This window comes from Corylus avellana, chromosome 6 (assembly GCF_965113065.1).
Source record: "Corylus avellana chromosome 6, dhCorAvel1.hap1.2, whole genome shotgun sequence".
Lineage (NCBI taxonomy): Eukaryota > Viridiplantae > Streptophyta > Magnoliopsida > Fagales > Betulaceae > Corylus > Corylus avellana.
The window spans coordinates 11,701,663-11,845,014 of NC_142495.1; the positions used below are offsets into that span (position 1 = coordinate 11,701,663).

General features: G+C 36.2%; 12 protein-coding genes, 1 non-coding gene and 3 pseudogenes across 17 annotated transcripts in view; 11 read left to right on the forward strand and 5 right to left on the reverse strand.

The window, feature by feature from the left end:
* The first annotated feature begins 19,183 nt into the window (after positions 1-19,183).
* Positions 19,184-27,932, forward strand: PUM23 (pumilio 23). 3 transcript variants are annotated; one of them, XM_059601837.2, is made up of 11 exons: positions 19,184-19,431; positions 21,530-21,841; positions 21,987-22,350; positions 22,704-23,003; positions 23,528-23,695; positions 24,101-24,244; positions 24,603-24,722; positions 25,307-25,492; positions 26,207-26,355; positions 26,905-27,087; positions 27,327-27,932. In XM_059601837.2, exons 2-11 carry the CDS (start codon positions 21,573-21,575, stop codon positions 27,763-27,765), a joined length of 2,322 nt encoding a protein of 773 aa, XP_059457820.2. In that variant the 5' UTR covers positions 19,184-19,431; positions 21,530-21,572; the 3' UTR covers positions 27,766-27,932. The 3 variants fall into 3 exon arrangements, with proteins under 3 accessions (XP_059457820.2, XP_059457821.2, XP_059457823.2); XM_059601838.2 differs by having other exon boundaries at positions 19,311-19,399; XM_059601840.2 differs by having other exon boundaries at positions 19,382-19,399; positions 21,566-21,841.
* A 1,950-nt stretch (positions 27,933-29,882) lies between these two features.
* On the forward strand, positions 29,883-37,240 carry UBC34 (ubiquitin-conjugating enzyme 34). The gene is made up of 10 exons (XM_059602130.2): positions 29,883-30,113; positions 33,106-33,234; positions 33,679-33,733; positions 34,430-34,468; positions 34,575-34,638; positions 34,764-34,825; positions 34,915-34,954; positions 35,124-35,151; positions 36,043-36,134; positions 36,694-37,240. The coding sequence occupies exons 2-10, from the start codon at positions 33,178-33,180 to the stop codon at positions 36,974-36,976; spliced, it is 720 nt and encodes a 239-aa protein (XP_059458113.1). The 5' UTR covers positions 29,883-30,113; positions 33,106-33,177; the 3' UTR covers positions 36,977-37,240.
* Positions 37,241-38,610: 1,370 nt separating this feature from the next.
* On the forward strand, positions 38,611-39,821 carry LOC132188594 (uncharacterized). Of its 3 annotated transcripts, none has more exons than XM_059603095.2 (3): positions 38,611-38,645; positions 38,972-39,071; positions 39,172-39,821. In XM_059603095.2, exons 1-3 carry the CDS (start codon positions 38,629-38,631, stop codon positions 39,574-39,576), a joined length of 522 nt encoding a protein of 173 aa, XP_059459078.2. In that variant the 5' UTR covers positions 38,611-38,628; the 3' UTR covers positions 39,577-39,821. The 3 variants fall into 3 exon arrangements, with proteins under 3 accessions (XP_059459078.2, XP_059459079.2, XP_059459080.2); XM_059603096.2 differs by lacking the exon at positions 38,611-38,645 and adding an exon at positions 38,674-38,864; XM_059603097.2 differs by lacking the exon at positions 38,611-38,645 and adding an exon at positions 38,674-38,864 and having other exon boundaries at positions 38,978-39,071.
* A 398-nt stretch (positions 39,822-40,219) lies between these two features.
* Positions 40,220-41,799, reverse strand: LOC132187344 (RING-H2 finger protein ATL60). Its single transcript, XM_059601632.2, has one exon. The coding sequence runs from the start codon at positions 41,351-41,353 to the stop codon at positions 40,427-40,429; it is 927 nt and encodes a 308-aa protein (XP_059457615.1). The 5' UTR covers positions 41,354-41,799; the 3' UTR covers positions 40,220-40,426.
* Positions 41,800-48,412: 6,613 nt separating this feature from the next.
* LOC148584878 (uncharacterized) lies at positions 48,413-49,177 on the forward strand. Its single transcript, XM_088517550.1, has one exon. The coding sequence runs from the start codon at positions 48,413-48,415 to the stop codon at positions 49,175-49,177; it is 765 nt and encodes a 254-aa protein (XP_088373676.1).
* A 1,232-nt stretch (positions 49,178-50,409) lies between these two features.
* On the forward strand, positions 50,410-50,972 carry LOC148584879 (uncharacterized). Its single transcript, XM_088517551.1, has 2 exons — positions 50,410-50,842; positions 50,884-50,972. The coding sequence occupies exons 1-2, from the start codon at positions 50,410-50,412 to the stop codon at positions 50,970-50,972; spliced, it is 522 nt and encodes a 173-aa protein (XP_088373677.1).
* Positions 50,973-65,707: 14,735 nt separating this feature from the next.
* On the forward strand, positions 65,708-74,086 carry LOC132186588 (muscle M-line assembly protein). The gene is made up of 7 exons (XM_059600568.2): positions 65,708-65,954; positions 66,355-66,753; positions 66,849-66,901; positions 68,161-68,198; positions 68,438-68,756; positions 72,470-72,786; positions 73,159-74,086. Exons 1-7 carry the CDS (start codon positions 65,942-65,944, stop codon positions 73,718-73,720), a joined length of 1,701 nt encoding a protein of 566 aa, XP_059456551.1. The 5' UTR covers positions 65,708-65,941; the 3' UTR covers positions 73,721-74,086.
* LOC148584880 (small nucleolar RNA SNORD36) lies at positions 69,326-69,391 on the forward strand. The gene has a single exon (XR_015912762.1). It is a non-coding gene; the product is annotated as a small nucleolar RNA SNORD36 (small nucleolar RNA).
* Positions 74,087-77,498: 3,412 nt separating the features above from the next.
* On the forward strand, positions 77,499-78,329 carry LOC148584881 (uncharacterized). Its single transcript, XM_088517552.1, has one exon. It carries the CDS (start codon positions 77,499-77,501, stop codon positions 78,327-78,329), a length of 831 nt encoding a protein of 276 aa, XP_088373678.1.
* A 4,086-nt stretch (positions 78,330-82,415) lies between these two features.
* LOC132187347 (O-fucosyltransferase 36) lies at positions 82,416-86,656 on the forward strand. Its single transcript, XM_059601634.2, has 3 exons — positions 82,416-83,830; positions 84,548-84,797; positions 86,204-86,656. Exons 1-3 carry the CDS (start codon positions 82,602-82,604, stop codon positions 86,378-86,380), a joined length of 1,656 nt encoding a protein of 551 aa, XP_059457617.2. The 5' UTR covers positions 82,416-82,601; the 3' UTR covers positions 86,381-86,656.
* A 2,722-nt stretch (positions 86,657-89,378) lies between these two features.
* Positions 89,379-94,974, forward strand: LOC132188186 (K+-H+ exchange-like protein). Its single transcript, XM_088517732.1, has 8 exons — positions 89,379-89,943; positions 90,048-90,112; positions 90,197-90,295; positions 91,385-91,432; positions 92,131-92,200; positions 92,361-92,432; positions 93,530-93,658; positions 94,648-94,974. The coding sequence occupies exons 1-8, from the start codon at positions 89,743-89,745 to the stop codon at positions 94,789-94,791; spliced, it is 828 nt and encodes a 275-aa protein (XP_088373858.1). The 5' UTR covers positions 89,379-89,742; the 3' UTR covers positions 94,792-94,974.
* Positions 94,975-95,828: 854 nt separating this feature from the next.
* Positions 95,829-97,982, reverse strand: LOC148584882 (zinc finger BED domain-containing protein RICESLEEPER 1-like; annotated as a pseudogene).
* Positions 97,983-98,094: 112 nt separating this feature from the next.
* LOC148584883 (uncharacterized) lies at positions 98,095-115,555 on the reverse strand (annotated as a pseudogene).
* An 11,690-nt stretch (positions 115,556-127,245) lies between these two features.
* Positions 127,246-128,925, reverse strand: LOC148584884 (protein FAR1-RELATED SEQUENCE 5-like; annotated as a pseudogene).
* A 4,384-nt stretch (positions 128,926-133,309) lies between these two features.
* On the forward strand, positions 133,310-138,724 carry RPT1A (regulatory particle triple-A 1A). Its single transcript, XM_059601094.2, has 10 exons — positions 133,310-133,472; positions 134,974-135,055; positions 135,670-135,761; positions 135,847-135,924; positions 136,379-136,440; positions 136,828-136,972; positions 137,141-137,359; positions 137,460-137,641; positions 137,815-137,990; positions 138,296-138,724. Exons 1-10 carry the CDS (start codon positions 133,386-133,388, stop codon positions 138,451-138,453), a joined length of 1,281 nt encoding a protein of 426 aa, XP_059457077.1. The 5' UTR covers positions 133,310-133,385; the 3' UTR covers positions 138,454-138,724.
* Positions 138,725-139,756: 1,032 nt separating this feature from the next.
* The window catches only part of SRF6 (STRUBBELIG-receptor family 6), an 8,636-nt gene continuing 5,040 nt past the window's right edge, over positions 139,757-143,352 (reverse strand). Inside the window, exons 11-16 of the mRNA XM_059601093.2 lie at positions 143,009-143,292; positions 142,583-142,854; positions 141,371-141,503; positions 140,675-140,811; positions 140,395-140,551; positions 139,757-140,210 (exon numbers count right to left, since the gene is read on the reverse strand). Coding sequence (XP_059457076.2) covers positions 140,064-140,210; positions 140,395-140,551; positions 140,675-140,811; positions 141,371-141,503; positions 142,583-142,854; positions 143,009-143,292 — 1,130 coding nt within the window. The 3' untranslated portion in view covers positions 139,757-140,063. The remainder of the gene's footprint in view (positions 140,211-140,394; positions 140,552-140,674; positions 140,812-141,370; positions 141,504-142,582; positions 142,855-143,008; positions 143,293-143,352) is intronic.

The window sequence follows — 143,352 nt, forward strand, 5'->3', positions numbered from 1 at the left end:
TTTTCATAAAGACCAAGATGGTACCTCAGTTAAAATTCTGTCTAAAAATTAACGAAACGCCATGTCTGTTGGGGATAAAATCCACAACTGGTTCCACTATCTCTCAACAACCCTAAATTATCTCACAAGATCCCACATTATCTCAACTACTTGAGATTATCTCTCCGCTATTTCAAATTCTCCCTCAATCACTTGAAGGGAGAAGATCAAGGGAGCAGCTACACAGATAAAACCCTATAAAAGGGAACACCAAGCATTCGTACCAGGGATCGATCATTTATTTCCCAATAAATTGCTAACCCTGGCTACATTTTGGCTCGATATACAACTACTAACTTAAGCATCGGAGGGTCTCTGGGGCCTTTCCGGAGGTCCCTTTGACGCTTTTATTATTTTGTAGGTGCCCGAAGATTGATGATCACAAATGCCTCGAAGAACGCGAAGATCACACCAATTAGAAATTGTTCGACCAAAAAGTGCATCAACAAGTACCAATCAAATGTCATCACGTGTCATATAATTAATCTTTTTTAAAAAAATTAAAAAGATTAAAAAATTATAATTTTTCAAAAAAAAAAAAAAGTTTGGGGGAGGCTCTTGGCCATTTAGGGGTGGCTGGCCACCCCCTTTGGCCATGTGGCCGCCCCCATCTGAGAGACCTCCTTAAAGAAGGTACACGACCACCATATGAGAAACATTTACTTCCTCGCATTGCCCAAAGTCTGAACAAACAACTTGATGATGGCACTTAGTACACGGATTACCAAGTTGGTGAGAAAATTCATCGCCTAAGAGAGGCGCATGCCGGTTACGCGGCCCTTAAAAGGGACAACAATGGTATTGGGTTTGGATAGGATGATGACCTTGTGAGGATCAATGCAACTCCCGAGCAATGGGAACACATCAAGACGTTATACCCAAAACCTTTATTGATATCGTTTATTTATTGTTATGTCCTTTGCCACTTAGAGAGGTTGTACTAACTCAACTATTTTTGGCATTTTTTTTTTCTTTTAATAGGATCCAAAACTGAAAAGGTACTATAAATTTCATACTGGCCCACTCCAGAATTGGGTGAAAATGTGCTATGTCTTTATAAGGTCCACTGCCACTGGAAATTACAAATATGCTAGCACTCAATCCCCCTCAGACTCCAATCGTGGTGATGAGAATCATGTAGATCTCAATCTTCCTCCGGCCATCATTGACCTGACTGAGGGACCTAGTTGTCCCGTTCGGAAGCCGAAATGCAAATCAAAGGGAAAGAGGAAATGTGACATGGATTGGCCGTCCTTGCGTTCTAGCAAGCGTTCCATAAAGGATGAGGAGGTTTACATTCGAATTACCTGCAGTTCGATTCCATTAAGGATACAGTCATCCGACATCTAAAAATATCCGACAATTCCCGATTCGTTGGGGACGCTAAGCCTGCCATGCGCCCTTTAGTTCAAGTTTCTGCTGCACCTGTTATGACATAGTTAATGCTCTTGCTACTGAGATGTCAATGCCTACTACTGAACATTTGGAGATGTGAAGAGCCCTCAATGAGCCACACTGGGCATCGGTTGTATTGAGCATGACTGACGCAGAACAACGTATGTGGGTCAACACTTTCATGCCCAAAAGCGATGCTTGATAGAAGCTGTAGTGTCCCAGAATTTTCAAAGCTATTTAAATAGATTATTTTGATAATGATGTTATTTTAATATCCATTGTAGCTAAGGATTTTAATTCTTGGGAAATTTATGAGAGTGGTAATTAGAGAATGGTAATTGGTGAAATAATAGGATAGTAAATGGTAGGTATAAGGATGGTAGAATAAGAAGGTAGAATAGTATAGGATAGGTAGAATAGTATAGGGTTGGTGAAATAGTATAGGGTTGGTGAAATAGTAAAATGAGGGTATAATTGTAAATTGAAGATAGAATGAGGGTATAATTGTAAATTGAAGGTAGAATAGTATAGGGTTGGTGAAATAGTATAGGGTTGGTGAAATAGTATAGGGTTGGTGAAATAGTAAAATGAGGGTATAATTGTAAATTGAAGATAGAATGAGGGTATAATTGTAAATTGAAGATAGAATGAGGGTATAATTGTAAATTGAAGGTAGAATAGTATAGGGTTGGTGAAATAGTATAGGGTTGGTGAAATAGTAAAATGAGGGTATAATTGTAAATTGAAGATAGAATGAGGGTATAATTGTAAATTGAAGGTAGAATAGTATAGGGTTGGTGAAATAGTATAGGGTTGGTGAAATAGTAAAATGAGGGTATAATTGTAAATTGACGGTAGAATAGTGTTTGATTTTCTCCTATAAATAGAGCTCTTCTCCTTCAGAATTTTCACCACTCATCTCCTCTCCCATCTCTTGCATATATTCTTCCTTCTTCCGCTTTTTACTCGGTCTTTCTTCTTTCTAAGAGTGTTTACTCAGAACAGAGAGAGAAAGGGCGAGACCAAGCGCTACAAGAAAGAAAGAACACAAGAGATAGCGGACTTTAGAAAGTAGTTTCAAAAGATATACTAGTGGTGTTAGTCATATTGGAGCAACTAGATTCCTTCATACCACTTTTAGCTTCAGTCTAGAGGTAAGTAAATTCACTACCCCTTCTAAAGTTACTTCATGTCATGCTATTTATATATTCTTGTATCAAACTGTAAATGATTATTTTATTTACGTATTATGAAGTTATGTTGCATGCATGAAGGATTTCTAAATGAATTATCTAGAAAGTTTCTATTTATTTAAACGCTTTCTAAGTACAACAAGTTTATATTTGAAAAGGTTTCCATTTTGAGAAAAGAAAGTTGAGAAATGATGATGATTATAAGAAAGAAAAAAGATGATAAACCCTCCTACATGTTGCCCTAAGATGCATCAAAAGAAGTACAAAGAAAAGTACAAGAGATGAGATAAATGTTTATGAAATAAGGGCACATGTATGGAGGAGAGTATTTTTGGCCCCAAGATAATTAAAGATGAGAGTTCGGTACCGATACTCGGATGGAGGCGAACCCACTGAAGGAGGCTATGCCAGAAGGTGGTATTCCATCAACTAGACCGTTGAGTGCACCAAGAAAGAGTTAATTGACGGTCGGGCATGGCTGTGGCCACAGTTCAGTGCCATGGTCACAAGGACCCGCAACCCTCGTGCACAGGGGTAATAGTGTACATGGGCCCTATTATGAGAAAATGATACTATATTTTCAACGATGATATGCTATGATGATTTACAGAGATGATTTATAATGATGATTTATAATGATGCATTATGATGATGATTTATAAAGATGATTTACAACGATGATTTATTACTAGATGTAATAGTATGTATATGTTACGGGAGATGCAACCGTACGTACATATATTATTATGGCTGGATGTATATTTATTTGTGAAAACGATTTTCAAAACTGAGAACAAGGAGTAAAACTATTTATGGTTATGGATTTTACTTGCTGGGCCCCCTTTGGGCTCATTCAGTTTTATTTCTTGTTTTCAGGTAGAAATGATGCTGGAATAGGAGGCCGGAATGGGGTGGGAATAATTATTAATTTTCAAAGTCTTTTCATATAAGTTATTGTAATGATATGATATTCCGCAACTAAAATCTAATGTTTTCTAATTTCGCTTGTAATAAAATCTCTTGGAAAAAAAAAATGTTTTACGCATTTATTGTATCTTTTAAAATCAAGTACTCTGATAGACCTTATAGATCTTTGCAAGAATTTTTGTTGAAAAAGAAGAAAAGTGGCAAACTCAGTCTTAACGGACTGGGGATGTTACAGAAGCCTTATCGTTTTATGTTATATTTATATTATGTGTCACTTGTAAGACATAATTATCTTATTGTGATTGTGTGTAATACTAAACTTTAGCACTGTACCGATGCTTATTCCCTAACATGTATGTGGAGTTTAAATCTATATTATGTAATTGTGGCTTTAATATCTAACGACGCATATGTAAATATGATGTATATCCTATGTGACATTATGCATTACATGAAATTGTAGGTTTTTCGACATGGATGCAGCTAACAACAGTGATTTCACAAACTGTGATGATCTTACAGATTCCGATATTGAGATATCCAATGACAACGATGACGAGCCGAATTTGGATCCATTACTAAAGGATGAATTGGAGATTCTTCTTTTGCGCATGTTTGAGTTAGTGCAAGAATGTTACATCCGTTTAATGCATCCATCAATAAGGCACATTCCAATTCCTCAAAGGACGTCAGTGTTGACTGGCGCTATGTGGGTACATTGGGTATTTACCGATGACAACAAAACTACATGTAACGAGCGATTTTGAATGGGGACAAGTATATTCTTGAAACTGTGTAACACATTAAAACAAAATGGTTTCTTAAAGAGCAGTCGTTATGTTAAGATTACCGAGCAAGTTCGACATTTCTCTTAGTTGCCACACACAATCACACACATAGGGATATGTCGGATAGAATACAATGATCTACAGAAACAGTAAACCGATATTATCACCTAGTTTCGAAAGCGCTTTGCAGGCTTGAAAAAACCATCATACGACCATCCGCAATGCAGATGCCTCACCCGTATGTCATGAAAGATAGCTGCTATTATCCGTGGTTCAGTATAAGTCATATTAAAACTAACGTAGTGTTTAGTTGGAAAAGTTTGTTGCCTAAATATATAGCCTTTACGTTAATTAGTATTATTTATTGATTTCATGATTTTTATTTTTCTCCTAGAAATGCATTGGGGCCATTGATGACACCCTCGTTGACGCAAGGGTGACGAGGGAGAACAAGGTGCCCTATCGGGATTACAAGTTGAACACATCGCATAATGTGTTGTGTATAGTTGACTTTGACCTATGTTTGACCTATGTATATGCTAGTTAGGAGGGTAGCATACATGACTCCCGGGTTTTTTGGGAGTGTATCCACAATTCAGAAGTTCGCTTCCCCACCCCAACTTTAGGTACTAGTTCGTAACGTAGGTTTTGTGCTAGTTCATTTAATATTGATACCAAGTCTTACATGATAGTATTCAATAAATTTTTGTAGAGTATTTTTACTTAGTTGACTCAGGCTATGGCTGCTACAAGGGGTTTATTTCCCCGCATCGCAATCAAAGATACCATCAGGAGACATTTTGTCAATCTTGGATACCCCCCAAGAATGCTATGGAATTTTTTAATTACAGGCACTCTTCCCTAAGTTCAGTTGTTGAAAGAACGTTTGGAATTCGGAAGAAACGTTTCAAAATCTTGAAGTGTATACCTCCATTTTTCATGCGATATCAGCGATATTTTGTGATCGTGTGTTGCACCGACCAAAACTTCATTCGAAAGGACTGTGGTCTCACAGATCCGTTATTTGTTAATACTTTAAAGAAGATATACGGGGAAGAATTGATTGATGTGTCGTAGGTGGCAACCATGCCAGCTGTTCCATACGTTGCACGTGATATACCACCGGACCGATCTCCCCAAAGTAAATAATTCATGGTAATATACCGGGATGCAATGACAAGTCACATGTGGAAAATCGTAAATTCGGGATAATTTATGGCTCCTTTCATCTTCCCGTGTTTTGTGTCATTTTTTGTGTATTATGGATAATGTAAAACTTATAAGGATAGATGATTAAAAGATGATTGAGAGAATTATGCATTTAGTAAAGATTAAACTTTATACATTTCTAGATGTAATTCATATAAATGATATGCAGATTTATAATGTTTAGTAATGACATGTGGTTCGAAAGGTTTTTTTGAACATTTTCTATTTTTGGAAGCTAATTAGTTAATTTAGTGAGGAAAAGGACATTGATTGCTTATAATCTTTTAAAAACTTCTCAAACAAAGTTACAATGAAAAACACAGCGCATAGTGCGGGTTATATGCTCGTAATTATAATAAAAGAGAGGGTTGTATTGATTAGATAAAAACAAAAAGGTACAAACGGAGAAAAACTATGCTTACACTTGAATACAACAATTAAAATACATGAGCATTGAAGTCTAGAGCCAAACATATAGGATTGTCCTATAAAGAACAACACCCCTTTATTTTGTGAAAAAAACATTTCCCTACAAGGGCAGCCTACGCCGATCAATACCCTGAGGTATTCCAAAAATTAAATACATGAGCATTGAAGATAGAGCCAAACATAGATTGCAAAGGGCAATAAGCAGAAAATGAAGTCGACTATTAACAACTTCTTTATGGCGAAGTTGGACCTCCAGCAACTTATTCTTTGTCTTCAACTCAGATAGCATCACTTGAGTACGATCATTGACAGGGTCGTCAACTCAGTCAAAAAACTTGCAATGAGTTCCGGTTCCATCTTCAAATTTAGGGAACGCAAAGTAGCGCCGACCCGGGTTATCTCTACTTGATGAGGTCCGAAGCAGACATGGCTGTCTGTAGAAGCATTCACGCGTCTCGTGGTGACCAAGGCCGGAGGCAGTTGATGATCGGTCTGACATCTGCAACCACAGAACTACGGGCATGACAAAATGTATGAGTTTTCAATTAACTGTCGTCTACTATGTATGGTTCAATTTAAATGTTGTATGTTAAAATTAGGTAGTGGGATACTCATACAATATGAAAGAAAATGATGACTAAGAGCAGTAGAATTAATTTTGACACTCCTAAAAAAAACATTTAATCATGGGTTTAAGAACTCAAATAGACAAATAATCTAACTATGCAAATTATTTAATCAATTACAGTTTGTGCCGCCCCAAGAGATATCTGCCAATCCATAGCCAAATATGACAAAGAGAACATAATTGGATGAAAGGGGTGTGGGAATTTCAAAAAGAAAACCTTACTTCATCTAGCAATCTTCCAATGATACTATTATACCTAGGATTGATGGTTTAATAATACCAATTCAATTTAACACCTAGAAATTGATTTTAACTTTAAGAGACTTCTCCTTAAAAAACAAATTTAAGAGATTAAATTAGTAAATGGTGTTTTTAAAATTCTAGACTATCATATCAAAGAGTCTTTTAACTTAAGATCTACATATACTTAAGTCATGGAGTCATCAACACCAATTAGTCTTGCCATAAGAATTATCAGTCAACCAGTATCCATGACTTGGTTGAAGAGAAGCACATTAATGAACAATATTCACTCAACGTTGAAAAATGGATGAAAACTTTGAATTATGAATCAATTAATTTTTGGGACCCGTGGGAACAAGAATCTGTACTTGCTCAAAACAAGACTCAAAATTAGTTTCCTTTATTCTCCTCAAATTTCTCAACTACTACAACAAGGTCAAAAATTGGACAAATATAGAAGAGTATGTATATATTATTAGGAGAGTTATTACGCTCAACATATGATTCCAGGAGTCCCAAATCAACCAAGTTCGCAAGGTAAAAAATAAAATAAAAGAAAAAAGAAAGACAACGAGGTCTGCAGCAAAAAAAACGAAATGAGCAAAATAAAAAACTTTAATAGTCTGTTCAAATACTACATAAGAACGTAAATTCTATTTGTTTTCCTTCTCTCAAGTTTTCCCAGTTACCAAGCACATATAACTTTGTAATACTTTTTGACCCAAGTTGTCGCTCAGATGATTTACATGAATTTCCCAATTACCAAACACACATAACCAATCATAAGAAATTGTAAAATTGAACACAAAAATCAACCAAACCACGACTTCCAAATACACTCCTCCCCTGTATACTTTTTTTTCTCGTCAACCAAACGGGAAGCAAAAACAATAACAAACTCGAACTTCAAAAAATAAAATTGAAAAGAAAGAAAAATATCATCGATCATATCCTCGAAAACCCAGTATCAGTTTGTGTTCATAACCCCATAACCCCAAAAAGACCAAATTACAATGAGAACACATTCAACCAAACCAGACCCAAATTCCTCAAAAAAAGAAAAAACAAAACAAAACATCACATTGTTCATAAACAAATCATCTAGCAGAAGGATTATCAATAAAATGTGAAAAGAAATGCCCAAATACCAAACAAACGCACATACGCTCCTGTGCAGAGGCATACAATACAGTAAAAAAGAAAGAAGCAAGAAACCCAAAACAAATGCTCATGGGTCCGGATCTTTTCACTTTTCGGTCTCAATAAAATCACCTGATTTCAAGCTCTAGTGAGTGGCACTGTGGTGGAGGGTCTTCGTTGTTGCTGGATCACTGAGGAAGAAGAAGCCAAGCGCGGTTGGTCAGCGAGGTTGGAGCAATAGGCAGTGAAGAAGAAACGACCGAAGAGTGAGAGCTGAGGGAAAAAAGAACTAAAGAGCGAAATTGTATTGTGCAAGTCAGTCCCTTGCAAGGTCATTTTTGGGAAAAGGGGGAGAAAGGCTTGTTTTTTGGTGCTGCTTTTCAAGTTGTTTCACTGAATAAGCAAAGTTGAGGTGTACGAGCTGCCTTACCTATCACCCACTGTGAATAAGTAAATGCCGTGTGCCGTTTGCCGTAAACCGTTTGTCAAACAGAACCTGTGTGCTTTAAATCACCCAAATCACTATATACTAAGCCAAGAAGTTCAGTTTCTCTTGTAATAGATTTACAAGGTTTTTTAGTGATTTTAGTCTCAGCACATACTTCACATTTATCCATATTGGTTTCACTTAGTGAATTAATAATTTCAGTTTCTTTCATTTTCTTGATGTAGCCAAGATTTACATGTCAAAGTCTACCATGCCAAGTATTAATAGAATCAACCAAGCAAGCACAAGAAGATAAATTTTCATTAATAGTATTAGCAACATTTAATATAAAGAGATCTTGATCTTCATAGCCTTTACCAACAAACACATCATGCATAGTTAAGGTAACAATGCCACCATCAAATAAAACCTTAAGTCCTTCTTTACCAAGCAAGTGTACCGAAACAAGATTGTGTCGGAAATGAGGAACATGTAGAACATCGGAGAGTGAAAATGTTTTACCCGAAGTTAGCTTTAAGAGAGCTTTCCCTTTGCCTACCACAAGCACAGATCTATTGTCTCCAATAATTACCCGCTCGGTGTTTTCCTTTATTGGTGTGTAGGAGGATAAGTCTTCTTTATTTCTACAAATGTGCCTAGTAGATGTGGAATCAATCACCCATCCTTTTACTTCTGTAGTCATGTGAGCTTCGGATACGACCGCTGCAATGATCTCTTCAACTTCCGTCACATTTGCCTTGTTTTTTGATATTGATCCTTTGTAGTTGTTGCTAGTCATTTGCTTACATACCACTGCATAATGACTTGTTTTGCCACAAACAAAACAATTGACCTTTTTCTTTTGTATTAGAGAATGAGATATATTGAATCTTTTCTTATTATTCCAAGGTTTTCCTTTGGGCTTATGGTTAAATTTCTTGTAGTGTTGTGGAGAACTACTATATCTCTTTTCTACAAAATTAGCTTTGGAAATAATTTCCTTAGCTTTGTTAACCTTCTCCAAAGACCTATTCCTTTCTTCTATTTTAATATGCACTATGGTTTGTTGAAGACTCATAAAAGTCTTCTTTTGTTTGAAATGGAGTTTATACTCCATCCAAGAGTCAGGTAATTTTTCAACAAGACATTGGGTCATAAAACTTTCGGGTAGACCATCACCCTCTTTGGCTAATTCAGCAACTATGTTATGAAACTCATGAATTTGAGAAGTAATACTCTTATCATCTGTCATTTGAAAATGTAAGAAATTGCTTGCAACAAATTTCTTAGTGCCTTTATCCTCTATCACATATCTACCAACTAATTCATCCCATAAATCTCTAGCAATAGTAAAATTGCAATAAACATCAAACAATTCATTAGATAAAGAATTCAATATAGTATTCACACATAATTTATTAGTCATCTCCCAATTTCTTAATTCTTCGGATAGTTCTTTAGATTCCTCATCTGGTCTAAGCTCAGTTAGAGCACTAGAAATTTTTGTAAAATCTAAAACTGCAAAAACCTTTTGTTGCCAACGTTTAAAATTATTTCCATCAGAATGTTCAATTTTTGTAGCCTTTGGAAGAAATTTAGCAACAGCAAGAATTTGTGCATTCATAATCAACCTTTCAGATTGTTGTAAAAATAATTGGATGATACAAAAATTCTTGTTGACACTAAATAAAATTAATCCAAACAATTAACAATAAGATAAATATAATACAATGAATAAAATTAAAGCAAGGAAAAATCTCACAAAGGTATAAAATCATGCAAGAGCGTTGTCCTTAAAAGTTGATTTTGTGCTTCCTAAAGTGTATAACTCGGTGCGATCGGATCTCTTGACACGCAACCTCCCAGGATTAGACTATAGTGTCTACCTTCGTTAAGGACGCACTTCCAAGTAACGAAGATCAAATGAACAACCCTTTGATTGGAAGATTAAGCACAAAGATGATGAAGAATAGAGCACAAAAAACTCTCTTTAAAAATAAAAGACAATTTTAAAGCAAGTTGGAAAACTCACTAAAAAATACCAAACTTTGATAAAATGGAAAATCTCCCTAACTAGTACTGTACGAGAGTTTTGAATGATGTGTAAGTACATCTAAGCCTTCTCCTCTTTTATAGAAGTGATAGGATACTTTTTCATTTAAAACCCATGATCATGTCTTAAACAAAAAACTTGAAGAAAATGTATGAAAAATTGCTGCCTTAATGTCAAACGGTCATCAATGTATCAAAATCATATTAAAGCCAAACGGCCAATGACGGATGACTTAAATACAAACGGTAAAAAAAAATAAGTAAAACATTTTAATCTCCAGCAGTCAACCTTTTAAAAACAATTAATGGCTAATTCAAAGTTTAATGACCAAATAACTGAAAAATAATGTTTGTAACGTATATAATCTAACAGGATTGGAGCAGTATGAACATAGTTCATGTGGGTTGAAAATGTGAGGGGAGTTGGTAGGAGCGAGTCTACAATTAGGAGAAACATGTTGTACAAAAAAATTATTAACTTCATCAAACAGAAAATCCATGCTTTACCCTCACTCTCAAAATAATAACATACTTCCACATGAAACATTAACTATTCTTCTAAAAATAAAATAAAGAAAAAAATTAGATATTATAAAATCAAAAATTAATACTAACACATAAGCATAAAACTAAACAAAAATATCAAAAACTAAAAACTTAAACTTAACAACTCACAAAAAGGACCAAAAATAAATTTTGGCAAAATTTTCAGCTATTGTCAGTCTGTTGGTGCAGCCTGTTGGGCTGATGCAGTCGAGCGCAGGTTGGGAGGGATTGAGCGCAAGTGCGCTGAATCCTCAGTGACGCTGGCTGCTGGGAAAAGGCACTCAAGCGCCAATTGGTAGAGATCGAGCGTCAATGTGCTGATTCGCCTGGCCTGGTGCTGTCTGCAAAGATGCGCTCGAGTGCGGTTTGGATAGGATCAAGCGCAAATGTGCTGATCCATCGAATGGTGATCCCTGTGGTGCAGTTGTGCTCAAGCCCCAAAGTGGTGCACTTGAGAGTCAGTGTGCTGAACTAGATCCGGCAAAAGCTACAAAACAAGAAAAAAAAAATATAATATATATATATATAGTAGATGCACATAAACAAAATAAAAACGAAATTACAAAATTGAAAAATCCTAGCTACAACGACTAGAAAGATAAAATCGATCTAGACATAAATTGTTTTAAAAAATAAATCAATTCCCCAGCAACAGCGCAAAAAACTTGTTGTGAAATTTTAATGTACTCGCAAGTACACGAATCATTTTGCAATATTGGGATGCAAGTGCGAGGTCGAACCCAGAACGAATTGTGTTTATGAAAAAAAAATTTATTTACACCAAAAGATTTAGTTGGTTTAGATGTAATTGTTTTTCATAAACACAATTCCTTGTAGGTTCGACCTCGCACTTGCATCCCTATATTGCAAAACGATTCGTGTACTTTTGAATACATGAAAATTTCACAAGTTTTTGGCGCTATTGTCAAGGAATTGATTTACTTTTGAAAAGAAAAAAAAAATCCAAATTTGAATCCAATCCGATTTTAACTCCAATGAGAGAAATTCTGATTTAATTCGTTCCTTGATTTGTTAAAACTTAACCACATCATATGGGTCATCTATTATAATTGGTTAAGCTAAACCGCATTTTGTAAGTCTTCTCAAAGTGCGTTTTAAGCTTAAAATCAATGGTATTTCTTGTATCTTTATTAAACACCTGAAAACATTAAAACAACACAAAATCAAACAAATAACAATGATAAGAAATTAATATATGCGAATTAAGAGGCTTGAATGTGCAACATTCGACGCTTATCATGCATGTTCTTACAAATCTCATCATGTTTATTATCTTGTTTAAGCAACAAATTTTCACAAAATGTAGTGTTCATAGTATATCGAAATGTGTTTTATAAGAGTTGTAAAAATCCATGTTTGGTATACAAAATACTCGTGCAATGCGGAAAAAATAATGGCTAGTATCATGTGACTTTGCACTCACTCGGGTGGTATAAATTTTATAAAAATCCCTTTGGTGGTTCCCCACTCTCCAAATCTGTGAAAAGCCTAGTATTAGTTATACGTCGAGCTAAAACAAACTCCAACCCTAAAACTTCAAAAACAAAGGTTGCTGTCTAAATGTTCGGCCAAACTAGGTGAATGTTCAGCAAAATAAGCTAGGCGAATGTTCAGGCTCAAGGTTGAACGTTCAGGGCAGAAATCCCATTTTGATCAAACAGGTTTGTAACAATTTTAAACATGTTCTAAGGTTACAAGGAAGACTCCTAACATTCTCTAGCTCAAAATAACATTGACATGCAACAAGAAATACACTAGACAATAATGATACGCTAAACAATAGTGAAACGTTAAATCATGCTAAAATCAAGGTTAAGACCTAGAATGACAATATAACCTCAAAAATTCTAACCAAACCATGAAATAAATCCAAGGAAAATTACAGTTTACCCTCCCAAAGTTGATAGCCTTTTTCAATTCAAACACCAAAGTTTCAATTTTTGCAATCCACTTTCTCAAAGTTTCAAATTTTTGCAATTTAACCAATTGTATCCAAAACTTCCTATATTGCCCATAATTTTTATTTTTTATAAAAAATTTTAAAAAAAAATTCGGGGTGACCGTAACCACCCCTTTGGCCATCTGGCCATTTTTGCACTCCCAAATTTGTTTTTTTTTTAATTAAAAAAAAAAAATTGGGGCAATATGGGAATTTTCGGATAATATTGGTCAAATTGAAAAAAATTGAAACTTTGTAGGGGTGGATTGCAAAAATTGAAACTTTGGTCTTCGAATTGAAAAACGTTGTCAACTTTGGGGGGGTAAATTGTAATTTTTCCATAAATCTAAACAGAGTAACAACTAAGTAAAACACGAAGTAGGGCAAGAAGGTTACCTCTCTTAGAGCAAAACTGCTAAGAAAGCTCTCATACTCTCTCAAATTCATCAAACACTCAAGCAGGGTTTCTCCAGGGCTCAGAAGGTAGAATGTGGTTTATAGGGTCGTGTGAGGGGATGCTGTTGTGACAGTCCGCAGTGCAGCAAACGTTTAGTGGTCAATGGTCGAATGTTCGGTGTACTATGTGTACAGTGTAATAAGCGCCGAATGTTGCACATTCAAGCCCCTTAATTTACATATGTTAATTCCTTAGCATTGTTATTTGTTTGATTTTGTTTGATTTTTTTGTTTTCAAGTCTTTAATAAAGATACAAGAAAATCATTGATTTTGGGCTCAAAATGCATTTAAGTTATTGTAGCACGTTACTGTAGCTATAGTGCCCTCGAGCGCACACGCGCGGCAGAGGCAAAAAGGAGTCCGAAATTGATAAGAAAAGTTTTTCTAGGTCTCTCAATCCGACTGGGAGACTGAATTACGATTTTTCTAGGATTCTTAGGGCTTATAGGGTTCTCCTAATCTTTATAAATAGGCCTCTAAGCATTGAGAAAAAAAGACACACCGTTTCCTAGAGCTAGAAATTAGAAAATTGTCTTTGGAGCTTAGAAGATCATGAGCGGCTAAACCCCTTCGTGGGGTGTTGATGTAACCCTATTCAAGCACAATGGTTTGATTGTATTTAATTTCTAAATTTTCAATTTATGCATGTTGATTGTATAACTATGAGAATTGCTACATTTTGATTATGTTCTTAATTATTAAATGCAATTGTTCTTAAATTTCAAAATCAATATTTGTGAAATTCTTCTCTTGTCTTAGAAAGTATTTTACTTTTGTTGATCTCAAATCATTCTTGTTTTCCGTGATTATGAGGATGATGGTTATACAATGGGTTTAATTGACATATGATCAATAGGATTTGATAGGCCATGCCTAGGGAAGACGGATTGTACTACATCCTAGTTTTGTGTTATTTAAGTAGACAGTTCGTGCCAACCGAAGATGGGTTACACTTATTCATTGATTGTATGTATCATGTTAAAGAATTTGATAATTTATACTTAGGGAAGACGAGTCGTATCGCATCTTAGTGGTTAGGTGGACGATCCGTGCCAACTGAAGATAGATTATGCTTATTCTTTAATAAGGTAGTTTCTTGTTTATTTATAACATGCATAGAATGAATTTCTTGGAGTAATTATGATTAGCCATTGTTGTGCAGATAGAGGTGAAGTCAATACTTTATACTCTCTCTCTTATTTTAAATCTCTTTTATTTTTATGCACTTTGTTTTAAAGAAAATCAAATCAATTCCCTTTTGAATTAAGTTAACTTTAATCTTTCAAATTTTGATAATAAAACCTCTTCAGTCCTTGATGATCGACACTCTCAATATAGCCCTATCCTACGGGATTCGTACTATTGCGAATGGTTATTTTTATAATTGATATTTTTGGTCACAAAAATACCACAATCACAGTGTTCAGGGTTGCAGGCTAATATGTGCTAAAATATACATATTTTAGTCCCTTAATTTACATATGTTAATCCCTTAGTCTTGTTATTTTGTGGCGTTCTGTTTTGTTTTTGTATTTTTTTAGGTTTTTGAAAAAAATAAAGCATTTATGGAAAAGTTTCAAGCTTAAAGGGTAAATTGGGAAAAAGCTGCAAAGAACAAGGGATCGAGCACACCACTTGGGATCGAGAGTGAGATCGATCGCAGTCATGCGCTCGAGTGCACCACCTTGGGATCGAGCTCACTCGCATGGCCCAAATGCGGAAAGACTCTTATTCCACCTTAAATTAGGTTTTCCAAATCCTAATTGTATTAGGAGATAAACCTACGATTTTATTAGGTTTTCTAGAGCTTTTAGGGTTTTCCTAAGCCTATAAATAGGCTTCTAAGCCTCACAAAAAAATAGACAATTCCAGAGAGGAGAATTTGCAGCTACTTCGAGGAATCGTTTCCGGTTTCTTCTATTCTTTTATTTTATTTTTAGTTTTATTATGTGTAGCTAAATATTTTGTTAGGGGCTAGATTGAAGCCCTAATCGTGTCCTTTTAGGATTTCAATACTTTCGCCTTTGTTTCAAACATATTTTGGTATATTTTAATTGAATTTGATTGAATTCCTCACATGTGTACGGTATGAATTTGTTAATTAAGTCAATTTAGATGATTGAGTCTTAGGGTTAATAAAGTGACAAAAGAACCTTATCACAGGTTTTTGGCTTAATCAACAAGGGGAATTAGGAGTAAATATCACGCCCTAGGCTTCATATGTTTGTCGATTTTTATAGATTTATGCTTTCTTAAAGAATAACTTAGTAGATACCATGCTAAATCCTTTGGGGAAGAAAATAATTATAATAGATACCATGCCTAATTCGTTGCTTAGGAAAATCAATAGCTTAAGGAGTAGATATCATGCCCTTAGGTTGACAAGCATTAAATATACCGGTATGATTGGAACATTAGCATATTGTTATCTTAATTATTCTGATTTGTAGTGGATGTCAAAACCCTAGCCCTTTCGTTCTGTATCTCTTTTCAATATTTCAATTCATGACGATTCTGATATTTAATTTGGAAAATTAATTTTAAGCAAAATCAACAATCCTCGTGGGAATGATCTCGTATTTACCTGTTATACTATCGTTTTGATTTTGTGCACTTACGAGTAAAACGTAGCAAATATTCGCCTATTAATTTAGGTGAGTATTTGTTACAACAAGTTTTTGGCGCCGTTGCCTTAAGCAATGAATTAGACATGGTATCTACTCTGATTCTTTTCTTCCCCAAAAGATTTAGCATGGTATCTACTAAGTTGTTCTTTAGGAAAGTATAAATCTGTGGAAATCGACAAATACATGAAGCCTAGGACATGGTATCTACTCCTAGTTACTCATGTTGATTAAGTCAACAACCCGTGATGAGATTCTTTTGTCACTTTATTAAGCCCAAGACTTGGTCATCTAAATTGATTTAATTAACAAATATATACCATATGCATATGAGGAATTCAATTAAATAGAAACTAATCAATTAAAATATACCTAAATATGTTTGAAACAAAGGCGAAAGTATAGAAATCCTAAAAAGACATGATTAGGGCTTCAATTTAGCCTCTAACAAAATATTTAGCTACACATAATAAAACTAAAAATAAAATAAAAGAAATGAAGAAATCGGAAATGGCTCCTGGAAGTAGCTCCAAATTCTCCTATTTGGAATTGCCTATTTTTCTATGAGGTTTAGTGGTCTATTTATAGGCTTAGGAAAACCCTAAAAACTTTAGAAAAACCTAATAAAACTATAGGTTTATCTCCTAATACAATTAGGATTTGGAAAACCTAATTTAAGGTGGAATAGGAGTCTTTCCGCATTTGTGCCGCGCGAGTGCACTTAAGCACATGGTTGTGATCGATCTCACTCTTTGTTGTGCTCGAGCCTTTTGCTTGCTACGCTCAAGCGCTGATGCGCATGAGCCTAAGCGGAGTGCTCGATCCCTTGTTCTTTGCAGCTTTTTCCCAATTTGCCCTTTAAGCTTGGAACTTTTCCAGAAATGCTTTATTTTCTTCAAAAACCTAGAAAAAGACATAAAACACAAAAACGAAACAGAATGCTACAAAATAACAAGACTAATAGATTAACATATGTAAATTAAGGGGCTAAAATATGTATATTTTAACACTTAATCACAGGCATACGTTCGGACATTACCACTGGGTCAAAGTTGGGTCAACAATTGTTCGGTGTGGTCCCCCGCAAATGTTTGGTGTATCGTTTACCCAGCGGTTTCTTGGTTTAGGTCGCAAACGTTCGGTAGTCCTGCTGACAAACTTTCGGTTAGTGCTGGAAAACTCCCAAAATCTCCCTAACAAGTTCTAGTGACACGAGAGCCCTTGCTAATCCTTTGACTAAGAGCATCTTCAGCAGTTGATGGCTATTTTAGCCACTCAAAATCAACTTTTTTAAGTTTAGCTACTACTTTTTTACAATGAACTCTAGCAGACTATCTATTTTACAATCTACTTTATTTAAATATTGTTTTTTAATTTATTTTTTATTATAGATAGAGGAGAGAGGGAGAGGGAGAGAGAAGAGAAAGAAAGAATAAAAAATGTTTACAAGGTGCTACAGTGAACTTTCAAATATGAAAGTTCATTGTAGCAAATTTTAAGAAAATTACTATTCTATAAGGTCTGTTGGAGCACCAAAATTGCTAAATTCAACTTAAAAGTTAATTTAAAAGCTCCATTGGAGATGCTCTAAGCTAATCATAACTTAGTAATTACCTAGGGCACTATAGAAACGACTAGCTCGGTTGACTAAGATTTTCCCCAAGCCTTCTACCAAGACACTCGAATTTTTGCATGGGAGCTGTGCTGCATAGCCTGCATCATCTCGATTGACCAAAACTAATATATGTCAATTTTGTTTCAAAATATATTAGAGCTCCTCACTCCGATGCGCACATGCGAAGTGCAAAGTGTGCCTCATAGCGCCTATTGCCCTTGCATATGTCACTTGTCCACTTTTGCAGCCAGTAGGCGGCTAGCTCTATGCTCCTTCATTTCAATTTATTGTTTAAGTGAAGCGATTTATTATAAACTAGATGACATCTTTGTATCTAATTAATGTGAGACAAACCTTTTTTCCTACACTTCAAAATTTTGGGTTCCTTCCAAAATTTTGGATTGACTTGAAATAGGAAAATCTTTCAATTAAAAGCATATAAAACTCTTAGATATAAAATAGATTTCATTATTATTTGGGGTAATTACCGTTTCTCCCATCAACTACTATGCATTGCCAATTTTTCTCCATGAACTGCCAACCTTACTGCCTGACCCCATCTGCCTACGATTTTCTTCCTAAAACCTCAATTCCGTTAATCAAACTCATTAAATTGGATAAAATATTCTCTTTTAAACGTTAAATCTCATTAAAAGACAAAAATACCCCCAAATAAAAAATTCAAACAATATATATATATATTAAATAGCAGCCACTCCAAAGGGGGAAGGGGGTGGCCAACGAGCTTAATGGTGTGGGCACTAGATCCCTTCTGCTTGCGCGCTCGAGAATAGGTGCACTCGAGTTTAGTTGAGGTGTGCTCGATCTCAGATCTCCAAAATCCATCCAAAGTGTGCTTTTCGCCCAATTTTCAATGGAGGAGTTCTTGCATCTTTCATTTAAAACCTTGAAACATAAAAACAAAACAAAATCAAACAAATAGTAATACTAAGTAATTAACAAATGCGAGTTTAAGGGACTTGAATGTGCAATATTTGACACTTATCATTGTCAGCCACCGACTGCCATCTTGGCACTCAGCCTAGTGACATTGCTCCGATGTTGCAGCACCAAGCAACCCACCGCTCAACACTTGCATAACAGCTTGGGTCCACTGCCAATCACCACACCAGACCACGCAGCAGCAACCTCACCAACATGACATCCAGCACAGCAAACCCAGCTTTTGCACAGTCTCGGCATAAGTAACTAGGGGTAGGTAAATTAATCGCCTACTGACAATGACCGAGTCGAAATTAATCGTCAACCGACTTTTGTGGTTCGAAAATCGGTATAAATTTTTTATACTAACGTCGATTCAGTTCGATTAATCGGTATAAAATTATTTTTTTCGGTTAACTGAACTGAACCATTTCTGTAAAACAGCGTCGTTTTGACATTTTTTTTTTAAAAAAATTTAATTGAAACTCAAAACGGAAGCTTGATTATAAACTAAACGGCGTCATTTTTTATTTTATTTTTTCGAATGCTAAAAAAAAAAAAAATCCCTAACTCCTCACGGCTGCTGCCCCCTCTCCACTCTCCAGTGTCTTGTGGCCGTGCCTCCTGCCTCTCTCTCTCTCTCTCACGCCGCGCGGCCGTCTCTCTCCGGCTGCGTCTCTCTCTCGCTCTCTCGTTGCAAGCGGCAAGCCTTGTCTCCAGTCGTGTCCGGTGGCTTAACTTCACCGTCGTCTCCCTCGCATTCTCGTTGCAAGCGGCAAACCGTCGTATTTCTCTCTCTCGTCTCCCGTCTTTTCTGGTATAGATTTTTCGAGTTACTTCATTTTCTTCGATTTTTATTTTTTGAACTAATTGAGGGTTTAGATTTTGATTCTTTGATTTTGAACACTTGATTCTTTGATTTGGCATTTATTTTCGAGTCTGTTTATATTATTTGGGTTTAGGAAGACTTAGGAATGAAAATGATAGATTTTTAGTTTTTTATGCAACCTTGATTTTTCCTGCAAATAAATTTTCTTCTTTTGGGTAAGCATTTGCTAATTGCTGTAATTATTCTTGAAATTTGTATTGCTGTTGGGCCCTTGTTTCTCTTCTCTGTTTGTGTCAGGTTTTGGTTGTTTAGGACCTTTAGGTATGATGCATAGGCTGGGTGTATGGGGTGCATTCATTGGCCTTTTTTTTTCAGAAGATTGATTGTTGTTTGATTAAGTTTTTTGCATCTGATATTCTTATTGTTTTCTTACTTGATATTACTTATCTGTGGTATTTTACTCTTTTATATTGATCATTATGTTGATGTTTTGATTTGTTTGATTATTGAAGGAAGAAAATTTAAGGAATTGAAGGTAATCCATGTCAGAGGTGGCTTAGTTGAGACTTTATTTATTATTCTTTGATGGATTCTAAGTTTGCCAATGTTTGGAAATTGGGATTGTCTGAATCTACCCATTTTTGTAACCAATTTGTGAACTGCATACCAATTTAAAACCATGAGAACAGAAAGAACTTACACTCCAGGACTGAACAGAAAAAAACCAATTTAAAACCTTCGTTAAAGCTCTAGGCCTGTACAGTAAATTTGTTATTTAGCCTAAAAAACATGTTCAATAAGTTATTTTAGCCCAAAAAACAAATTTGGGTCGTCAAGATTGATCTTAGCCCAAAAAAACATGTTCAATAAGTTATTTTTGTCTTTTAGCCCCCCCCCCCCCCAAAAAAAAAAATTGGGCTCCCAAAACAACCAATTTTTTGCCCATTTAAAAATAGCATTGGCCCAATTAAAAAGGCCCACGGTTAACCGATTAACCGACCGAAATTAACCGAAAATTTCGAAATACTTTGTTATCGAAATGCAATCGGTGAATTAACCGATTTAATCGACAATTTCAGTTAACCGACCGAAAATGACTTTTTCGAACCGAACCGAACCGATACCCACTACTACAGGTAACCCACTCGCAACGATGGCTCACTGCACCTTATAGAAAATTAACCCAAAAAAGAACTGCTCTGATAACAGATGGTAAGAACCGTAGTTCTTATTAGTGGAAATCATAGAAAAACAGAAAAAAATAAAAAAAATAAAAAAAAAAGGTATGACCACTTCGAGGGGTTTTTCCTCCACAGATTGCTTATTGCAATTGATTCACATTCTTCTTCAGTGTATAGCCCTATGGCAGTATTAATAATCTCAACCCAGATAATAATAATGATTTTTCTTTTGATAACCGGGGTGTCCGGGGCTTCACCTCGGTTAGATTCTTGAGACACCGTGCAAAGCGCCCTAAACAGGGGTCAATAATGATAATGATAATGATAATAATACTAATTTGAGGGTTCATAGCAATTTTCCATTTAAAATGTATTCATGTAAAAACTGCTTCTTGAGCTTGTGTTTTAGGTTCTGTTGCAACCGAGTGAAGTGCTTATTTACTTTGGAAGTTCGGTAGTAAATTAAAAGTATTCAGGAGAGGGAATGCTCTGCTTTTCTTGATTACACAATACCAAGCACAGTGCCACATGGATGGGATGATGTCCATGACCACATAAAAGAAATTGATTTTTCTTTTTGTTCTTATAATATTTAGTTATTGGGTTCTGAGTTTCAACCATATTTTTCATTGTCTAGTTCGAGAGAAACCATTGAATTGCTTAACTAAGAAAGCAGTATTCGTGGCATTCTTATCCATAGTTTTGATTTACAAGGCCAAAATTATAACCAAAAAGTAGTTTTGAAAGTGATGCTTGACTTAATTTGGTTGCCAAATGTGACCTTTTTTTCTTTCTTTTCATTGGGACCTTAGATGATTTATGTAATGCTTAAATCTCCATATTTGTTGACAGTGTTGCTACTAGCATGAAGTTTTTTATGTTTATTTTTATTTATCTTACCATAGGTTTACAGTAGGAGCTCGCTGTCAACTTGTTGACAGGGTGCTTATGGTTTCCATTGGTTCAAAAGCATTGCCATCAAGGAGACCCAGGACCTGTGGCTTTGTGGAGGACAGCTTAATGGGTGAGGAGGATGTATTATCTAAACGGGGCAAAAGGAAGAAGGGAATGAACAGAAAGGATACCAGAGAAAGGCATGGCTTTGATGGCGACAATTCCAACAAAAATGTATCCGGACGAATGAGTGATCGATCCATGACAGCCAGAAAGTCCTCAAAATATCAAAGTACCTCAGCATCACAAACAACACTTGTCAGGTATTTTAACTTACCTCATAATTGCAATTTCTTTGTCTCCTTATTATTACTTATCTTTTGCTTGAATAGTTTTTTTTTTTTCACTACGTGATTTTTTGGAGTGGTGGCAGATATAACGGCCATCTGACTTGACTAAATTTTGTAGGAAACAGGTTGACCCTGAAACGGCAAAGTACTTCTTGGAAATTACAAATCTTTTTGAAAGTGGTGGAGTTGACCTGGAGGAAAGGTCAGTTATATGTGGTAATGCTCTTGAAGAAACCAGGGGGAAAGAACTTGAACTTGCAACAGATTATATCATAAGCCACACTTTGCAAACCCTCCTTGAGGGCTGCGATGTGGACCACCTTTGTCGTTTCCTTCGAAGCTGTGCAAACGACTTCCCTTTTATTGCAATGGATAGATCTGGTTCTCATGTGGCCGAGACAGCTATCAAGTCATTAGCTAAGCATCTTCAGGAAAATGATGTCTACTCAGTTGTTGAAGAGACTTTAACTATTTTATGCAAGGTATCTATCAGTTTTTTGGGTTGTTGTAGGCTGTGAGGAGTGTTTGAAGACATCTTTAGTGGAAATTTATATACTAACTGAACTTATGGTCATTCGTTACCCTTACTTGAAGCATCTTGGGCATGAACTTTCCACTTAGTTAAATTATAATTAATTTGAAATTGGTTGCCAATATGCTCTCAAATGACCAAGTAAATTGATTTTTCCTTTTCCTCCCTATGATAAGCTACAAGTTTACTATAGCTTAGATAAATTTTTTCTTAAAAACGTTCTAGCTTATAGTCTTCATTTTGATTTGGATGATAAAGTTGTTTTTCACTTCCATTTTTCTATAAATTCTTTGTTCTTGTCAGGTTGTGGTTGACAATGCTGTTGATTTGATGAGCAGCTGCCATGGATCTCATGTTCTTCGAAGTCTTCTGTGTCTTTGTAAAGGAGCAACAATAGATTCTTCAGAGTTTCATGTCACAAATTCATCGACAGTTCTAGCACAGCGATTGAATTTTAAAGCATCACGAATGGAAGAAGATTATTCACCAGATCAGCTCGGATTCCCAGATTTACTTAAGTTCCTTGTGTCAGGAATGATAGAGTTTGCTAGTAAAGACATTAAGACCCTGCAAGTTGATCAGTTCAGCAGTTTGGTTTTGCAGGTTTGTTTCCAACTTATTGTTTTTATAATTTATTTATTTTTATATAAGTTTTCAATTTTTTTCAAAGGAATAAAGTACTACTAATTTGTCGAGTCCAATTCTGAATATTGAATTTAATCTCCATATTTTTTGATGCTTGACTAGGGACTAGGGTGGTTAGATGAACCAGAAGATATGCCATCTAATGAGATTAAACAACCATTTCTAATTTTATAAGCATTTAGTTGACGGTTCTAGGTGTGAGTAGTCGCCTAAGTTTGTGAATCTTAGAAATGTACCATTTTTTTTTTCTCTTAGTTCAGGTGGGTGGCTATTTTTCTGCTTTTGCTTCAAGTCATGTGATGTGGCTTGAATTCTTTTTTTCTTCTTTCTTTCTTTCTTTCTTTTGGAGTGAGAGGTAATTTGTCATGGATGTGATGAGCTTCTACAATTTCTCGGTTACTTTGTTATTTTAAGATTATATATATATATATATATATAAGGTGATGCTAAATATAAATCCAATGTTCTTTTTTCCTTGGCAGACAGCTCTAAAGTTATTGGTGGGAAATGATGAAGAGTTATTGCATGCAATTCCTATCCTTCTTGGCTGCAACAAGGAAGAAATTGGGGAAGGAAATTTTATAGAAATATCTGCAGTGCGAAAAGTTGTATATTTGATGAAAGAAAGTTCTTTTAGCCATTTGATGGAGGTGAGTCACCTATTAATAGATAAAGCATATGTGCATGTAACTTATATTACTTGCTAGTATCTTTTTTATGATGGGTTGGGTCTGGTCTTTCAATAGTTTATATTGCATGCGTGCTTAAATTATTCTGTTGAAAACAAAGCAATGTTATATAACACCATAAGTTCATTTTGATTACTTTTAAGGTAATGCAAATGCTATCCCTGTTTTTGGCTGTAAATAAATTGACGTACTACAAGTGTATCTCTGAAATGTGATACTGTCTCCTATAATTAGTGACTCCCTTTAGCAATTTACAAATGCAGTCACATGTCATGCCTTCACATCTGGTGTTTTCTTGTTAAGTGGTTTCTGATAGTACCTTTCTGTTAGTTTTGATTTTCATTGAGCTTTATGTAACATTTGCAGGTCATTCTGGAAGTGGCTCCTGAAATATTGTACAATGAGATGTTCACAAAAGTTTTCAAGAATTCATTGTTCCAACTATCATCTCATCATTGTGGGAACTTTGTTATTCAAGCGTTGATTTCTCATGCCAGACGTCAAGATCAAGTATGTGTTCTGAATTTTATTGGATATATAGACATTTATGCTTTATGTGATTCTTAAGATATTCTTTCCTGCTTCAGATTTAGTAGTGTGGGTAGTTGATTCAGGTTAATTACCCGGTGCTGGTCCCAACTTATATATGCATTTGTTTTGTCATTCATGTATAAAGTAGTTTATATTAGTTGCATGCATTTGTTTTCATTGGTGTTTAATTGTTTTAGCTACCTTGGCATGTCTATTTTGTGACAAATTTATGCTTTGTAACATCTTGCAATTTTTTTTCCATGTCTTTTTTTTCTTTGTTCTTTTTTTTTTTTTTTTTCTGTGGGTTTTAATGACTTTCCCTCATTTTGCGCACAAGATGGAGCTGATCTGGAAGGAACTTGGTCCAAAATTTATGGATCTTCTTGAAATGGGAAGATCAGGAGTTATTGCTTCACTCATTGCAGCAAGCCAAAGGCTTCATTCTCACGAACATGAGGTTTATAACTCAAATTTCATTACTTTCTTCTTTTCATATTTTACTTTATTATTTTTATTTGTCATCCTGAAATTATTAATTGATATCTCGATTACTTATCTAAAAATTTTGTCATCCTAAAATTCTCTTATATGTGGAGGAAATTATGAATTTATTTAGCTATTTAAATGTGATTGTTACTTTTGATAAGATTGGTGGAAGGTAAATCTAATAGCAGATTTGTTGATTTTTGTTAAATCACCATTTTTCCTAAACGCTTAAGCTGATAGGAAGAGGTAAATTTAATCATTTAATCAATACTTTAACACTTCCCCTTACGTATGGGCTCAAACTCCTTTTTAATAGGTTGAGGCGTAACACGTAGAATATTTAATTTAAATGGGGGTGAATTGATGGAATCAAGGTTCGAGCTCAAAACCTTTGGCTTTAATACCATGTTAAATCACAATTTTTTCTGAAAGCTTAAGCTGATAAGAATAGGTAAATTTAATCATTTAATCAACAGTTCAACAATTTTCATAATTATGGTCCATCTTCCAGGTCCTCATTCTGATCATGGTTATATTTCATGATTTGTGTTGCAGTGTTGTCAGGCCCTTGCTGCTGCAGTATCTTCAGCGGATGAGTCACCCAGATACATTGTCCCTAGAATACTATTCCTTGATAACTACTTCTGCTGCGAAGATAAGTCCAATTGGAGCTGGCCTAGCGGTGTGAAAATGCCCATCATGGGTTCTCTGATTCTGCAGGCAGTATTCCGATATCAAAGTGTATGCAACTTTTCTTGCACTTATTTTGATTTCATCACGTGTTTTCTATATTTATGGTAGCTCAGGATTATCCCCACATTATAGTTCTAGTAAACTCTAATAACTAAGCCTTAAACCCCGATTAGAAGTGTCTATATTTTCACATTGGAGTTGGAATTGTCAACTTATGCAATATTTGGAATATTGTTTATTGGGTTGCTTTAATTTTGTAGTTTCGCTGTGCTAGACCTTTTGCTGTCGTAGTGAGAATATTTGAGTTGTGAGTTGTCATGCTGTTCTGCTAAAATTTTAATTAGACCAAGTTGTCATTTCATATTTAACTTTTTTTCACCTGTAATCTGGGCCTTGAACCTTCTAATCAGGTTGATTTATTTGATATTGTAGTCAGGTAACCTTTTCTACCGAATATGTCTGGTGTTGGTACAAAATAAAGCCAATTTTTGAGTTAGAAGACCAGATTATCTGGAATATCATGTACTGTTTAAAATCTGCAATAGAATTTTTTCTTTTGTACAGTCTCAAATCTTTGACCATGAATGTACCATATAGTAGCAACTTAGGCTAGTACCTTACATTTGTTTCAGGGAGGAGCAGATAACTTTCTGGAGAAGTATTTTCACCTGTTCCAAATAATGACACTGCAATCATAGTTTAATCTCTTCTCATATTTATTATTTATACTAGAACATCGTATCTTGCATTTTTGTTTCACAGGAACATATACAGTCTTATATTACGAGTATTACATCCATGGAAGCTGATCATGTACTTGAAGCAGCAAAAGATAGAGGCGGAGCACCTGTTATTGAAGCTTTTCTGAGTTCGAATGCATCTGCAAAACTAAAGCGCAGATTAGTTATGAAGTATGTCCTGTAACTGTATTGGAAGCTTGTATTTCTCTCACGAAGTTCTTATTTAAGCCAAGGTTCTATTATTTTAGATGGAATAGCTTAGGAAAAAGAATTTTGTCAGCGTGTCAGTCATTTTATAGGCCAAATTCAAACTTTGACCACTTTTAATATTTAAAATCAGAAGTAGTAAACCACCCGGAAGTATTTATTGTTCGACTCCAAGGATTTTACTGTGTATGCTTTGCCACAAAAATGGAACATGTTGTTATTGTGGGTGAATTGTAATACAGTGGGGGAGTAGTACTACTTTCAAATAAAACTTTGAACTTTATCAATTAAATTTTATAAAATTGCCACCATTGCCCCATAACAAAAGATTAAATATTACAACAAAATAAGCATGACTATAAAATTGGCCTTTGTGTTTGTAATGTTCTGTTATTAGCTCTTTTTTTCTGGAATTGAAATGGAAAATCTTGGAAACAATTTTTAATGCCTCGAATTCCCATTTTGCTGCTGTATTTACTTAATTTTCCTTTTCTGTTGTTACTTGGTTTACAGGCTTCAAGGACATTTTGGAGAGCTCTCAATGTACTCATCAGGTTCCTTTACTGTTGAGAAGTGCTTCATTGCTGGTAACATGTCACTGAGGGAGGCTATAGTATCTGAGTTGGTAGATGTGCAGAGTGAACTTTCCAAAACAAAGCAAGGCCCTCATCTCTTGAGAAAACTAGATGTCGACAGGTAAGCTGTTGGGCATTTTCTCTTTTATAATACCGTGAATCATTGTAGAAGATATGATCCTAGAATTTCATAGGTTTGTGATAGTATCTCTATTAGTTCCCACAGGCAATTATGTTATAGAAGGGAGGATGGTCTCTTACAATTGATATGATATTCAAGCATTTGTTTTCTAAAATTGAATTTTGGCAGTTTATTGTTCTTAATCTTTGTATGTTGATGTCTGCGGCTTCTTACAACAGATTTGCTGCCCGACCTGATCAGTGGAGGTCAAACCAAGCATCAAAACAATCAGCTTACAAGGACTTCTATGATACGTTTGGCTCCAGTGAAACCAAGTCATCCAAAAGTGATGGTTTTCTTGCTGATACCTCCAAGCACTCATCACGCCCAAAAAACCTGAAGGAAATGAGGAAAGAGATTGACCATGACCTCTCTTCTGGTGTACCATTTTTGAGCATGTCGGGCATTAAAAGCAAGCCAAAAAGAGCAGATCAACACGGTGGGAAATATGCAAAAACGTCAGTAGATGATGATATCAGAAAGGCAAAAGGTATGAAGTTTAACAAGAAAAAAAGAAGTCATGGTGGGTCTGAGAGTGCTGCAGCTGCAGATCAATCTTTCAACAAGATGGAGAAGAAACGGCAAAGAAAGGATTCCCAGTACTCGAATGCTTACTAAAAGAAGTTGAAAGCATGAAGATGTAAAATTTTGCTTTTAGGATAATCTCTACCTTTTTTGCTTTGAGGATTGTAAATTTTGGCCTATGCTGCATGGTCTATTATAACTCAAATGGAAACGAAACAGGCTGAAAGTTGATAGCATGAGAGAAAATTACTTTTTTTTTATTATTATTCTTTTTAATTATGTGCCTTGCAAAACCATAGTGAAGTTGTTCTACTTCATCCAGAAACTATAACATTTCAGTGGACACGGAATAAGACAGCCTGGTGTCGGCAAACAATTATGAGTGAAATACATGTAACTTTTCTTGAACTCTTAAGAAGTACAACACTACAACACTACGTCTAACAAAAATGGTAACGAATAAAAAAGAAAACTCGACATTGTTGGGATTCCGATAATCCTTCTTCTGTACTTCATCTGTTTGATGGAGGATTCAACCTGGAACAAAAAACACAGGTATTTTCAGTCAATGATGGTGGAAAGGCTTGAAACTGTTGGCGGCAGAAATTACTTGTTCTGTATGGGATTGGAAGTGGACGGAGGTATCCTTCGAAAGCATGAGCCGAGCTGCTGGTCAGGATTCTTCCTGTGGCCATGCAAATCCTTGAGAGCTTGAGAAGATGATTCTGAGAAGGGAGGTGAATGTGGCAGCGGACGGGCGTGAGCTCGGGCTCCATTTGGCCAGAATAATGATATCAATGAAAGTGCAACAGTGAGAGCAGCCACTGCTCTGAACCAGGCCTTCATGGTTTTTGGTTTCCTGTTCTTGGTGAGTGAAGATGGCTTTCAACAAACCTTTGATTAAGATAGTATGGTAATGGGAGTCTTTGATTTATAGCTAACAAAAGACACACCAAAAAAAAAGAGTCTAACTGGATCTGATGTCAGTTGATTTCATGTGCTCAATGTTGACTAGTACATGTTGCAACTCTGACCACTGGATTTGGTGGAGTGGTGATGCATCTTCAGAGGGGTCATGTGATAAGGCACGTGATATAAATATTAATATTACTTCTTTTGGGGCAGCTAAATGGTTGATTATTGTAATGTGATAAACAAGTGCTACGGAGATATAGATATTACTATTAAATTAAAATAACATGTTGCTAACAGTAACAGTTGTTGCATCTTGGGAACTCACACGACACAATTGCTCCAACTCCAGCCCAAAACTGTGAAATTTGGCCTCTTCCTTAAAGGCATTAGGCATGTACGCATGTATGTATGTCAACGCACAATTGTACTCGACCGAACTGCTGAAGAGTCTCTAATGTTTAAGTCAGTAAATATGTTGAAAAAATAAAACATAGAATTTTAAGAGAGAAGAAACTCTTATATTATTTGAGATTGTCATCTTCTTTTATATTAGGGAAAATCATATTTAGTCCTTAGGTTTTTTATTTGATTTGAATTTAGTCAATAAGTTTTATTAAAGTTTAAAATATGCTCCTCTGTCACTTTGCCGTTTTAAGTTAACAGTTTATCATCTATCACATGTGTTTCATTTAACACGTTATAAACATCCAATGAAATGCTATATCAACAAATGCTAAGTCATTTATAGTAAAAAAAAAAAACAATCGATTTGACATATAAAACTTAAAGGAACACAAAACTTGAAAACCTAGAGAGCAAACCCATAATAACAAACGACTTGGTTCTGTTGATGTGGCATTGCATTGGAGTGTTGAGATGGGCGTTGACATATCAAATGAGACACATGTGACAAATGACAAGTTGTAAACTTTGATGGTAAAGTGATAAATCTAAAACTATATTCTTGAAATTAAAAATTCAAGGACTAATTTCAAATCAGATTTTGAAAACATTAAACACTTTAACCAAATAGGGCTTTTATCTTAATTGGGCCCAAGGCTTTTGGCCTTGGCCTTATAACCGCAACAAGCTCTGTTACATAGAATATTGAGATTCTCTTATTATATAAAGCAAGGGCCGAAGAATGTGCGTTTTAATTAGAGGTCTGCGAAGTGGTTGAAGATTCTAGAGGGGGAAAACAATATAGCTGGGCCGTCGAAGGAGACTATTGGCCCATTTGTCCGGAAAGCGAGTAAAGAAAGCCATATTTACAAAACTAACCTTGGCGTAGATTCGAGGAACGAAGATCTGTCTCCAGTGGGTGCCATCAGATTCCTCCAATCGCAGTTTTTGTGGTAACAGCGTAAGCATACGAAACCACAAATATTTAATTTACACACCAAAAAGTAAACGTCACCGGTAACGGCCAATTTCGTATTATTGACTCTAATCGGGAGGAGAAAGAAGAAGCGAGAAATCCAAGAAAGTCCCGGATTTGGAAGTCCTAGCCGTCCGATCTGACCCAGGTAATATATTCTTCCCTCCGATTTTGTTTCTCTCTCGGATTGATTCTTTGCAGAAATCTTTCCGGGATTTCGATTGGTGCTGTGCTTGCATTTTTCTCTGTAGCATATTTAGTTTTAGTTAACTTTGCTAAGCTTTTTTCGCTGGATCCTGATTTCGGCTCTTTGATTTGATTCGTTCTATTATAATGAATTGAAAAGAGATATCTTAAAATTGAAGCCAAAATTAAAGGACGGAATCTGAATTTTGGTTATTGAAGATTTTTGTCCTCCAATTGTGCCCATGATGTATGAGTCGTTGCCGCAAATTTATACCTCTAGGTTGCCTCTTTCTTCTTGGATAGAATGATTTGAGACAAATTTGATCCTTATCGTGAAGAAAAAATAGTAGAAACGAATGAATGGAATATATATATATATATATATGCTTTTCATAGTGGGATATGGGTAGTAGCTAGGCTTTTGCTTAAACCTACTCTGAAGAAGCGTTGATGGTGCAATTGAATCATTGTATCTGAGAAAATTTCTAGAAATTTCAATGACAACATTATACAGAACTATATTGTTGCTTTCGTTAGAATTGCAACCTTAAAATGTTACCTAGGACATTTATCAAATATAGAATGATACATACTTATCTATTGTCTGAGGATATACTCTTAACCTTATAAAATAGATGAGTGAAGAGTTATAGGAAACATGCCAGCATTAATTTTTCTGGTACTACTGCACAGCTAGATTATAATATGTTACCAAGTCTGGTAATTGTTCTATGGTTGTTTTGGGATGTTGAGTAACGAGATTTTGAGCTCTCGCGTGGAAGATTAGTTCTTGTAATTTATGATTAGAGGGCTGGCAAGTGTTCCTTACCTCACAGTATCTCTCTGTATTAGCTTCCTTTATTCTAAGGCTTCATTTGGTAGGAGGGATAGAAAAGTGACAGGGTGACAAAAGATATTTGTTTTTAATCCGCGTTTTTGGTCAGGGAGATTGAGAAGTCGACATAAATAAACTTTGATATAGGTTTTAAGGGACTACAGGGGTAAAGTTGTAGATAGTCCAGACCCCTCCTACAAATTGGAATCTAAAATAACTTTATTGATAGTGGCTGTGGTGGATGAGGTACAATTTGAGTTAAATGAAATGAAAATCTCATAATAACTCCTTGAGTAATCACACAATTTTAGTTTACTCCCTCAGTTTTTAAATCTGAATTTTAACTCCTTAAGCTTTTCGAATTTTTCACTTCATTACCATTCAAAACCGTCCAAAATTGCTTATGTCCAGGTAAGCAGTTTTCCTGTGTCAGTTCAAAAAATAATTTTCTTTACTTCAAAAAAAAAAGAAAAGAAAAAAACAAAGACAGATGGGGAGGAGTTGATCCGCCAACCCTCCACCCTTGTAGGGGGCTACCAGTGGTGGTTGCTTGTGCGGCTAATCCAAATTGAGGGGTGGCTTGCGTTGGGGGTGGCTCTCATGGGGTTTGCTGGGGGTGGCCTTGCGAACCACCTGTCTGTTGGGAAGTGGCCGTGTGAGCCACCTTTCTGCTGGAAGGTGGCCGTGTGAACCACCCCTTTGTTGGGGGTGGCCACCCCCCTTGTGGGGGCCACCCCCTCCCCCATCGGCTCTTTTTTTTTTTTTTCCAGATTTTAATTTTTTAATAAACTGAAAAAAGAAAATTTAACTAATATGGCAAAACTGTTTATGTAGCATTGAACTCATTAATGCCATGTCAGCAGTTTGGGACGAATGGAGTATGAGTGAAAAAGCAAAAAACTTAAGGAGTTAAAAGTCGTATTAAAAACCGAGGGAGTAAATTGAAATTGCACAATTACTCAGAGAATTTTAATATATTTTTCTTAAAAGAAATTACCTTTTCACCAATTTTAAGACTTATAATGACAGTGAACATTTTATTGATTTTTTTTGATAGGTAATCAAAGAAAGTTTATAAAAAGCGTAGGCGCTTCAAAGCATACAGGAAGTATAAAAAAACGCAAAAAAAAAAAAAGGAAAACAAGAAACCCCAAACACCCCAACAGAAGCCAACCCACAAACCCTAGGCATAATTACATCACAACAAGAGCCTTCTTGCTTTTGCCCCGACTAGAACTGCGACTCCAACATCAAAGTTAATAGAGCACTCTAAGTTCTTCAATTCTCTTCTTCCTTTAAGCTTAGGAGTGGAGCGTTGTCCCTTATCCACTTGAGCCATGAGATTCAAGAAACCTTTCGCATTCCCCTCAAAAGAGATCCCCACAGCTAGAAGACACAGCGCTGCCACGGGAGAAATAACAGCCCCTTCAAAATTACCTCCCCTCGAAGTTTCTCCCACCTCAAATCTAACAATTTCCATGCATGCTGTTGAAGACTTAAAGCTGTAAATAATCAACATATCTAACAAATCTAACAATTTCCATGCATGCTGTTGAAGACTTAAAGCTGTAAATGATCAACATATCTATACTCGATGTATGACTTCTTATATTTATAATGTAATCTTAGGTTTCCCTAACATTGTTGTTTTAGCTGTTTCCATAAATATGTTTTTTTTTTTTATATATCGGGGCACCTCTACAAGGCAGGGCCCTTCGGACCCACCCTTGCAGAGTAAATCTCGGTCCCGTGCACCGCATCCTCGGAAGTTTTCCTCCACGGAACTGGGTAAATCGCTAGCTTTTCACCAGGGGTGTGGCCTCATGGGATTGTTTGCAACCAAGAGGTGTTGAACCTTGGACCTTGAAGGGAGCAAACCTCCAAGACCAATGCATTTACCACTTGGGCGAACCCCTTGGGGTTATTTTTCCATAAATATGTTGTTGTCTCATTGCTTTCCTTCATTTTACATCTGTTCTGGTTTGAGTTTTTCTCAAATTAGAATTTCTCTTTCTTTATATATTATTATTATTATTAATTTTTTTTTCTTTATAGAGGTTTCTAGTATTTTGGGCATATTGAATTTGCAATTAGCCTTAATCTTCTTTTACGTTATCAGGCTACAAAGTAATTTCCGTATAGAAAGAAAAGATCTGCTAGGGCTTCATTTACTATTTTTGGAATTATTGAGATGGCAGAGAAGTCGTGTATCAAGCGCCTTCAGAAGGAATACAGAGCACTTTGTAAAGTACGTCTTCTTTTGTTAAATCTAGGTTTTTAGTTAGCTATTATTTTCATATGTTCATAACATGTGGATCCATATAACCATGTTCCTCTCTAATATACCCGTTTCTGCTTAAGTCTGGTGCGAGTATAGTTGAAGCATCCATGTCTATAAATGTGTTTTGACATGCTGGTGATCCGCATCCTCCACGTAGTAGATGCCATATATTTAAATCTTATTGTTTGACCTAGAAATTGAAAATTAAAAATAGATAAAAGAATGGTTTTAAGATCATCTGTCATTTGTAAAGTGAAAGTTGTATTTCTATTATTTTTCTTGTTGGACTGGATTGTTTTGGATGATATATTCCCACTAAAGAGGCAGATGATGCGCTTTTGTTGCTTTGCTGGAACTTCATATTCCATGCGTCTTTTGGACATGCTGATTGTATTTTCTATGAATGTGTAGGAACCGGTTTCTCATGTTGTGGCCCGTCCTTCCCCAAATGACATTCTTGAGTGGCGTAAGTTTATTCCGAATCATTTCTGCAGAATATTGTTAATCATTTGATGTTATTAATTGGAAATATTTTCTGAGACAATAATTGAATTCCACTTCCACGTTTGTATTTCTCTTTATGGATACAATATGTGGAGATGTTATTCAGGCTTTTGGCTGATCTTATAGTAGCTAAAGAAAAGTAAACTGTCAGATTTTTGGTCGTAGATATTCTTTAAAATGTTGGTTAAGATGGATTACAAAGAAAATTCTTTCTGTCTTTTGCTCGGATGGGTCGCTGTCTACATTTCAAAAGGTTTTAACACCCTTAGATGGAAGTTTCCCACATTAACCAAAGGTGGTTAATAACTGAACTTGAATGGTCAACAACTGCTCTCATTTGTAGTGAATGTCACTTACCTCTGCATCTCATGCAAGGATGAAGAGTCATTACTTAACATTTCACGCAATTTGTGCAGTAAACATTTATTATCAGTACTTAGTCCAATTTCCCTAAAGTATATTGCATGTCTTGACTTGTGATTCTTACTCCTTTGTGCATAAGATAGGGTTGCCACATTACATATGGCACCTTTATCTACGTGATATTCCTTTTATCCTGATCTTGCTTTTGCCTTTCTTTTCTCTCCCCTACTTAAGTTTTATCATGTTAGTTGAGCATTGTTAACCTTGTTTTTGTTCTCCATCTTTGATATTCCAGATTATGTGTTGGAAGGAAGTGAAGGAACACCTTTTGCAGGTTTGTTACGTTAGTCCTATCTTTTATGTAGTACTGATTATATGGCATTCTGAGACCCATTTTATCTAATCTTATTACTGGAAATTGTTCTACTCATTATTATAAGGTGGATATTACTACGGAAAGATCAAGTTCCCTCCAGATTATCCCTATAAACCACCAGGGATTAGGTAAACTACATTTCATAAGCCTTACTTTTTCCAAGATATGTTTCTTCCAGCTGCAGTATCCTTATTGTTTAAATACATTTATCTTGGTTGCTTCTAACTTCCATTCACATTTTTCTGCCTTGTAGCATGACCACTCCTAATGGACGGTTCATGACACAAAAGAAAATCTGCTTATCCATGAGCGATTGTAAGTTTTTCGGGGTATTAGTTGAAGAAAATTGTTGCTTATTTCTGATAACTGATTTTATGTTTGCCTCAACTTTTTTCATTTTGCAGTTCATCCTGAAAGTTGGAATCCAATGTGGTCTGTATCAAGGTAGGACAGATTCTAGTTCTGAAGTATTCTTTTTGAGTATGTGTGTTCTACATTACTTTATAATGCTGTTATTTGCTTGTTGACCAGTTGTTACTGTTAAAAGGAATCTTGCAGTTGACTATAATACTTTCTAAGTTTGTCGCTAATATATTCTTCCTCACAAATGCAGCATACTCACAGGGCTTCTTTCATTCATGGTGAGTTATTCTGGCTCTTTGATATTGTAGTTTCATATGTTTTGGCTACTTATCAAAAAACAAAACAGCTTCATATGTTTTGGCTATATGTTGCTTGTTTGGAATATCTTTTGTCATATAATATCAAATTCTCTTGATGAACACATAGCTAAAGGAGAGTCAGAAGTTTTTAGTAATTCATTTATATTGTTATCCGTGTGTCACAGTTCTGTTTGGCAAGTCTCCAGGTACAGGTACAGGTACAGGGATGAGGCAAAATATTATATTAGAAGTTGGATGACATGAGTTCCCTCTTCGTATTTCAGCAGTTCCGGATTGTGGGAACCTTCTGATTTTGTTTTGTTTTTCTTTCTCTTTTACAATTTTAAAACTCTAATTGTACATTTGGCTGATCCTGACTAGTTAATGAGGATTAATAATCAATCCCAATTAAATTGGGGCTGATCCTGATGCTAAATTAATGTTTAGTTGAATGAAGTTGAGTTAAAATCTTGCTGTCTGGCAATGGCTGCGGTGGCTGCCAAGGCCGCCAGAAGTAGTTTTGGTGGCCACCAGGTGGATTTGGTGGCCATTGCAGGAACTGTCAGAAGCAGTTTTGGTGGCCACCGCAGGGATGCCAAGCATCACCGATGTGGCCATTAGTGATGTGGCCACATCTGAAAACCCATTTGAATAACTGATATTTGAAAAGAGTTTTCAGCATTTGAAAAATGAAAACAATTTTCTAAAATTTGACAATTAAGGCCTAAATTTTCTTTTATAGGCTTTAAGATTCCTAGTGGTTAGAGATCAACAGTGACTTTCTTTTGTTGGCACATACTTGAACATATCTGAAGTTTTCATTGCTTGCTTACTATATGTTTAATATGAGGGTGCATTTCCCTCTTGCAGATGGACAACAGTCCTACCACTGGAAGTGTGAACACTACTGTTGCTGAGAAGCAACGTCTAGCAAAGGCTTCCCTTGCTTTCAATTGTAAGAAGTAAGTACATGACACCATCTACACCGGATTTTATCAGTTTCTTTACTATTCTAAGCTGCACCTGGAATCCTTTTTTGACATCCACTTTTATGCATATAATGTTGTGCATTGAAGCCCATGACCTATGGGTTAATGGCCTGTGATTTACATATGTACCAGTGTGAGTGGGTCATTACTAGATTTTCAGATGCGTTCCTTTTATCTTTTTTCTAAGAAGCACCCTAAATAAATATTCTATTGTAGTTATCATCTATAGTAAATCCATGTGGGTTAATGGACTTGCGTGGTTTGTTTGCTTGAAACTATGACTCAATCCATGTAACAGAATGGATGAATTGAAGCTGGACTAGTTCACAGCTGCCCCTTATTTTAAATTTTAAATTCGAAATTTCTTCACCTCTTACCTGCTTTCTTATACATCCCGTCCTTTTTTATATGTGGGCTGTTGCAATTGTGGAAACGTGCGTCAGTTTCTTTTTTTCTCAGCTATTTTCAGGGTGTTGTGATGTTAGCTTCAATGTGAGTTCTTAACTGGCTCTGATTTTTTTCATCATAACAGCCCAACATTCAGGAAATTGTTTCCAGAGTATGTGGACAAGTATAACCAGCAGCAGCTTTCTGAGAGGCTTGTTGTGGAGCAGATGTCACCAGGTCCGTCACAAGAAGAAAACTCCACACCCATGTTAGGAAGAGTTGTCAATTCTGTGGGAGAAGACATGAAAAGAATAGATGCTGTGAAGGATAGGAGAAAAGACAGGAAACAGTCACTCCCAACTTGGATGATGTTCGTACTAGTTTCCATCTTCGGCATTGTAATGGCACTGCCTCTGCTCCAACTTTGATATCTGGACGACAAATGAAATATTCGTAGGGGTCAGTTGACATACAGGCTTTTGTAAGTCAAGGGACACATTTCAAATGCTTCTCAAGTTTGTCAAGTGTCTAACATGATTTTGTATAGGATCGATGCCAAGGAGACCAAGTTGGATCTCTCTTGTCAATGTATCCCCTTTTATGTCAATGTTGACAGCAGGTTATAAGTTATTGTTCAGACAATACATGCTTGTGATGTTATCTTAATTTAGTCTTGAGTTTTGTGTTTGATAGTCTTACACTTGTGCTGCTTTTTTCTTCTCTCAACACTCTTTATGTGCACCGTCCATATTGCATTTTGATGGCCTGTAGGTGGCTGCTGTTTTTGCTGGAAGTTTCAGGGCTTGAACCACTATTAATTTTGTCCTGAAAGTATTAACAGCAGCAAGAAACACACATTAGTGAGCTGAGCTCTAATAAGATATTTACATTAATAGTGGAGGATCAAAATGAAATGAAACTGCAAAGATTTGAAGGCCATCTCAGGTTCAGCTGAGTTCTAAGGTTATTTTATTTAATATAATCCATCATGAGATGGTGCATACGTTGGTGTCCCATTTGGGCTTGTTGAGGTTTCCATGGCTTCTAATGGAGAGAGCTTCGATTAGCTCAAGATCGGGAACCATTTGCAGGCAGGCACTTGTAATGCGTTTTTAAAGTTCAGGAGCAATATTTTCTGCTATTTCCGTTGTTATAATTGTTTCCATGGATATTTTGTGGCATTAGCAACGGGAGCAACAGGTTAATTTATTCTTGAAAGGTTTATGATTATGTTAATTCTACCATTGTCTGCAAAACATCATTATTAGCATACCATGCTGTTCTGTCTCTTCAAAGGAAATCATGACCTGACCTTTTGTTGTATGAATGATATCACCCTTTATTTATTTATTTATTTTGTTAGTAGTCATTTATAGATTTGCACATGGTGGGGTCGAATTTGTTCTCATTAATGTTATGAAGTTTAATGGAGTGGCTTTCAAAATTTAATTTTGAAAAAGATGTTTGAGATTTAAAAATCTAAAAATTCTAGAGAATTATGATCAAAATTCAAAACCCAGTTGGGTTTGCGTATTTGACTCCCAAACTTTTTTTTTTTTTTTTTTAAATAAAATAAAAGCTTGGGAGCCCCGAAACATGCGCCTTATTTCTCGCACCTAATCAGCCCCCGATCCCATGGCAGAAGACAAAAAAGTATCCCTCCTGCTGCTTTAAGTATAAGCTTTTGTCATTATTTGTATTAAGTTACAATTTTTAAACACAAACCATCAATTCCATAGAATAACACACCGGCTATGTTTGTGTTTGTGTTTTTTTTTTTTTAATGACATGTTCCGTACAAGAGGGAGAGAGAGGATTCAAACTAGTAACTTTCGCTTCATAAAACATGGTCTCCATGTCCACACAGACTATGTTTGTTAATTACTAGAAATGCAAAGTTAGCCCAAACAGGGGGGGGGGGGGGAGGGTGTTTGCTGGGTTGGCGTGATTGATAATTTGGTCCCAGGAGAGGCCAAAGAATGAATGCGAATTAAAAGTTGGTTTTAGACTTTTAGTCGACCCTCCCCATTCTTTGTACTCATTAATACACCACACCTTTTGCCGTAATTGCTGGATAAAAATGCTACGCAACCAAAGGTTATATCTTTCTTCTTGTCCAAATTTCTCTTCTTTTTTGCTTTTGATATTGTACTATCGGTCGGACGATGCTTCAATGTGAAATTTCTAACAACCGCTGTCATTTCTTTCTAAAGCTAGCAGATATATGAGTAAAAGATTGCGCTGCCAAAACAGTTGCTATAATCCTTTTTAACTCAAAACTCTGATCATCATATTGATAGGATCGATATCAATAGGGTAGTTGGCTTTTTGCCTTTGTTTCATGCTTGTTTTTCAGTTTCTGATATATATATATATATATATATATATATATATATATATATATATTGATATGCTACTTCCAGTTCCAGGCATGCAGCAATGAAGAAATCTTCAATATACCCCAGATTTGAAATGAGTGCTTATGGGAGCGACAGATTTGATCCTCATGTGGACTTTTCCCAGGTGATTAATTTAACATTTTGAATCTTGGTCAAAGCCTCAAAGGGTTGTTTGCAAATTCAGTTTGTTAATTGACATTATCTGGTTTTGGCTTTTTAATCAGTTCTTGGCAGAAGCAAGACACCATGCAAGAGGAGTAGATTTGCAGAGCTCATCACTGCGTCCAGAAGAAAATGGACAGGGAAGATCGGAGGAGGAAGAGAAAAAGGGAAAGAAATCATGGAAAAACAATCTCTTTTCATGGTGGAAAACAAACAGAAAGAACAAGTCGCCTCAGGCAAGTAATTGTTACAATCATATTCCAAAAAGACGGCGGATATTGTCCGGTCCAGTCTATGGCAGTGGTAAGACCAATGATGGCAGGCACCGGCGTCCCACTTCCGGGCCTCTCACCGGTCTTTTCAACCCCACAATGACGTCGGAGAATGAAATACCTTACAGTTGTCTTCACCAGCTTGAAAGTCCTCGTTCTGTTCACACCTACGGGCCTCTTTACCTTGTAACGTAGTATATGGACATCAACAAGTTCATTGGGGAATTTTGACTTCTGTTTAGGTGAAACAATTGATTTCTAAATTGATAGCATGCAGCAATCGGATCATTTTGTAGAAAAATGCAAGGCTTTTGCAGCAATCCAAGCAATGACAACTTCATTTTACCATGTATCATGTTTCCTTGGTGTATGAATTTTATGTAATATTGCTTTTGCTGCTAATACGTTACTAGAGAACAATGTTTCTCATTGTTCTTATCCTAATGGGAGTCTCCAAAATTTCATCCTCACCAAGTTTTTCCTACCAACTGCTGAGAAAGAGAAAAAGAAAAAGAGTGCACGAAAAATCCTTCAATGTAATGCAAAAATACAGCCTAATTCAATAAAGCCGTTGTCTGTTGGCAAGTGGCAACAATGGCTACTTTTTTTTCTGCTCTTCCCATGAGCAAAGAATTGGGGCAACATAATACAACAACTTGTTTAGAAGATGGATTTTCACCACCCTCTTCAACACAGCGAAGCCTATTTTACTTAATTTCATACAATATTTGACATTTCAAGTAACTGTTCAATTCTGTCCCAAAAACAGAGTTACACCCAGAGAGTCGGATTGTGGAGATTTCAACCTATGTGATATGTCAAGATCAAGAATAAAAGAAACGTTGAGAAAAATAACATGGGGAGTTTTTAATTCTAGCCCAAAAGAAATAGCAATTCTCAGGGATGGTAGAACCGGACATGAACATCAAGAACTTCCAAATAACAATTCTCATTACCGGAATCAATTATTCCGATAATCTTGCACTGAGTTCTCATCTATATTCTACACTACCCAATATGTTCAATCTAATTAGGAACTTAATTTCTAACTCTGTGCTCTCCCTGCTTGTTCAACATCAACAGAACCGGGACTACAAGGACTTGCTCTTCTATTATCCCTGCTCAAAAGCCTCTTCAATGACCTGAGTCTTGTCGTCACCGGCGACTTTGATTCCTCCTCGGAAAACCTGCTAGCCGAAGGGGATAATGATGGCAAGTTCTCAGTCACTTGCCTTGGTATATCAATCACCAACATTCCATCCGCCGGCCGACTACTAGCCGATGATGAAGAAGAAGACGACGGGCAAGAAGGGCATTGAGAAGAAGGGCCTTCTTCCAAACAAGCACCCAAAGAACTTACCTGAGTCTGGTTACCCCAAAACAAGACGTTTGTGGGGAAATTCGGAGATTCTGTGGAAAATCCAGAAGCCAAATTCTCTCCTGATGCCTCAACATCCTCTGCTGCTACCTCACCAGTACTAGTGTTGGAGATGGAGATTTCAGGAGCAACTGGGTTCCGGCAAAGCGGGCAGGTGGAGTGGGACTGGAACCACATGTCAATGCAATCGACATGGAACCCATGATTGCATTTGGGGAGCAGCCGAGCTTTCTCTCCCTGCACAAGCTCAGAGAGGCAAACCGCGCATTCCAACCCATCTTTGAAGGCTTGTGGGTCGAATATCAATACGGGAAGCGAGCGGAGGACCGAGGGCTCGAGCCCTCTTCGCATGGTGGCAGCTACTGCCGGGTCTTGTCCGGGGGCGAATACGAAGCGGCGGCGGCGGCGGCGGCGAGGAGTATTATTAGTGGTGGCTTCGTCAATGCTCCACCAGAACCACTTGGCGTAGAGATGGAGAAACAGGACGAACACCACCACCATGAAGAGCACTATTATGGCTACCACCATTATCTTCCCGGTCAGCTCCACGACTCCTGAGTTGTCCAATTTCGAATCACTCGACGACCCATCCATGCTTGTTAATCAAACTTCTCTGACACCCAATTAATGTAATCAGCTAAGGATTCAGTTGAAATCCCAGAAAGATTCAGATTCCAAAAACTCACAACAACAAAAAAAAAAAAGAAGCCCAAAACCCAAATGGGGTTTCTCTTAGAATTGTCAAAACCCCGCGCCAGAAAGAAGTGATGAATGAAGGAGCATTAAATAGGTAGTTTGAAAGAGAAGAGGAAATTAGACTTGTTCTTCGTTTTGAAGAATAAGGTGGGCAAAGACGTGCGAGTTTCCGAAGAAAGAAGCAAAATGTAAAAAGCATCCAGATTGGACGCAAAGACTTGGACTTTTCGGAGGAGGAGAGGAAGACGACGATGTTCGGGTCCAAAGGTGAGAATTTCTCGACTCCGTTGCGTGGCTTCTCGGCGCTTTCCCTTTTGGCTCTCTATTCCTACGACTCTTAAACTCACCCCATTTTTATTCTGTATTTGTCATCGCCTCATTCATCTCTATTCTTATTCTACTACCCAACCCCTATTCTATATTAATAATTTAATATGGTATTATCATTACTCCTTAAACATTTTTATGGACTCACCAAAATAATTACAATTTTATCGATTATCTTGATCTTATGCTTAATTTAGATTTTTCTAATTTGTGTAAAAATTTTGAAATCTTTTAAAATCTAAGTCAACATTAGCCTATCACAACTTTTCAAAATAAAATTCCATTTTTAATGAGGATTGGAATTTCAATATTCTAAGTCAATATTCTAGAGACACATCACTTTCTGAAAAGAAAAATGCCACATGAACTTTCACGTTCACACTGTATATGCACTTTCTGATGTGTCACCGAAAATTACTATTGGATTCAAAATTTAACGATGATTTTATTACCATCTTAAAAGTATGTTTGTGATTGCGTTTAAGAAATATATATTTTAAATAAAATAAAAACATTTTATTTTTAGTAAAAGTTTCATTTTTAAGTTTTTGCCAAAATGCGTTTTGGTCATTTTTGGACCCATAAAAACGCTTTCAATTTTTTTTATCAAACGTGTTTTTTTTTTAATTTATTTAAATGGACTTTTTAAGTGTTAAACATACCTTTAATCTCCTCAAACACACATCCAAACAGGCCTTGAGTATCTTAAGTATAATCTTAACCATGTGTATATAATTAAGCTCTTGGACACTCTTTACTTGCAATGCAATTTTTAATTATGAGTTCTACTCAAAATTTGTATAAGGTTTTCACTGCCATGTCAGGGAGTCTTGTATTTCTCTTCTAAAAATTAAGTTTAGAAATAAGGTTATGAAAACTTTAGGTCTAGCGGGAAGGATGTTAGGATTAGAATAGAATAACTAAGAGATAATATGTTATCACACATTAAAAGTAGTTTATTTTAATTAATCTTTTATTTTAATTAGAATTAGAATTTCTCGAATTATCCCACCAAAATTCCATTCCTTTGTTAATTTTTCAACCCACCAACTTTTAATTAATAGCTTAACAACCTTAATTATAGAAGCAACTAGTGAGAGTTTGTTAATTCCATAAGTGGTCTCATTGTAACAAGCATGGAACAAACAACATTTGACTTAAAACAAAATTGTGAGAGAAATGAAGGAAATCTCACTGTTCGTGAATCATGATTGACTTCTTCCAATCTAGCTCTCTTGTGAACAAAACCCTAATTCTTAAATCTTGACCAATGCACTTTGAGCAGAGAGCATTGACAGTGGTCAATACGGTGGCAATGGCCAGATTTAATGTCAATGTAAATTCAAAATTTCATTGACCTTTTCAACAACATATTTTCAGTCACAAATCCAAGTCAAACATACTGTTAATTAATTAATTAATTAGAACAACAAACAAAAGTTTGTTCAAATCCAACAATATCTGATTGAGTAATTCATTTTGATCCAGAATTTAAAAGTCATATCAACTTTAGAAGAATAAAAAGATGATTCTTAGCATTATTCTATTTGATTTTGTAAAAGAAAAAATCAGATTCGCAATGAAGAAGTTGTGGAAACGGAGGAGTATATTCTTCCGCTTTGAGGCAAGGAATTTGGGAAAGCTTTTATGCAAGATTGAAGGATCAAGGATGGGTTAATTAATAATTTTACCCTAATTAATTTTTTTTTTGAAAAAGGTAAGAATAGAGTGGGGCCGGCCTCAGCATTGTCACATGCTTATGTTTAAGCACAAATATCCACATAACTTGCACATTAAAATACTCTTTAATCATCCGCACAACTCGCTAATTACCACCCGCTTCCGGCGTTTATGTTATTAAAAAGATACTTTATGGGAAAAAAAGGAAAAAAAAAAAAAATTGATTTCATCCTATGTAGTAAGAATTGTTTTAATCATTAAAAAACAAAAAAAAAATAGTAGTTGTTTTTTTAAAAAAGAAAAAGAAAAAATTTTCTTTGCTGTCCCCTTCATCGTTTCTTTAATTGTTGAAAACAGGAGTAAGAGACAAGAAAGCGTACCTACCTTTTCGAAAGAAGCGGTCATATTCGAAAATAGATGGCGTAGAACAAATTTGAACAAATTGCGAGAATCAGGAGGAGATTTGTAATTTGAGAGAAGAGATTATGTGTTACTTAGAGGGCATCTTTATGATTGCGTTTGAAAAATAGAGCTTTTAAGTTAAAAATAGTTTTTGGGCAAAAGCTTCATTTTTAAGTTTTTGTCAAAAGTACGTTTTGACCATTTTTACGCTTTTTGAATCCTTAAAAGCACTTTTAATTTTTTTACCAAATGAGTATTTTTTTCTTCAAACAGACTTTTTGAGTGTTAAAAGTACTTTTAAACCCTTCAAACGCAATCTCAAATAGGTTCAGAGCATGTTTAAGATTATGTTTAAGAAATTGAGCTTTTAAGTCATAAAGAGTTTTTGGACAAAAGTTTTATTTTTAAGCTTTTGCCAAAAGTTTTTTTTTTTTTTTTTTTGCTATTTTAGGCTTTTTAAACACTTAAAAGCGCTTTTAATTTTTTTTACCAAACAAATATTTAAAAAAAAAAAAAAACTTTTTTAAGTTTTAGAAACACTTTTAGACATTTTAAACGCAATTCCAAACAAGCTATTAGTGGTTTCATCAATATGACAAATAAAGCAGGCAAAACGTGTTGGCAGGTTAGGTTTGGAGTTAACACACTTGACCCGTCAACTCGATAAGGGTAAACTTGAAATCGAATCGTTTAGCTAAACGAATCAGACATTTAAATTTAAACACGACCCGCGAGTGACTCGACACAATCTGGTTGACCCGTTTATTAAACTATTCACAAATGGGTAGACCTGTTTGATCCATTTATACCTAAATACTACTTGTTTAACTCGTTTGAGATATTCCAACACGACCTGTTTGACTCATTTCGACTCGAAGGCAACCCATTTGACTTGTTTCAACATATATTTATAATATAAAATATATATATATATATATATATATATATATATATATATATATATATATATATATATAATTTTATAAATGGGTCAACCTGAGAGTCGAGCCCCGTCAACACTTTTATGACCCGTTTAATAAACTGTTCAAATGGGTCATTCTGTTTATAATCTGAACTCGTTTATCAAAAAAATTAGGGTAAAGCCTACTTAACCCCCTCAAATTACCACATCAATGACAATCTACTACCCAAACTATCAATTGCGACAATTTACCTCCCAAACTACTTAAACAATGACAATGCACCCCAAATTTTAACAAAATGACGAAATTACCCTTACTAAAATAAAAACAAAATACTAAAATATATATATTTTTTTTTCAAAATTTTTAGGGTATTTTTGTCTTATTAAAAATTCTATAGGGATAATTTCGTTATTTTGTTAGCGTTGGGGGGTACATTGTTATTGTTTTGATAATTTAGGAAGTAAATTGTCGTAATAAATAGTTTGAAGCGTAGATTATTATTGCGGTGATAGTTTGAGAGGTTAAGTGGACTTAACCCAAAAAATTATCAACCCTAATTATTGCTATCAATTTTGGTAATTTAAAATACATAGAACCTAGATAAAGCTTGACGGATATTTTGGGATTTAGGTGCTTTGTTTAGGCAATGAACATAATGGAAAAGGATAAAATACAAGTTCAATGCGTTCATGTGGCTTCCCAAAATTTTGGGCTTTTTTATAAAAATGGAATATAGAAAAGGTAGGAAGGGTCAAAAATATAGACAGCGACAAAATGATGAAATGGGAATGATTTAATTTGAAGTAATTATGGGCATTGATGTCATTTAGTGGTAAAAGCACAAACACAAACGTGTACGGGTGGCTCAACGATTACCTTTTCTGGCTTTTGAGAAAGTAAGCAAAAACAAAGAGGATAGAGAGAGTAACCTTTACCAACTGCCGCACTGTGTTTTTCTCTCTTTCTCTTTCTCTCTCTCTTGTGGTCGCAAAGTGTTATAATGCCAACTGCGCGCCGCAAGGCTTTCGTGCTTAATGGATCCAGGCCCAACAACTAAATCCCTCTCCTTACCCAAGTTTGGTCTCATTGCATTATGTTTAGCGTTGTGATTTTAAATCAAATCATAGAAATTGTATAATTTATAATTTTAAAAAATTACGATTTGAAAATGTAAAAAATATGCGTTCACCGATTGTAAACAATGAGGTAATCATATGTTTTCCAATCGCAAATCAAACCAGATCTTAGAGCGTATTTGGTTTTCCGATTTCGTATTTTTAAGCCGCAAGCAGAGACGGAGGGAGGGGGGACCGGGGTAGGCCATGGTCCCCCAAATAAGGAAAAATATATATATATATATATATATATATATATATATATATATATATATATATAAGTGGAAAAAAAAAAAAAAAAAGTTAAAGTACTGTTTTAAGTTTAGTCATTTGGCCCTTCTTCCAAAAAAAAAAATTTGGCCCTATTTTTAGATTTTTTGGCCATATCCAATAAAAACTTTTGGCCCTATTCTTAATTTTTTTGGGTCATACCCATTAAGTTTTTTTATTTTTGGTCCTTACTTTCAAATGTCCATTTTTTGGCCCTTACTTTCAAATGCTCACTTTTTTTGGTCCTTATGGTAGTCTTTAGTTCATATAAAATAAATAAATAAATCCAAAATAAATTTTTTTAATAAAGAAATTCTAAAGAAAAAAAAAAAAAAATTGGCTGGCCCCCTATTGAGACATTTGAAGGTAAAATAGTTGTTTTGAATTAAATTAATGTATTATTTACTCTCCTAATTCTCATATATTACATATTTATTATGTAACTTTCATGAGTCTCATAGGTTACATATTGGTTATGTAACTCTTCTAATTCTCATAGGTTACATATTGATTATGTATTTATTGTATTCTTGGCCTTATTCAACTATAAATAAGCCATTTTATTGTACAATTTCAATCAAGTGAAAGAAAGATAATTGAAATGAGCACCATATAATTGCAATGAGCCCTTTTAATAGGTAAGGCCTTGTATTTTTCTCTCTAGACAACTCTAGATGAGAAGGTATTGATTTTCCAGGTTACGCCTGTGAAAGAATATGGTATTGTTGATTTCATTGATTCTAAATGGCGGACGATCTAGCCATGCTGTGGGAGAATCTATCATTGACGGAGGATGAGGACGTGGAGATTTCTTTTCAGAGGGAGGAGTTGATAGAACGAGAAACGTTGGGTAAATCCTGTGTTTTGGCTAAGTTAGTGGCGGACCGTTTGATTAGTAGAGAGACGATTCGAACATCTCTCATGCAATGGTGGAAATTGTCAGACAGATTCACCTTCAAAGTCCTTGGGGAGAACTTGTTCCTGATTGAATTTGGTGATCCCAAGGATAAAGAAAGGGTGATGGAGGGGAGGCTGTGGGTTTTCGAAGGAAACCTTTTTCTTCTTGAGGATTTTGATGGCACCAAATCACCATCACAATTCACTTTCGATAAGGCAGCCTTTGGGTGTGAATGATCAACCTACCACTAGCTTGCATGGGAAGGGAGATTGGCCGCAAGATTGGCGCCTCTATGGGGGTGGATAAGGCGGTGGATACAGATGAACGGGGTATGGGGTGGGGGGAATTCCTCCGAGTCAAAATCCTCATGGATCTTGCAAAACCTCTTTAACGTGGTAGGAAGATTAACATCGAAGGAAATATTCATCTGATTAAATTTCAGTATGAGCGTTTACCAAAATTTTTGTCATGGACGGTTGGGATGTCCTCGAAGGAGTAATTTATGGCAGCAAGAGCTAAATCAATATAGGCCATGGATGCGAGCCCCTTCACCCACCAGGAGAACTGAGCGACACAACAACCGCTTTCCGGTAAAGAAGGGACCTGGCCGTGCAACCTATAACAAGGTAGCAGAGGAAACTTCCAGTGAGGCAAAAAGTTCTTATCGAAACGGCGGCAGGGGAGGTGCTGCCGGTGAATCTCCGGGAGTTGGGAAACGGCCAGCTCGTTATGGAAAAAGCAGTTACTCTGGCGAAAATCAAGGAGAGAATTACGGAATTGATGGTGAGGAGCATGGAGGAAATAATGGAGATTCTAATTTTTCAAAAAAAGATATGGGAGCAACTGTTACAAATATAGATACGGGAGAATTTTATGGAAAATCAGTTTTTTGGGAGGAGGTTTCACGGAATTCTCACAAGGAAAGCCGGCGTGACAAAAAAGCTAATGATGATGCCACTTTGTATGGGGAAATAAAGGCCAAGGAAGATCATGTTACTGAACGGCAGAAGGAATATGTCCTAGAGCAGGAAATATTTTCAGGAAGCCCAACCGGTTATATGGGCCCCTTTATTTTTGAAGTTGCAAGGTCGATCAAGGAGAATCAGATTCATTCTGTTGACAGCCCGGAGAAGTCAAACACGAAAAAGAGAGACCGTAGAGTTTTTGATAAGCTGTTAGAAACCTATTCTGAACAGACAGAGGAGAAAAGGAAAAAACGTACCTCAAAGGGAGATATCAATTTGGTGGAGTCCGATACAATGGTTTGCAAGGGAGGTTTAGCAATTTCTAAAAATGGTTTGGGGATGGCGGCGGCTGTTGAACAACCCTGCCAACCGCAATGAGAATCCTAAGTTGGAACTGCCGAGGGCTTGGGAACCTTCGGATAGTTCGAGACCTATGCCTTTTGGTAAAGGAGAAGTGTCCATTTATGGTTTTCCTCATGGAAACCAAAGCACAGAAAGAAAAAATAGAGTTTATTCGAAGTAAATTGGGCTTCAAATATGTCTTTGCCGTAGATTGTTTCGGAAAAAGTGGTGGCTTGGCTTTGTTATGGAATGAGGAGATTATGGTTGACATACAGAATTATAGTCGTCGGCATATCAATGGTATATTGAAAGACCCAACCTCCAATAAACAATGGCAGTTTACGGGTTTTTATGGTCACCTGGATGTCAACAAACGGTGTGATATTTTACGCCATTTAGCTAGCCTATCTCCGGAACCATGGCTATGTGTGGGGGATTTTAACGAAGTGGTGTCCATGTCAGAAAAATGGGGTGGAGGGGTTAAGTCAAATGCCCAAATACGTAGTTTCCAATTCGCTTTGGAATTTTGTGAACTCACTGATTTGGGGTATAGAGGGCCCAAATATACGTGGACCAATTGTCGAGAAGGTCAGGAGTTTATTAAGGAGAGATTGGATAGAGGGTTGGCTAACTCGGGGTGGAAAGAGATTTACCCAGATGCTGAAGTTGCAGTCGAGGTGATGACTAGCTCCGATCATGCAGTTTTGGTGGTACAATTATTGGGGCAGCGCAACAATCAACCAAAGGGGAGGAATTTCCGGTTTGAAGCCTGCTGGATTACTGATAGGGGGTACTAAGAAGCTTTCTCAACAGCTTGGAATACATCCTCGGGAGTGGGTGACACTTGGCGTCGGCTGGGGGAGAAGCTGTCCAGTTGCAAAGACAGCGTCTCCAGGTGGAGAAGGAGAGCACATTGCTTCGTACCAGCAGCCATAAAATGGCTGAAAAAAAAAAAAAATTAAATGCAGCACAAGGCAGTGTTTTCCCACGGGCTGAAAGAGAGCTTAAAACAATTCAGCAATACCTTGAATCCATCTTGGATCAAGAGGATATGATGTGGAAACAACGGGCAAAGGTGAATTGGCTAATGCAGGGAGATTGCAACACCAAATTCTATCACGCATGTGCAAACCAATGACGCAAAACAAATATGATTTCCAAAATCAGTGATGAGTTGGGTGCCACGTGGGACTCTTCGGAGACTATACATGTAGCATTTGTGAATTATTTTACTAATTTATTTTCTGCTGGACCTGTAGGAGATATAGGGGAGTGTATTCAGCCTCTAAAACAAAGAGTTGCCGAGGAGATGAACGAAAATTTATTAAAAGTTTTTACAAAAGAGGAGGTTGATTTGGCACTCAAACAAATGGCACCTTTAAAGGCCCCGAGACCCGATGGCCTAATTGCTGGATTTTTTCAAAACCATTGGGAGGTAATGGGTGATGAGGTTAGTCGGGCTATTATTGATGTCCTTAATTCCCGAGTTATGCCATCTTGTTTGAACATGACAAATATAGCTTTAATTCCTAAGGTGAAAAACCCATCATGTGTTATAGAATTCAGGCCTATTAGCTTGTGTAACGTTCTGTATAAATTGATTTCAAAGGTCCTAGCTAATAGATTGAAGAAGATATTGCTTGATATCATATCACACACTCAGAGTGCCTTCATTCCTGGGCGGTTAATTACTGACAATATAATTGCCGCCTATGAAACCTTGCATACTATGCACACAAGGTTGTCGGGGAAAAAAGGATTCATGGCGGTAAAATTGGATATGAGTAAGGCTTATGACCGGGTAGAGTGGCGGTTTTTGGAGGGTGTGATGAGACGGATAGGTTTTGCTCCTCAGTGGATTGATTTAATCATGATGTGTGTGACATCGGTTAAATATTCTGTTTTGGTGAATGGGCAACCGTGTGGGAATATTACTCCATCGAGGGATTTGTGACAAGGGGATCCAATTTCACCATACCTATTTATTATTTGTGTAGAGGCCCTGAGTGTTTTGGTGGATAAAGCAAACATGGAGAGAGCTCTTATGAGGGTTCCTACGTCGAAGTTCGGGCCACGAATTAGTCATCTTTTCTTCGCGGATGACAGTTTACTTTTCCGCAAGAGCTCTCTTACACAATGGAATAATTTGACATCTCTATTACACAAGTATGAAGAAGCCTCGGGACAACGGCTGAATTGTAATAAAACAGCTATATTTTTCAGCAAAAATACCCCATTAGTTACCCAAGAGGAGATTGTTGAGGCGGCAGGGATCCCAGTCACACAACGTTACAACACCTATTTGGGTCTACCGGCGTTGGTGAGAAAATCTCGAATGGCGGCTTTCAAGAAGCTAAAAGATAGGGTTTGGAAGAGGCTCCAGGATTGGAAAATCAAATTTCTATCTCAAGCAGGAAAGAAAATTTTGCTCAAGGCTGTCATTCAAGCTATACCAACCTATGGTATGAATGTATTTCTCTTACCAAAAATGTTGTGTTCATAGATAAATTCTTTAATGCAACAATTTTGGTGGGGGCATCAAGACAAGTCAAGGATACATTGGATGAGCTGGAGCCGTTTGGGTTTGTCTAAGAGCGATGACGGAATGGGATACCGAGACCTAAGAAGTTTTAACAAAGCTTTGTTGGCAAAGCAAGCATGGCGTCTTTGGAAACAGCCGACTAGTTTGACAGCTCGTATAATGGGAGCCAAATATTACAGGGGGCAAAATTTTTTAGACTCCTCCTTCGGTCATCGCCCATCTTATGTGTGATGGAGCATTCACAGCTCTCAGACTTTATTAAAGGAGGATTTGATGTGGCGGATAGGGAATGGGTTGACAGTCCGCATCTGGAAAGATCGATGGGTTCCTCACCCTTCCACTTTCAAGATTCTTTCTCCACCTTTTTTGCTACGTCCAAATGCCAAGGTCAGTGAAATTATTGACGCAGACACACGTTGGTGGAAGACCCAGTTGCTGGAAATTTTATTTTCTGAAGAGGAAGTGCAGTTAATTCTTTCATTACCAGTTAGCCATTCTAATAAAGAAGATGTGTGTTTTTTGCGAGGAACAAAAAGTGACCTGTTTTCTGTTCGATCTGCTTATTATATCCAGAAGGAATTGGAAACAAAAGGGCTGGCTGAAAGCTCTTCTACCAAAGGACTCTGTTCAGTTTGGAGAAAGATATGGGGATTGCGAGTACCAAACGTAGAAAAGAATTTCTTGTGGCGAGTTTGCCACGAATTCTTCCTACCAAGAAAAATCTGCAACGGAGGAAAATTATTGATGATCCACTATGCCGTATTTGTGGATTAGAGGAGAAAACGGCGCTGCATATTCTGTGGGAATGCCCTTCGGCGAGGGACGTTTGGTGTGTGGGAAGCATTAAATTACAAAAAAGCTCAAGCTATGGAACGAGCTTTTCTGAAATTGTGGATGAAGTTTTTAAGAAATGTAAGCCGGAGGAAATAATTCAATTTGCAGGTATTACTCGACAGTTGTGGCTAAGGCGAAACACGGTCGTGCATGGGGGGACGTTCATGACTCCTAATGCACTGACGCAGAGTGCCTCACTTGCTGCAGCGACTTTTGCTGATTTGCTGCAATCCAATACCATACACAGAAGTGGGAGAACGATGGAAGCTTGCCCGAAATGGAGAGTTCCTACCCCGGGTTGGTTGAAACTGAACTGGGACGCCTCTATCGAAAAAGGCACGGGAAGGGTGGGTTATGGAGCTGTGTTGCGGGATGAGATGGGCCTGGTTGTTGCTGCTCAATGTAAAACCTTCTCGGGCACTCTTGATCCGACAGTGGCTGAAGCAGGTGCAGTTTTGATGGCAATTGACTTATGTAGAACCTTGGGTTTCCAAAGGATCCACTTTGAGGGCGATTCGAAGCTTGTGATAGATGGAATAAATCGATCAGAAGAAGATTGGAGCCCATTAGGAATGGTACTGGAGGATACAAAATCTGCGCTAAAATCAATCCCCCAATGGCAGATGACTTTTATTTGTCGAGACGGAAATAAAGCGGCTCATACTCTATTGAAGATGGCCGTAAAAAATAATGTAACAACTCAGTGGTTATTTACTATTCCTGATTGTATCACTGATATTATTAGGATGGAGTATTCCGCTCTATCCTCTTAAGTTTTATATCAATGAGAATGTATTTCTACTTCAAAAAAAAAAAAAAAAAAAGATTTAGTCAAGAAAAGGCTTTGACATGTGGATGTAGGCCATATGTCAAACCACTTTAATCTATATCTTTCTTCCTTACTTTTTTTTTTTTTTTTTTTTTTTATATATATATTTTTTATATACTTTAACATCTCATAAAATTTTCTGGCTCCGTCCCTAGCCACAGGCAAGGAGATGCGTTCTTAAAAATACACAATTTTAAAAATACATAATTTTAAAGGTTAAATTGTAATTTTACTAAACACTTAACTGCGTTTTTAAAAACCGCATTTTCAAATTACACATTTTAAAATAGTATAAACTACCCGTGAAATAATTCAGTTGATTTAAATGACAAGAGTAGTTGTTTGAGCAATTAGTCCGAGTCCGAGTCCATTGTCCAGGTCAGTCTTAAAGTTGGGCTCAAGTCCAACTGTTGATTAGTCGGGTTTTTATTTATTTAATTTTTTTTAAAATTTTTTTTATTCAAAGCGGGAGAGGGGATGTTGATTAGTCGTCTATGATTATTATACTTTTTTTTAAAAAAAAAAAAAAAAAGAGAGAGAGAGAATCCAGACTTGTATTATTAACAACGTTCGTGCTCAACAAGAATAATCTCCTGGATACATGCATGTAGGACATTCTAGAAACCAATTAAACTTGCTCTACAGTGGAACCAAAAGCAAACTCAGCTAATAAATGGGCAGCCTCATTGCCAATTCTTTTAACATGTTTAGCCTCCCAATGGGCTGCCGTGTTAAGGAATAATTTTGCCCCTTCAATCAGATGTCCATAGCTCCGCATGCAGATTGAATCTCTGTACGTAGATTATTATACTTAAGAAACTTATAGGTCCATTTTACTACAAATTCTTCTTACAGTTTGGCCCAAAAAAAAATTACATTCAGCAATCGAGAAGAAGAGGGAAAGAAAACTCAGAGAAGAGGAGAAAAGGAATGTGAAAGTGAAACGACAGCCGAAAGGAACCAAACATCGATTGATTTATGATACTTGACATTTATTAAAATAAATTAAAAAAATTTCTCTAACAAATTTGTGTCCATATGTATATATACATATATAAAGAATTGTTGTAATATATGTTACAAACATTTGTTTGAAAACATTTTATGATTTGATATTATGAGTTTTTATTCTGTTTTACGGTTTTGACCGTTGGAATTAATTGCCAAGCTTTTATGGAAATCATTTGAAGCATTAACAAATTTTTCCAGTTTTGATGTTATGACCATTTGGTCATTAACCCAATTATTTATTTTTTACCGTTTATGACCTTTGGAGTTATCAAGCTTTTATGGGATTTTGAGAACCAAGTTTTATAGTTGTAGTTTTTTTTACCGTTATGACCGTTTGGTCATTAGAACTTCTTTATGATATTAAAAAGCTTTTTCAGCACTTATGTCTATATATAAGATCACCTTTTATGAGAAACATACGGTGTTGTAAAACACATTCAGAAAAATATATTTCAAGCTATAAAACTATATGTTATATGATCCCTTTATTTTTAAGTCCTCCATCTATTTTGATAAAAGGGTTGTTCTACTAGTCTTCGTTATTGGAAGTGCGTCCTTAACGAAGGTAGACGCTATAGTCTAATCCTGGGAGGTTGCGTGTCAAAGGATCCGATCGCACCGAGTTATACACTCCGGGAGGCACGAATCAACCTTTAAGGACAACGCTCTTGCGTGATTCTATAGCACATTGTGAGATCTTTCCATACTCTACTTTTCATCTCTTGTATTTTATTTATTTTATTGTTAATTTTTAGATTGTAATGATTTTATATCAATGAGAATTTGTGCACCATCCAAAATTATTTCCAACAATCTTAAAGGTTGATTATGATGGTTGCACAAATATTTTGATTAGTATCATAACAATAGTATTTAAACTTATGAAAAATCAAATACTATAAGAGTTTGCGGTATACAATTTGCATATGAGAAAGATGAAATCAAATATTGAGTGGACATATTTTGTATTCATTTATCAAAAAAGGAATTTAATTTCATGTGTAGTTATTGAAAATGAAAACATTTTTGATTGAAAGAGTTTTCAATTATTTGAACTCAATTTATTGATTGTCAAATAATCTTTTATTGTTGGGTTACTAATCTTACAATAAAAAGAGTTAAGCCTTTTTATGGATTTTTTAGAACTTAGCATTTTTTTGGTATGTTGTGCTAAGCTTGGCTGGAAAACATCCATGTAAATTAATAATAATAATTGTGAGTGATTACACATTTTTGTGATGGAGAAAATACATAGGTATTGCTAATTGTGTGCAGAGAATACCACTTTGCTAAAGATTTTTGCAGGTAAGCACATAATAGGAGGAAGAGATATGGTGTGCATATTGAGTCGATTGGTTCTGACGACACCTTGTTGGCATGTAGTAACGACAATCTATTTTGAAAGATCTTGGAGTAAAGCTGTTGGCTCCGCTGTGAGTTTTAAACTCTGATTCATAGGTCTTATTTTTTAAGACATAATATACATTTCATTTATTAAAATAAAAAAAATAAATAAAAAAATTGAAGTTATGATGGTGCTCCTTGATTGAATTAAAGCTGGTGCAAAATTTTATAATTACATGAATTTTGCATATGATAAGCGGTGGCTTCTATTGATTCATCTATTTTTTTAAAAAAAAGAAATAGTATCTAGCATTTATGTTAGCTATGACATGCTAGATTAGCATAACCATTTTAAGTTATTTGGTAGTTCCTCATATATATCATTCAGCTTTCAAATTTCACTGACATGATGGTCCAGAATAAAATATATGTGATTATTGAGGTTCATTTGATACATGATAAATTTATCATATCATAAGAATGATATCATTGGCATATTTATTAAAATGAGCCAATAATAGTTGATTATTATTTGGTTGGACTTGATACTTTGCATATTTATTGGGGCTTTAGTTAAAAAGATTTTATTTTTAAAATCTTGATAGAACTTGAAATATGCAACCCCTATATGTATAATATATAAGGATTATGTTGAAAAATCACAAGTGGTGATTAGTAATTTTAAAACATCTTTAGAACTGTCAACTGACAGAAAAGAAAGAAGAGTAAATGATAGATCATACTTATAGAAAAATGAGCTCATAGAAGTCATTTCTTAAAGCATTTGTGTTCTATTATTAAAAAAATTATTTTCTTATGACTTTTTGGTTTATTCCATTAATATTTAGCATGATAGATTTATACATGTAAATCTTGCCTACATCAAGAGAATGAAGAGAAATTAGAATACTGGAATAAATTATGAATGGTATGATTATTAGTTTTTAGGCTATCTACCAAAGTGTGGGGGGAAGCCTTTATTTTGTTTGTCACATTCATAAGCATTGTTTGGAATACCTCGAAGTGTGGGGGTATTTGACAAATGTTATGTTTCCCAAACCTAAAATGAGGAAACTTGATTTTAAAACCTATGATTGTGATTTTATTGGTTTTACATGTAATAGTTCATGCTATAGATTCCCTTCTATCAAGAGTGATGTTTTAGATTGCAATGCTATTATTGAATCTAAAAATGCTATTATCTTTGAGCATGTGTTCTTTTGAAAAATAAGGAAAAAATTATTTCATGATTTTTTTCTGCTTCTAATAAAATTGTTGATGATGTGTAAGAATTGAGAAGAAGCAAGCAAGCTAGAACGAAAGGAATCTCGGTATGAATTTTATTGCTTATATTGTTGATGATGATCCAATATATTATGGTGAAGCTATTAAATCTATTTTTGATGCATTTTATTTATTTTTAATTTAATTGGTTAGAAGCTATAAATAATTGAAATCAATTATGTCTAACCATGCTTAGGAACTCATTGAGTTACCTCCTAAGGACCAAATCAATTGGTTATATACATGTGTTTAAGTAGAAACCGGATAATGCAATAAATAAGTACATAGTAGACTTGGTAGCTAAAAGCTAGAAGTAAATGCAAAATGTCGATTACTTGATACTTATTTTCCGGTTACTAAAATTATATAAATTGGAATGTTATTTGCCATTGCTTATGTTTATAAATTTATAGTACATCAAATGGATGTCAAAGTTACTTTTCTAAATTGTGAAGAGATTTATATGAAGCAGCCCGAGAGACAAGTAATCCCCGGTCAAGAACATAAAGTGTGCAAACTGGTGAAATCCTTGTATGGATTAAAGCAAGCTCCTAAACAATGGCGTTTGACAAGGTGATATTGTTTAATTTATATTTGATTAATGATGCAAGTAAATGCATAACAAGTTTTACAATAATGAATGTGTCATTATTTGTTTATCTTCATGACTTGCTTATTTTGTGAACTAACATTGATGTTGTGCATGAACTTAAAAGATTTCTTGCATCTAATTTTGATATGTAAGACATAGGTAAAACGAATGTCATGTTGGACATTAAGGTTATTAGAGATAATGATTACATTATTTTATCTCAGATATATTATGCTTGAAAGATGCTTAAAAGATATGAGCACTTTGATTATCCACCTATGTTTACATCATATGATTCAAAAATATATTTGGTTAAGAATCACGGTGATTGTGTTTTGCAAGAAAAATATGCACAAATCATTAATAGCTTGATGTTTTGACAAACTGTATATGCCTTGATATATATTACATATATTGTTAGTAGATTGAGTAGATATACTCATAATCATGGTATTGAGCATTGAGATGCTATCTCTAAATTGTTGAGAAACTTTAAAGGCACAATTAATTTTGGTTTGTCATGTTGTGATTATCCTGTTATATTGAAAGGATATTGTGATGCTAACTGGATTTTTGATTCAGATAAGCAAAGCCTACTAGTGGTTATGTGTTTACTCTGGCTAAGAGAGTTGTCTCTTGGAAGTCCTTAAAAAAGAATTGCTTAGCAAGGTTTACTATGGAGTCAGAGTTAATTGCCCTGGAGAAGACAGGAACTGAAGATGAATGGCTAAGAACCTATTGGTTAATTTATTTGTCTTTATAAGCTAACACAGTTCCTCCTATGTGTTTATTGTGATTTTCAGGCTGCCAAAGCTCGAGCAAATAATTTATAATAAGAAAGTGCACAATATTGTGAGGCAGCTTATTGAGACCGATATATGTCCATGGACTTTGTGAGGTCATAAAAGAATTCTACAGATTCTTTGACCAAACCACTAGCAAGAAGGCTAGTGAGAGAAGCATCGAGGGGGATAGGACTGATACCCAAATCATGACACTGTGATTGATACCCAACCTCTGTGATTGGAAATCCCATGAATGAGGTTTAATGGGAAACGAAGTCACAAGTGAAATGAGGTATGGTACTGTCAATTTATGTTTATTAACTATCTTGTTGAAAAGATTAGTTATGAGTCCATCCCTATGGTGTAAGACAGTACAAGATGCAGAGTGATTAAAGATGAGCTTAAAGCTCTTAATGGATCCATAGTCCCTACTTGTTGGGATGGGGTGTTTCCTACACACACTCTTGATGGATACCACCTATATGAGTGTGGAGGTGCTATCTCCTATGAGACTTGGGTAGGTCTCTAGAGCGCTCATGAAAGCCATTTTATGGTGTAATAACAAAAGATGCAGAGTGAGTAAGGATGAGTTTAAAACTCTTAATGGGTCCATAGTCCCTACTTGTTGGGATGGGATGTTCTCTGCACACATTCTTGATGGACACCACCTATGTGAGTGTGGAGGTGGTGCCGCCTCCTATGAGACTTTGGCAAGTCTCTAGAGCACTCATGAAGCCCAGAGGCGCATGGCCTGTATAAGGCGCCAACCCGCTATAGAACAACCCAATTTTCTTTATTTGATTTGATTTGACTTTTGGTTTATTTGATTTGATTTAATTTTTTGTTTTTGGAGAAAGTTATGTGGATGATAAGTTTGTTTAACTTGTGGATTTGGTTAAAAGAGTTTAACTCTACCATGATTCATTAAGTTCCTACTTATTTATCCTAGGTGCGGTTAAAACCTTCGGGTACCACATCAATGCATGCTTTCAATCTCCTTCTATTTTAATGTTTGTAACATGTGGGGGATTGTTGTAATATATGTTACAAACATTTGTTTGAAAACATTTTATGATTTGATATTATGAGTTTTTATTCTGTTTTACGGTTTTGACCGTTGGAATTAATTGCCAAGCTTTTATGGAAATCATTTGAAGCATTAACAAATTTTTCCAGTTTTGATGTTATGACCATTTGGTCATTAACCCAATTATTTATTTTTTACCGTTTATGACCTTTGGAGTTATCAAGCTTTTATGGGATTTTGAGAACCAAGTTTTATAGTTGTAGTTTTTTTTACCGTTATGACCGTTTGGTCATTAGAACTTCTTTATGATATTAAAAAGCTTTTTCAGCACTTATGTCTATATATAAGATCACCTTTTATGAGAAACATACGGTGTTGTAAAACACATTCAGAAAAATATATTTCAAGCTATAAAACTATATGTTATATGATCCCTTTATTTTTAAGTCCTCCATCTATTTTGATAAAAGGGTTGTTCTACTAGTCTTCGTTATTGGAAGTGCGTCCTTAACGAAGGTAGACGCTATAGTCTAATCCTGGGAGGTTGCGTGTCAAAGGATCCGATCGCACCGAGTTATACACTCCGGGAGGCACGAATCAACCTTTAAGGACAACGCTCTTGCGTGATTCTATAGCACATTGTGAGATCTTTCCATACTCTACTTTTCATCTCTTGTATTTTATTTATTTTATTGTTAATTTTTAGATTGTAATGATTTTATATCAATGAGAATTTGTGCACCATCCAAAATTATTTCCAACAAGAATTTCATTGAACCAACTAGATAAATAATCTTGGAATAAGAACTGAATATCCTACCTGACATTCAAAAAAAAAAAAAAATTAAAATTCAATATTACTGATAATCTCACAAATAACCGATGAAAGATCCGAGTTGAAAGAATTTTCCATGAATTTACCAATTGTACGAAAGAGAGAAGGATCAAGACAATCGTGCTGCAGTTGAGGCGGCAGAGGGGTGACACGTTTCCTACAGAGAGGACACGTGGGATGATATTTCAACCAGGTCTTGATGCAGTGGACATGGAAGCCATGGTTGCAAGCGGGAAGCACCGACAACTTCTCACTCCGAGATATGCGGCTTAGACAAACCACGCAGTCAGCGTCAAGATGTTCTTCAACCTTGGAACCATCACCGCCGGCGACAAACAATTTCCAGAACCATTTGGTATATCCATGAAGCGAGTAGAGAGCGAGACAGGCGATCAAGAAGAAGACCGTGAATATCATGACGACTATCTTTCCGCCAACAACGGCAACTGATTGACTCATTGCGTGCAGTCTATTGCATGCATCAACCGTTGAGCATCGACGGAATATATTTAGAGCGCAATGGATGTTGTTTCTGCTTAATTTCGTCTTCCCGGTTTCTGAGAAAGTTGGGACTACATGCGCTATTTATTCAAGTTGACCAGAAATCCACAGAGTTTTTTGTGGTTGACTAGTCCACCACCATGGGCTAGCTTTACATGCTTTTTTTTTTTTTTATTATTTTTTTTTTTTGCGCGTGTGAATAATGAAATTTTTTTTATTGCATAAAACAAAAGGTAAATACTGACCAAGTCTTTTATTATTATTTTTTTTTTTCAAATTGAGGTTGATGAACTTTTGTTCAATTGGGTATATATAAATAACATGTGTCTATTTGCATGTTAGAATTATAACAAATTTTTTCTAAAAAGAGATTTTACATTTATCCCTAAAATTTCTTCTAATTTTATTCTTGCAATTAAAAAAAAAAAAAATGTACTCCTCACATGCAAAGGAACACATTATTTTTATAGACCGAGAGTTTGGAGAAAATCTTTGTTTGGTAAACACTATACACACTTCTTGTATTCAGACAACACAAATTATCCAAGAAAAGTTAAACATCTCAAATATTAGAAGAAAGAAAAAGAAAAAAGGGGAGGAAAACTTCACAAAAGATTCCTAAACTACCACGGATTTAAAAAGACCCTCCAAATTTTTTAAAATTCTCAATTTCACCCTCTAAACTTTCGATTTGATACAATTTACCCTTCTGTTGGACATTAAAATGATGAAATGACCTTAATACCCCTAAAAGTTTTATAAAATTTCAAATTTCAAATTAAAAGAAAACGAAAATTGAATGGTAATTTGGTCTTTTTAGTGGTTTTCGTTAGGGTTTAATGGCAAAAATTGACGGAGGGGTCAATTACATCAAATTGAAAGTTCAGGAGATAAAACTGTGAAATTGAGAGATTTTGAAATTTGGAAAGTTTTTTCAAAACACATGATAATTTAGAGATCCTAAATGAAATTATAAAAAAATAAAATAAATAAATAAAAATCAAACCGGTAAAGTCTCAACCTAGTCAAAAGCTATAGGAAGTATATATATATATATGCCAACAATTATATAATTTGCTGTCGATATCTGTCTCTAAGGCTTTGTATATAGTCTCGTGGACCATATTTTTTATTTTTGTTAAATGTGGATCATATGCTTTTGTTGATGAAATTGGGAGGCTTTTGGCGTTTGGAGAAATTTGAAGGCAACCGTAATTGACTTTCTTGGAACGGAAGGATAAGTTGGAAATTTAGTGGGGAAACATTCCGCTTAGACACTTTCTGCTGCAGTGCAGATGACAAATTTGCGAAGCATAAACATATGACTTGTTGGGTCATTTCTTTCCTTTGTTCTGTCAACGTTACTGGTTGAAAGGAGATTTCGAATTAATTCATATAAATCTTTTTAGAAGTTTTGTCACCTTTCAGGGAATCGAGTTGGCCAAAGCCTCCATTCAAACCTAACCTTTGACTATTGCGGCTGTTATAATTGGCACTTCCCCCACGCTTCAGTCTTCTTCACATCAAATTCCTAACGTTTATTGTTGCGTTTAAAAATGCAATGCAATGCAAAACTCCAAATTTATGTTTGGTAAGGAATATCAGTATTGTTTTCTTCTATTTTATATCGGTTGATGTGATCTATTTTAAGTGATTTTTTTTTTTTAATATTTTAACTATTGCGGCTGCTAATTGGCACTTCCCACGCTTCAGTCTTCTTCACATCACATTCCAAACGTTTTCAACACTTGTTGATTGTTGCGTTCAAAAATGCAATGCAAAATTCCAAATTTATGTTTCGTAAAGAATATCGGCACTCTTCTATTTTATATTGATTGATGTGATGTATTTTAAGTAATTTTTTTGGTTAATATTTTAAAGTGATTAAAATGAAAAAAAAAAAAAAAATTATTTAAAACACATTACATTAGCCATTATAATAAATGCGTGTTAAGAGAGTGAGAATAACTTCTATAGGGTCTTGGTACAAATTAAGGCCTTTGTTCCCTCCAATAAGAAGGCGACACATCAGCGTGGAACACTATAACAAAAATATGGTGTTCCACCTAATCTTTTTTCTAGAATACCTAAAATGAAACACCTTCTAGAATAACCTTTTTTCATATTTTTCTCCAAAATCACCCCAGCTACCAACCTGTCGCCGGAGACGACGCTGGCCGGGTAAGAACCAAGCTCCTCCTCCCTCTCTCCGGCGCCCCTCTCTCTCACCGGCGGCAGTAGAGAAAAAAAAATTTCTCTGCTGCCGGGCAACAGAGAACAGAGAAAAAAAATTTCTTTGTTGCCGGGAAACAAAGAATTTTTTTTTCTCTACTGCCACCGGTGAGAGAGAGGGGCGCCGAAGAGAGGGAGGAGGAGCTTGGTTCTTACCCGGCGGCAGGTTGGTGGTTGGGGTGGTTTTGAAGAAAAATATGAAAAGGTTATTTTAAAAGGTGTTTTGTTTTAGATATTCTAGAAAAAAGATTAGGTTGAACACCATATTTTTATTATAGTGTTCCACGCTGATGTGTCACCTTCTTATTGGAGGGTACAAAGGCTTTGGTTTGTGCCAAGAACCTCTATATATATATATATATATATATATATATATATTATAAAGGCTTTTAACCGGTTCTTCCTTTATAGATATGATTATTGCTTCTTATGACTTTCTGATCAAGGATCTAATTCAGAAAAAATGAACTAGGAGTCATCTTTCAACCCTCGCAAAGGAGGGAATTGGAACAAGATCCTCTCTATTTTAGTCAATTTAGTGTAAAATGAGGAATAATATTGTATTAACATTAAAGTTGAAGACAAAATTTACAATGTTACTTCTCATTTTACACTAAATAAAATGAAATGGAGAGAATTTTATTCCAAGAGAACTACCCTAGTGGACGGGTGCGTAGACCACCCTCAACTAAGGGTTGGCTCACGTGTCATTTTTTTTTAAAAAAAATTTTTTAATAACATATATATAATGTGGAAAAGATGTTGACATGGCATTAACGAGATTAATGTCACATAAGAAGTTTTAGACAATTTTTTTTTTTGACATGTCCACACAACAAGGGGGAGGGGGGGGGGGGGGGGGAGAATTCGAACTGGTAACCTTCGCTTCATAAGACGTGGTCCCCCAGCTGGTTGAGCTACTCTTTGAGGACAGTTTTAGACAATTTTGGGTAGGAAGAGTGTAAATGAAAATTTTGAAAACTTAATGAGTTAAAATTAATTGGACGAAGTTTTCCACTAAACTGAGTTGGAGGAATTTCCTTCAACTTAGTCTATAAAAGTGACCTATGTCCTTTGAACATGTGAGATGCACATGAGTTGTTAATAGCAGGGACAAAGTTGAAATAAATTTTATTAGAAACTCATGTGCATCTCACATGTTATTAAAAAAATGGATACATGTCACTTTTATAGACTAGGTTGAAGGAAATTCTTTCAACCCAGTTTGGAGAAAAATTATGTCCAAATTATATTTAGAGCTTGTTTGAGATTGCGTTTGAGAAATAGAGCTTTTAAGTCAAAAAGAGTTTTTGGGCTGCCAAAAGTGGGTTTTGGCCATTTTTAGGCTTTTTGGACCTTTAAAAGTGCTTTTAATTTTTTTACCAAATGAGTACTTTTTTCTTCAAAATGAATTTTTTTAGTATTAAAAGCACTTTTAAGATCCTTAAACGCAATCCCAAACATAATCTTAGAAACCAATGGAGTAAATTGAAATGGCATGGGAATAAATTTATATGTACCCATATAATACGTAATATTCTGAATGAACACAAGGCAAATTTATAAAAGAAACTCAAGGAAAATCAGCCCTTTTGTACAAATTAGAAGAAGGGAAAACTGCATGTACTCCCTGATATTTAGATGCTTATGCAATCATATTCTCAAAGTTTAAAAATTTGTAATATTGGTTCTCATGTTTTAAAATTTTACAATGTCGTTTATCCATTAGGATTTAATGTTAAATCCTAATGAATGATGCTAAAATATCTTAAATACCCCTGTTAAAAAAAATTGCAATGTTGACTGGCTAACCTATGGCCATGAGTATGGTTGTTTGGTGACCCACAACATTTTTATTTTATTTTATTTTATTAGGGTAATTTTATATTTTTATAAGTTCTCTATAGAAGTATAAAAGACATTTCACCTGTCCATCGTTTGATTTAACCCTAAATCCTAATTGTTGGGGTGTAATTAAAAGGGGTTAAAACATAAGAAATCGACATTACAGACTGCAAAAACACCTAAACAAGTAAGAAAAAAAAAAGAAAAGGAAATCAGTTTGGGCATTTTGATTTTGGTAATTTTGAATTTTGAGACTATAGTATTAAATTTGATAGATTTAAGACTTCAATTTTGACTTATTCCAAATTTGAGATATCGGTTAGCTTTTACACCAAACGGATGATAAAATTGACCATGAAAATACAAGTATGCCTCTTAGATTAAAAAAACAAAACAAAAAGGGGTTACTGGGCCCGGTGACAGTTACGGCGGTGGCTCTGGCTGGAATGGACCCAATGCAACCACTTTGAGTTTTTTTTTTTTTTTTTTTTTTTTTTTAATAAAAAGAAAAATTTTATTTTGATCTGAGGGGTATAATTTTATTTGTATATCTACTTTTATTATGCATTTGACCAAAATGCTAACTCAAGTCTCCAATTTAGAATGGACCCGACCTCTAGTCTCAAGCGGACAAAATTTCCTCAAAATTGGGTTGGATGAACTTCTTTCATCTTAATTTATAAAAATGACGTGTGTCTATTTTTTTTAATAGCATGTAAGATGTATATGATTTTTTTTAATAAATTATTCCAACTTTATCTCTATTATTAAAAAAATATGTGTTTTTCACGCTCAAAAGAGAAATATAATTTTTATAGACTATATACTTAATTTGGAAAAAAAATATATCCGTCTCAACCCTATCAGATAAAAAAATTGGGATCTTAACATTAAAATGCTTACAAAAATGGATCTTGTTCTCATTTTTATTTGAGAACCCCTACTATTAGGTTCATCTTGATAACACCCCTTTTGCAATCTCCAATTACTATGTGACACATCATCAGTTTAAGAAAAATGCAAAAAATAAAAGTGAGAACAATCATACCAAGTCAAAAAAAAAAAAAAAAAAAACCATAGCCGATAAGACCAAGGCCAGACCTACGGCGGTCTGGCCGGACCCATGTTGTGGGTCTCGTCAAACCCACGCCGTGGGTCTCACTAGACCCACAGGTCTAGCCGGCGGTGAACGCCTCAAACCCTGCTGGTCGTAACCCGCCTCAAAACCCATTACTAATACGATAATACCCAAAACCCGTTTCTAATGCTATAAAACTAGTTTCTAATGCATTAAAACACATTTCTAATGTCTCAAAACTCGTTTTTAGATTTAAAACTAAAACTTAGAGGTAGAAAGTTAACCCTTTAGAGATTTTATCACCTAAAACCTAGTGTATTTTGGTCCAACTTATTTTTATGCACTTTTTATTTTTTACTTATGTGTCAGTTATTGATTGAAAACTGTAAAAAAAGTGTTATTATAATGGTCCTGATAAAATGTTTTCTCTTTTTATTTATTTAGAATAAAAAAAAGAGCATTAATGTATGTCGGAAAGGCCTGCAGCTCTAAGATATGGCACGGAACCAGCCCACGATACACCTAGCTAGGCCCACCACTTCAGATATCAGAAGGGGTTACTTCTCCCCAATTCCAATATGTTGGAATTGGGTATTTGTTTTATGGGCGTTTTTTCGTTATCCGGCGCCTGCATACTGTGTGGCTCTCTCGCAGCGTTTCTTCTGTAGAGTCACTGAGATTGTTCCAATCGTTTCACAACAGAGAAAGAAGGAAATAACATTATCCTTTGCTACCCAAATGCCGTCTTAACAAATGCTATGCAGTCTCTGTGCTTCACTAAGCTGTTGACATTGAAGTCTGGATTTGGCTGAATGAGCTCCCATGCCTTTACTGGGTACTCTCTTTTCTTTTCTACTTTTTCTGAGTTTGTCTTCCTTCTTTGTTTTCTTCTATCTTCAATCTCACATTCAATTTCTTCTGAATTCCGTTCAAAGTATTTATTTTTATTAATTTAAGTTGAAACCCAAGTCCCTGTTTTGTTCACTTTTCTCATGTCAGCGGAGTTTGCCCATGAGACCATACACTCAACTTTATTTTGAGAATTTCATGTCCATAATTTGCTTATTTGATTAAAATCAGAAACCTTGCTTGAAATTATATGAGCATGCCACAAAAAACTTGGTTGACTGCAACTGGTGACATTCAGAATATGTGAAATGCTGTAATGCCAGAGTCCTTGAATTTAGTTTGCCTCTTGTGATAATCACTGAGACTGTTATGTTTGTATCTGTTAGCGGAGATTGCTACTGCGCAGCCTGCGTTCCAAAGTCACTTTTGTGTACTCAGGGCCCAAACTCTTATTCATGGTAGATTTTCCTGTGCTTGGAAATCCTGGGGCCTATCTAAAGAACTAAACTTTGACGTGAGACACCTTGAGGTGCGAAGGGGTGGACTCCTGATTAAGGCTGTTGCTACTCTTGAACCCACCAAGGGTTTGGTTCAGAATAAAAATGGACACAAGGGTTGCGATGTACCACCTATTGCTAACAGCTCAAGTTTCCAGACAATTGAACTTGAGTCTTCAAGCGAAGATTTGAAGGAATTGGATGAAAGAGAGAGAATGAGAAGATTGAGAATCTCTAAAGCAAATAAGGGTAACACGCCATGGAACAAAGGCAGGAAGCACAGTGCAGGTAAGCATATATTTATAGATCCCAGCTTCTGTATTTATCAGTCTGTCTCCGTTACTGTGTTTTACAAGCAGCTCCGATCTCCATTGTGTGTGCAGAAACACTTCAACGGATCAAAGAGAGAACAAAGCTTGCAATGCAGGATCCTAAGGTGATGTCATGTAAGAATAATTTTGCATATTCTGTTGAAATGGCCTTAGTATGTTTTAACTTATTGAAAATAAAAAGAATAGACCATAGTATTTGTAAAATGAAGATAGTTTTATAAGTGGATCCTTTACTCAATTCTTGAGTTTTGCTCTTTCAAATGCACCGGTTACATCATTTAACACTCAACTGGACCATGTACTCAACATGAAGCACATACGGAAGGTGGATGGTGATTGATCATTAGTACAGCCTACTTAAAATACAAACACTTTTTTTATTGGTAAGTAACACACTTACCTAACTTAGAATACAAAACTTAATGAATTGATAAATGAAAAATATCGGGCAATCGTGTTGGTGAATTCGAAAGAATGATGCTGGGGATACTACAACATTATTTGCAAACTGATGTGTCAATCCATAATTGGTGAAATAATTAAGCGGAAAGTCTGGTTTATCAATTTCTCTTAATTAGTTCACCAATTATGGATTACCACATCAGTTTGTAAATGACTTTATGGTAGAAGTTGTAGCACTCCAAGCATTTTCCAATTCACAAAGCTTCCTTAGCCCTTTTGCTTTGCCACTGGTGTGAGACATGAGTGATGCATGGCATATTTCGTGACCTTCCTTCAATTCTTTTCATTTTACTGCTGGTCTAAAGATTCTATAATGATATCACATGCTGGTATCAAGATCCTCATATGTCTAACACTCTGTCCTTGAATAAATTGAACTTTTTCTCACTCCACCGCAAGGAGATTACCAGGTTAGCTGTAAGACCTGATGTATAAACAAATTCTTTGAGTTGATATTAAGAGTCAGTGACTTGTTCAATACTTAATTCTAGAATTAGTACCTAATCAATGTACAAACTATGATTAAATTGTAAGCAATTAACTCTCTAATATATTTTTTTTTTCCTAAAAGATTTGAAGTACTTTTTCTTTGTGTTTTTTTTCTTGACCTGATAGTCCATCTTGAGGTTTGTCCAAATTGAATTTTAACGTCCGCCGGACTCTTGGAAATATGAATAAGCTTTTTGTGTGTAGTTTCCTTGGACAATCTTTTAGACAATATTTTAGATGGCCGATCCAAAAATTAGAACATCAATGGCATGATTTAGATTATGAGGCAGCCAACGGATTATGCATTCGATGAGTGTAGGATAAGAGGTTTCATACTATCATTTGTAATAAATATAGTCCTTTTGTACAAAATTAGAATTGCTCATTCTCTTAAATAAATTTGGCTCTGCAGGTCAAAATGAAGTTAAGTAACCTTGGACATGCTCAGAGGTAGGTCTTACACAACCTGTTTATTTGTGTTTTTGTTTACCATTAACATTTTCCTCTCATAATCCTAGCAGAGTCCCAATCATCTAAAGCACCTTAGTATAAGTCCTTATTGAGCTTGTATTGGGGTCTTTAACGACTATGGTAGAAATTCTGAGTTTGTGAATTTTTATCATAATATTCCTGTCCATACCATTTCACAATGTTTGCGTACTTTTTCTTTCTTTTAATTGATTGTACAGCAAAGAGACAAGGATGAAAATTGCAGTTGGAGTACGAGTGGGGTGGCAAAAGCGACGTGAGAAGCTGATGGTGCAGGAAGGTTGCTGCTTTGAGTGGCAGAACCTAATTGCAGAAGCTTCTAGAGGAGGCTCTGTTGGTGAAGAAGAGTTGCAGTGGGACTCCTACAGGATCTTGGATGAACAGCTCAAGGAGGAGTGGTTAGAGAGTGTTGAACAAAGGAAATTAACGCCCAGGCCAAAAGGTGGCAAGAGAGCACCAAAGTCCCTTGAGCAAAGGAGGAAAATTTCAGAATCCATCTCTGCAAAATGGGCTGATCCTGTAAGTAGATAACATCATTTCTCGAAGAGGTTGCATGATTCGTGTTTTCTGCATAAACCTTTTTAGACAGGTCCTAACTTGGAACTCTCCTGTTAGATTGTGGGTTGCTTCTTGAGGGACATGAATTCTTTGTCTTAGAACATTTTTATCAAGTAATCAACGCTCAACTATGCCCTCCCCCCCCCCCCCCCCCCCCCCAACTGAAAAGATTAAATGAGTGTATCTTATCCATTATAAAGTAGGTTCCAAGCGTCAGACTTGGTGTATTCCATTACACCTCTATTTCATTAGGGCTTCTCAAAACAAGTGTTTTGTTACAGCCAATCAACTGATGAGATGATAAGTTCGAGGATTCGATGTGCATCATTTTCCGTCTCTTGCTAAACTTAGGAAACTCTAGTGTGAAGATTGAGTTTCATAATTACATTGTTGGAACTAGTGGCTCATATTAGAACACCAGTGGAAGGCCAAGTAGATGAGAGTGGAGTGATAGCGACGTTCACAAAGCCGGGGTATTTTAGGGATTTCCAAAATACGTCCGTACAATTAGGGTTTTCTTATATATATATATGTAATGATGTAACCCTGAATTACATAGAAGTGAAAAAAACAAGATCTTTTAAATTGTGAACACATTTTAAAGAGAAACTTGTTTTTTTTTTTTTTGGTCAAATCCATTACAAATTTAAGTTTGTTCTGAACATGACAATTATGTTTAATTTTGGGAAAAATCAAATTTACTCTCTAGGTTTTCACGTGATTTTAATTTAATCTTTGAGTTTTCAATTTCGATAATTAGGTCCTTAAGTTTTACCTAGTTTCAAATAGGTCATTCCATCAACATACCGTCTAATTAATTGATAGTGTGACACATTATACTAATAAGCTAATGCCATGTGTCTCACATTTGACACGTTATGTGCCAATTGTATGTTTCATGTGGCACATTTACTTTAAATTATAAATATATGATAAAAAATAATAAAAAGAAAAAAGAAAAAGAAAAAGAGGGGTGGCCGGCTAATCCTCGATGAGGGGAGGCTGCCGTTCATAGGAGAGGGGCCACCACCCCTTGGTGAGGGGAGGCTGTCCCTCACAGGAGAAGGGCCACCACTCCCTACCAGATGAGGGGCAGCCCTCCTCACCAATAAGGGGCAGCCCCCAAACCAGTGAGGAGTGGCTGGCGACCTCTCTTTTTCTTGAATTTATTTTTTATTTTTTTTAATTTAGGTACTTTTTAATTTAAAATAAATATGTCACGTGGAACTTATAGTTGGCACACAACATGTCAAACATGAGATTGATGGCATCAACTTATTGGTCTAACTTGGTGCACAGTTAAGTTAACAAAGTAACCTATTTGAAATGGGTTAAAACCTAATGACCCAATTATCGAGATTCAAAACATAAGTATTAAATGAAATCACATGAAAACCTTGGGATTGAATTTGACTTTTCCCTTTAATTTATTTATGTTCTCTCCACCTGAACCTGAAATATTTCCATTTGCTTGTCCAACATTGTCTAACCTGGACAAAGGAAATCAAAACAGATGTTTCTTATCCAACATCTCGATCGTGTTTTAACTAGACAGATATGTATTACACACTCTGATAGGAACCCACGATAAATTGAACAGAAATATGTAGATAAGTGATAGATAATGAACTCCACTTAAGGTTTGGAGACAAACCACAAAGACACAAGTCAGATTACAATTCAATACCTCAACTAATCTCTGGACTCTTGGTTTATACTAGGCTTACAACCCACTACTCACAACACATTTAGTAACCACCCATGATACACACTAGCCCATAACACATAACTACCCACTAACATAACATAACAGCTGAATACTAACTACCCATGTAGCACTAACATAAACAAGGATAATAACTACCCACTAAGCTACTACCCTCCACTTCCTTGATGCATGCCCTTCTAGGAATTACTCCATGATTTTCACTATCATTTGCCTCCCCTTGAAGAGGAACCTTGTCCGCAAGGTTGTTGGTTGAAAAACTGTTGTTGTTAGTTCAATGAGATGAGCGGCTCTTCCTCTTTATACCCTTTTTTGCCTCTCACCGTTTCTGCATCACTTTCTTCGAAATTATCATGCATCTCGTTCTTTGTACGAGCTTCAATGAAAAGCACTTGGGGTTTTTGGCACCGGTGTCCTGGCGTAAACCTCTCATTACACCCGAAACACAAGCCTTTCTCTCTTCGTTTCTGCATCTCTTCCCATGAGAGCTTCTTAGCATCCCCATAGGAATACGTCCGTGCAGCAGGTGTGTTGGACGTCGGTTGTTGCATGGTGTTAGCTTGTTGTTGCTTCGTCCCTTCATCTCGTAAAGTCCTCCGGTCTTTAGAGAGATTATCATCTCTCATCCGTGCTAGCTCAATGGCATCACGAAGAGTCTTCGGCTTGAACATTCTAAGGGCAGACACAATTTCTTGTTTTAACCCTCCAAGGAATGTTCCCACGAGTGCCTTTTGAGGCCATCCATCCACTCGGTTTGCCAAACGCTCAAATTCTTGTTGATACTCTCGCAACGTCCCATCTTGTTGTATCCTTGAGAGTGCCTCATCATAATCCTCGACTTCGGTAGGACCGAATCGGATCAATAGCTCTCTTTCAAACACCTCCCACGTAATGGGCAACCGTTCCTCCTTATACACTTTTTTCATCCATTGCCACCATTGATTGGCTTCACTTTCTAAATGAAAGGCAGCCAACGACACCCTTTGATCCTCCGATGTCTGTTTGTAGTCAAAATATTGAACTACCCGGTCCAACCAAACTGTGGGATCATCTCCCGAATAACGGGGAAAATCCAGCTTAGCAAAACCACCTGACTCCTTGGATCCATTCGAATGTCCGAAGGAATTTTCCCCGGCCAATTGAAATGGCCCCTTCTCCTTTGTTGCAGACGACTCGCCCCTCTCGAGAGACTTGGAGAATAATTCTCTAAGCTCACGAAAATTGGACTGTGACTCTACACTCATCTTTTGCATTCCTTCTTTTAGCTCTTGCATTTCCAACTCCAATTTCTCGAGACGATCCTTGTTGGTAGCCATGCTCTGATTCCAAGTTGATAGGAACCCACGATAAATTGAATAGAAATATGTAGATAAGTGATAGATAATGAACTCCACTTAAGGGTTGGAGACAAACCACAAAGACACAAGTCAGATTACAATTCAATACCCCAACTAATCTCTGGACTCTTGGTTTATACTAGGCTTACAACCCACTACTCACAAAACATTTAGTAACCACCCGTGATACACACTAGCCCATAACACATAACTACCCACTAACATAACAAAACAGCTGAATACTAACTACCCATGTAGCACTAACATAAACAAGGATAATAACTACCCACTAAGCTACTACCCCCCACTTCCTTGATGCATGCCCTTCTAGGAATTACTCCATGATTTTCACTATCACACTCCCTTTCTTCCAAGCTTATGTCCTACTAGGACATTAGTCTTGTGTTCTCCCATAGGCAATCGTCTACAGTTTACTGATTAGTTCCTGCTCAAAACTTTGGGCTACTCGACTGAATCTTTCAAATTTCCCAAGAAGCCATGTTTCTCTTGTGACTCAAGCTAATACTAATTGGAAACAAATCTACTTTGCAACATCAGTTGTTCAACTGAACAATTTATTTTCCAAATTGTGCGTTCCTGCATCTTATCAGGAGTACCGTGATCGGGTTTGCTCTGGCTTGGCTAAATATCATGGTATAAAACCTGGTACAGAAAGAAAACCAAGGAGAAGGCCAAGTGATGGTGAACAGACATCTAGAAGGAGACCCATCATAAAGAAAAGAACTAGTTATAACAACTATGCTACGGCCGAGAGTAAAATCAAAACTCAGCGATTAAGGTTGAGGAGAAATAGTGCGCCCCAGTACAAAGATCCCCTGGCTAGTTCTAAGCTGGAGATGATAAAAGACATCAGAGCAAAGAGAGCAGTTGCAGACACAAAGAAAACTGAAGCCATTGAACGAGCAAGGTCAGTTCATTATATCTCTATTCTTACACTTGAATTGGGTTGGCACAGAACTATTGAATTCAGGCTAGGAGACATCCGGCATCGCAATTAAGTCATGGAGGACAAATGGCCCACCAACTCATCACTTAAGCAGCTTAATGATCTGATTACTAATGCCTTTGCTTACCTGATCAAAGCTTAATGAATATTACTTTATCCGTTACAGGTTACTGAAAAAATTTAATGCTAGTCTCTGAATGAACCCATCTGCATTCCAATTCTTAGTATTTCTCCTTTTTTTTTTTTTTTTTTAATTTAATTTAATTTTATTGCTGTTTCATTAACTTTAAAATTCATGAAAAAACAACACTAAATTTATGTGGCAATCTGCAGGCTATTGATTGTTGAAGCTCAGAAGGCTGCCAAGGCCCTTGAGGTTGCTGCAGTGAAGAGCCCTATTGCTAGAGCTTCCCTGATGGAAACGAGAGAGCTTATAGCTGAAGCAATCCAATCAATTGAATCCATAGAGACTGGTCAAATCACTTCCCATGAGAATGGCGGTTACCCTTCAGCTACCTCTAATGAACTGATTAGCCAGGATCAGGAGGATACAAGGATAGAAGTCAATGGGACCTCAATCAGGCCAAGTGAGGATGAGGACTTTAACTTGAGCAAGTTCACCTTGCATGATTTTTTGAATAATGAGGAGAAACTTCTGCCGACCAGCTTCGGTGGCCCTGGTTCGTCTCCTTTTAGTTTTGAGAATATAATGAAGCAATCAGGTTCAAGAAATCTCCCTGACCAGCCAGAGCCAAATGGGAATAGCAACTGTGGAAAAGACCCTCTACCAAATGGAGCCCATGTTCAGTCCCTGGAGGAGGAAACACCTGAATCGGTTGCTGTGACGAAAAAATGGGTTTGTGGAAGGCTCATTGAAGTGGCCGAAGGACCATAGTGTTGGCGCAAGAACATCATAATCTATATTACGACATTTATCTCAGTATTTGGAACATATGAATGTATAATGCTAGTATTGGTCACAGCTGTTTCAACCCAAAGGGCCTTTGCTATCTTGCTTCAACACATGTTGGCTACTGCAGTCAGCATGTGCCGTCGGTGTTGTGGTTCATACTACAGTATTTGCAGCAATATTAGTGCCAGCATTAATGTAGGTTAGTAACAAGATTATGTAATAGGCTCTATCCATGTTTCATTAATTGAACCATTGAATATATTTCCCTCTTCAAGGTACTTCATAATTCATCGGGAATTCTACTCAGTAGAGTTCTTTAAATCAATGAAACATGGATTTTCTGATTTATTTTGTTCTACCTTTTCTTGATCTTCTATTCCTTCAAACTTTGGTGTTCCGTACTTGGATTCTGATTTTGAAGTTTTGTTTTCAACGATCTCTTTCCCAAACTCCCTCATTTGAGAAAGTTATTTTTCAAACAAAATGTAAATCTCAAATGCCATGCTTGGTTTGGCTTTTAGAAGAAAGTATAAGCTCCACATCAAATTTTGCAGATTTATTAGACAATTCTTGATAGAGGAGTGTCAAGTAATGGCATTAAAAATACAATTCCAAATGGATGAAAAAGTTGGTTGCAGAAAGCATGAATTGAGCTGTACGTCTATATTGCTTAGAAATAGATTGCTCGAGTGTCTGTGAGCTCCGCTCATACGGAGGTGGGTTCCTAGTGTGGAAGGGAAAAATCACGTGACTTAGATTAGTTACGTCTTTCACTATCAATAATAATGAGTTTACAAGTGTCTTCTTTAGAGCAAATTTTAGAGCCTACCACAACACATCAAGAACACGTACATTCTTGGATTAAAACATAAATTTGTCACACTAAATGTGAATTTCAACAAGAAAATAAAAAATAAAAAAATAAAAAAATAAATCTCACCAAGTGGGTATGAGCACCTGGAGAGGAAATCTAATGATTTGTTAAAATAATAATTATGTTAAAGTATTGATTAAGTGATTAAATTTATCTCTTCTTATCAGCTTAAGTTTATGGGAAAACTGATGATTTAATTTGGTATCAGACTCAAAGGTCATGAGTTCAAACCTTGACTCTGTCAATTCACTCCCCATTTCAATTAAATATTTCACGTGTTAGGCCTTACTTATTAAAATAGAGTTAGTCCACATGTGAGCGAAAATGTTAAAATAATGATTAGGTAATTAAATTTACATATTCCTATCAGTTTAAGCTTATGGAAAAACTGGTGACTTAACATGATCAACACCCTAAAATTTCATCAAGATCGTGACATAAATGGGCCTCCAATATTTGACGTAAATGGCTGTGAAAATCCTCAATTTTTTTTTTTTTTTTTTATCTTTGCTCTCTCAATCCATTTGGGGATTATACTCTAAATCTCAAATGATTTTTTTATCAACTTTTTTGTTGTTGATATTCATAGTTTGTAATGAATATAAGTTATTAATCACTGATTACATTATTTGAGCATATGGCATGTAGTATTTTACATGCTTATTACTATTGTATTAGTTATGCATGTGAAATGTACATATCAACGTAGACGAGCTAATAAAATTAATTTTATTTTTTATGAAGCAGGTTCACTACATTCATCTCCGGAGGAAATAGAAGAGGTGTTTATTGATTATTATGAGGGGCTTTTTACGACATCCAACCCAAGTGGTATAGCACAGTGTCTTGATTGTCTATCAAGGCGGGTAACCCCGAAGATGAACGGGCAATTGAGAGGCGAACTCACCATTGATGAAATTAGAGCAGCAGTTCAGCAAATAGCGCCTCTAAAGTCACCGGGTCCGGATGGATTCCCAGTGTGCTTTTATCAACAGAATTGGATGGAGGTGGGTAATGAGGTATGTTCGGCTGTTTTGGATTTCTTTGCGACTGGGAAATTCGAAACGGCTATAAACCATACTCATATAGCCTTAATTCCAAAAACCAAGAATCCGACCCGGGTGATGGAATTTCGGCCTATTAGCCTTTGCAATGTGATATACAAAATAGTGTCCAAAGTATTGGCTAATAGGTTGAAAAGTATTCTCCCTTACATTATTTCCAGTAATCAAAGTGCATTCATTCCAGGGAGGTTAATTTCTGATAACATATTGGTGGCATACGAGACTTTACACACTATGCACTCGTGTATGTGGGGTAAGGAGGGATATATGGCCATCAAACTGGATATGAGTAAGGCTTATGACAGGGTGGAATGGCCCTTTCTGAAAGAAGCGATGCTACGGATGGGTTTTGACCCTAGGTGGGTAGCTTTGATTATGGAATGTATTACTACGGTCACTTATTCGATTCTTGTCAATGGACAGCCAGTGGGACATATTCGCCCTACTAGAGGATTACGACAAGGGGACCCTCTTTCCCCTTATTTGTTTCTCCTCTGTGCGGAAGTTCTGAGTTCCCAATTTCAGCTAGCTGAGCGGAGGGGGTTACTTCGAGGTGTTCCTACATCTTCGAGAGGGCCTCGATTAAATCACTTATTTTTTGCTGATGATAGCCTATTGTTTTGTAAGGCTTCTGTGACTGAATGGCAAGTGTTGACTGGGGTGTTGGATGCTTATGAAAGGGCTTCCGGGCAGAGACTCAATAAAGACAAGACATCGGTTTTCTTTAGCTGAAATACTAGCTCGGGATCACGCACGGAGCTGTTGCAACTGGTAGGGATTCCGGCCTCCAAACGGTATGATCATTACTTGGGTTTACCAGCTTTAGTTGGTAAATCCCGAGTTAGTGAATTTCGAAATATTTCTGATAGAGTCAAAAAGCGAATAAATGATTGGAAGAATAAATTTCTCTCCCAGGCGGGAAAGGAGGTGTTGTTGAAAGCCGTGATCCAGGCTATACCAACTTATTGTATGAGTGTATTTTTATTGCCTAAGGAATTGTGTCGGGAAATTAACTCCTCTATGCAGAAATTCTGGTGGGGACACAAGGAAAATGAGAGGAAAATACATTGGATGAGTTGGGAGAAATTGGGCTTAGCAAAGACACAAGGAGGTATGGGTTTTCGTGACCTTCTTTCTTTTAATAAGGCCTTACTTGCAAAGCAAGGATGGAGACTTGTGCAAGACCCCAACAGCTTGGTAGGGAGGATTTTTAAAGCAAAATATTACCATGGAGGCTCTTTCTTGGAAGCCAAAAAGGGGAGCCGTCCATCGTTTGCTTGGCGGAGTTTGCTGGCTGCCCGGGAACTTCTAAAGGAAGGGTTGCAATGGCGAGTGGGGAACGGACAGTTAATAAATATTCGGAGAGACAAATGGATACCTCGGCCGACATCGTTTGCTATACAATCCCCTTGTTCACAATTGTCCAATGAAGCAAAGGTTGCGGAGTTAATTGATGTCCGAACAAGGAGTTGGAATGTTTCCTTTATTGAGACTAATTTTAATGCAGATGAAGCAGCACTAATCTGTAAGTTACCTCTAAGTAAGTATGGGCAGCCTGATCGTCTTTTTTGGAGAGCTACCACGACCGGTGTTTTTACGGTGCGGAGTGCTTACCATATGGAAAAGGCAGGCTAGGCGGTATGGAGAAGGCTCTGTTCCATCAGGTCCAAACCCTTTGTGGAAAACCATATGGGGATTGGTGATTCCTAACTCAGCTAAGGTTTTTGTATGGAGGGCATGTTAGAACATTTTGCCAACCAAAGAAAATTTTCTCAAGCGGGGGGTGATTAAGGAAGATAGCTGCATTTTCTGCAAGAAGGAGATGGAAACAGTTTGCCATATTTTATGGGAGTGCCCTTCAGCCGTTGATGTTTGGAGTGCCAGTGGGCGTCGAACTCAGAAGAGTGCAGGAGACTTTGAGTCATTTATGAACGTAATGGAGGCTCTTATTGCTCATTGCCCCAGGGATGAACTCAATTTGGCGGTGTTGATTGCACAGCGGATATGGGCCCGTCGAAATGAGGTGGTGCATGGGGGGGATTTTATCCACCCAAATCGTTTGGTCTGTGAAGCGTCTGAGACGTTGCACTTCTTTTCTACACCACCGGAGGAAGGCAATGTAGGCTTGAACACAATTCTTCAAGAGGCTTCAGTGAAATGGGAAAAACCTCAATTTGGGCGGTATAAGGTGAATTGGGATGTGGCTATTGGTCATAACCTACAGTGTATGGGCTTTGGAGTAATAATAAGGGATCACAACGGAAGTGTATGTGCAGCAAAATGTATAAAAGCTGAAGGCATCCAGGAACTAGTGGTGGGAGAAGCTCAGGCTGCTCTGGCTGCAGTAGAATTCAGTAGGGAATTAGGTTACCAAGATGTTATTCTGGAGGGTGATTCCTTACAGGTGGTGCAAGCTTTAAAGGAGGAAGGAATAAATTGGAGATCCTATGGGCAGATTGTTGATGATGCCAGGGTCCTTCTTGGTACATGTAGGAGCTGGATGGTTCACCACGTGAGGCGAGGAGCAAACCAAGCGGCCCAGAGTCTGGCCAAGGAGAGCCTGCGAAACTCGTCAGATCAAATTTGGCTCCATGCCTTGCCGGATTGTCTTTTTCATTTAGTACCTTTAGAGCTTCATGCTCTTGTAATTTAGAACCTTGGGTTCTAGATGTTTATCCATTTTCCTGAAAAGTAATGAAAGATATCTTTTCTTAAAAAAAAAAGAAAGAAATGTACATACTTGGATTACATTGAATATGATCTATGGGTATGAGTAACAGAGTTATCACACAAGGTCTTAATCCATAAACCTTGTAGTTTTAAACTTAGATTAAGTTTGCAGTAGGTAATGAAATTGTACATTTCATTTGCGAAAGATTATTATACATTGAATCTTATTGATTTACCTTGATCAAGCGAAACTGGAGACTTCAAGTTGGTGTGTAGTTGTTATGAACTGAACGGACCAATAAGTTGTCTCTCACAAAATATTGTCAATAAAAAAGAAAGTAAGTCATAAAGACTACTTATAATATTGATTCTAAATTCTAAAAGGATTATGTACTCAGATATGAAATAGATGTTGTTTTGATACATTTATGTATAAGACCTTTACTACAGTCAACATTCCAGGTGTATTGAGTAATCACATGTAGCATTATAATAAAGCTTTTCTCAAGAAGAAATCCAAGTAGTTTTCTTAAAAATGATAAAATTTTTTCCATTTAGATAGATTGAATTAATTAAATTATTGTCCGTCCCAGTTGGACGTGATAAGGTTTTCATATTAGAAATAAAATTACCGACTCAAAAATAAAGATGTAGAGAATTATTGGTTTATATATATATATATATATATATATATATATAATCTTAACCCCGCCGCCACTCCATGCCTCCCCAATTAGTAAACATAAAAAAGTGACAATGTCGGATTCAAGGATATTTTCACTAGTTTCATGTTTCAAAACTTACCTGCATGTCACATGCATATAGGGTATGAACCGATCACTCTTCAAACAATTTACTTTGACTCGATTTTAATGTTTTTTTGGAAAATACATTTGACCCTCTAACTATCCACTTATTTGTACCTCAATGTTTAAAAAGTGACACTTTACTCCCCAAACTTTCAAATTGTTGCAATTCGACCACCCCAAACTTCCAAATTGTTGTAATTCGATCATTTTAACTTCTTTTTTTTTTTCCCAAAAAAAAATTTAAAATTTTAAAATTAAGGGGTGGTTGGCCACCCCAGTTGGGCCTATAGAGGCTTCGGCCACCCCAGACCGGCCACCCCTTAATTTTCAAATGTTTTATTTTATTTTATTTTTTAAAAAATAGGATGGGGACATTTTGGAAAAAAAAAAGAAGTTGGAATGGTCGAATTGCAATAATTTAGAAGTTTGGGAGATAAAGTGTATTTTTCACTTATTTTTTAAAGGTGAACAAAAATTTAAGCTTGTTTAAGCTTGTTTATTAACAAGCGTATTAATATTTATTTAGCTTTGTAAAGTGAACATATTAAGTAGTAAAAAAGATAAAATGAATCTTCCTAATATAATAGATATACCTTGAATTATATATATATCTGAAAAATAATTAATAAACTAATAATTAATATAAATTTACGAAAAAAAATATTAATTGAACAAATTGATAACAAGCTCGATCGCTCGAGTTCGTTCAAAAATAAACGGAGTTGAACAAATTATCTAAGTCAATGAGTTTTGATCACTCATGTTAAGTTTGAAACAAAATTAAACAATTAAACTTAAATATTCAATATGTAACTCGTCACGATTCATGCCCTAATTTTATTCATGATATTAATTGTAATTTTGGAGAGTATTACATTACATCTTAATTGATTAATTAATGAAATCCAGCAATTTTTTTTTAAAATAAAAATAATAAATAATAAATAATAAAGCTGGTCTCAATTATACTCCTAGAAAAATGTTAAGAAAAAAAAAAAAAAAAAAAACTAACTTTTATAACATGATGTGGATTAGCATACAATTCCAACTTGTTACTGTATATAATATATATTCAGTCTACAGTGGTATAAGTACCATCGTAACGTTTGATTTGGGAGTCAACAACCATCTCCACCTCTTTTATCTTCTTCTCTTTCTCTTGTTTCCCTTTCTTAATCTCCATTTCCACTTCCTCCTTCTGCATGGAAATTAAAGAAACAAGTAAATAAACAAATTAACAAGCTTAATTTTATATTATATAGACACCAACGCGCATGCAAGATCACGATATAATTATGAAAGCTACGTTGGGGAGGGTCTCAGTAACGGGCCGTGAACTCCAGCACGGTTGGGCCCCTTGGTTACCATCAAGCGCAGCTGATCGTGGAACCTAACCTTACACCTGCAGCAGGCAGGGCCAAAAAAGCCGTATACCATTTAGAGAGAGTATATTTTATATAAACACATAATCTTTTTCATATCCAGGCAATGTGGGATGTCACAATAAGCGTGTACAAACACATGAGGGTCGCCAACGAGGACGCTGAGTCCTAAGATGAGGTGGTTCCACATTGCCTAGGCATGGAAAATATTATGTGTTTATATGGAATATACTCTCTCTAAATGATATGAAGCCTTTTGAGGGTAAACCCAATAATAAAACCATGCGGGCTTCGCCCAAAGCGGACAATATCATACCACTTGGAATAAGGGTGTTATATATGGTATCAGAGACATAGCCTAGCCTGAGATGGAGGGAGCGTGCACTAGGGGTGGACAAATTAACCGAACCGATATTAACCGTAACCGATAGTTATCGGTCGGTAATCGGTTAAAATTTTTATACCGATAAGCTTATCGGTCGGTTAAAATTTTTTTATCGAAAAACCGATATGACCGATAAGCTATTTTAATTTTTAATTTTTTAGAATTTTATATTTATTATTGTAGTGGATCAATAAAAAAAAAAAAAACTTCAATAAGCTATTTTAGCAAAAAATATACTATAAAATAACTAATTTTTAATCAACTATTTTAGGCTTTAGCCAAACAAAACGTATTTGGGCCTCCAAAACAATTAATTTTTAGCCCAATTAGCAACCAGTAAAAGCACAATAAAAAGCTCACAAAAGCCCAAACCGATTTAACCGACCGGTTAACCGATTACCGATAATTTTCAGTTAATACGTCTTATCGGTTGGTAATCGGTTAGGATTTGGTTAACCGATAGCTTATCGGTTAACCGACCGATAAGCCCATTAATCGGTCCGAACCGACCAATACCTAGCCCTAGCTTGCACAAGCCCATGAGGGTCGCGAGCGAGGACGTTGGGTCCTAAGATTGGGTGATTGTGATGTCCCACATTGCCTGGGCATGAAAAATATTATGTGTTTATATGGAATATACTCTCTCTAAATGGTATGAGGCATTTTGGGGGTAAACCCAATAATAAAACCGTGCGAATTTTGCCCAAAGTGGACAATATCATAGTACTTGGAGTAGGGGTGTTACATTGGCAGTGCCTTTTCAATAAAAGAATTACTGATATGGTTTGGTAGTGGGGCAAATCAATATCAAAATGAACCAGCTCTGTAGTAATAATGTTGAGATTGGAGTCCAAAATAGTTGCCTTCAAGGACCTTTAAAACAAAGGAATCATCTTGATTTCGAATATCCCTTAATAGTGATGAAGCCGTCACAGTTGGACCCAAACCATCCAAACGCTAGTGAGTTCTTCCGAACCCAAGAGAGAGATAATGGTTCTTTTGATTTTGAGAGAGAAGAGAGAGAGTGACTGAGCTCAGATAGTGAGAGGGAGTAAGGGGGAGAAGGAGAAACGGAGTGGTTGGGAAGTTTCAAAATGCGGACAAAGGAGAGAGAGATAAGGTGTTTCTTTTCATTTTGGAATTTTTTTTTTAGAAAATGAATCTGACAGAGGAGACAGAATCTATGCTTCTTTTCATTTAAAATTTTTTTTCATGCAGGTGTTGATGGGCAAAATGTGGTCAATTGATTGCATATTATATATATATAGTCCTACGTAAGTCTCCTTAACTTTAGTCGTCTCCCATCATAGGCAAACGGGTCAACCCGACATCTGTAAAGAGAGATGAGTCGGGCCGGCCCAACGACCACCGGGTGCAACGTCATCTAACGAATGGGCTGGCAGGAGCGTGAGGTGGGCCGGTAAGCGGTCATTTTCAAGATTTCATCCACCGACACAATCAGACTCGTCAGAAATTAGAATCATTTATTTTTTTGCTTCCATTGTTTCCTTCCTCCCATTATACAAATCTAAACAGTCTCGACCAGTCCTGCGTCACGATCTTTCTTCCGAATGAAAACAATGCGCCTTCGCTTAAATCTCCCGTAATTCTTTGTTGCGTTCGTTGTCAGCCAGTCAATCGGCCACGCCGTCAGTTGATTCGGGGAAAGCGAAAGCGAGATGGAGCGAGATTCGTCGTCAGACGAAGAGGAAGACCGCCAGAACCTGATCCCGCAAAACGACGACGTCAAGCACCACCTCCCCTCCCCCCGTCGCTCCGCCTTCCACATCGACGATCTCCACTCCACAGTACGCCGCCGTGTTGCCCTCCTCCACTTCAACAAGAGGTATCTCCTCGCTGTCCTCCTCCCCCTCCTCATCCTCGTCCTCTACTTCTCCACCGACATCCACAGCCTCTTCCCCTCCCACCTCCGATTCGATCGCATGCGCGAGTCCGAACTGCGCGCTCTCTATTTGCTGCGACAACAGCAATTGGGGCTTTTCACGTTGTGGAACACCTCCCAATTGCGCGCCGACAACAATTCCTTCGCTCCGTCGACCGCATTGCTCGACGATGTTAAATCCGCCGTGCTCAAGCAAATTTCCTTGAACAAACAGATTCAGCAGGTTCTCTTGTCGCCCCACCGGCCCGCCAACGGTTCCGTGTCCGAGTCGGAAGCCGATTTTCAGGATCCGAGTTTCGGCGCTGGATATGGTTTCAATAGGTGTAGAAAGGTGGATCAGAAGCTGAACGAGCGAAGAACCATTGAATGGAAGCCCAAATCGAATAAGTACTTATTCGCAATCTGCGTGTCGGGGCAGATGTCCAACCATTTGATTTGCTTGGAGAAGCACATGTTCTTTGCGGCTCTGCTCAACCGGGTTTTGGTCATTCCGAGCTCCAAAGTGGATTACCAGTACAGCAAAGTGTTGGATATTGAACACGTTAACAAATGCTTGGGAAGAAAGGTGGTTGTTTCGTTTGAGGAGTTCTCTGAGGCTAGGAAGAATCACATGCACATAGATAGAGTTATATGTTATTTTTCTCAGCCTCAGCCTTGCTACGCGGATGATGACCATATTAAGAAGCTGAAATCGTTGGGGATTTCGATGGGAAAGCCTGAGCCAGCTTGGGTTGAGGATATTAAGAAGCCGACCAAGAGGACCGTTCAAGATGTTCAGTCTAAGTTCGGTTCAGACGACGATGTGATTGCAATTGGAGATGTTTTCTACGCGGATGTGGAGCAAGATTGGGTGATGCAGCCTGGTGGTCCTATAGCTCATAAATGCAAGACATTGATCGAACCCAGTCGTCTTATTATGCTTACGGCCCAGCGTTTTATTCAAACATTCTTGGGAAAGAACTTCATATCACTTCACTTCCGGAGACACGGGTTTTTGAAGTTCTGGTATGTTGTATGTTTTCCCTTTCCCTACTTTTCCAAATGCCGATATGCGTCTCTTAGATTATGATTGACATCATGGAAGTAGGCGATTTTCTTGTTGCTATGCACATTTAACATATGGTTTAATCATGAATCTTCAAATTGTTCTATACCTTTTAGCTTTACCCAGTTGCGCAACTTATTTTCATAATAAAAAGAAGTTCATTCCCCAGGCAATGTGTTTTTAGTAATATAGGGCTGTAAGGTCTGTTGCTGTTTCCAATTAGTTATGAGTGGTGTGTGCTAAGAGATCCTAAGTTCTTATGCTGGGAGGAAAGGCTGCTGTGCACTCTGGAACCATTGGGTAGTAACTTGCATTGTATAATTTGTATGTGCTTAATTTTTATCACAAATATTGCTTTCACTTCCTTAGGTTAGATGTACCCTTTATCCTTGCCTGAGAAAAATGGAACATTTCAGGTTGAGTTAATTAGCTACATAGATTATGTTTGAGCTTCCCTTAAATTCACATGCGACAACTTGGTGATATTTCACAATTCATATGAATAAGTGATTCATGCTACCTGTAAGTTGCACTTTCAATGATTGGATGGTGGGCTTGTAGCTTTTGAGCAAATGTAACATTTTATTTGCATATAGTGTATGCATGTGTCTGCATATACTTGCTGAGAAAGACTTTACATCTCAGTGCCTCTAATAATTCTTGTTTATTTTTCTTAGCAATGTTAAAACGCCAAGCTGCTTTTTTCCCATTCCTCAAGCTGCGGACTGCATCATTCGAATAGTTGAAAAAGCCAACACACCAGTTATATATCTTTCAACTGATGCAGCAGAAAGTGAAACTAGTTTGCTGCAGTCGCTAGTCGTGCTGAATGGGAAGGCCGTACCACTTGTTAAAAGGCCTCCTCGTAATTCAGCTGAAAAATGGGATGCTTTGTTATACAGACATGGCCTCGAGGATGATTCTCAGGTGAATTATGCTTCTTTCTTTTCCTTTCCATATATTCTTTAGCTTGGGTGATACTTACTAATGGGTGGTGGTATGAGGAACACAAGAGTTGACCCCAACTTTCTGACCCAATGGGGTATAGCCATTTCCCTACCCATGAACCTCTTTATTTAAAGGCGTGATTTGATGCCAATCTTCTGGTCCAACCCTTTAGAGACTTTGGTGGTGGTACTACTTGACTTTGGTGGTGGTACTACTTGGCACCTTCTGATTTATTTTTGTCTATTTTAGGGTCTTTATTCAACACATATGGGCCATGTGGGAAAAAGCTATAATGGAGCACCACACTGTTTTTCTTGATTATATTTTACTAATAGATGCACATTGGTCGGCCCTTTTTTACATTTTATGGTCCAAATGATAGAGGTTTATTTTTAATTTTTTAATGTTCTGAATTTGAAGATTCTCTTTGTCTAGCATAAGTTTTTGATAATATAGTTATTCATACAATGAAAGTATACGACCATTGGAACTTTTAATACTTTAGTTTTTCTACATCCTAGATGTTCTAGATTTGTTTGATGGTGGATCAGTGCATGGTCTATTGGTAGCTGTCATTGTTTACCACAAACGATGTTGACAAGACACTGCTTCTAGATTGTGTTTTAGATGTTTTGCATGCTTTTGTACCCTAAATTAAAGCATCTTGATCTCCATGTGACAATCCTATCTGAGCACCTAGATTACTGACTCTCAAAATTCATATTGGGGGACAAGACCTTCTCCATATTGGGCTCGAGCCTGTTGTCACTTGTCGGCCATGAAATAGTGCAAGTCAGTATTTTTTTTTCTTTCTTTCCTTGAAAAAGTGTTGGAGGTGGCGATGGATGGGAGTAAGCACCTAATCAGATGAGGCTCCCTCTCTTTGCAAGCCTAAACTTGCGGGCACCAGTCTATTGATCTGAGTGAACAAGAGCAAGAGCATGAGAAGAATTAGAACAGTTGTTTTGTAAGCTTCCTGGCAAGACAACTTGCAGACATTTTTTTGAATGAAATAGAACCACTAAGAAGGAAACAATTATTCTTGACTAGACTACTAAGTATCTTAGGAAGCGGGTGTCCTAGCCACATGGGCCATACGTCACGGCTCACATTTGTGTTGAACAAGCCTTAGTATCTTCGTGTTGCACATAGGATTGGTACTTTGATATCGTACTAAATTTCAATTATGTGCTTAAAACATTTGATTTACCCTGTTGGTCTGGACAGTCTAAAGAAATTATCTGAACCCAATAATCTTAGGAGAGTTGTGATTGCTGCATGATAAACACTATTAACACTTTTAAGTCCTTTTGGCTGTCCTACATGCATTGTCTGGATTTTAAATCCATGTATTTACATGCATTATCTGGATTTTCATCTTGAAGGTGGAAGCTATGCTGGATAAGACAATATGTGCCATGTCTAGTGTGTTCATTGGAGCCTCTGGATCCACTTTCACAGAGGACATCTTGCGACTTCGGAAAGACTGGGGTTCGGCATCTATGTGTGATCAGTACCTCTGCCAAGGTGAAGAGCCAAACTTTATAGCGGATAATGAATGAAGAAGATACAGAAATTGAATTGATATTGTGTGAATTAAGAGGCCATTTCTTTATGCTCCTCTGTTCGATGGTTTGCCCAGAAATTCGTTGACAGCTAGTGTATGATAATAGCATTTTTGTTCTATTTGATGTTTTAACCTCCCCCGAGTATGATTTTTGTGCTGCACATGGTGCTTGTTAATCTGGCTTCGTACCTCCATGTCACACCGAAATCAATATTTGGGTTGTAAACTACTTATTATTGGTGTAAGTAATAGATTTTTTTTGGGTCTTTTACTCTTTTTCCTGGTGAAAGATTGTTGTTGTACGGAGACAAATTTGTACACGAAAACATACAGCAGTTATCAAGGCTAATGTGGCTTAATGGGGTGGGTCATCATTTCATCAGCAGATTAAGCCATCAGACCTGCTAACTGGGCCGGGCTATCCAGAGATTTAATTATCATAGAGCAAAGGGGATTTTTGTTGCAGGTTCTACAAGCCAGCGGCTTGTGCAGTAAAACAACCTTTTGAAGGCGCTGGAGTTGTGCATTCTACATGAAAGTAGGAAACAGATCTGGCCACACCCATGACAATAAAAATAAGCAGAGAAACCCCCTTTCTAACTACTATTTTAGTGTCAATGTTTTTTCAAACTATCAGTCGTCTCGATGTATCTTCTAAATTAAATTATCAAGAAATGTCGATATCTCTTTACGCAAACAAAAAGACAAAAATAAATTTAAAGAATTTTTAATAAGACAAAAATATTTTTATAAATTTGAAAAAGAAAAATTTTAAAAACTGATTATTTTTGTTCTTTCATTTTTTTATAATTTTAAATGAAAACATTGACACTTTTTTATAGTTTAGATGAGACGTGTCAATAATAAATTGATGAGACATTGACAATAGAATAGAATGATAGTTTAGGGAGATTTATGTACTTTTCTTCAGTTTAATTTTTTTTTTTTTTTTTTTTTCAGAAATAAAAAAAAAAAACATAAAAAGTAGTCTCACGCTCAATAACCAATCCATGAGAGTTTGCTTAAACGTGAGAGACTTAATATGGCTGTCATGTCTCACACTTTTTGGGCAAATGAATTTCACAAAAATTCTTTTTATGTTTCTTGTCTAAATTATTAAACTGCAAATTACCGAAAGCTCTAGATACACAACATACCAAACGGAACATCAACTCTAATTCAAATATTCAGTTAATTATACTTTAGGAGTATTTTTATTTTTTTCACTTTTTGAAGGGATAAAAATATCCATCTACTATAACTAACGAGATATTCTCCGAATTGAGATTCCCTAATTTTTTTTTTTTTTTTTTTTTTTTAATTTGAGATTCTCAAATTCATTAATCTCAGCCGTTTATCTTATCTAACCGTCTAAAATAAGTCATATTTTAGCATTTAATGAGAAAACATGACTTATTAAATTCATTGAGGGAAACTTTCTCATTAAATGTGAAAAATAATTTATTTTAAACGCTTAGATGAAATGAACGACTATTATTTATATATGTAATAGGTCGCAGAGAGAAACCCTAAGCCCCCCTCCAGAGCGCCGCCGCCTCAGGGGAGGAGGGATGCCTGTTGCCTGCATCCCTCCTCCCTTCCTTGCTTCCCGATTTTTGTTTTAGGTTTGTTTCTGTCTTTGGTGTTTTCTGTTCTGTTGTGCTTGTGTTCTCTTTCGGTGGGTACTGCTTTTGGGGGTTTTCACTCAAACTCTCCCCCTCCCTGTTTGTTTGTGTGTGCCGCCGATCTCCTCCGCGCTCGCTTCGCTGCTCACCGCTTGCTGTCGGGTCTTTTCACGCGCCCCTCCTGAGCCAAGCTTTCTGTGCCACCTTCCGCGGCGATTTCCGGCCAGCTCGCGATCGGCCTCCTCCGGCTGCCGTGACCCGCTTTGAGTGTTTTTCGCATTTATTTTCCTATTTTGTTGTTTTTTCTGTTTTGTATTTCCTTTGAGTTCCCCTGTATTTGGTTTTATTTGTTGTAATTTCTTTTCCTGCATTAGTTTTATTGTTCCCTTTATTTCCCTGTATGGTTTTATTTATGCTTGTAATAAGGCTTTTCCCTCCTGCTTTGTTGCGCCCGATTGCTGCCCGATATTACTGGTCCAAACCTTTGGGTTGTGGATGTGAAATTTATCCTGGCTTTCGAGTCGAGGAGGATGAGTATCGGCTTGTGGATTTTGCTCTCAAGGCTAAGGAATAAGTATCGGCTTGGGGGTTTTGCTCTCAAGGCCGAGGAATAAGCGCTACCTATACATTAGATGGTGTCTGTTTGATGCAAATCTGAGTTTTCAACCTGATATTTAGTCATAAGTTAGCGGATGCTGTGTTTTGGTTGATTTGGTCTGTTGTTGATAACTGTATCTTTAGCTTCGGCTATGATTTACTTCAGAGCTTTTTGCTCTGTTTGTAAGAGATTTAGGCTCGCAACTTTTATAAAAAAAAAAAAAAATGAAATGAACGACTGAGATTTATTAATTTGAGAATCTCAAATTTAAAGAGAATTATAGGAAATCTCAATCTCCTGTTCTGATTTCTAGTTCCAGAGCTCTAGGCAGGGTGTGGCTGGTGGGATCTGGATCCACTAAAATTCTTAGGAGAATTTCTGTTTTTGAAATTTTAGATCTAGACCGTCCATTTTTTATCTAAGAGTTATTGTTCTGCCACACGTCCCACTACTAATAAAATAATAAATATATAAGATGGCCTAGATCTGAAATTTCAGAAACTGAAAATTTCAGTAAATCTTGATCCGTGGCGGGTGAGAATCCAAACGGATGAGAAGCATTCGGCCCCCATATTGGGCCGCAATAGGAAACAGTGGTGAGTGGACTTGCATTATGGCAATTAGGGCCGGCTAGGGCTACGATGACCTTGGCAAGCCTTCTGAGCGCGCCCGTTTGCGTTGGGTTCAGATTGAGAATTCGACGAGTACCCGCCCTCCCACGTGGAACTGACTCACATTCCACACCACTCGCAGTGGTGAAACGTAATTGGGCCACGACCTTCTCCACCCCCCGCTTCCACCTTTCTGTACTGCTTTTGCTGCTTGTCTCCGTTTGGTCCTACACCCTGCATCTTCCTCCTTTGACCTTCGTCTCCTCTCCTCCTCTACATACCCAGAGTCCCAGACCCTTCCTAGATTCGTCTTCCTCTCGTTGTTGTTGACTTGGAATATACAGATCCCATTGCTTCAACATGTTTGCACCATTTAAATAATAATAATTATTATTAATAAATAATAAATAATAAATAAAATACTGCCTTGTCTGGGTACTGGGTAGGGTTTAAAGAGGTAAATCCAAAGAGAAAACAAGAGAAAAAAAAAAAAAAAAGGCCAAAAGGGTTGGGCGGAAAAAGCATGAGAGCGAGATTGGTGGTTTTCCCGGTAAGAGGGAGGAACTGGTGCTTTAGCAGATCCATTGACAATTCGGCTTCTTCTTTGGACTTGGCTTCTTCTCAAACACCTTCCACCTTGAAAGAGCTCTGGCGAAATATCTCCTCCAATGCCAAGCCCTTCAACGCCAATGCCGAACTCCTAATTGACTTCGTCTCCCTCAAGGTCTTCCACCCGCATTCGCTTTTCCCATCTTCGTATATTATAAATTTATAATTGTTTTTTTTGTTAGATTTTTATCAATGCGATTTTCTGTATTTTTTAAAAAGATGAATAGAGCGTGGACTGGTCTTGAGAAGGCGCCTCCAGGAACTCTTAAGAACAGGATTCATGGGTGAGCTTCTTTCCTCTTCTTCGCTGGGTTTCTTTTTTTTTTTTTTTTTCTTCTTCGCTCACAGTTTACTACTATGTGATGTAGGTTGGGATTGCGGCTTTTGGCGCAGGTGAAGCCGTCTGAGATATTCTTCAAGTCTATATCAAAGGAGGTTACAAATGTTGAAGTTACCTACCCATCAAGGTTTCACATCTTTTTCCTTTTTTCACGTTGCTTTTACGTTTTTTTGTTTCAAGAAATGCTTATTACTTTTTCTTCTTCACCTACTCTTTTTTAATAGTCTATGAATCACTTATAGTATATAGTAAGTTACCCACTTTACCAGTCATTTGTTACCCTTAACCATTACGGATGGTTGAAGGGTATTTCGAGGGTCATGTCTCTGACTATGTCCACGGCATTGGGAATCTGGATATGGTTGAAGGGTCTTGAAACAGTCATGCCTCTTCCCGTCCTCTGTTGGTCCTTAGTGTGTTCCATTTATGAAACTTCTCCTACTTTAACCGCCTTCTTTGACTGTACCAGTTACTTTGATGGGTCGATTCATTTATTTCACCAATTCCCAACCTTTCTAAGGATGGCTTTGTCCCTTTTGTTTATAAATATTGATACAATTTCCCTTTTCCCCCTTCCCCGTATTGAATAGGAAAAAAGGAAAGCTACCACTTTACCAGTCATTCACATTGGTTGCTATATCAGAAAATGGTTTAAAAATCAACAGACATTTTTTGCTACACATCTTTGTCTACCTCTTAGATTCTTCTACATTTCATTACTGGCTGACATCTAATCTAAAGCAAAGTTGGAAAAGAAGCATACATAATTGTCTTTCTTGCAAATAACAGGTTATCTGAACTAGTCCTTGGTATTTCTGGGGCAAGACAATTTATTATTATTCTTACTTTCTTTTCTCATTAACGTAATATACAATCCTCTTGAATGGATATAATCTTGTGAATAGGTTGGCGGCATTTTCCTACCAACAAGTATTTTGATGGCATCTTTAGAGAAATTACTTGGTGGGTTCTAGATCAGATGGGTGTACTAATTACATACATCAAAGTAACTAAAGATTACAATCTGCTGTTTTATAAGTAATAATCATGTGAATTTAAGAATTGTTACTTGATATAATTGCTCAATTTAATATTACTTTCGGGAGAGTTGTAGACTTAGAGCAGTATGTGGTCCAGTGCTCCAAGCTTTCTTCTTTTTGCATTAGTTCCTTGTTCTGTAATTATGCCCTTTTGATAATATTCAACAATCTTGCAGTTTAAGCGCAAGACATGTGCGTCGAAGATTACGACATATTGCCATGAGGTAATTTCTTTTCCTCTCTTTTTTCTTTTCTATCAGATAAGTCAGAAGTTGAAAGTTTTTGTTATCTTTGTATCACCATTACTTCTCAGTTGTAATAAACTAGAGTTTTGTTGACCACCCCGACAACAGACACCTTTTTGTGTTTATTGACAAGAACCCTCAACAGAGACTCTTTCTTCAGCTACGCTTACTCAATCCTTACATCCTCCGATGCTAGAAAAATGTGACTATGTAGCAAGGTTGACCTTGGATCTTCTGAATGAATTTGATAACCTATGTGCTTTTGCAACAATCATCATTGTGAAAAATCTACTTATAAAGCAGTGAATGGAATCAAGTAGAGAAGCCAGAAAGAGTGCACATAATGCACTTAAAGTAGTTTGAGGCATTATTTTCATGAGTACTTCAGTGAGTTTTTTAGAATACTGGCATTTATGTTCAAAGGCATACGGAGTAGGAGTAGAAGAAATATAGAGGCTGCTGAGCTTTATGTATTGCAAAGACCATTAAGATCCATTAGTAAAGCTTCTTTGATAATGACACTCAGAACTAACAAGACTTATTGCTGTCTTGATACATTTATATTTATTGCATATAGATCTGTTAAAATTGTGATTTCCATTGGATGAAATTGATTTAGATTTTATTGGCTTTCTACAAGTGGAGAACATTGATACGAAGTGCTTTCTGATTTGCAGGGGAACTATCATCCACAAGAAGTACTTCTATGGTTCAGTTTCATTGCTTCCTCTGACAACTGCATTTACTGTACGTATGTGTTTACTTTTGAAATGTCAACTGTACTTCACTTGGATTCGGATTCTTAAGCTCTGAAGTTATATACATTAATATATCTCAATATCCATATAATTTTGTCCTATGAATTTTATCACCATTCTTACGTGTTCTATTTCTTATCCTATTATAGGTTTTACCTTTGCCTAACATTCCGTTCTTTTGGGTTTTATTCCGAACTTATTCTCACTGGCGAGCTCTCCAGGTGTGTATGCATTACTTGGATATTGAAAGCTACAACCCTATTTTTAGCTTTTTGCTCTTTTTTTTTTTATTTTTTTATTTTTTTATTGTTTTTTCTTTTCTTACGACCTATGCAACAATCTAAAATTAAGCTTAGAACAATTCTAAAATATAGGAGTTGTTAAATTTTTTACACGTTAATACTTGTGTAAATCTGTTGAAGATTTGGTTTTTCCTATTGAAACTCAACTTAACACAACAATATTTTTCCCACAATGTTCATTTGGCACATGAATGATGTCTTGAAACCATGCTCTAAATAGGTCAATATCTGTAAGTAAAGTAAGTAAACTATGTGCTAAAATGTCTTTTTTGTTAATATTTTTCTTTGTATTGTCTCAAAACATGTTTCCATAGTATGTGTGGCATTTTTTAGTGCACCCATTTGTCATTGGACAAATGCATGAAACTTGGCTTTTGATGGTATGTGTATGTTTCCGTGTATTTATTTATGTTCGTATACATGTAATTTTGATCCATCTAACTAAAAATATCTATACCTCAAATACTGATTTTATGTGCTTGCTGTTTCTTGGCTGTCAACCAGATTATATCGACGTAGTAAAGCACAGGTAGGTCTTATAGCCACCTTGTTGTAGATGTCATGTCTAGCAGAAATTAAATGAATGCGCTAGTCATTTGTTTCAAGTTGACAAGCAGAAGGCTTAAACAAAGAATGTGGTTTTAGTGGTAAAAATATTATGGCCCGTACCATAGCAAATCATAGTACGAGATCCAGTCAAATAGTAGAAAGAGGATCTCTTTATCTGATTCATAGTAGATTCGAGGCATTGTGGAATAAATTTGAGTTGTAAGGGGATGACTGCATTTGTATCTTACATTTTGACTTTAGATTGTGACTTTTCTGTTTCTATTATTTTCCTTTCCCCTAGTTTTTGGTTTTTCCTATAGGATGGTGTCATCATTGCCCTAAACGTCAGCTTTAAAAAAATTTAGAGCTCGCTTAATATCAATGTTTGGGCCCTGCTGTTGTATTATCCATGAAACTGCATTATTCTCATTCCATGTTTTTTTGTTTGTTAATACTGGACACTCTAGGGAAGTGAGAAGCTCCTTCAACTTGTCTCAGACAGCACTTGGACTCTGAACTCTGGCACAGGGAATGTGAATGAAACCAAGCATGATGATTCCAGGCATGGAATCCATAATTCAGCCAAACCTACATGGGTAAGTTATAGTATGTGTTTTTTGATATGATGAAGATAGCCAATTTCTGATTTTGATTGGTATGTGATATCAGTTTCAACAAAGAACGCTTTCATTAATTGTCTGAGTCTTAGAGCTTGTTTCAGATTGCATTTGAGAAATAGAGCTTTTAAGTCAAAAAGAACTTTTGGGTAAAACTTAATTTTTAAGCTTTTGCCGAAAGAACTTTTTGGCCTTTTTTAGGCTTTTTGGACCCTTAAAAGCGCTTTTAATTTTTTTACCAAACGAATATTTTTTTCTTCAAACAGGCTTTTTGAATGTTAAAAGCACTTTTAGGCTTGTCAAACGCAATCCCAAACAGGCCCTTAATAGATGGTGTATAACAACCATGCAGAGATAGCTTGTCTTCAACTTAGTTTTCTTATTATGTTGAACTTTATTGGTTTAACAAGAGGTTGAAAATCATAAACATTCGATAAGTTTATATGAGAACCTTGTGCACTTTGGTACTCAATAAGGTTATTGATTTAACAATATGATGTTGCTAGAAAGAGTCTGTGAGTACTTCCTCTTTGGTTGGTGGTCAAAAGTATGAAAATATCTAGTTGGTTGTGGGACTTCTGCAGTACTTGTGATGGCAAGTCTTTAGTTCCTGTTATGCCCTCACATCTCTGTTTATATCCACCATTTTTTTGTTGATTTGACCCTGGATGTGTGAAGTTCTTTTTTGGTCTCCCTATGTTGCGATAGATCTAACAAACACAATTTGTGGCCTGCTTGGTTCAGAATTTTCAAGTGGGTTAAATCTTTAAAACTTATAAGTCCCATCTTGTATACTTACTGAATTAACTCAACCAGGCATTTTATATGCCAAAAATTGTATTTGGTCTGTTTTTCTTAAATACCATTAAACAAATCCTACATATGTAGAATTAGAAGGTTTCAAACTGATCGATTTTAATGTACTTTTTAATGGGGGTTCATGTGCTAATTCATCTTTCTGTGATTAGGTTTTGCTACCATCAAAGGAACTTGAGGAACTTCTTCATCGGGGAGATGGGCATGATGGTCTTAGTAAATGTGCTATTTCGGATATCTGCAAGGTCTGTGATTTGAACGCAAATGATGTTATGAAGTACAGGGATTCAATGTAATTAATTTTGTTGTATCCTTTGCCATCTCAATTGTAACATTATTTAGTGGAAACGAAATACCATTTCAATTTCTTTTCCTTTTCCAAGATTTGCTTTTAGAATAACTGTGCCATGTATGGTAACCTTGAACAATGGAAGAAATTTTGAATATACAAGAATTGCTTGGATGAAAGCGTCCAACCACTCAATGTTTTGTTCTGATATTGATATATCTACTTGAGAGTTTGTTTTTGGCAAAGTAAAGGATGTGATGAGACTTTGACATCATGTAGTGTGATAAAGGAGAATAAACAAAGCATGATCTAAAGTTAAACAAATTAGTTTGAGAAGGAGCAGGAGAGAATAAGGAGCAATTATAAAGTTTAACAAATTGGTTTTCAGCTTGTTGTAGAATGATAATTTGGTGAATTTTAGATTATTTGTGCATGAGAAATGAACACTATTAAAAACATGTAAGTAGGGCCATAAACGAGCCGAGCTTGGGCGAGCTGTGGTTGCTCAAGCTCAACTCGTGATAATAGTTCATGAGCTCGTGACGGGTTTGAAAAATCAGCTTCCCTTGGCTTGCCAAGAAGAATTTGTTGTGCGAAACCGAGCTCAAGCTTGGCTCTTAGGCGAGCCCAGCCCCTTAGTAGGTACCTGGCTTGCCCGTATAGTAAATGTATAAAGTACTTTTTTTTTTGTTTGTTTAAATGAAAAATTATTAATAAATTAAAATAAACAAAAAGAATGGATACCAAAAATATAACTTTATTCTAATAAAATTCTCTACAATCACATAATCAGATTACAACTTACAATAACAACTAACAAGACAAACGTTTACAATTATAACTCAAAAGTATGCAAAAACAATCACATATCAAATATGAAATACTAATAGTATTAATTTTTTTTTTTTTTAACCTAAACTAATATTTGCAATATCATTATGATATGCAATTAAAACTCGAACTTAAAAAAAAAAAAAACTACAATCAATTTTCATTTGTTATTGCAAATGAAATACAATCTTTACTAAATAAGTGAACAACAAATCAAAATTGCAATTTGCAAATGAAATCCTGAAATCCACAACATAAAGTAGAACAGAACCGCATAAGGCAATGCTTCCAAATTTCTCGCAAAATGTTGAACCTTCTTTTTTTATTTGAATATTAAGATACAAAAGCAAAACTAAACATATGATAGATAGACATCGGATTTGACTATTCAAAAGCTTACCTCCCCAGTTGTTAAAATTCCAATCAATGCCAGTATGCCATTGCCAGCAACCTTCGACTTTGAGGGTTCATGTACCAAAACTTGATGCATTCTTGCTAACTACAAACTATTAAGAAAAATCAGAAAGAGCACAATTCCCATGGTAAATTTAAATATGCAACTGAAGATATTACTATTCCAAATGCTAAAATGAGTAGAACAAGTAATCTCACAGTTTGTCCAATATCACGAAACCAAGAGTCATTCAAACTCATCTCAAATGATTCTCAATCAGTCTTATATTTTTTGGCAGCTAACTTCGTGCATTGGGAGTTTTGCTATGCCAGAATTACATACAGTGAAACCAAAAGCACACATGTAGCACAACTTTTTTTTTTTTTTTTTTTTTTTTTTCTAATAGCATGTAGCACAACTTGAATATCAAACAATGACTGCTGAAATTATTAGTGCTAGTGACATGAGAGAGAGAATACCTAGCTTAGTCTTGAAAGTAGACCAACAACATATGACAAGAGCACCAAGGCAGCAATTTGCAAATGAAAGAAAAACATTTCAAATCAGCATGTAATCAAAACCCAAAATTTTCATACCAGCAAATGAAAGAGAAACAATAAAGTTTCAAATCAGTATGTAATCAAAACCCAAAATTTTCAAACCAGCAAGGCAGCAACTTCAGCATCATAAAATATTTTTGAATAACCTGAATACACACTAAAAAAATGTTTAATATATTTGTACTCCCTTGCATTACTTAGTTAATGTGAAGAGTCTTCATTTGATTAAAATGTCAAGGGAGGTATGATTTAATTGCAAAATTTAATTTGCCATATCATTGAAAAGGAATTAACCTCAAGTCCCCAAGCATTCATGTCTTCAACAAAATTATAACACATGATTGATATAACAATAACAAATCAAAAGTGTAATTTGCAAATGAAATCCACAATCAGTTCCCAACAAAAACAAATAGGCTGAACAGCAGACATTGGCACTAGGCCACTGGCAGACATTGACATTTATATATTAATAATTAATCTAATAACTAAAAATCTAAACATCCATTGAATTAATCAAAACCCAAAACTTTCAAACCTGCAAATGAAAGAAAAACAATAAATTTTCAAATCAGCATGTAATCAAAACCCAAAATTTTCAAACCAACAAGGCAGCAACCAGGAAGGAAGCAACAAACAATATTTAGAACAGTGTAAATGCAAAGTGTCATAAAAATTTCTCAATTGCTAAAAAAAAATCATTTACTTTGCACTTCCCTTTCAGCCCATGTAGTGCTCTAACCCAATCACCCCCACATAGTAACATTTGACTAATTTCACAATATATCGAAGCTCTATGAGGATCAATAACCCTTCAACTAGCATTGAATGTGGACTTTAAAGTCACAGTAGTATTTGGTGTTGACAATATATCCGTAGCCATTTAGACAAAATGCAATACTTAAGGGTATTTGCTTTCCACCAATCCAAGGCATTAAATTCCACACCCTTGTCAACAATTAGTACATTCTCCTCCAAATATGCTTGCAAATATGATTTGGCTAGCTGTTGCAATGTGTCAACACTTCCAATGAATGAGTCATGAAGTTCCTTACCAATTTGAAGGTTCTTCCCAAGCGCATTGATTAAGCTGCTTGAAGAGCATTTAGGTGCACTATTTTGTAAATTATGTTCGATGACACTTGCATTATATTCTTCAAGCTACTCAGTATATAACTCTTTTAAAACATCAAGGAGACAATCAATATCTTTTACCGCATCCACCTCTTGATATATTACAGGGAAACAAAATCGTATCAAAGTCATCTTATTCCTTGGGTCCAGCACATTAGCAATTAACATTAATAAGTTGAATTCTCTCCAATATTTCAGAAATTTGACAGTCATTTTACGAGCCATTGTTTTAATGTACTCATCATCATCTCCACACCTTGTAGGCAATATATATTTCATCCTTCACACCTCAAGTAGGAATAAATTAAAAGTATGGTAGTCTTTGCCCAAGACAACATTGGTTACATCATTGAAAACCCCCAATAGTTGTAACGACCCCAATGGAAATCAATTAACTGGTAATTGACCACATGGTTCTTCTCACAGCCTTATCCCTCGCTGGACAAGACTCAAGGATCTTAACCTCTCCTAAACCAGAGAATTCAGCAGAAGACTTTGTTACTCTAGGGAAAAGAAAAACAATAACTAAAACAACCACAAATTCATACACCAGAGTAATCATAATACCTCATAATGTAAATAAGTCACCAAATGTATCGTCATCAGACCATCATCAGATAAAGGTTATAGACCATAATTATTGTTTGGAAATAAAACAACAAAATAGATTAACGCCTAATCTTAAGTAATGCCAAGGAGACAAGAATCTCGGTTATGTCTGCCCGTGTGGTTCCTCCGTCATCCCACATAGTCTCCAACCACACTAGATCTATGTCCTCAAAAACGACTCTAATCAAGTCCTGAGCAATCACCCAAGTTTAGTCCGTAGGCATCCTCCTCTAAGCTAGCTAAACCGCGCAATTTGTATATAATAGAGGGAGAAAGATAAAAAAGGGGGGGGGGGGGTAAGTCCAATGACTTAGTGAAAATTAATGCACATGCCATTTTAGTGATGAACTTCGTTTGGTAAAGAATGCAATAGTTTAGTTATGACAGTTATTTAAGGATGCGATATAGATATAATACATGCTTATAATCATGAGTAACAGTGATAGTTCAACAATATGGTTTACATGAGATATTACCCATTTTCAACAGGGTTGGCACTGTCCCAAGAGACCTATAATACAATGATTGTGCCCCGACCATTGTACGCTACCGTCCATAATACTAACAGCCTAACCAAGTCTGACCTTGGGTGGCCCACGCTACTAATGATGTATGTCCTATAGTGACTGCTCGTTAAGGCTGTTCCAGTCACGAAACAATCATTGGATCTAATACCTATATATCACACACATATTTGACCATAAAGTTAACATGTATAGTAAGCCAACATTATCCCGCACGTACTGCGGTACTGGTGTACCATGTCATACGATGCGATTAATCTTATCCTCATTTTACGTGTATGCTTTTACAAGTCTCAATGTCATTATCTTGTTAAGTCTCACATTTTCACAAAGAGCTAGAGTTCATGTGCAACAAAGTGAATATCGTGAGTGTTGTAAATATGCATGTTTTGGTACACAAAATAGTCATGCATTACGGGAAAATAAATGGTGAGCATTTTGTGAGTTAAAACTCACTTGGGTCGTATAAGCTCTCCGAGTAATCCTCCAAATGGTCTGGATTCTCAAAATCTATGGAAAACCTTCTATTAGTCCTAAGTCCAACTAAACGAACCTAGAATGTGAAAACATAGGCTATCGAACGACTGGTCAAAATGGTGTTCACTGGAACGCTTTTGACCATACATCCGGGCTCATGGTCGTATGTCCTCTTGTTCCAAACGTCCTCCTATCCTCCCAAACTAGTTCTAAAGTTACCCAAAAGGATTCTTAGGACCTCCTATCTCAAAACAAAGCCTCCATGCATAAGAAAACACGTTTGATCAAAATGAAACGCTAAACCAAGCTTAAACAAAGATTAAAGGCATAACCTAGCTAGAAACCCAAACCAACAACTAAGCTAGTCTAGAAAAGCAATATAACGACTAAAGAGAAAACTCAAGCATAGAAGGTTACCTCCTAGAAGCAAGGCCTTCAGGAAACCACCTCTTTTCCTTCAAGAACTTACAAAACCCACAAAGCCCTTACAAAACCCACAAAATCCTCACAAAACACTCATACAGGGTTACTAGAGGGAACAAGAGCGAAAATAGGTCATAAAGGGCAAGGGGAAGGGGGTATTTATAGGTGGAAAAAAGATGAGAGCGCTGCAGGCTGTCCTAAAAAGCAGCATACATACGGTACTATAGGGGCGTATGTACGATACTGTTTACCTAGTGAACCAAGGCTACATCGTACGTTTGGGCATTAACCAAGGGTTATTCAAAAGTCAGCGTACGTCCAGGTGGTCCCCCTACGTACATCCTTGTACTATTTGTAGGCGTACGTATAGTGGTCTTCCTGCGTACGTCTGCGTACTATTTGCAGAGTACGTACGGTGGTCCTCCTGCGTACATCTGGTTAGAAAGTTTTAAATTTCCAAAATGCCCCTACAACTGTACATAGTGACCCAAAACCCAATTTAACCATCTAACGAGCATCTTATATGTACTATTCCACCTAGTGAGTACATCCAAAATTAATTTCTTAGAGGCCAATTTCAATTGCTTAGAATTTCACTAAACTTAATCAACATTGCCTCTGATGCCACCACGTATTTATTTCCATCTTTAACATAATCAACAATTTTTTTGAAATCTCAACAAGACCGTCTTGAACTAACAAATTTGTTATATGGGCACAACAACGGACATGAAACAGTTTTCCAGCAACAAGCAAAGTTTTTCTCATGTTAAAACATCTTTCAATACTCTAATGGCTGTATCATTTGCCTTTGCATTATCAACTATGATTGAACAAATTTTGTTCTCAATCCCCCATTCTTGAAAACATTTTTGTAGTGCATCTACAATAGTGGTGGTGGCACATTACAAAAGTTAAGCACACGCCTATTTAAATGACAATCATAATCAATGAAATGACATGTGACAACCATATAAGAAACTTTTTGGCATGAACTCCACATGTGAGTTGTAATGTTAACTTTGTGAACACCTCTTAACAAATTTTTCAATTTTCTCTTCTCAATCTCAAAAGTGGCAAAACAATCCTTCCTTACTGAAGCCTAAGTCATTTTTACCCAATACAATGTTAATGTAACGCCCCCAAAACTGACCTTAACCAGGCTGGCAGGGTTACTGGCAATTACCCCAATTTAACCAACTGATGACTAAATGGGGAACTACCCCTCTAATCATTATTAGAGTTAATGCATAGGAATGTGAAATAAATTTGAGAAATCTATAAATCATTATAGTACAAGTATAATCTTCAAATTAAAGACAAGAAGCAACTAACAATAATATAAAGCAAACCTGATAACAACATGAAGATCTTAAAGCAAAGTTTGTAGTGGTAACCGTACCACTCTTGGGTTCTAGGAACAAGCTTTCCATAAAAGTAATAACCGCGTAAGTTTAACGACTTAGTAAGTAAACCTCACAATTTGGTATGACAAGAACTCATTATTATAAGTAGAAATAAACGTACAGCTTTTAGTAAACATTGAAAAGAGGTATTGTCACCGTTAATACATCGTAAAAGTATTGTTTGGTTAATAAAATTGTGTACTCCCAGCGGCAATCGCCTAAGTGTTTTAATGCCAAAAACTAATGTTTTATAAGTCATAACTATAATATATGGTCTACCCAAGATATTACCCATTCTCAACAAGGTTTGCGTTGTCCTGAAGGACTTGTAATACAATGCCGGTATCCCGGCCAATCTACGCTACCGTTCATAACACTAGCAGCCTGATCGAGTCCAACCTCGGGTTGCCCACACTACTAATAATGTGCATCCTATAGTGACCAATCATTAGGCAATGGTTGTGCCGGTCACAAAACAACCATTAGATCCAAGGCCCATATAACAACATACACATTTGACCATAGAATCAAGTCTATATACTAAGCTCATGGCCATTATTTCGCACATACCAGTGTACCATGTCATACGATGCATCTTATCAACCAGTTATTAAAGCAGTTACCAAGTTATTACAAAAATGTAGATATGCTCATATCATACGCGTGGTCAGTCAGCTGACATATCTCACGTTTTTAAGGAAAGTGTTTGCAAGTGTTTACTTACCATGTTTGCTCACTCGAGTCCTCCGACATCACGAATCCCTGCTATAATGAAACACGACTCATCATTATAAGCAGTACTAGAGAACTCTACGAGGTTACATCTAACAAAAATGGACTGCTAAAACCTTTGTACACATTTATGGGGCTAAGGGGTGTGTAACCCACTCTCTGGTCGAGCGCTCGTTCCCTAGGGCAAGCATTCAGCTAGGGGCTAAGGTTTGGCCAGAAATCCCCCAAAATGCGTTTAGGCTTCTATCTAAGGCTATGGGTTGGTATTTTCTTTCCTAAGCTAAAAATAAACACATACATCATAGGTAAACACAACGAAAGGAATCAAATAGATGTTTAAAAGCCTTTTGAAAACATTCTTGGCGTTGTTAAGAAATAGGCACATCTAAGTGCAACTTTTAAAGAGAACAAGGGTGGGTTGAAAGCCTTTCAAAATCATTCTTGGTTTTACAAGAAAAACGGGTACAATAACTTGTTATGGCATCTTTAAAACTTGTAACACTAGAAGAGTAGTAACAACATTTAGAAAAGCATAAACGGGGGATTAAGAAGTCACCTTAGAAGATAGCAAGAGTTCCACACCTCCTCCTTCTCCACGAACAGTCACAAACCTCACAAACTCTCAAAACCAACCAAACAGGGTTTCTCTTGGGCAACAGAGGCTAAAATGAGGGTTAAGGGTCAAGTGAGGGGTGGGTTTATATAGGGGAAAAAAGCTGATGGCACAACAGGAGAAATTCTGAAAAGGTGCGAGCACTCGTGTACTGTTTACTACAGCTTAAAAATGCTTTTCAGGCATGCGATTTGAGTATTGTCCAAGAGTCTGAAATATTGGTCAACGAGTGCTCACGTACTATTCATGCGAGCGCTCAAATACTGTTCACAAAAGGTAAAAAATGCTCAAATGTACGATTTTGGAAAGGTGCGAGCGTTTATGTATTATTCATGCGAGCGCTCGTGTACTGTTCACTATGTGTTAAAAATGCTTTTCAGGTGTACGATTGAGTAAAAACCATCAATCAACAAAGCGTAAATGAGCACTCGACCTAGTCCCCACACGAGTTCTCATGTACTATAGCTCAGAAACTCAAAATTTTCAAAAATGCCCCTCTAGCTGTCCCTAGTGACCCAATGTCCAATTAACCCTTAAAGCAAGCTATCTTAAGCCTAGTTAATTATTTTAGGTCACTACAGTTAAAGACTTTACAAACTTATTAAATAATTCATGCTCCACAATATTAAAAGGATATTCATGATAGAGAATCATATGAGAACAAATTTCTCTTGATTTCCTTTCATCATAGGTAAAGTTTATTATGCTGCCCATACCATCAACAGATAGAACCTTTTACTTATTCTTTTCTTTAGCACCAGGGAAAGAGAATTTTGTTTTTTAAGTGCCTACCCAAAGTACTTGTACATCTTGAATTTGACACGATGAATGTCTTCTTACACTAATTACATTGATGCTTTTTCTTTCTTCCTATATCCACCTCAATAAAATGCTCTCAAACATGAGAGGTCTTCTGCCTTTGCTTCCTCTGATAAGAAGTCCTTTTTAGATCTTCTTGGCTTGGAACCTCAATAGAGGCAATATCTTAAGTCACTTCATTTTCTAGAGAACTATGAGTACCAACATTACTGGTATCAATAGAATTCTCATTTTCATACTCCTCATCCACATCCTTAATCTCCATCGAATGAAGTTGGTTCAAATCCCCTTCCATGCCTTTTAAGATAGTATAGTAGACTTACTAATAGTAGGTATTATGTATTATTATAAAAATACAAAAAAAAAAGGGAAAATTACACTTTACCCCCCCAAAGTTTGGGGCCATTTTCAATTCGACTTCCAATATTTCAATTTTTGCGATCCACCCCCCTAAACTTGCCAAAGTTTTGTAATTCGGCCATTCCGTCAGTCAAAGCCGTTTTGACTGACGAAACAGTGATCACGTGCGTTGCACGTGATCACTTATGTTGATTTCTTCCCGAAAATGCCCCCATCTCCTTCAGCGTTCCACAATCTCTTATCCTCCAAAAGTCAAAGTTTCATGCTCACATTCCACGTTGTCAATCTCTCAAACAAAAACCCATTTTCGAAAAGAGGCCAGGTGATGATTCCACGGATGTGCAACTCCACCTTCTCATATGAAATCCATTACCAGTACTTCAAACACATTTGTGAAGCTCTGCCTCAAGCTGCGCCACAGCTCCTCTTATCACCACTCCCATGGTTCAATTCTCGTTGTGGGTGCTACTCCTATAAGGTGTCATGCTAATCCTTCTCTCTTTGATTTCAATTTATCTGGGTTCTACGTTGTTATCAATCAAACAACCCAAAATTTAAATGTTTATCTGCTATTTTGTTTTTCTTACTCTGTTTTGGTTTATGAGAGTATGTAAGAAAGTGAAAGAAAATTATTTTTCAATTTTAGGTTTCTGTTGTTTTGGCTTCCAAGAATGGTTAGAAAATCCACATAAATTTTATGCTAGTAACTACATTGAATCCCCTGCTTTCCCTTTCTCAATTGAAACTTTAAATGTTGTGTTTTTTGTTCTCTTGGTTTCCAAAAACTAATAGTAATAGATATTTCACGTCCATGTAACGAAAAATCTGGTAGTAAGAATATTTAAGAGAATGGAAGAGAGAACTACATGTGGTGATCAAGAAAAAGCAGATTGTCATGGATGGTTCCCATCCCCACATCGAATTCTAGTCCTCAATGAGATCTAGGTGATTCTCACCACTTATCCTAGAGTGGATCTTGTAATTGGGATCCTGTTGGTCGATTTTTCTTCTCTTGCGTTTTCATGTACTCTGTTTTGCTTCACAGATGAAGCCTGCAAATTGCGAGCAGCTGGTGGAGGTTCTTAAGTACGTGACCAAGGCATTGGTTCACGTGTGGGTTCGAGAAGGTGATGCGATGAAACGATAGGAAGCACGAGTGGTTCGTGTACTTCTGAATCTAGCTTAGAGCAGCAAGGGCAATGAAGTAGCAGGGGGCATTTTGGGACTTGTTTGTGGAACGTTGAAGGAGATAGGGGCATTTTGGGGAAGAAATCAGCATAAGTGAACGCACGTGATCACTGTTCCGTCAGCCAAAACGGCTTTGACTGACGGAATGGCCGAATTGCAAAACTTTGACAAGTTTGGGGGGGTGGATTGCAAAAATTGAAACATTGGAGGTCGAATTGAAAATGGCCTCAAACTTTTTTTTTGGGGGGGGGGGGGGTAAAGTGTAATTTTTCCAAAAAAAAAAAGATCATTAATTTATAGTGACTTAAGTGGCATACAAATTACAGAGCATAAACCAGAAGATAGAAAGTATAATTTATTTGTAGCATAGCATAATACTGACTACTGAGCAAAAAAAACCTACAAAAGACAAACATATACATATTCTAAGTAGAATAATGATTGATTATAGAAACTGCATTATATGTAAAAGGATATATACATTACATTATTAGAGGTGAAATTACAAAAACAACATAAATATACATACCCTTCCTTCGAGTAGGCTTATGGCTTGACTGGAGCTTTCCACTACCATTGTTCGACACCGGAACTGGCAGCGTGATCTCCTCTCCCCATCATCACTTCCGCCGACCCCCAAACCCTTTCCCCTGAAAATCACATTTCATTTCCCCCCTTTTTCTTCCCCAATCCATTTTCTCCCCCCCCCCCCCCCTCAACCGGCACCGCCATGACTCCTCCCTCCCACCATAAGTCTCCCCACCGTCAATGCCACCGACGAACCCGTCCATCAGCTACCATCGATTCTAGTTCTCCCTTACAAGATTTTTCCTCCCAAACCCATTTTCTCCCCCGCCGGCACCATGCGCCCCTTCTCTCCGCCGCGCAGTTCCTCACCGTGCACCGTATGCTCTGATTTGCAACAAATCTAGATCAGGGCGAGAAATATAGGGTATGATAGTGGAAGATGTGGAAGGCCTCTAGGTCTATTGAGAATGGTTTTGGGTTTAGTAACATCTGATTTTGGTGTTACTATGTGATTATAAGAATGCTGATTGTTTTTCTTTCTTTCTTTCTGATTATGTGACTGAATTTGTTGTTGTCCTAACTTGTGAAAAAAACTAAAAAAAATCCATAGAATGTTGATGGTTTTTTTGAAGTAATTTGTGTTTGGAAATGATGTAATCACTGTATTTTTGGATTATGACATTACCATGGAAATTTATAGTCCAAAGGATGAATCCATAGGAAAAAATTATCAATTCTTGATGAAGATCGCAGATTCGGTGTAAACACTGAATTCTCAATTTATGGTCTTGTCCTTTCTGATTTAGTACTTATTATTTTTGTGCTATTTTCATGGTCTGAATAAGAATGTCAGTATGGAATACATTGTAGTTTAACTCACGCCATATTTTTCACGGTTCCTTGGCATATATGTACATTCATAGGAAAAATTATTATCATTTTTGTCAAATTCATGTGATTTTTGTCGTGGGTCCTTTGCAAATTCATTTGATTTCGGTCATTTACTGTGCCTATGTAAATATGCCGCTTTTGTGTTACTATGGCTCTCATTTCTATATTTTAAACAGGTGATTTATCAAATTTGTGAGGAAGTCATTGGAAGCCAGCAAGGATTAGAGGAGAAGCTCTTGCAGGGTATTATTTTGGAAATTAGAAGTCATATCAAAGGTAATGATAGTTTAGTTAATTTGACCTTAATTGTGAGATCTGTAAGAGTTGGACGTTAGCTCCTAATATTTTGATTTGAGGAGCTTGTTGTTTTGGCTCTGTTGGCAGATGTTTTGATACTTGATTCGTTGTTGAGTTAGAGTGTATTTTTGGCCTCTTATCGTTGTATTTTGGCAATTGTTGTATTGTTGTGGTTGTTTGTTGTGTTTAGAGTTGTGGTTGTTGTTAGGTTGATTTGTAAAGGTGTTCTAGCTACTTGCTGGTGTGTGGTTGTTTTTTTGTGGTTATAAAATTTTCATTCATTCATTCATTCAAAAAAAAAATAATCTTGTGTGTCCATGCATTTATTGTAGTCTCGCATACAACATATTTATGTGTTATGGAAACTAATTAGTTACTCTAAGAACTTGTTATTCATATTGAAATTGCCTAGTTGTTATATTTAATTACTTACTAGGCTATCCAAGATCCAAATAATTGGGAAATGCAGAAGTTGGAACTTCTGGAGACTGCATGCATTCTATTTGGTGAGGTTGTGTTTCTTTGATGTTGATTATATGCTTAAATTGATGGTTACATTACATTTGGATTAAGGTTTAATCATTTCATTGACTCTCACAGGATTGCTGATACAGATATTTGCAATCGGCACAACAATTTTTCTTATTGGTAACATGTTTCCTCTCAAAAGGGCCTCATAACTACTTCTTGTAGCCCAGAACTCACTCTCCATGTCAACTAACATAAATTCTTTCTTTATTGTGGTGCTTTATAAATTATATTGATTCACGAAAGATTGATTCCTTAATTTTAGTTAATAGCCTGCTTAGAACCATGTTTAGAAACAATGTTTTATTTCATAACTTATATATTCATATCTGTGGTGATGGCCTCCTTGTGTTTTATTAATCCTTTTTTTTTTTACAAGAACGACTGTATGCATATTACAAAATTAATAAGGAATGTACAGCTTAGTTGCTTTGTAAATTTATGAAGGTGATCATTTGTGGTGATCAAGGTAAAAATATAGCATAGCCAAACTGATATATGAGACTATTTCATATTCTAGGAGCTAATATGAGACTACTTCATATTGTATTAGGCTACCACACCTGGACAATTTTCATAAGGTTTTTTATAAGATTATATTTCTCCTTGATAATTTTCATTTATGTTGCAGTCTCTTACTCATTGATTTCTATCACTTAATTGCGATGTATTCTTTTCATCTTTATAATTTTTTTATTTGTTGACATATTTGTAGTTTGAAATAGTAATGACCTATTGGAATTAAGAATATGACCCAGGTGAGTTTTAACTCACATAATGCTCACCATTTATTTTCCCGCATTGCACGACGATTTTTATGTACCAAAACATGCATATTTACAACTCTTACAATATATTCCTTGATGCATATGAACTTTAGCTTTTTTTTTTGAAAAATGTGCTACTTAACAAATAAAATGACGTTGAGACTTGTAAAAGCATACATGTAAAATACAAACAAGATTAATTACATCGTATGACATGGTACATCGGTACGTGCGGGATAACGGCCATGGACTTACTATACAAGTTAACTTTATGGTCAAATGTGTGTGTGATATATGGGCTTTGGATCCAATGGTTATTCGTGACTGACGCAACCTTAACGGGCAGTCACTACAGGATGGACATCATTAGTAGCGTGGGCCACCTGAGATCAGACTTGGTCGGGCTGCTAATGTTATGGATAGTAGCGTGCAATATCCAGGGCACCGGTATTGTATTACAAGTCCCTCGAGATAGCGTCAACCCTGCTGAGAATGGATAATATCTCGGGTAGATCATACTGTTGAACTATTACTGTTACTCATGATTATAAGCATGTATTATATCTATATCATCCTTGGATAACTATCTTGACTAAACTATTGCATATTTTACCAAACGAAGTTCATCACTAAAATGACATGGGTATTATGTGCATTAACTTTCACTAAGTCTTTGGACTTACCCCCTTTATTTTTATGCCCCCCTCCATTATATACATTTGCGTGGTCTAGCTAACCTAGAGGAGGATGCCTACGGACCGTACCTAGGTGGTGGCGCAGGATTTGATTAGGGTTGTGTTCGAGGATCAAGACCCAATATGGCTGAAATCGATGTGAGATGATGGAGGAACCACACTAGCGGACATAATAGAGATTGTCATCTCATTAGCAATACTTAAGCTTATGATTTGATCTTTTATCTTGTTGCAAGACATATATATCTATGGTTCTGTAATATTTTGTTGATGGTCTGTTAACCGATACATTGGTGGCCTATTTATATTATGAGGTGTTATATTATTCTGGTGTATGAATTTTGTGGTTGTTTAGTTGCTCCTTTCCTTTTCCCTTAAGTATCAAAGTCTTTTGCTAGATTCTCTTGCTCATAAGAGGTTAAGATCCCTGAGTTTTGTCCCATAAGGAATATGGCTGGGAGGCAAACCATAGGGTCAATTACCAGTTAATTGACTTTCCCATTGGGGTCATTACATCACAAGCTAGGCTCAAGCCCACTCTTGCTTGGGCTCGAGCACACACGGATTGCAGAACATGGCAGGAGTCCTTTTCCACCTTGAATTGGGTTTTCAGTCTCCCACTTGGATTGGGAGACTGACCTATAGTTTTCCTAGGGTTTCTAGTGTTTTTAGGGTTCTCCTACTCCCTATAAATAGGCCTCTATTGAAAAAAATTACATTGTTATCTAGAGCAAAAATTCAGTAAATACTTTACGAAAGCTTGAAGAGTTGAAGGTAAGTAGATCATGGCAGGAGGCCATCTCAGCAATGTCATGAGCGGCTAAACCCCTTGTGGGGTATTAATGTAACCCTATCCAAGCACAATGATTTGATTGTACCTTAATTTAGAGATTTTCAGTTTATGCATGTTGATTGTATAATTATGAGATTTGCTAAAATTTGATATTGTTCTTTATGTTTAAATGCAATTGTTCTTAATTTCAAAATCAATATTTATGAAATTCTTATCTTGTCTTAGAATGTTTTTTACTTTTATTGAACTCAAATCATTCTTATTTTCTGTGATTATGGGGATGATGATTATACAACGATTTTAATTGACATATGATCAAGAGGGTTAGATAAGCCATGCCTAGGGAAGATGGACCGTACTACACCCTAGTTTAGTATAATTTAGGTAGACGGTTCGTACCGGCCGAAGATAGGTTATACTAATCCCTTGATTGTTGGTATCATATTAAGGAATCAGATAATCCATACCTAGGAAGACGGGTAGTACAGCATCTTAGTGATTAGGTGGACGGTCTGTGCCAACCGAAGATGGATTATACTTGTTCCTTAATATGGTAATTTCTTGTTTATTTTTATCATGCATAGAATGAATTCCTCTAACTAAATATTAATCATTGATGTGCGGATAGCGGTGACGTCAATACTCTACACTCTCTCTCTATTTTAATTCAATTCTCTTTTGCGTTTATTTTATGCACTTTAGTCAACAACAAAATCAATTATCTTTTCTTAAGTTATTTTTAATCTTACAAAGCTTGATAACAAGTCCTGCGTAGTCCTTGAAGTTCGACACCCTCAATATAGCCCTATCCTACGAGGATTCGTACTATTGCAAGTGATTTATTATTATTGATATTATTTCGCTTTAAAAGACCACATCAATTACCTTTACTCTTTAGATACTTAATGGTTAAATCATTTAAAATATAATTATATGATTAAATTTTATCATTAAATTATATATTAAGGGTAACTTCACTTACCCCCCACCCCCCCCCCCCCCTGAACTAACGGACATTTTACAAACACCCCCCAATGTTTAAAGTCTCTCACTTTGGTGTATCCAACTTTAATTTCGTTGCACTTACCCCCTTCCATTAGGATTTTCTGTGAAATCCTAACGGAGCCCTTCTCACGTGCCGCGCATGTGATTCTTTTTTATTGAAACACATGTTATACCCTTGCCCATTTAGACAGAACACGTGTACAAACACCCTTAAACCTATTTTCTCAAAATCATGATTACGAAAGCCAGCCGTTGTTTGAACCCTAAAATCTCGAAATTTCAAACCCATTTGACGAACCCTAAAATCCCGATTCTACCTTGCTAAACTCACGATTCCACCCAACGAAAATCGCAATTCGAAGCCTTGTAAACCAATTCCAACCCTTAAATCGCATCTGAAGAACCATTTCAAGACCCATTTGAACACCCATTTGAAGTCGATTGTGGTTGCACCAAGCTTCGTCCATGAGCGGTCTTCTTCATGATTGCATTCACCAGGTATAGTCCCTTTTGTTAAATAAAGTTGGTTATCTTATAGGTATTCACTGATTAGCTGTATTGCCCTTTCTTTTTATTGTTGTTTATTTGTGGGTCATATGCTTGTATTGTTAAAAGTTTGTCAAAAAGGTTTATTTTTGGGTCATATGCTGCTGTTGGGTTGAATAAAGAAAGGGTTCACTTTTGTTGGTCATATTGATACTAGCAAAAGGTTAGAGCTTTTGGCAGTTTTTAATTGTCGGGTATGAAGAAAGTTGAAGGTTTATTTTTGGGTCATATGCTGCTGTTGGGTTGAATAAAGAAAGGGTTCACTTTTGTTGGTCATATTGATACTAGCAAAAGGTTAGAGCTTTTGGCAGTTTTTAATTGTCGGGTTTGAAGAAAGTTGACTATTTGTTTACTGTTTTTGGCATGTTGTAGATGACACATATGTCACTCCCTATTGTCGGGTTTAGCAAAAGGTTAGAGCTTTTGGCATGTTGTGGATGACAAGTTGACTGTTTGTTTAGGGTTTGTTTGTTTGTTGTTGTTTATATGTCCACTATTTTTGGCATGTTGTGGAGTGGGGTTTACCATTGTGGTTTCATTTCTAGTTGTGGATGTGATGTGAACCTCAATCGACTTGCTTTGAGACCCAACAACAATATTGGAATACGGACCCAAGAAAGCTAAAATGCAGATTTTGATAGAAAACCTTGACCCAACGTTTACAAATGAAACGCGAACCAAAGGTATAACGAAACAACCCTCGACCCAACGTTTATAAACGAAACGCGAACCGAAGGTATAAAGTTTGAACGCCACAAGGAAGAATCCTTGATAAGTTCACAAGTTCTCTGAAGAACTAATAGAAGAAGCAAACCTCACTTTTGTATTTTCATTCATGATGTCCATTACAATTGAGTGCGTGCTATTTATAAAGCATGGCTGAAAATATGACTACCTACTTGCTATGGAAAGGAAATTAAATTGGTTCCAACATTGGAAAGTAAATAAAGTAAAAAAGGACTAACTAATAAAAGCCTAAAATTAAGGTTGATTTGGTCTGAAATTTGCAGCTCCTCCATGCCAAAAATAGACTAAAATTGGCAATTAAATCACGCCTAAGGAAGGTCTTGAAATAGGTAAGTCAATCAAACTAACTAATTGGCATGTAATTTGGCAAGTCAATCATCCAATTAATTGGTATGTAATTGGATAATCAATCAGCCATAATCAACCATTAATCCATGCCATGGCTAAGGAAATTTTGTGCAATCTGCTCCATGAATAGCTTGGATCAAATTTATTACGCCTTCATCTCCCTTTGGGCCAAGCTTGGAATGCCCCATTTTAGAATCAGCCCAAATCTCTTGAATCAGCCCATTAAGTGCTTCTTTGATCTTCTTGGATCTTGCTCTAGTAATAGGCCCAACTGGAACATGCAATGGATCCTTTAATGGTGCTTGTTGAATCTCATCAGGATGACACGTAATGGTATATGCCATTGGTTTTTGCATATTGTTGTGTGAATTGAGGGTGATTATGAGAGCTTTTATTGCAAATGTGGTCCCCTCTCTAGCGATGATTCTTTATATATGTGGTCCCCTATGGAGATGTGGTTGTCGCTGCTTGTTTTTAGTTTATTAGTTGGAACTGAATGTATCACTTAAAAGCTACTACATGTATCACTAAGCTACTACATATATGACTACCTTTATTAATATGTAATCATATATGTTGCATTTATTAAATACTCATTGTTCTTCTCAACGTGGCAGGGCAAATAATGGCTAGTGACCTATTTTTGTTCAAATTTTAATACTCGCAAGTGCACGAATCGTTTGCAATATAATATTTTGCAAGTACGAGGTCAAACCCACAGGGAATTGTGTTTTTAAATAACAAATTATAATTAAACTAATTTTATCCTAACCTAGTTTCAAAAAAGTTTGAATTTTGAGTCTTGAAAATTAAAGGATAAACATTAACTAAATAAAATAAAACAAAAAGATAAAGACTAAGGTTTGGAGATCCACACTCACCGAATCATAACAACATACTCCATGTTCATCAATATTTATCTGAAGTTCTCACAATTAAAATCTTAGTTATGTTTTACTATGCTTCAACAGTTAATCAAAACCATCTTATGTATCCATTCATTGCACAAATCACAAAAGGAATCCAATATCAATTAAATCATTAGATGTATCCGTAAATCACAAAAGATATCCAATCTTAATTGAAACACCAAATGTATCCCAAGAAGAAATCACAAGAGATTTCCAATTATTTAGGCAAATAAAATCAAGCAATCAATTAAGTGAAATTATCTTAAATCATCAAGTGTATTCTTGAATCATAAAAGATATCCAAGAATCACTCCACACATTGAAGAGAAGTTAAACAATTGAAATATTAAACCCAATAAAATCAGATAAATAAAGACTTACATGAAAGTATTGATGTTCTTCATCAGTGAGGTTTCATTCCCAACCTTAATTGGGAATTTAGCTCCACATAAAAATAAAACATAAATCTAAAGAAAAGCTAAACTAAAAAGAGAAAAACTGTAAAATTTTACTCTTTGGGATTGTGTATCTTTTCTTGAATGCAAAGAGGTCTATTAATAGGCTTAGAAAAGTCCTAGAAGCCCTATTAAACCTAAATAATTCGGAGTTTTGTCTCCCAGTCAAAATAGAAGTCTGAAATCGGAATAGGATTCGTCCAAATTTGTGACCTTTATTACAGAGCGATTTTGGCATAGTAGCCGTCGGAATTAAGAAACTCCTATTTCACAACAAATTGTAGTATTTTGTGTTAGCTTTCCAATACCGCTTGAATCACTTCAATTTGATATATGACTGGAAAGTTATGGTCAAAATACTGAGACATGTACATAATCTGAATTTGAATCCGATCCGAAATCATATCCAATATGATCTTTTATCCAATTTAATCCGATTTACCCTTTTTCTTGAATTTGGTTAAACTTAACCACATCATCTAGGTCTTCTCAAAGTATGCTTTCTTCCAAACTTTGCATTTTTCCCTTTAAAGTTGTAGTTTTTCTTCAATGACCTACAAAATACTAAAAACACAAAACTAACACAAAATATTAAATAACGACACAGCTAAAGGATTAACTAATGTAAATAAAAGGGTCCAAGTATGCAATATTTGACACTTATCGAACACCCCCAAACTTACATTTTGCTAGTCCCTTAGCAAAACAAAATGAAAAATAAAATGAAAGCAAGAAACATACATCCTTTTTCGTGGGAGAGACGATTGCATTTAGCATATGCAACAAGCCTTTTAAACCCCTAGGCATCCCTAGTGGACGAGTGAAGTTTCGTGAGGGCTTAACAGGAATGATACCCACAAACATTGTAGCACAATGTTGTTAACAAGAAAGAAATTTCACATAAACCATGATTCTTATTCATGAACAAACTTAAAAAGACAAACACCATCATCACAGTCAAAAGGAAATCCAAAATCACTTTACTCATAAATGGACAATTTAGACCTCATATGTTCTGAAAAGTGTAAAGTGTAATTAACATACAATCATGAAGCTTTTAGCTTAAACTCAAGACAAGTTCCATAAAATTTGTAAAAATCTCTATCAAATGAAACTACCAAGGCAAGATATGCATTTTTATTTTTTATTTTTCGTTTTTATAGGCTCTACAATGTCTAACCCCCTTAAGCTTTCTAATTGACCCATGTAACAAGTGTTAGGCCAATGACTCCCAAGCCAGGTGGCTTTAGGTAGGGGTAGCAAAATGGGTACCTGACATGACCCGATTACAACCCGCGGGTACCAATTACACGATTAGCCTATACACAGACACGACCCGTTTAGCTAAATAGGTAATCGGGTCTGACACGATTATGACACGAAAATAGCCGAGTAATCCGACATGACCCGTTTTACCCGTTTAAAATAACCGGGTCTAATCGGGTAGACACGACCCAACTCGACACGACCCGTTAAAACCCTAAATAATAAAATTAAAAACAACAATTCTCAAAATATCTAAACAACAATTAGAACTTCAAGAACTCAAAATATAACTAGAATACAATCAGGATCTGAAATAATAGATCCAAAACTGGAAATTTTTTTTATGAATTTTTTATTAACTTCAGTTCTATCTAAGAAATTCTTTGTGCACATTGTTCATCAAAGTGCCACCAACTACAAATAGAAACTGCTCTACAACATGAAAATCCCTCTGCAATTTCGACAAATTGAAGAACTAAAAAATTAAAAATGGACCTATTCCGTGTAAATGCGCTACAAGAATGTCACTACTGAATGCATCCACCACCAGATTGGGCGAGTCCGGGACCAGGCTCGGGCTTAGGAACAGTACGGACTTGGCCGCCGCGAGCCTCTTCCTTTGTTGGCACCGGTAGATCCTCCCCGCAAAGCACGGCACTCTGTCGATCGCGTTGATCGGAGACTGCTATTGACTGTCGGCATTCGCAGTTGGGGACGACGGCGGGGTCATGCGGTGTGGATAGATCTGAAACGATGCGTAGAGAGAGTGGAACGAGTTGACTCGGTGAGTCCGGGCACTGATTGATGAGTAGTGGATTTGGGCAAGAGCGCCAGGCTTAAGGTACTCGTGGAACGACTTAGTCCGGTTAGGGGAGGTGGAGAAGGAATTGGTAGAAGGCTAGAAGCTCTGAGCCTACAGTTCATGGTGTATGCAGTAAGAAGTGGCAGATACGTGGTTTAGCTTTTAGGTCTACTGAATACTGAGTACCTCTGCCTGCCTTATCATGACAAAAAAAAAGAAAAAAGAAAAAAAAAGAACCAGGTCTAGCGGGTTGACCCGCCAGACACGAAATTACTAGGTCTTAATCAGGTAGACCCGATTACGACCCAAACCCTATAAACCTAAACACAATACCTGTTTTTTCGTGTTGTCTTCATGTAGGGTTCACGAGATGTGTCAAAATTGTCGGCCCTAGGTTTAGGGCACTAGATGTAGAACATCCCTAAGGGCTTATTAACTTAAGTCAAAAAGGTTACGAAGTCAGATTAGCCATATCATAAATCAACACTAAACTTCACACTTTTTGACGCGATTGAGGCAAGAGGTCCGGTTACTCAGCGGAAAACTCAACATGATCTTTCTTTTATTTTTCCTTCTTTTTTTTTTTTTTTTTCTTCTTCTTATATATATATATATCTTGCAAGCCAATGGTTATTCATCAATAGGTCATCCAACAAATCTCAAAGAGAACAAGCTTAAGCTCAAACATCATACCTCACAGAAAACAAGTGAAAGAACTCAGACTCCTAATGACATAATGATGTGTTCAACGCTTTAAGCAAGCTAAAGAAATGTAAATCATAGTTACAGTTTAACTCAAACTTGACAACAACATAGCACAATTTTTTTTTTTCAAAAAAAAAAAAAAAAAATTTAATACAAAAAGGCAAATAAAAATAAACAAATAAGAACAAAAATAATCAGACAAAGTATTTTTCCATACCCTCAAACTTGAATTACACATTGCCATCAATGTGTAGTATAGAAATACATTACCGAAAATAAATAAATCTGAGTGTGAACAAGGTTAGGGCGTCCCCCAAACTTAAACACTAAAATACCTGTCAACAAAAACTAACAGTAATATTTTTTTCACAGAAACAAAACATCAAAAGATCAATTGCTATTAGAAACAAAAACAAATAAAAAGAAATGCAATATAATGAAAAAGAAAAGAAAAGATTTGTGGAGTGAAATGCAGAAAATAAACTGGAGGAGAAAACTTTACAGCGCTTCCCCTATCATGCGGATGTCCAACCAATCCCTTCCACCCCTTCTTCTTCGAAACTTCATACCCCTCTAGAAGGATATTTCGCCGTCTTATGTAGAATTTCTTACTTCGAAGGATCTTCTTAGGAAAGTGGTTCCTAGATTTGTGTGCTTGTGTGCACAAGTCCTTGAGTATCTTGACATAAGATGGCTCTTTGAGACATTCAGGCGATGAAGCTTTAGGCTCTTGATGTGTCTTAAGAGGGACAATGATACAGGCAGGAGTTTCAGTACTCACTTTCATGTCACTGGGCAGATTAGGATCCATTGGGGGCTCACTATTCTCATGGTGCTCAACTTGCTCCTCTTTCTCTTCCTCCTCTTTGTTATCCACAATTTCCTCACTCTCAAGTGTGATGGTGACTAGGGCATGCTCATGATAAGAATTTTTGGAATTATCCTCATCAATCATGTAGTGCCTTTCAGCCATCAGCTGACTTTGAAGCTCTTCTTCCTCTATTCTGTTTAAGCCAGCAATTAGATGACCGATCTGTCCTTCTATCTTGATTGTGGCCTGCTTAAGTTCTTGTATGTCTCTGTTGTTAGCCATGTTGGAATTCCTCATCTCCTATACAGCTTGATTGGTGAAACCTTTTAGCTCTTGTATATCTTGGGAATTTCTCATGGTAGTATTCTTCATATCTTGTATGTTCTTATCCATTTATTGCATGAATACTTTCATCATGTCTTCCAGTGATGACTGTGGTGCAGGGTGTGACACTTGAGTGATAGACTGATAAATAGGAGGTTGAGCTTGATGATCGAACTGCGGATATTCTGAATGATGCAATTCATCAAATTGGTAAGCATAATTTCCTGTAGCCTGAACTGATCATAAGAAATCGGATTGGTTGCTCCAGTCCAAGTTACAACAATTGAAATTTGAATCAAACCCCGGGCTGAAGAAACTAGAGTTCATTTGTTCATATGAAAAGTTAGATCTAGATGCTTTGATTTGGTCTAATTTGTCCCATAAGTCGTTGAGCTCAGCTTGCAGATCTGGACAATTGTTTTCTTCATGATAAGGATTAAAACAATATGAACATGGTTTATGTGGGTAAAAATTTTGAGGGTAGTTGGTAGGAGCTGGTATCCTATAACTAGGAGAGGCATTAAAATCATTAAAATGAAAATCCATGCTTCCCCCTCACTTTTTAGCATGCAAATATCCCACATAAAACATTAACCATTTTTTTTTAAAATAAAATAAACTAACACAAATAAAATAAAATTTAAAAATTAAAACTAAAATTTAAAAACTCACAAAAAAGACCAAAAATAAATTTTTTAGCAAAGATCTACGGAACTGTTGCCTTTGCTGTGAGTGCGCTTGATCGTGCTAATGTGCGGAAGGTGCTGCGACAGAAATGTAAAACAAGCCGAACAAAACAAAAGACAACAAGAAAAATCTTTTTTTTTTTTTATTAGTAACACGAATAAAACAAAACAAATTGCAGAAAAATAAAATCCTAATTATAACCAGTAGAAGAATAAAACTAATTTAGAAAAAAATTGGTTTCAAAAATTGAACAATTCCCCGGCAACAGCGTCAAAAACTTGTGCAAATTTTAATATTTGCAAGTGCACGAATCGTTCGCAATATAATGTTTTGCAAGTGCGAGGTCGAACTCATAGGCAATTGTGTTTTTGAAGAACAAATTATAACTAAACTAATTTTATCCTAACCTAGTTCCAAAAGAAGTTTAAATTTTGAGTTTTGAAAATTAAAGGATAAACATAAACTAAATAAAATAAAACAAATGATAAAGACTAAGGTTTGGGAATCCACACTCACCGAATCATAACAACATACTCCATGTTCATCAATATTTATTTGAGTTCTCACAATTAAAATCTTAGATATGTTTTAGTATGCTTCAACAGTTAATCAAAACCATCTCATGTATCCATTCATTGCACAAATCACAAAAGAAATCCAATATCAATTAAATCATCAGATGTATCTGTAAATCACAAAAGATATCAAATCTTAATTGAAACACCAAATGTATCCGTAGAACAAATCACAAGGGATATCCAATTATTTAGGCAAATAAAATCAACCATCCAATTATGTGAAATTATCTTAAATCATTAAGTGTATCCTTAAATCATAAAAGATATCCAAGAATCACTCCATACATTGAAGAGAAGTAAAACAATTGAAATATTAAACCCAATAAAATCAGATAAATAAAGACTTACATGAAAGTATTGATGTTCTTCATCGGTGAGGCTTCATCTCCAACCTTAGTTGGGAATTTAGCTCCACATAAAAATAAAACATAAATCTAAAGAAAAGCTAAACTAAAAAGAGAAAAACTGTAGAATTTTGCTCTCTGGGATTGTGTATCTTTTCTTGAATGCAAAGAGGTTTATTTATAGGCTTATGAAAGTCCTAGAAGCCCTATTAAACCTAGATAATTCGGAGGTCTGTCTCCCAGTCAAAATAGAAGTCTGAAATCATAATAGGATTCGTCGAGATTTGTGACCTTTTATTGCGGGGCGATTTTGGCATAGTATCCGTCCGAATTAGGAAAATCCTATTTCACAACTAATTATATTATTTTGTGTTAGCTTTCCAATGCCGCTTGAACCACTTCAACCCGATATTTGAACATAAAGTTATGGTCAAAATACTGAGATGTATACAGAATCTGAATTTGAATCCGATCCGAAATCTTACCCAATCTGATCTTTTATCCAATTTAATCTGATTTAACCTTTTTCTTGGATTTGGTTAAACTTAACCACATCATCAAGGTCTTCTCAAAGTATGCTTTCTCTCATACTTTGCATTTTTCCTTTTAAAGCTGTAGTTTTTCTTCAACGACCTTCAAAATACTAAAAACACAAAACTAACACAAAATATTAAATAACGGCACAGCTAAATGATTAACTAATGTAAATAAAGGGGTCCAAGTATGCAACATTTGGCACTTATCACCTATTGATGTTTGAGATGCATTATAAAGGTTCTTTCAATAGGGAAAATAGGTGTACGTATGTGGGTGCTCCCCAACCAAGTGCACAACCAACTGCCCCAACTGAACTTCCTACTAGCTAATCCAATGTAAGGCCTTATTTTTTATTGTATGTGCTGATTTTGAATTGATTATTTTATATCTGATTTTCATGATTTTATTTAAAATCTACAAGCAGGTCCTGCAGTTAGAACCAAGAATAAGAAAGTCACAAGATCAAGTGCTACTGGTGGTTTGAGGGCAGATGCTGGCAGTGTTAGGGACCCTAACCATAAGGGCAAGCTAGTGATTGATATCATGGGTAAACCTACTAGACCACCAAAAATTCCAGGAGGTAGACCATTATGCTCTTAGGAACTTCCCTGGGCAGGTGGTATTACCTTTTGGGTTGCCCCCTCATTATGCCATACCGAAATCCCAAACAGCAGCAAGTGACACAATTCCACCTGGTTTTGAAGGAAATGCGGTGATGGACAAGGGGAGGGGGAAATGGAAAGGAAAGCAGAAAATATGGCAACCATGAATTTTTGTGACTTAAAGGAATGTTTTGTGACTTAAGGAATGTTTTGTAATTATTTTGTGACTACTATGTAATTGTAATGTATAGTGTTCATCATATTAGCCATGTGATGGCTTTTTGGATGGTAATTGTGGATGATATATTTATTGTAAATGTCAATGGTCATTTTTAGTTTGATTTTGATGGTTATTTCATAGGAATTACATGCATTGTGACTATTTGAATTGATGCTAATGTATTTACAAGTCTTACACAAAATAGTAGGTAAATTACAAGAAGATAAGTTAATGTAGGTAAATTATTTGTCTTACACAAAAATAGTGGGCAACACCACAACATCACAAAATACATTGAAAGAATTTTCATCACACATTTCACTCAACATACATTGCAACAGTTTTCATTACATATTTCACTACATGCTCAGGGCAACATCAACCTTGAGGAATATCTATTAGACACAAAATAAAACATCAATACAGCAAGAAGAATCAATGAACATGTTAAGACAAACCGGTACTTCATCTCCTTTGCATGAAACTTGTTCTTCTGCATTTGTAATTGGATTTTTTTAAAATTAATAGATGCTACCTACATTTTGGACTTATATTCAGCAAGTTTAATCTTGCATTTCAAAATTGCATTCAAGATTGTTGTTTCAATCTGTGCACGTTTAGTTTTCAAATTCTCGTGCCACTCAAACAGTTTTAACACCACTTGCTTACCATGCTGACAAATATCCAAATTCACCCATTTGAAAATGCCACATCCACGGTTGTCTAAGTTCTACACACATCAACATAAATAAGATCAAACACAATTATACACACATCAACATAAATAAGATCAAACACAACTATTCCAGGACTGTAAAACTCAACTATTCCAGGATTAACTACATCAAACTCTTAACAACAATGCTTCCTAAAATTTCAAAAAAGCTTTCTAAATTTTCAAAATGCTTCACAATATAGAACCAAGTCAAAATGCTTCCTAAAATTTCATAAACAAATTATGCAGGAGTGCCATACCCAGCTAAGCAGGAGCACCTAAAATTTCATGAACAATTTCATGAACATTTTTCTAAACCCTAAATTATGCAAGAACACCATACTCAGTTAAGCAGAAGCACCTAAAATTTCATGAACAAAATATGCAGGAGCACCATACCCAACCGAATCAAAATACCCAAATCAGATACAATACCCCACCAACATAGTTTGCGACAAAACATCCAGCTAACATTTGCGAGAAAAAATATATCACTCAAAAAAATTTCAGACAAAATACCCAGCTCAGATAAATAGCACTATATCTAGCAACCTAACAAATACCCAGCTAAGCACCATACCCAACCGAATCAAAATACCCATATCAGATAAATAGCCCACCAACACAATTGCGAGAAAAAAAGAAGGAAAATTGCTTGGTTGCGAGAAAAAAAGAAAAAAAAAAGTCTTACCACAAAATTTCCACATGTAAAAAACCATTTACCAAAATTAGGTAGCAAAAATGCTGTTAAGATGCATGATCTCATTCTACATTTGCACATTGAATTGTTGATTTCTGCTCCTGCGTCGCTGACTTCACTGACTTCATTGTCTGATTTATCCATAGTGGGTATAAAATGGGTATGACGAAGAAGAAGAAGAAGAAGAAAAAGAAGGATGAAATGTGATGAGTACCAAATATTGCGTATTTGGATCCCTTAATTTGCATTTGCTATGCCTTTAACTTTATTATTTTCTGACGTTTTTGCTAATTTTTGTGTTTTAGTGTTTTGCAAGTTGCTAAGGGAAAACTGCGGTATTATTGTGAAAGATGCAAAGAAATTGAAACAAATGCATTTTTGGGAAGTGGGATCGAGCGCCAGTCAATACGCTCGAGCCCAACAAGGACAAGCTCGAGCGCACCCTCGCCTAAGCCCAAGCACACTGCGCCGCGAAAGACCTGAAGCACACCTGAGTACGCTCGAGCGTACCTAGTGTGCGATCAAGCGCACTCAGGCTAACCTGGCAGCGCCGAAGCCCTAATTGTTTAGTATTTATATCATATTTTTCACTGTAAATGCACTAAGGGGGCGCTGTTCAGACTGTATTTTCGAGTTTTACATGTTTTGTAGCTCTAAATTTGGTTTCCCTTTGTAAGTTTTTAGTTTTCATGAATTCGTTTATCAATAATATGATTTTTGTAGTCATGAGAGGCTAAAACCTTCAACTAAGGTTGAAGATAAAGCCTCGCAATTGATTAGCAATTACATTCTCGTTATTGTGTTCGTACAATTCCGACTTTTAATAAAAGTGTTGTTTTATTCCAATTTAGTTATTTGATTAACATCTTTTAATTGAATGTTGTGATTATTATTTGTGAAAAATTTGACATTTGATATGTTTCATCCGACGGATACATCGAATCATTCGATTGAAATTGGATATCTATTGTGATTTGTAAATCAAACAGATACATTGGATGATTTGTTTTCAATTGGGTATTCTTTGTGATTTGTTTAATGGTTGGATTCATTGAATGTTTCAATGTCTTTTTGTGAAACATAGAACAATGCATTGGGCTTATTTGTTTGTCGGTTGTATGAGCAAAATATGAGAATGTATTGCTTTGATTTGGTGAGGTGAATTTTGAAACCTTAGTGTTTTTATCATTTGCTTTTAATCATTTCATTTGATTTATCTTTTTGCACGAAAAATCACACAAAATTTGGAATTAGGTTAAAATACGATTAGTTTAGATAGAAATTGATTTTCACGACACAATTCCCTGTGAATTCGACCTCGCACTTGCAAAATTTATATTACAAACAACTCGTGCACTTGCGAATAACTTCAAAACTCACAACAAAATGGTTAGCCCAAAGAAGAAGAAGAAAGATGAAATGGATAAAATGGGTATGTGGAATAAGAAGAAGGATAAAATGGTGAAGAAGATGTTTTAATCGATTTTAATCGCAAAGAAGAAAGACACTTGTTATGTCTTAATGGGCAGGGGTATAACGGGTGTTTTAGTAAAAAAGAATCACATGCGTGGCACGTGAGAAGGGCTTCGTTGGGATTTCACAGAAAATCCTAATTGTAGGGTATAAGTGGAACGAAATTAAAGTTGGTTACATCAAAGTGAGAGACATTAAACATTGAGGAGGTGTTTGCAAAAGGCGTTTAAGTTTAGGGAGGTAAGTGAAGTTGCCCCTATATAATGTAGATACTTATAGTCTTATAGATTAAGATATAATTAATTAATTATAGTTTATAGATAATATTAGATATAATTATAAATTATACATTGTATAGTATTAGTTAATGAATATTGTATAAATTATATGACTATTGTGATGCCCCAAATTACCAAATGATGATTTCTTAAAAAAACAATTATTTACTTGAACTTATAAAGCCTTTTTATAACCTTCAAAGAAGTGTCTTATCCCCTGATCAAAACTCTCATTAAAAATTAGCCCTAAAAATCCAACCATAATTCTCTGGTCGAACGTTTAGTGGTCCCCACTAAACGTTCAACCATGTTCTTAGTGCGAACGTTTGGCAGGGGACCACACTGAACGTTCGTTGACCAATTTTGACTCACTGAGTATTAACCAAATGTTCCACCTGTAACCCTAGAACCACTGTGTAATAGTACACCGAACATTCGCCCAATAGTACTGAACATTTGGTGATAATCTGAAACACAATTTTAACCTATTCTCCACCTTTCCAGAAGGTAGCACACATCCTACCCCTATAAATACCTCCCCTTCGTTCCTAAGCCTACCCTTACACTATAAATACCAACCTTAGAGTGAGAGGATATTTTCTTGAGAGAGAAGGAGAAGGTTTTGGGGTAGTTTGCCATCTTCAAAGTAAACTCTTGTCCATTCACCTAACTTTCATGTTATTTTTGTTATTTTTATGTTTCTTGCAAGTTTTAAAGATGCTATGTTAGGTTTGTGTATCATTTCTCTTCGAAAGGAAAAAAAAAAAGAAGGAGGGGTTTTTTTTTCAAATGTTTTAGAAACGCTCATTTGAAAAACGCTTAACAGATAATTATCATAGTTTATGCAGAATTAACGAATATTTAAATCTAAGCAAACAATCACTAAAAATAAGAACAATCACACACAAGGATTTTGGTAACGAAAAGGAAACCTTTTAGAAAACAATCTAAAAGTAAAACCTTTCCGCAGCAACCAAACCCAAGAAATCACTATCAAAAGATGTTCAGAGATTACAGACACTTGGAACACTTACAAACCGATGCAAGACCTTGACCCTATAAGATCGACAAGCCTCCAACTCGTCTCCATGTTCACAATCTTATTCAACGCGATTCTTCTTTATTGGATCCTTCCGATAGACTTCTAAATAAAGCGCACAATCAAACTAAAAAAATCCTCTACGAGGAACAATTTGGCTCTCGACAAATATTCTCTCTCAGTACAGCCTCTCACGAAACTTAGCCTCTAATTTCATACATCTCTCTCTTAAATGAGATGTATATATATCGCACACCAGAACCTTAGACATCGACACACTTAAAATCGCGTTTTGGGGCTTAACACTTACAGGGTGTCCGAACAGGTTAGTGGGCTATTCGGACAGGGCCTTGCAGAGGACAGAAACTGAGCTTCTGGAACTGTTGTCCGGACAAAGGGAGGGCTTGTCCAAAATAGGGGAGGGCCTGTCCAGATAGGGCATGTAGTGGGTGAAACCTACATTCTGGAAATGTTGTCTGGCCTTGATCAACATCTCCAATCGATGCGCATTTGTGGTCACATTGAGCTAAAACTTTGTAGGAATGTTCATGAAACGTGAATCCTCATTGTGAACGGTGGAGTTTGGATTTTGAGCATTCTATACCAGTATTTGAGCCTGTAGACAATAGCCTCTGCATTTTAGAACCGAATTAAGCTAACAAAAATACTAACAGATTTCATTAGTTTCATAATATCATGTTTTACCAGGCTTGCATGTACATGTCTAGAGACTAGGATGTAGTTTGTAACATGGTGACTTGTAGATAAAAGCCCAAACATGCATTTCGGCCTCTGATCGAACATCCTCTCCCTATTCTAGCCGAACGTTCGCACTGAACTCAAATGTTTGACCAAAGCCAAAAATGTGTAAAAGTAAGGTTTTGTGATCTTTTAGCTAGATATAATTGATTAGGACCTATGTGTCTTTAGTGAATCCTTTAGTACTACGTATAACAATAGCCATATTTCGTTATAGCAGGGATTCAGAATGTCAGGAGACTCAAGCGAGCATACGAGGCAAGTAAATACTTACGACTACTTTCCTTAAAAACGTGTGATATGTCAGTTGACTAAGCACGCGTATGATATGAGCATATTTACTTTTTACGCAACTTAGTAATTGTCTTAATAATTGATTAAGGGAGCCCCTACTATGCGGTCAATCCACAAACAATGCCTTTTGCAGCATCCAATATTTGACTGACACATCACCTTATTACACAAGTACACAATAAAACTAAAACATCTAATAAATTCCTCTTCTCTTTAATAAATCAAATGGATTTCGATTTCTCCATATCTTCTTCTCTGAAATACGCTTCTCCTCTTCTTTTTCCATGTACAGAATGGGTTACGGCGCACACGATGGGGCCTCGCTAGACCCACGGTGAAACCCCAACAGCATTCTGGGTTGGCTTTTGGCATTTGGGTTGGCGTTCTGGGCGGCTGGGCGTTCAGCTAGATCCACACTAGAATGCTGGCTGGCAGCGTTCTGGGCGTTCTGGGTTGAGTGTTCTGGGCATTCTGGGTTGGGCGGCAGCAGCGTTCTGGGCGGTTGGGCGTTCAGTCAGACCCACGCTAGTTGTCTGGGTTGGGCGACTGGGCGTTCCCTCGCTCCTATCTCTCTCTCTCTCACTCCGGCACAAGCGTCCACAGCCTCCATCTTTCACCGGAAAAAGAAACCCGAGTCACCAAGCCACCGTCTGGCGCCGCATGTTTGTTGGTTTGCCGAGAAGAGCTTGGGTTGGGTTTTTTATTTTTATTTTTTTCCCTGCTGCTAGGGAATTTGTTCAATGGGGGCCATCTAAAACAAAGAGGGATTTTGTTTGGTTTGATTCTGGGTCTGCGTTTAATTTCTGGGCAAACTTTTTCTGGGTTTTTAATTAGTTCATTCACCTTACGTATACTCTGTTTGGTTGGTAAGAAATCCGGAGGCCAAAATTGGCAAACTTTTTCTAGGTTTGATGCAATATAGAATTTGTTTAGCTCTTCTTTCAGAAGAATTTGTTTTGTAATTAGGTGCTGACTTTTTGTTTGTTGTGTATGTAAAGATGTTTATTTTCCTTTTGTTGTGTGTTCTAGAGGCTTCTTGTGCTTACTGATGGGTGTTCATCTAACGAAGCTTACCAATTTTGTTCACATTTGTAGAATGGTGGAGCAGAAGAAATACGAGTGATTATTCCATCCACATAATTGTGAAAAATCTGTAATTATGCCATCCACATAATGCCTCAAATGCACATAATGCAAATCAAATAAAAATCTGCAAGTAAGAATTCTGGCCATTGCACATCCAAATCAAATGGCCACTTCTCACTTCTCTCTTTCTCCCAGAAATTACTCTCTTTCTCCCAAAAATCCCATGATTTGAGTTGTAGCCATATGTATTAGCCATTGTGAATTTTGTTAAGAAAGGTTTTGTATAGATGAGTTTGAATGAATATGACTGAGTATTGATTCAGTTGAAATTGATCAAGCAACTAAATCTGTGGTGGATGCTCTGTAAACTATTCTTCATAAATGAAAGGGATGCATAATTATCTTATTCACAAACAGGCTATAGAAGAGATAAATTGTATTCTTAAACTTGGAAAAATTACAGAAATTACTGAGTTCCTCGTTAGTTGCAACAAAGCTGCAGAAATTAGGCATCTCATTCCAAAGCCTATTTCAGCAAAATAGCCACACTCATTAGGCAAACTCCAAAGCCTATTTCAGCAAAACAACCACACTCATTAGGCAAACTCCAAAGCCAAATTACAGCAAAACAGATTAGACAAACTTCAAAGTCAAACACAACTAGAGAAAATCAAAGCAACTTGAAGGAGCTCCATAGGCGTTGATGCTTTTTACACCAGTATCAACTGTAGACGACGAAGATAAAGGATCTTGAGACATAACAAGTGTCGTTGTAGAGGGATACACCATAGTTGGCAAATAGTACTGTAAATTATTCACAAATAAAAAAAAAGTTAAACGAATAGATATTTTCACTATTAATCGAATAAGCACATTACTTTGGTGGAGTATATGTTATATTGAAAATTTACCGTTGCTAAACTTTGTTGTTCTATCGACCCCAAGTTAGCTGGCATCAACTTTGTATTCACAATATCCCTATTGAAAAAGAACATTTTGAAAAATATGGAGTCAAAATACATTTAATGTAAAGTATCATAAATTGAAAAATGATAATAAAAATAAGAATACCTATGTGAAGGACAATTGCTTCTCACATGCCCAATTTGTTTGCAAATCCTACAAGTCCTTGTGGTAGTTCCTCCTTGTTCTTTTGGATGCTTTTGTCTCAAAGATTTGGGTCGTCCTCTACAAGGAACATGCATAGGATCTTGCAATGTGCATGTAATGTTCGACAATACTTGGCTATTTAGTAGAGGACCCTCAAAGCTTCCTACATCACCATCCTCTATATCTTTATCACAATCATCATCCATTGTCAAAAGCTCGTTACGAAGCTTTTGTAATCCAATGCTAAGATGTTCATATTTTTCTTTCGAATGGGAACCCAATTCTTGAAGTGCATCGAATTCCAACTTTAAGCTATTTTTCATCAAGAATGAAGAATTTTGTGTCTCTATTTCTATTTCATCACTAGATATGCCATGTATAATGCGACTCTTGGCATTGATCGTCCATCTCTCTAAAACATAATGTTGGGGAATGTCCATAAAAGATTTCTTCACAAAAACTTGAAGAATGTGTCTACATAGTATTCCAACAAATTCAAACATGCGACATGTATAAGTTACTTTCTTCTCAAGAATTTCAAGTGTAACTTCATAAAATGGACTCTCTCTCTCATGATGGGCCACCCTATATATCTTTGTACCACCTTCTTCCCAATGTTTAGCTGAAGTGTATTTTTGACTCTTAAATAGCTCTTCTTGAAACATAAAAAATGACTTTCTTGTGTAAACATTTGCCGCCTGAACTTCCATCTTGTAGCATGTTTTCAAAATTGGTCTAGAAGTTTTTGTCTTAACATCTTTTTCTTTCTCTTTAATGTAACGTGCATCTAAGGCTTTCTCATATTGATGGACAAAGACACTCACCATTGTGCTCGAACGAACATAATCTTTAACAAACTTATTTATGCTCTCACTCCGTTGAATTGTAGACATGCTGGCACAAAATAAGTTTCGCAAGTAAGCCGGTACCCACTTTGCACGCCGCATATAGAGTTTTTTCAACCAATCATTCTCTCCCAACCCATACTTTCCTACAAGTTCTCCACATTCTATCTCAAACTCTTCAATTGTGAACGTGTTATGAATACAATGGTTAGTCTACTTTGAAAGATTCATACTTATTATATACATAAGCCAAATGTTCCGAAACCTTTTGTAAGATATGCCACAAACACAATCTATAGGTAGTATTTGGTAGTACCTCTGCAATTGCCTTACCCATAGCCTTGTCATCATCTGTGATAATCGTAAAAGGAGCACGTTCAAGCATTGCCTTAAGCCAAGTTCTCAACAACCATTTATAAGATTTAGCTGTTTCATTTACAAGCAAAGCACATCCAAACATCACAGATTGATTATACATTCGTTGTGCATCTCCCTTTCCAATAAGAACTCTTCTTTTGTTACCTAAATATTTTTCAACATCTTTAGCAATACACTCAATATTATAGTCACCACCACATTTTTTACTCAACACTGACATTATTTTCCTTGGAGGTACACTAGAGTCATTGAGTGTATCTATAAGACTTCTTTGGGCACTTGTTACCCCTCTATGTCCACGAAGAAAACATGTACTTTTAGGACTAAGGAGCTCATGATTATGTTTAACTACAAATTTACTTATAGTCCATCTTTACCCTACCTTCTTTAAATCCATCAATGCTTTACATCCTACCCTTGTTTCTGCACGCTTCGAAATTGTATTGGTTTTCTTTTGATAAATCGAACTACGAAATCCTTCTCTTGAACAAACATAATCTACCGCAATCAATGACTTATCTTCCTTTGATAGTCGAGTATGACCTTTTTAAATGCTAAAACCCTTTTGTCTTGCATAAGCATTATAACATGTACGAGCATCCTCAACCTCATCAAATTCTAAACCAATGCATGGTTCAGTAGGCTGCTTCAAATCATTACAAAGCAAGTTTATATCATTTTGATCTTCTATCATCTCATCATCAACATCTAAGTCTTCTATAGCCAAGGAATCATCATTTTGATCTTCATTTTGATTTTTATTATTTAGATCTGCAAAATGCACCATAGATGGTTTAAATAATTATTAGGTTCATGATTTTAGTACTTAAATTGTAAACGGGCTTGAGCAATTTCTTTCTCATTCATCATATATTTGATTAAGCATATAAATGTTTAAAAGCTCACCAAGTGGTTGACTTTCTTGCTCCTTAACTTCATACATTCTTCAGATTTCAACAAACCCAAAAGACTTTTCTTAAAATTTTGAATAAGAACAAAATAGTGTGAGCAAAGATCCATTCTTTTAATCCAAAAATGACTGTCATTACAAAGGTAAAAATTGACCCACTAAATTTAATCTATTAGTATCAAATAGAAGCAAGTCCAAGCAATAATCATTCAACAAAAACTGGAGAAAAAAAAAAAATAGGGCTTGGGCAGTGGAACAAACCAAACAGGATAACTACCAAAAACTAAAAAAAAAATTGTAACAAGCTCACCTTACAAGAAGGAACAAGCCAACAAATAAAACGATTTGGTGTTTGAACGATTTGGGCAAAATACACCATGGATGGTTTAAATATAATTATTAGGTTCATGATTTTAGTACTTAAATTGTAAACGGGCTTGAGCAATTTTTTTCTCATTCATCATATATTTGATTAAGCATATAAATGTTTAAAAGCTTACCAAGTGGTTGACTTTCTTGCTCCTTAACTTCATACATTCTTCAGATTTCAACAAACCCAAAAGACTTTCCTTAAAATTTTGAATAAGAACAAAATAGTGTGAGCAAAGATCCATTCTTTTAATCCAAAAATGACTGTCCTTACAAAGGTAAAAATTGACCCACTAAATTTAATCTATCAGTATTAAATAGAAGCAAGTCCAAGCAATAATCATTCAAAAAAAAAAAAAAAAAACAGAGCTTGGGCAGTGGAACAAACCAAACGGGATAACTGCCAAAAAAAAAACATGTAACAAGCTCATCTTGCTAGAAGGAACAAGCCAACAAACCAAACGATTTAGTGTTGGAACAATTTGGTGTTGGGCAGTGGCGGCGGTAGCGATTTGGCGTTGGGTAGTGGCGGGAGCGTTGGGCAAGGCGGCAGCAAATAGGAAGGTGTTGCTGTTTTAAAAATGGGTCTATTAAGAGTTTTTGTTCCAATGTTTTGGTCTCTATTTTATTAAGTGCATCTAGCTTAGGTGTAGCTGTTGTATTGGTTGCTGCAAAATACACCTTTTGCAGCCGGACCGCATATGAGGTTTATTCATTGATTAATGAGATGCATCGTATGACATGATACTCCAATACGTGCGGTATAATGGCCATGGACTTACTATATATACTTGATTCTATGGTCAAATGTGTGCATGTATGTTATATAAGCATTGGATGCAATGGTTGTTTTATGAGCGGCGCAACCATGTTTGATTGGCGAATCACTGCATGACGTACATTATTAGTAGCGTGGGCAACCCGAGGTCGGACTTGGTCGAACTGCTAGTTTTGGACTGTATCATACAATGGTTGGGCACCGACATTGTATTACAGGTCCTTCAAGACAATGCCAACCTTATTGAGAATGGATAATATCTCGGGTAGACCATACATGATAGATACGACCTATTAAAGCATTAGTTTTTCTACATTAAAATTATAGGGAAAAATACACTTTATCTCCCTGAACTATCTACTCATTTGCACTTTTAACCAAAATGTTTAAAAAGTGGCACTTTACCCCCCAAAGTATCTGACATTGATACTTGACTCCCATAAAGTACACTTTACCTTCTTGAAATATTTTGAATTGATACTTTACCCCCCAAAACTTAGTTACTTCGGGGGGTAAAGTGTCAACTCAAAATACCTCAGGAGATAAAGTGTAACTTCAGGGGGTCAAGTGTCAATGTCAGATACTTTGAGGGGGCAAAGTGTCATTTTTTAAACATTGAGGTTAAAAGTGCAAATGGGTGGATAGTTTAGGGGGATAAAGTGAATTTTTCCAAATTCATAGGCATTTGCCGCTAGAATTACACATATTTATTATCAAAATAAAACATACTTTATGGTGTAATAACAGAGACAACACCTCATTTAATTTCTTACTAAAAAATGCACGTTTATTTCGCTCTTAATAACTGTCTCATTTCATACTTAACGGTGAGATTTACTTACTTAGTCTTAGACTTACGCAATTATTACGGCTTGTAGGTTACTTACCTTAAGGGAACCTATTTCCGTGAAGGGGTTAGTGGCATGTTTGCCACATCAGGTTATTTAAGATAAGCTAGATGCCTACTTTGTATAATCAGGTTTGACTAGAATATCTGCATCTTGATTAGTAGCTCATTGTCTATGCTCGATGATAATGTATGCTTATGTTATGATTTTTAAATTCCTCAGATTTATTAATTTCACATTCCTATGCAATTACTCTAATTATGCTAGAGATGTGTGATTCTCCAATTAGCTACCAATTAGCTAAATTGGGGCAATTACCAATAATCCTACCAAACTGGTCAATGCCATTTTGTTGGGGCATTACAACTATATAACTTATTCTTTATTAATTAATATATATACATATATTTATTAATTAATGTGTATATATTAATAAATATATACAAGCCACGCTAATAAGCAAGTCGAGTCCTTATACAAGTATGCTTGCGAATTTTAAACGAGCAGGCCAAGTTTTATACGGATAGTATTATTTAATAATCAAGTCTAATTATGTCCACAAATGACTCATATAATAACCGAGTTGCACACGAGCCGAACTCAGGTGAGCTCACAGGTAGCTTTATTGAGCTTATTTAGTAGTATGTTATATAATTGGAATAATGTAACAATGAAAACTAATCATTAACTTTTCTCTTTCACAAGCCCTTGTTAATTCGAAGGTTGTTTGTCATGTTACATCATTCTAGTTATGTGCCAATTATATAATAATATACTAAATAGCATTACTCATTTATTTATATTGGGTAAAGTCCACTTAACCCCCTCAAACTACCACCCCAATGACAATCTACTCCTCAAATTATCAATTACGACAACGTACCCCTTTAAACTACCAAAACAATGATAATGTACCCCCACAATACTAGCAAAATGACGAAATTACCCATCTAGAATTTTCAATAAGACAAAAATACCCTTAAAATTTGAAAAAATAAATAAATTTTAGTATTTTTGTTTTTATTTTAGTAAGGGTAATTTCATCATTTTGTTAAAATTTGGAGTACATTATCATTGTTTTGGTAGTTTGGAAGGTAAATTGTCATAATTGATAGTTTTGGGGTATATTGTTATTGGGGTGATAGTTTGAATGAATTAAGTGGACTTTACCCATTTATATATTTTTTTCTTTAGTACAAGAAAAGGAGAGCTAAATGGAAATAATTAAAATAAAATAAGAAACACTCCCAATGGGATTTTTCATTTGTTGGTTTAATGAGATATGATTAAATTTATTAATATTAATATTATATATATTTTTACACTACTTAATTACCGATTTTGGTAGATTAAGCGGGGGAAATTAGTTACTCAAAAGAAAAAACCAAAGAATAAAATTAAATTAATAAAGAGTAAAAGACGTAAACAGCCACGGAGACAGGCGGCCTATATAACAACCAAGGTGGAGCAAAGAAAACGTAGTTGCGGTTTCTTTCTTGCAAGTGCTAAAGCTGTTCTCTTCTTCACTCGCAAGAAAACAGAGAAAGCATCGGCAGATCTCGATGGCGCCGGAGCCCGAAGATGATGTGAAAGACGAGAAGAACCCTCGCCCACTCGACGAGGACGATATCGCTCTTCTTAAAACATATGTATGTTTTTTCTTTCTCAACTCAAAACCCTAATTTTTGCTTTTTCCTCGTTTTTCTCGATCCACTTCTTGAAGATCCATAGGCTCGCTGATTGATGTACGAATTAGTATGGATCCCAGTTTGGTTTTGTTTTAGGTATCCTTCTTAGCTTTGTCACAACTAAATCCAGCTGTTCTTAGCGTTGTTCCCTCTCGTTGTTTGCTCATATAGCATGCGCATTAGTTTTAATTGTAAGCTTTGCAACAATTATTAGTGTTTTGATTCCCGGTATATGTTTGATTTTGAGAGAAAAGTTTGAAGCTTTTTGTCGTTGCTGCTATTGTTTTTTGATTCCAAATTAAAAATATAAGAATGTTTAGTGGAATTTTTAATTGCTATTTTTATATTACAAGAGTTTACATTTGTTATTGAGCAAGAGTTTAAAATCAGGCGACCCCTTTTGTCCATCTTCAAGATTGGGTTTTCCTGTTATTCTTTCTCTGCCTTTTTTGTGTGCTTGTTTGGAGGGGTTCAGGCTGGCAGGCAATGATGTTAAGTATGCTGGAATTTTGGACTCTACTATAGGTTCTGCTCGGTTATGAGCAATCTTTCATGAGGGTAATAGTTTTAACCCAATAAATATTCTTAAACCCACCGTAGTTTCGCCCCAGCTTAGTAGTGACTCCCATCAATGGAACGCCAATTTTATCATGGTGGTGTAGGATTGGGAGGTGGATTTCTTTCACCACGTTCTTTGATCTTTAGTACTCTTATCAGACTAAGATGGATTGGTGAAGACATTTGTGGATGGGCCCTTTCTAAGAGGGTTGTTTGATGTCCAATCGTTTTATAATGCCGTTACCACCCATGAGTAATGTAGGCTATGCCTATGAGGGTAGTGGATCTCTTCGCATGATGGAGAGGGTAACAAGGTTCTTCTCAAAATGTAGCAGTGTGGAACATGATTCCGTGTTGTTTGATTTGGTTTATCTAGAGAGAGAAATTATTGTAGCTTTGATGATTGCAAGAGAACAGCGGTGGATCTAAAGGATTTTTTCTTCAAAATCCTTTACCAGTGGAAAACTGCCAATGATTTTCTTCATATTACTAGATACTATGATTTTCTTGATTTTTTTTTTTTTCTTTTTCTAATTAGGTGTTTTCTCTTGTATACTTTCTATGTTCTTGGGTTGCGCCCTTTCATTTTTAATAAAATTTAGATTACTTATCAAAAACAAATCCTATGATTTTGACCCTGAACAAGAAAAAGGCAATACCCTGCTCCGAGAGCATGTCATCTTCACATTTCTTCAACTTTAAGACTGTTCAGGGGTTCACTTCCCTTTTGTTGCCTCCTAATATATACATACCTCAAATTCTGCATGGGTTTAATATTTTACATTACTTCTAAACTTCTCTTCTCCAATTATTGGGTGCATCTGTCTTGGGTTGAGTTACTATATTTAATATATTTATTTATTTGTTTTGAGATGATATTTTACAATCTTAATGTTTTGTGCAGGGTTTGGGTCCCTATTCTACAAGTATCAAGAAAGTAGAGAAAGAAATTAAGGAAATGGCTAAGAAGGTCAACGATTTATGTGGTATGCTTCCCGTTCTCTTTTTTATTAACTGACTTGTAAAGAGATTGGTCTATAAGTTGTACAGAATTAATGGTTTAAGATAGTATGCTTGAGATGATTATAAGTACACGTTACAAAAAGCACTTCAATTTGATAAAAGTCGAACAACTATATGTGAAAGAGGTGTGGAATATTGTAGCACTGTAATCCAACTATAGTTATTTTGTTCTCTACATGTATTCTTCAGCATGCTCTGCCTCGATTTCATCTTTTCTTTAATTACCTGATGAATGGCTTTCAGTTTTGCTTATGAGTTATTAAAAAAATACTATAACTGAGTTTAACATATTGTTTAATATGCATCATCAATTCCTTTTGATGATTCTTAGCATCCATCTACTTGGTTGTTGCTTTTCCTGGTTCAATGGTTGTATGACTATCTGATAACAATGGATTGTTTTCAGTTACTAGGATGTGTTGCTAACGCTTTCTTTGATATGTATTTTTGTGCTACAACTTGGTCCTATGTGTGTATTTTTTGTTGTCTTCTTTTGAACCATTTCTGTACTGCATGGGCTGGCTGTTGTAGTTTCCGAAAACTTAAAGTTGTAATCTTTATCTGCATTACACTATAGGTATTAAGGAGTCTGACACTGGCTTAGCTGCACCAAGCCAGTGGGATCTAGTATCTGATAAGCAGATGATGCAGGAGGAGCAGCCTCTGCAGGTGTGTTATTTTGCTTGATGTTCTGTCTAGCAATAAAGTTTTTTATTTGTCGAATTTGAGAAGCATTGACTGGTTTGTCAACCAGGTGGCAAGATGCACAAAGATCATCAATCCAAACACTGAAGATGCCAAATATGTCATAAATGTTAAACAAATTGCAAAGGTAAATTTTATCCTTAATGTTCCTTTACTATATGTAGTACCTTTTTTTAATTTAAAATATAAAATTTTCCTTAACCCACCAGAAAAATTTCCTTAATTCTTAAGTCCTGTCCTTTTTTATTTTCATAATTTGAATTCTTTTCTAACCTTAAATTTACCAAGAAAATGTCAGTGCCTTTTCTTCTGTTTTGTTGTAATATGAACAATTGAGAAACTAAGTTTACTACGTTTTTATTTTTGGGATCAATTGGTCTTTTGATGCCCGGCCTTTCTTCAACTGCCTTGAGTATCTTATATTTTATGCCTTGCAAACATGCTACAATGGGTTTTTATATGGATAATTTCACTGGCATTTTTTATTGAGAGTACAGAGACGTGATCTTTATCATGTTTAACTCATAATTTCATGCCTGTAACATTTTGATCTGATATAATTTCTACTTTCTCATCTGCAGTTTGTTGTTGGGCTTGGTGACAAAGTTTCCCCGACTGACATAGAAGAAGGCATGCGTGTGGGGTAGGTTTTCATAGATTTGCTTTGAACTTTTATTAATGAATGTTTTTTATGCTCTCTTTTAGAAATTCCAATTATTTCTTTTCTGCTTTTACATTCTCCAAACATTGCATGGAGCTTGTTGCCAAGGGGAGATTGTTGGTTAATTTTTTTCTAATATCTTGACTTGTATCATAATTTGTATAAGAACAGGAGTATCCCTTTAAGATGGATGTGTGATGTAGAATTCCCCAAATTGTTGGCTTATTAATATAAATCTTTTTCTGTATATTCTTTACGGAATGTGTGTGAGACATATAGTATTAAGAAAAAAAAGTTGTACTCATTTGCATTTGTGGAATACAGTATTAGTTCTACTTGGATTGACTGACCTTCAACTTGTCATTGCAGTGTTGATCGCAATAAATATCAGATCCAGATTCCCTTGCCTCCAAAAATTGATCCAAGTGTGACCATGATGACAGTGGAGGAAAAGCCAGATGTTACATATAATGATGTTGGTGGATGCAAGGAGCAGATTGAAAAGATGCGGGAAGTGCGTATATAGCATTTTTGCTTTCATTTAATTTTTCATTGTGGTGTATTTCTTTTTTGGTGAGAATGTGGATATTCATTATATGCTAGTAATTAGTGACTTCGGATTCAGGTATTGAAATCTAGACAGTTGGCATGTATCAATTACTGATATAGATTGTTTTTCTAGGTTGTTGAACTGCCCATGCTTCATCCTGAGAAATTTGTGAAGCTTGGAATTGATCCTCCTAAGGGTGTCCTCTGCTATGGTCCTCCAGGAACGGGTAAAACACTTTTAGCTAGAGCAGTGGCTAATAGAACTGATGCTTGTTTCATTCGTGTTATCGGGAGTGAACTTGTTCAGAAATATGTTGGTGAGGGAGCTCGGATGGTTCGGGAACTATTCCAGGTTACTAATTGTGCATGATCAGTAGTTTCAAAATTTCTCTTTGATATTCTTATTGTTTTATTTATGGACTTAAAACATCTAACTGGTACATCTGCTGCAGATGGCACGATCAAAAAAGGCATGTATTGTATTTTTTGATGAAGTTGATGCCATAGGAGGTGCACGTTTTGATGATGGTGTTGGTGGAGACAATGAAGTTCAGCGCACTATGCTCGAAATTGTGAATCAGCTTGATGGGTTTGATGCACGTGGAAACATCAAAGTTCTTATGGCTACAAATAGGTTTGTTAAGTTGGCTATCTATCATGACTTTTCCTGTGTGATGTTACTGTACTTGTGGCTCTTTGTCAACCTCGTTTGAAAATGGTACTGGTCTCTCTTTGGGTTGTAGTTATTCATAAGCATCTAACGTTACGCTCACTTTTGTTCTGGATTTTGTTTGCCCCTTTTTTCAGGCCTGACACTTTAGATCCAGCACTTCTGCGTCCCGGACGATTAGATCGTAAGGTTGAGTTTGGCCTTCCTGATTTGGAGAGTAGGACGCAGATATTTAAGATCCATACCCGAACAATGAACTGTGAAAGAGATATCCGATTTGAACTTTTGGCTCGACTTTGTCCGAATTCCACTGGTAAGAATTACTTTTGTATATGGCTACCTATACTGTTAGGGTTAAAATTTAATTGACAATGCTATAAAATGCTTTATTATTATTATTATTATTATTATTATTATTATTATATGGATTACTTATCAAAAAAAATTATTATTATTATATGGATTAATTTGTGAGATATCCTTTGTGTGCCTTTCCATTGACCTTTTTTGATGGTAAGATGCTATCCCATAGTGTTCCATGGCCCCGCTGGTTTGTATTTGTTCACTAAGCCAGGGGTATGTTTGGACATTTGATATTCGGACATGAGTTTCTCTCAGGTGCCGACATAAGAAGCGTGTGCACAGAAGCTGGAATGTATGCCATCCGAGCTCGAAGGAAGACTGTGACAGAGAAAGACTTCCTTGATGCAGTGAACAAAGTGATAAAGGGATACCAGAAGTTCAGTGCAACGCCCAAGTACATGGTCTACAACTGAGCGAGCTGTTTTGCTCCTTCCCCTCCAAAAACCGGATTGTGCTTTTTGGGCGCTGTTAACTTGATGTTTATCAATTGAATTTGCTGGGATCATGTAATTGATCACTTGCCTGCATAACTTATAGACCACCAACATATACTTGTGCGGGTTTCGCCATGTCATCGTGAAATTGTATCCAGCTTTGTTTTACTATAATCTCAAGCCATGACCTTTTGTTCTTTGGCTGTGGAACCTTTACTAGAAATGTGCAAGCTTTTATTGGTTTATTTTACGCCGAGATCCAAATCAAATGGACACCTCTACTGATGGATGGACGAGTCCTTTTAATTGCAATCTAAGCTTTCATATACGCATGTTGTAGTCTGAATATAATCACTAGGTCCCCATAATTGATGCACAGTGGCTTTTATTGGCCTAATCAACTACGGTCAATTAAGCGTGTCCACTTCCTCTTCTCTTTGAGGTCTACTAATTTCAATGTGGCAGCCAAATCTGTAATTTACTCGTTGCACCAAAGGGACTATTTTTTCTTTTTTTTGGAATTAGATCCTCTCCATTTCATTTGAAAGATTTAAGGTCAAAAACTTGTTGGTTGACGGCATCTGCTCTATCTCCATGTCTATGAGAAGAGAAACTTGAATCTAGTCTGACGATGATGGCAAAAGGCGATGTAATTGGAGTAATAGTTACAGTTTATGGGTCTTTTTAATTTTCTCTTCAATTCTTCATTTCACCCCAACCATTCTTCCTGGTCATTGTTGACAGGGATGAATCTATCTATTTTCAGGCTTATTGTTGAGTTGCCCAACCCTTTGCTATTTATTTATGTTTGTAATCCTTCTCTCCCTTCATTTGCCCTTCTTTTTTTGGTTTTTTCAGCTTTAGAGCATTAAAAAGTAAAAACTAACACGGTCTCTCCACCCAAAGATAAAAATGGTGGAGGGCTGGTTCAGTGGGACTGTACAAGGAAAATAGAAGAGAATGGTAAACTTAAGTTTTCCAAGTACAAAGATGAGAAGTCAAGCGGTTGACAAAGATAAGGGAGTCATTTTTGTGTGGATCACTTAAATCAATCAATTTGTAAATAAAAACATTTTTAACACTGGCTAATGGACTTTTCATCGACTTTCCACTTGCAACATTGACAAACGTTGACGGCTCCAAATTCATCTCAACCATGTGTTGATATAATGAGACTTTCCACTAAATTAACATAGATTTCGCACCACCAAGTGATCCTTGATCAAATATAACCCGGCTTTTGAATCTAATTGCAGCACATGGAAGAACGGGAAAGCAACCATTCAATGGAACGTTCGGTTAGTTTTCAGCAACCATTTCAATTTTTCAAATATTTTAGTAATGATACAAAGCCCCCAACATCTAATATCAACAAACATATCGTATCAAGCTTCTACTTCTTGTATCGGATGGCGCAGCAAAGCCGAAATATCTCAGTAAGTACAATCACCATCCAAGGACTCAAAAAAAAAAAAACAAAAGAAGAAAAAAACAGGTACAAAGAAAGAAGCAAAAGCACCATCCAGGTAACTTTTCTTTTCTCATCTGTCATAATCAAACAAGAATTTTGCAGCTTTTGAAGCATGGAATCACTCCTGCGTTTCTGGGTTGTCAGCTTTCTGGAATGATGCTCCTTGATCACTTCCAATTGTTCTCTTACTCATGTTAGCTCGTTGCACTAACCGAACAAGCGCTTGAACCACTTCTGACATAGGTGGTCGGAACTCGGGCTCCGGCTGCCCCAAACAATGAAAATGAGGGTTAGAAATTTAACATCATTACAAATTAATTATTGTTCCTATATCGTTTCTGTTTTCCAGCTATTCAATAGGATATATGATGGTAAAGTAGCACACTTAGGTTTCATTCCTATACGTATAATCTTTGAATTTAGGCTCCATATTTAAACTTATGCATTACCTGGACGCAAAGAGCAATAACATCAGCAAACCGGGAGAGCGATTTAACCGGGTAGAGCCCTTTAAGTGCTGGATCAACCATTTTTCCAAGAGCATCAATATCATGGAGCTGAGGTGTTGCCCATCGAACTAAGGATTGCTCATTTCTTGACCTCGAGCTGTCAAACAATGTTTCATATAAAAATAAAAATTTGCAAATTACCATATTCGTTCATTATCTTGAGAAACATGAACTATTATATTAATCAGATCATTACATTATTCATATCTAAATGCTTTACCTATCGAATGGTTTACGCCCGCTAAGAAGCTCCAACATTACCACTCCAAAACTGTACACATCACTCTTTAGAGTATATTGACCAGACAAAGAAACCTCAGGTGCACCGTATCCAGATCCTGCATCCTGGTTCAATGCCTGCACATGAGAACAAAAGACATTTCAGCACTTGCCCACACAATTAACCATCAATTCAAGTACTTGAACTAAAGTGGTCGTGCAAAAGACTCGCAAAGTGCATCAGCAAAGACTACTTGAGTTTTTATTTCTGCTACAAATTACAATTAATTTCCCTCAATCTGCACTGAAAGGGATGACCTAGGATTTGAACCACTTAAAAATGACGGTGAACAGCTAAGTACTTGTTACAATTTATTGCACTTGTATTATGGAACTTTTGAATAGTGGATATGGTTGGAAAGACCAAGAACTGGTAAGCCTTAAACCATCTCCAAGTGTCCATGTCATCAACACCAAGAAAAATTTCATTCTGATGGATTACATAGGTGGTCAGTCAACAATAGAGTAAAGGATTACAGAAGCAAATGCAGCAGACTCTACATGCCCCATCTTGACATTGGAAACAAATTGTGCTACGAAAACTCAGATCATGAAAAGTTCCAATGGAGTTATCTAATGCTAGTGGGACATAAAATTCTTCACACTACCAATTACTAAAAAGTGGCTCAAAATTTACCTCGTCTGCATTTGGGACAAGGCTTGCCAGGCCAGAGTCTGAAAGGTGAGGATTGAGTTCTGCATCCAGTAATATGTTGGCTGACTTTATGTTTTTGTGAACCACTGATGGAGAGCAAACTTCATGTAGGTACCTGAACAGTTCCTTCATGAGTATAGGGAAACACGTTGACAAGTATCACAGAAAAATAAGTACTACGCTCTGTAAAAATCTTGGTTGCCCCAGTTTACCTCTTTTCGGTATGGCAAAGTATAACAAATTAAAGCTCATATAGTGCAGCTCCTAGATTTTGATATTTGAGTTTAAGATAAATATATACAATTGACAATATAATATTCCACTTGTGTTTAAAAATAGCGGAACCGGATACACCATTTGCATAAAATGAAATATAATAAAAATGCCAAACACAGATGATATGCCACATATCACACAAATATAAGTCGCCTATGAAGTGCCTTCAAATTGTGGTTCATTTGATAAACTTAGAAATAGAAACAATAAGAGCTCTGACATAGCTCATTGGTCAAAAAAAGAAGAAATGGTATTTCAGGTAATGAAACTGAGTCCCATAAGCACCATTTTGGGGGAGAGACATAGCAAATAAACTTAACAGTCTCTTGATACAAGATTCTACCATTAAAAATTATGAACACATAACAAAACTTGAAGTAAGGGGCAGTATGATGTACTTTTGACAAATGTCAGTGTTCGTAGAGTACAATTACTCAGAATCAACAGATAGTAAGTTTTATATATATACATTTTGTTTCCATCCATAATAGAAGCAAAGGCTTGTGCTTTCCTTCAATTCACTCAAAATGTGATGCTGTTGTGACACAGCCCTTAGTTTAGGATAGAGAGGGGGAAAAAGAGAAAGAAGAAGAAGATCATGAAGCAGAAATAATGAAAGTAAAGAAAAGAAACCAGGGAAGGGAAGAAGAAGAAGATCATGAAGCAGAAATAATAAAAGGAAAGAAATGAGGGCCGGGAAGGTGAATATATGATAGTAAGATCCAAGAGAAAATAGAAGGGGGATTGTATACTTCCTGTGTATTGGATTGTACCCTTTCGCTTTTAATAAAATTTCAATTACTTATTTAAAAAAAAAAAAAAAATCAAGGAACAAAAGAAATCATGTAAATCTCTTTTCTTTTGCAGTTTTGATGGGAAGCCGGATTTCTTTCGCCCATATATCCACTATTAACTTACTCTAATGCACGTGCAGTTCCCAAAGCAATCTTGACACGGGAATTCCATGTCAACGGCTTGCTATAATCTTCAGATAGATGCAGGAAGTCATGCAGTGAGCCATTTTTGTGGAACTCATAGACTAGCAGGTGCTGTCCATGCTCTGAACAATAACCAACTAGCTCTGTAACATTTTGATGATGCAACTGGGAGATGTTTGAAACTATCTCTGTGAATTCTTCAGACAATTCGTTGGGTAGGACAGATGAATCTATTTTCTTCACAGCTAGAACCTTTAATGTTGTCAAATATAAGTAAAACATGAAGAGATCAGTAACATCATAACAGAAACTATAACTTCCCAGTTAGAAACATAAATATCAATACAAAAGGATGTGAGACTGAACCACTGACATGGCAAATGAAATTAGTAGTTAAGAACTATACCTTCCCATCATCAAATCGAGCCCGATAAACACGTCCAAAAGTTCCCTCACCAAGAAGGTTGTCAACACTGAAGCTGTCAGTAGCCATCTGCAGGTCAGCTACTGAATATGATGTCACATTTATGAGAACAGTGTTGGCCTTTTTGGCAACAATGGGCTTCTGTGAGAAATCATCATCATCAAATGATTTGAGACGATCAATGGGTGGGGGTCTAAGATTTATTGTGGCAGGAGTATCAAAAGCCTTTGTGTTGATTGTGGATGAAGTTTGTATAGACTTCATTTCTGCAAAATGATGTTAAAGACAATGAGCATTGAAAGTCAGATCAAGATAAAGACCAAATC

Excerpts from the sequence above, each read along its gene's own strand:
- PUM23 (XM_059601837.2), top strand. The coding sequence starts at position 21,573 with ATGGTTTCCATTGGTTCAAAAGCATTGCCATCAAGGAGACCCAGGACC. Across the intron at positions 23,696-24,100 it reads CTTTTAGCCATTTGATGGAG|GTCATTCTGGAAGTGGCTCC; the intron begins GTGAGTCACCTA and ends TAACATTTGCAG. Across the intron at positions 24,723-25,306 it reads TTCATTCTCACGAACATGAG|TGTTGTCAGGCCCTTGCTGC; the intron begins GTTTATAACTCA and ends TTTGTGTTGCAG.
- UBC34 (XM_059602130.2), top strand. The coding sequence starts at position 33,178 with ATGGCAGAGAAGTCGTGTATCAAGCGCCTTCAGAAGGAATACAGAGCA. Across the intron at positions 34,826-34,914 it reads CTGCTTATCCATGAGCGATT|TTCATCCTGAAAGTTGGAAT; the intron begins GTAAGTTTTTCG and ends TTCATTTTGCAG. Across the intron at positions 36,135-36,693 it reads CTTGCTTTCAATTGTAAGAA|CCCAACATTCAGGAAATTGT; the intron begins GTAAGTACATGA and ends TCATCATAACAG.
- LOC132188594 (XM_059603095.2), top strand. Across the intron at positions 39,072-39,171 it reads CTCATGTGGACTTTTCCCAG|TTCTTGGCAGAAGCAAGACA; the intron begins GTGATTAATTTA and ends CTTTTTAATCAG.
- LOC132187344 (XM_059601632.2), bottom strand. The coding sequence starts at position 41,353 with ATGGATGGGTCGTCGAGTGATTCGAAATTGGACAACTCAGGAGTCGTG.
- LOC148584878 (XM_088517550.1), top strand. The coding sequence starts at position 48,413 with ATGAGAATCCTAAGTTGGAACTGCCGAGGGCTTGGGAACCTTCGGATA.
- LOC148584879 (XM_088517551.1), top strand. The coding sequence starts at position 50,410 with ATGGAGAGAGCTCTTATGAGGGTTCCTACGTCGAAGTTCGGGCCACGA. Across the intron at positions 50,843-50,883 it reads TCAAGCTATACCAACCTATG|ATAAATTCTTTAATGCAACA; the intron begins GTATGAATGTAT and ends TTGTGTTCATAG.
- LOC132186588 (XM_059600568.2), top strand. Across the intron at positions 66,754-66,848 it reads AGGCAGGAAGCACAGTGCAG|AAACACTTCAACGGATCAAA; the intron begins GTAAGCATATAT and ends TTGTGTGTGCAG. Across the intron at positions 68,199-68,437 it reads AACCTTGGACATGCTCAGAG|CAAAGAGACAAGGATGAAAA; the intron begins GTAGGTCTTACA and ends TTGATTGTACAG.
- LOC148584881 (XM_088517552.1), top strand. The coding sequence starts at position 77,499 with ATGGAAACAGTTTGCCATATTTTATGGGAGTGCCCTTCAGCCGTTGAT.
- LOC132187347 (XM_059601634.2), top strand. The coding sequence starts at position 82,602 with ATGGAGCGAGATTCGTCGTCAGACGAAGAGGAAGACCGCCAGAACCTG. Across the intron at positions 83,831-84,547 it reads CACGGGTTTTTGAAGTTCTG|CAATGTTAAAACGCCAAGCT; the intron begins GTATGTTGTATG and ends TATTTTTCTTAG. Across the intron at positions 84,798-86,203 it reads GCCTCGAGGATGATTCTCAG|GTGGAAGCTATGCTGGATAA; the intron begins GTGAATTATGCT and ends TTCATCTTGAAG.
- LOC132188186 (XM_088517732.1), top strand. The coding sequence starts at position 89,743 with ATGAGAGCGAGATTGGTGGTTTTCCCGGTAAGAGGGAGGAACTGGTGC. Across the intron at positions 89,944-90,047 it reads TTGACTTCGTCTCCCTCAAG|ATGAATAGAGCGTGGACTGG; the intron begins GTCTTCCACCCG and ends TTTTTTAAAAAG. Across the intron at positions 90,113-90,196 it reads CTTAAGAACAGGATTCATGG|GTTGGGATTGCGGCTTTTGG; the intron begins GTGAGCTTCTTT and ends TATGTGATGTAG.
- RPT1A (XM_059601094.2), top strand. The coding sequence starts at position 133,386 with ATGGCGCCGGAGCCCGAAGATGATGTGAAAGACGAGAAGAACCCTCGC. Across the intron at positions 133,473-134,973 it reads TCGCTCTTCTTAAAACATAT|GGTTTGGGTCCCTATTCTAC; the intron begins GTATGTTTTTTC and ends TGTTTTGTGCAG. Across the intron at positions 137,991-138,295 it reads ACTTTGTCCGAATTCCACTG|GTGCCGACATAAGAAGCGTG; the intron begins GTAAGAATTACT and ends AGTTTCTCTCAG.